Genomic DNA, 127,958 nt, shown 5'->3' on the forward strand with positions numbered 1-127,958 from the left:
TTTCATAAAAACCATGGTCAAATAGCCCAGAAATAGACCCCCATAAATACAGTCAACTGATCTTTGACAAAGGAGCAAAGGCAACACAATGGGACAAAGATAGTGTCTTCAACAGATGGAGCTGGAACAACTGGACATCCACACGTGAAGAAATGAACCTAGACTCAGACCTTACACCATCACAAAAGTTAACTCAAAATGGATCACAGACCTAAATGTAAAACACGAAACTATAAAACTCCTAAAGATAACAAAGGAGGAAACCTACCTGATGCTGGGTGTGGTGATGCCTTTTTAGATACAGCACCAAAGACAACCCATAAAAGAAATAATTAGCAAGCTGGACTTCACTAAAATTAAAGACTTCTGTGAAAGACAATATCAAGAGAATGAGAAGTCACAGACTGGGAGGAAATATTTGCAAAAGACACATCTGATAAAGGACTGTTACCCAAAATATACAAAGAACAGTTAAAACTCAACAGTAAAAAACAAAACAACTTGATTAAAAAATGGGCCAAAAATCTTAATAGACACCTCACCAAAGAAGATACACAGATGGTAAATAAGCATGTGAAAAGTTGCTCCACATCATGTCACCAGGGAAATGCAAATTAAAACAACAGTGAGATACCATTATACACCTATTAGAATGACCAAAATCCTGAACACTGACAACAAAGGCTGGTGAGGATGTGGAGCAACAGGAACTCTGGTAACGTTACTGGTGGGAGTGCAAAGTGGTACAGCCACTTTGGAAGACAGTTTGGTGGTTTCTTACAAAACTAAATATACTCTTACCACACGATCCAACAATCACGCTCCTTGGTATTTACCCAAAGGAACTGAAAATTTATGTCCACACAGAAACCTGCATGCGGATATTTATAGCAGCTTTATTCATAATTGCCAAAATTTGGAAGCAACCCAGATGTCCTTCAGTAGGTAAATGAATAAATAAACTGTGGTACATCCAGACAAGAGAATATTATTCAGCATTAAAAAGAAATGAGCTATCAAGCTCATGAAAAGACATGAAAGAAACTTGAATGCATATTACTAAATAAGCCAACCTGGAAAGCCTTTATACTATGATTCCAACCATGTGACATTCTGGAAAAGGCAAAACTATGGAGACAGTAAAAAAGATCAGTGGTTGTAAGGTCATAGCAGGGAGAGAGGTGAATAGGTAGAGCACAGAGGATTGTTAGGGCAGTGAAAATACTCTATGATATTATAATGATAGATACACATCATTATACTATTGTCCAAAGCTGTAGAATGTACAACACCAAGAGTGAACTCTAAGGTAAACTATGGACTTCGGGTGATTGTGATGTGTCAGTGTAGGTTCATTATTGGTAAAAACATTTTACTTTTTCGTGAGTGATGTTGATAATGGGGAAGGCTACGAATGTGTTTGGGCAGGAGCTCTATGGGAAATCTCCAAAGCTTCCTCTTAATTTTGTTGTAAACCAAAAACTGCTCTTAAAAAATAAAGTATTTTTTAAAGGGTCAAATGAGTGAAAACCAGCATCATGGACAGTGCAGGACATCAGCTTTCAGCACTCACCTGAGCAAGATGTCAAGGTGGCCAAGACTGCTGCAGGAAAGCATCAGCTCTGGCACCCATGTGTATGCAAGGAACAGTGCATACATACGTGTGCGTGTGTATGCACAGATATGCACAGATGGGCTCATGGGTGGCAGAGTAATTTCTTTACATACTTAAATTATTGCTGCAGGCTCCTCTTGTCTCTTTGATACATACCGAGCCCCTTTCAACTAGATCTTTTCTTGACAAAGTAACCACTACCAACAGGCTTTCTTCCACTTCATGACATGAAATATTAGTCTAAGCCCCATCCAAACATGAAAAACACTTAACTTATGGTTATTTAAGTAAGGGTTTCTCCCTTGGATATTATTATTTGCAAAAATGTTTAATGCCAATTTAAGTTTCTTCCCTTCAGTCATTACATTTTTGAAGGGCCTCCCTTTCCCACCACAGGTCAATGTTTGCCTCAAAAATGGTAACTCTTTAAATTTTTATTAACCCAAGAAAAACCACAGGGATAGCTTCCTTGCCCCTCAACCCTCTCATCAAAAGTCACAGTGCATTCCAAAGCCAAATAGATTTGACTTTTGAATTATCCCTTGTCTCAAATGTCTATCACTTTCCATTGCGAACAATGAATAATTGACCTTCAGGACATCTGAGATATGAACTATTAGCCTCAGCCTTCACCTCTTAAAGTCTCCAAATGACTTGACCTTAAACATTTTCCATTCTCCCACTTAAAAAATGAGGAAGCCAATCTCTTACCTACTCTGTCCTCAAGGCTGTTCTGTCAAAAAGAGTAGAAACTCTGAACTCTTTGGAGTCCTGTATTAATGTATATCATCTTTAGCATCAGTTCGGGGAGTCACAGACTTAATCCACCAATTTGAAACCCTTTCTCCATCCCGTTTCATTACATGCACTCACATGTCCCCCACAACAAAAGACTCAGAATAATCTAAACCTCTTCTTGCCAATAGTGGAATATTGTATATCATCACCATACAAATTTATTTAGGAACAGAGAGATTCCTTTGAATCTCATCATTTTCTTGGATATGCAGTCTCTAAAAAAAAAAGTTACCATTTCTGGAATGGCTTCATGTTACATGTTTACACACTGGCCCACAAAGAAGGAGACTCGAGAAAGAATGTTCCTGCAGAAATCAACAAGGATTCCCAGCCCACGTGGGAACTCTTGTGGAAGCTAGCACGGTATTTCACACTTTGGTATTTTTTTTCCTTTCCTTTTCTTTCTTTTTTGTTAAAGAAGATAAAATATTACAGAGATCTTCAAAATTCACACCTGAGTTAAACATTTTGCTGGAAAATTCCACATTAAGGAGAGAAGAACATAATGCAAAAAAAGGAAAGGGCTATATACAGGTATTTTGCCAGCATAATTGTTGCGTGTGTGCGTTTGTGTTCTTCCTTCTGCACCAGGAGAAGGGAGAGAGGACAAGATAAGGAGAAATACAGGAAAGGATAGAAAGAACAAGCGTTCCTGAACTCTGGGGCAGACGGAGCAGACAGAAGAACACCTGTGGGCAGAGCAATGTGCCCAGGGGGCTGAGCGTGGCTCAGTGTTCTGTAAAGAGGAGGGAATTCGGAGAACACAATCATGAATGGATGTGGTTCTGGAAAAGGGGCGGGGCTAAAGAGAAAATAGGGTGACATGAAGACTCAGTCAGAAAGCTTTGCTGAACAGAGAAGACATCAGAGCTTTGGTGGAGACATCAGATTCAAATCTTTTCATACATTCTAGAATCAGTTTGGAGATTGTGGCTAAGTTCAGAGTCAAAACCTTCTCTCCCCTCTGGTGGTTTGGCACCAGGCAAATGGCTGTGCCCAGAATGAGCTGGAGATGAGCTGGAGAATAATGGCAAGAGGTCCTTTTTGAAAGACCACGGTCGCAGTGAAGCCATCTGACATATTTGGAACGAGAGGAGAAGGGCACAGGCAAGGAAGGTAAAAATGGTCACCTCCTAGGAGGGCTGTGCGTTTCAAGAGCACTAGGAGGCAGCACAGGGTTCGGTCACAGTTTGGATCTCCAGAGGCCCTTGCTCCTGAAGAAGGCAAGAGTTTGGGTTCATTGATAGTGGAGATTCTCTTCTACTCTCCTGAAAGTAATCTGTCCATACAGAGAAGGCGTGACTCCCTTCCTTCCAGTGGGGAATACAGGGCCAGGTGGCATAGGAGAAACTTTTTGGTCTCAGTGGAGGTAGGTGGGATGATTCCATCGGTACCAAGATCTAGAAGGAAGGAAGAAACAAGTCAATCGGACAGCTTCTAATGAGGAGGGAAGATGGGAATGAGCAGTGAGTGTTAGCAGGTATGTATGGGGCGGGGGGGTGATGAAAATGTTCTGGAATCAGATTATGGTGACAATTGCACAACCCTGTGAATAAACTAAAAAGCACTGACTTGTACACTTTAAAATGGTAAATTTTATGGAAAGTGAATTATATCTCAAAACAATTCTTTAAAATGTACATTATATGTTTTTCTCTCTTTTTTTTTTTTTTTTGGTGGAGGTGTCTGAGGCGCTCCAACCTTTGGGGCTGCGCAACAATTGGCCCATAAGAGGCGGCTGCCTTGTTGAACAGTCTGGGTTTGGACAAGTGGGTTCATTTCTTCCGACAAGCTCAGGTCTTCAACCAATCGCCTAACTTGCAAATCTCTGTTTTGTTCTGAATCGGGGAAGGATCTCTCGAGGCATCCGCTGAGAACACTTCTTAGGGTAGATTCTTTGGTTCATTAATCAAAGCTTGAGAGGCTGCTTTTCCCGCTGCATCCCGGGTGGGAGCACGAGGTTACGGGGTAGCACCCACCCTCCTGCTCTCACGGTGTCAGCCATGCTGGAGGAAGCTCAGGCTCGGGGCAGAACACCCCAGAGCAGAGGAGCTGGCCTGGAGGGGAACTCCTCAGCCCAGGGAAGGACCTGGCCCTTTCTGACAGGAGGGTTTGGAAATTTCCACCCTCCCAGTGAGGAGGGACATGTTGGCTTTGTTGACATCAGCTCCTTGCCAGGACTGCTCACTGGCTGAGGCTTCTCTTTTAAATCCCACTCCCTAGGGAGAGAGGCCAGTCTGGCGCTCCACGCTGCCCCCTCCCTGCCCCCCCCATCCCCCTTGTCCAGCCCCGTGACAAGCTTTCCTTCCCAAGGTGTTGACCCAGACGCAGCTTCTCACATGTCCCTCGGCCCCGCTGAGGTATCTCTGGGCTCTCCCCTCCGCCTCACCCTGAAGAGTTAAAACTGGTGGAGGAGTTCACAGCCGCTTTGGAGTTATTCTGAGATGCAGTAGGGCTGCTGGCGTGGAGTCCTGGGCCAGGAGACGAAGGCCTGCTGTTGTTCCCGGAGGAGCAGGATGACGTTACTGAGAACAAGGAGAGGCAAAAACAAGGGGGAAACAATGAGGCTGGGTCTGGGGACCTCGTGACATTCAGACATGCATCCTCCAAGCGGGCTCACCCTGTCCCTAGCTGCCACCCATCTGCCCAACTCCTACCATGTTAGCATCGACACCCGGCCCCAAAGGGGCCCTCATCATACACGCTCTCCCCAGCCCGGGCCCTGGAGAGTGGCATGGCTGGTTCTACGAGTCCCAGACTAGCCAAACACAGGAGATACAGATGCCAAAATCATCCTACTCCAGGACACACCCTGGGCTGGGCATACGCAGCCCCAGACCACGGGGCAGGATGAGCAAAAGAACCAGAAGCCTTGGAAAGGAAGAGAGGAGGAAAGAAAGCAAAGTGCTCGGGGAGGAAAAGAGAAGCTGAGAGCACAGGTAAAGACGGCCAGCCTCTCTGATGTTGCCATCTCCAGATGGTTCGTGGTCTTCCAGAAAGAACACAACCAGGAGTGAGGAGGCCTGGGCCATTCGCTAAGCAGCTCTGTGGCCTGTGGCAACTTGTTTCACTTCCCTGCATCCCCTTTTCGACCTCTGTAATATGGCAGATTTGGATTAAACTGTATTTGAGTTTCCCAAACAGCATTCCGTGGAGAAGGTGACATATATTTCACCCTCCAAGCTAAGATGCTTTGAAGGGTCGAAGGCACTGGTATTGATAATTATGTCAGGACAAGAGACTGTCAGACACTGGGACTGTCATATGGTCATCCTCTCTAGTTCTTTGAAATGCTTTGGAATACTCTTTGAAAAATAGAGTTCTGTAGAAAATTGGTTTGGAAAACGTTGCCTTCCATACAGCTCATTTGTATGGAGAAAGTGTGGCAATTAAAACAAAAACAAACACTTGTTCAAACTTTGCCTAACCAGCATTTCCTAAACTTACTTGATCACAGAAGCCTTTTCTTCCTAGCACAGATTTTAACATCTTTTGAAATACGTTTTGGGAATGCTGACTTAGGTAGGTACCTCTCAGTTCTAGTATCCCATTATTTAAAAGAATTCTGGTACTATTCAGAAACCTCATTTTTAGAGCTCACCTGTTCCAGGCATGGTGCTGTGTACAGGAGGGACAGAGAGGGGCCCCAGAGACCCAGAGGGAGACACCTGAAAGGCAACAGAAGCTTATAAATGTCCACTTCTGCTTCCTTCTCCCACCTCTGGCACTTCTCCTAGGATGCTGGGCCCCAGACTCTGCAGAGACAGGGCTCAGCTTCCTGGATGATTTCCTAATCCCAAACCTGCACTCTGTGCCTTGTTTCATAGGAAGGTCTCTGGACCACGTACAGCACCCAGCTCTGGCTCTGCCCTGCTCCCGCGGCTCCCTGCTGCTGACACCAGGCCCTGCCCTCCCTGCTGTGTGTCCCCTGGCAAGGTCTCTTGGGCACTGCCAGGCTGAAGCTGCCCTGCTCAAGTGCTCCGGTGATGAGAGGACCATGCCTCCTGGACCCTGCTGTGGCTGACACTGCTGGATGGCTGTCTATTTTCCAGTCCCTTCTTCTTCCTTTTGTAAAAAATATTTATTTATTTTATTTATTATTTATCTATTTAGGCTGCGCCAGGTCTTAGTTGCGGCATGCGGACTTCTTAGTTGCGGCATGCGTGTGGGATCTAGTCCCCCAACCAGGGATCGAACCCTGGCCCCCTGCATCGGGAGTGTGGAGTCTTACCCACTGGATGACCAGGGAAGTCCCTCCTCTTCTTTCTTAAAAGACCCCTGCACTTGCTCAGGGCAGCAGAGCCCCCAGCCCTAACCACCCTGTTTCAGGCTTCCCATCTTGATGCATGAGTGGACCATCCACTCTCCCGAGGTAACTGGAGGAGATGAACTGCGGTCTCTGAAGCCTTTCATCTTGCCCTGGATACATCATCAACTCTGAGTTTGGAAGGGACCTAAGATGATTTAGCTTAACCTCCCACGCAGTTCAGGAATCCCCCCTCCCCTCAGTATTACTATCCTAGCACAACCTGCAACAAGACGTAATAAAAAGAATAGACATTGTGGCCCAACAGATCTGGGGGTGAGCCCTGGCTTCACCACTGTCTGTGTGATTTGGGCAAGTTACTTAACCCCACTGAGATTAGGTTTTCTCATCCATAAAATAGCAGTAATACCTCCCTCATATTTTCTTTTAATTAAGATTTAATGAGATAATGTCCGTAAAGCTTCCAACTCAATGCCTGGCCAACAGCGCAAGGCTGTTAGTTCCCTTCCTTCCAGCAGGAAGCTGTCAACTGTTGTGTGTTTCTAGCTAGAAACTGTTTATTTCTTCATTTGAGCTGAACCCTGCATACTTTTCCTCCCCCTTATTCTTCTCATGCTGACCTGGGACGCTCAGATCAACCTTTACAAAGGATCTTGCAAGGAAGTTCTGCTCAGGGAGCTGTGATTGGCGATCCTCCCCTCCCCAGTTTGGAACATCCCATCCCGACAGGATGCGGCATGTACTCATTTCCTAATTAATCAGCAATTGTTCTGCTGCTTTCATTTACCTGCCCTTTTACAAGGAGCCTCCTCAGTCGGCTGGGGCCCACCAAGGGTGGAGACAGGTGTGGAGCAGCGTGGTAAGAGGTAAGAGATGTTATCGGTAATCTCCCTCTTCTCCTCCGCCCCTCCCTGCTGCCACACACCCAGAAATTTGTTGTTGTTTTTAAACAAATAATTATTTAGTCACTGCGACCAGCTTCTTCTGCTTCCTTCTGGAGACAGACTATACATATGCAAGCAGACATAGATATGGTTCCTTTAACATTCTGTATATAAATGGAAGCATTCTGTGCACACTGGTCTGAATAATTTTGCCTTTGTTTTTTCCTTCCTTCTCTCTCTGTCTCATTCTTTTTTTTTTTTTCCCTTAACTGTGTATCTTAGAGATCATTTCACATCAGAAGCAGAAGAAACTATGTCCTAGTCCCACGGAGAGTGTCCCAATGAGACCTGAGGAGAAGACAGGATTAGAACATTTTCTCTAGTCTCTTCCTTCAGGATGCCACAAGTATTAATGTGATTATTTATTTAACATCTTTCTCCCCCACTAGGCTGGGGAACTCATGAGGGCAGAATGATGCCTGCGTGGTCCCCTGCTGTGTCCTCAGTGTCTACTGCAGTGCCTGGAACTTTGCAGGTGTTCAGTAAATATGTGTTGAATGCACGATGAGAACCCATGACACTCCTTTACGGCTCCTCCGTGCCTCCCACCACTTTCCTCCACGTTGGTGTCCCAGGCTGGGATTGAACCAAAGTGATAACTACCTCCCATCTGTTCTAAACAAAGCCCCATGTTTAAAGATTCTGACTCTCTTATGACATGGTTCAGTTCCCTTAACATGGTCTACAACGCCCTACATGATTTAGCCCCCGCCTACCACTCCAGCTTCCTCTTTCACACACTCTCTCTCACTCCTCGGGTTCCATTCCAACCTTCTTTGCTTCCTCTCCCCACCCACCCCAGCCTCAGGACCTTTGTACACACTGTTTCCTCTGCATAGAATGTTCTGCCTGACACTATCTCCGCCCTTCCGTCCTGTCTCCCACCGCAACTCAGACCTTTTCCCCATTCAAGTCCACTCTTTCTTCTGCTGTCAATTTGAGCATCATTCCTCAGAGAAGCCCCTGACATCTGGACTAGGTTAGGTCCCTCAAATACCCTCACATCTTCTCTGGAGGCTTCATCACAAATTGCATTTGTTTAATGTCTGTTTTCCTTGCTAGACTCTAAGCAGAGATCACCAGTAAGTATCCTGTGCACCACCATATCCCAGTGCCAAACAGATGGTGGGTGCTCAGTAAGTATTTAAGACAGCAATGGTGAATGAATATCACATTGTCTCCAACCTAAAACTGTCAACGGTTCTTCATATCTTTGAGAGTAATTTAGCATCCACGACCCACCATGATCTAGCTCTCATCAACCTCTCTGTCTTAGTCCTAAACCCTTAGCTCCAGCCAGACCAAAAGGCTTGTGATTCCCCAAATGCATCATGTTGTTTTATAATTCCATGCCTCTCACACACTGTTCCTTCTGCCAGCTATGTTGTTCTTTTTGCTAAGTCCTAGTCTGTTCTCCAAACAAATCAGGGGGTTAGCCCTCCCACACCCCATTCTGATTTGGGGGTCTTTCATCTGTGCTCCCAAAGCACTCTTGCAGGGCTCTTCACATCTGCTTCACCCCTCCATCTACTTCATTGCAATTTTTTGCATTTTCTGGTTCCTCCTTCTCAGTTTCTTTCCTTGGTGCTCCCCCTTTGCCCATCCCTCTAAAGCTAGTGTTCCCCAGGGTTGAGACCTCAACTTTCCTCTTTGCTTCCTCTGTACAGGCTCCACAGGTGAGCTCCTCCTTACCCAGGATTCCAACTACCACCTGTGTGCTTATGACTCCCAGTCCATTTCTCTGTCTTAGCCTTTCCTCCTGACCTCCAGACCCATTATTCCAAGTGCCCAGGGGCATTCCCACTTGGGTGTCCCACAGGCCTCTCTGTATATCATAATGATGTAAAGAATTGAAATCATCATTTTTTCCTACTCCTAAGCCAGCTCCTCCCCCTGTGTTTAATTGTTCCATCTACAGCACCAGCTTCTACCCAATCAGCCCAGCCTGAATGCTGACAGTCATCCCAGAGTATTCTCTTTCCTTTATCGCTCTCCCTGCCCCATCCAGTTTTCAATTTATTAACCAAGACCTAATAATTCTACCTTCTAATTATCTCCTGAATCTCTCCCATCCACTTCATTCTTACCAAATGGGTTTGCTTCAGCCCTTTTAATGTCTCTGCTGGATAACTGCAGTCACATCTAACTGGTCTCTTTGAAACTAAATGTGATGCCTCTCAAACCACCCTTTATAACTACAGTCAAAGTGATCGTTCTAAAAAGCAATCAGATCACACTAATACCCTACTTCAAATCCTTCAGCAACTCCCCAGGGCTTCAAGTTCCTTAGCCCTGCTCATAGCCCCTTCTGTCTGGCCCTTGCTGATCTATCCAGCCTCATCTTTCAACATTCCTCCACGTGGAACCACCTGCGATTCCGTGCATATGCCCTCTTCTCCCTCCTCCATACCGCTGTTCTCATACTATCCCCCTGGGGGAATTCCACCCCTCACTTATTTGCCTCTTCACTCTTTCTTGTCTTTTTAGACTCAGCTCAGGTATTAATTATCTCCTTGGGGAAGCCTTCCCTAACCACCACCTCCCAAGGCTTTGTTAGCTGCTACTCCTAAGTTCTCCAAGAGAAATCATCATGTTGTTTATCATTTGTTTATTTGTCTGTCTCTTCTGCTAGGCAGTGAGGTGCTCTGGGACAGGGAACAAATATTACTTATTTGTGCATCCCCAGCACTCAGCACAAAGACCAAAACATAGTAGATGGTCAATAAATGTATGGTGAAAGAATAAACAATAGTATAGTTTTATGAAATAGCTACGTCCCACCCAGAATGAGGCTGAATCTCACCCATCCTTGAGTACTAAAAGACAGAGGACAACACCATTATCCCCAATTCCCTTAACCTTCAACCATCACCATCCCTAGGGTTGAAGAAGAACCTTCCCCCTCCCCCCCAACCTCCAGGCACCATCTCTCTCCTAGATGGAGAAGACATTACATATCCTCCAAACTTCCCATTCTGCCTGAACTTCAAATTATTCCCAGCCCTGACTTCTCCCCCTTGAACTCCAGAATCACAGATATAACTGTCGGCATGACCCTTCCTCTTGGATGCCTAGGAGGTAAGTCTAACTTAATACGACCAGCTCTGAATACTTAGTCTTTTTTCCCCCTCAAACCTGTTCCTCCTGCAGTCTTCATCATCTCAAAAAATGGCAGCACCTTCCAAGCAGCTGCTCAGGTCACAACCCTTGAAGTAATCTTGGCCTTATTTCTCACACTCCATATCTGAGCTAACAGCACATCTTGTTGGCTCGTGGTTGAAATACATTCAGAATCCAGCCACGCCTCCTCACCACCATGATCTCCACCTTAGCCCAAGCCTCCACCACTCTCAGCCTGATTGTTGTAATTCTCAGGCTGGTATCCTGCCTCCACACAAATTAATCTTCACATAGCAACCCATGTCAGTTCTCCAGTGGCTTCTTATTTCACTCAAACTAAAAGCTAAGGTCCTTTCGATGGCCTCCGAGACCGTGGTGAATGGCTTCCTGTTACTTCCCCGTTACTTCTCTGACTTCATCTCCCACTTCTCACCTCCTTCCTCACCCTGCCCTGGCGACACTGGCTTCCTTGCTGTTCCTCAAACATGTCAGGTCTTCTCATTTTCTGATTTCTCTACATGGAACACTCTAACCCTCAGATATTTCGTTCCCTTTCAATACTTAGATCCCTTCTCAAATGTCACCCTATCAGAGAGGTCTTTTCTTACCCCTCTACTATAAAAGCATCGCCCCGTAATCGCTTTCTATCTCCTTATCCTTCTTTATATTATATGTATTTTGTATACAGCATCTCTTTGTTTATATATTTATTCCTTGCTCTCCAACCCCCATCTTCTTTAGGACGGGGAGGACTCTTTGCCCTCCAGGCTTCATCTCCCCCAATGCTTGGCAGGCAACTTGGCTCCTGGCCACTCACCAGCCGGGAACTGTACATGGGTGATTTGATGGGTGTGGCCACGGGGCAGTTGATTCGCTTCTCCTTTTGGCGTCGGTTGCAGAACCAGACCCTCACCACCTCCTTCTCCATGGATAACTGCTCTGCAATCATGGAGATCTCCTCTGAGCTGGGTTTGGGGTTCTACAGAAACCAAAGGGATAGAGTAGTCAGGAGGAGACGGGAATAGGATCAAGAACTGTGCGTGGGGAACAGATGTTCCAAAGAAGCAGGATAGAACAATAGATGGAGCAAAAGCTTTAGAATCGGACCTACGATGGAATAGTGGCTGGAGCACTTACTCTGTGGCCTTAGGAAACTTTCTGAACCTCTCTGAGCCTCAGTCTAATCATCTATGAAATGAGAGAAATAATGCCTACCGTATAGGATGATTATGAAGATTAAATGAGAAAATGTGTATAAACTGCCAAGCACAGGGCCTGACACAGGGTGGAGGCTCTTCTCTCACTCCTTCTTCAGAAGTTCTGAAAAGAGGAGCCCACTGATGAGTTAGGTAGGGCAGGCAGAATCCCCAGAACACACGCTCCCTTCTGTTCTTTCCTCAGAATCTGATACCCTTCTCTCGCGTCATTTCTTGCTGCCTACCTCAAAATAGGAAATGATAAAGTTAAAACATGTGGACCCATCAAGACTATAGAGGAGACATGTGTGTGTGTGTATATATATATATATATATATATATATATATATATATATATATACACACACACACACACACACACATTCCAATACATATCCATCACTCCTTTGTTCTGACCCCTCCCACCCCCACCCAATCTTTGTTCTTAACTCCCTTCTCTCCCTTCTGCACCCTCCCTTACTCTTGCTGCTCTGAGAAACTTAATCAGAAGGAAAAGCCAGGCCTTGTCATCCTGCCAGCAGGATGCAGCCATCAAGTCCTGAGTCATATGTGCTGGAGAGTCTGCTGGAGAGACAGGAGTCCTGGAGGCCTGGGGCCTGCGAGGTGGAACTAGGCCACAGGCGAGCCCTTTAGGGACTATGCCGTGTGGATGGAAGCTCTGGAGGCTGGTACCTAAGGGATCCTGATTAGAGGCTGTTTAGACCACACCTGTTTATCACTCTTCTCTTCCCCAGCTCCCCCGGGGCACATAACTGGTATTATTAGCGTCCACAGATTGGCTCAAGAATATACTTTTGCTGCAAGTTCAAAAAGGTGTCTGTATGTAATATGACTACAAATATTTAAATGTATGAAGAAGAAAGAAATAGAAGGACGTGCATTTAGATAGCATTTGGTGGTGGATTTTTTTCCTGCTTCCCTGCATTTTCCAAATTGTTTACAATGAGCATTTATTATATATATAATTTGAAAAATACAAAACAATGCAAAGAAAATGAATAATTTATCTACAATGCCCTGGCTTTGCTCCCTTTATCTCAACTGGATACAGGGATACACTCTCCTCTGGGATTCCATACCCCAGTCTTTAACTCTCCCAGCTCGAGGGACAATGGGCACCAAACAGAGGTCAGGGCGAGAAGGGTCAGTGGGGGAGGAAGTTTCTGGAACCCAGCCTCTCATTCAAACACCGGGGCACCTGGAGAGGGAACGTGTCTCTGTGTCCCGACCCTTTCCCAAGGCAGGTGTGTGGGGGCTCAGGGGTGGTGCCGAGGGGCTTGTGTGCGTCTGCTCAACCCCTGTGCAAGTCGGCCCACCCGTTCCCACCCAAAGGGTCCGCTCACATCTTGAAATCTCTTCTCCAGAGTCAGGCGGATGCTGGTCTCGATGCTGGTCCGCTTCTTCCTCTTCCTCCCGAACACTTCACTGAGGGTGGGGTAAGAGCTGGGGGTGCTCACGGAGGGGTCTGATGGAGAGGATTCTGTGGGGAGGAGAGAGAGCAGGGGACGCTCAGAGAAGGGAAGGCAGCTGGTTCAGGCTCTGGCTCGATGGACTTGGGGTCCAATGACCCTTCCCGGCAGGTTCTGCAGCCCCCTCCCCGACACAGGGGAGCCAGACAGACCAAGAATCCTGCTTCCCCTCGTTGCTCTGGGCAAAGGTCCTCCATGCCTCTCACTGCCGTGCCTCCAGCGTTTGCGGTCATGGTTCAGGGACACCCAGACATCAGCGGCATGTGTGGGTGTGAGTGGGTGCAGGCAGAGCTCCTACGAGTGACGCCCATGAGCCTGTGTTTTATAAGTAGGCCTGGATGTGAATCCCAAGGAAAATGAGGACTGGTGTTTTGAGCTAAAGGCAGTGGCATTTGGTGGCGGAATGTTGGTGTGGAAGCCACTTCCTTTTCAGTGTGAGTGTTGGGGCTGAGGCTGTATGAGGGGTCGGCGGGGATGTCCCTTAGGAAGGATTCAGGCGCAGCCAGGGAATCGCACTAGAAATGATCTGCAAGATCCCTTCCCGAAGATCCTAAGACCTTCTGATCACCTCTTTCACTTCGGCGCTCCTGTAAAACCTCCAAAGGATCAGCCTTCCCCAGGCGGGGGTGGGGCGGGGTGGGGTGGGGAGCTTCCTCACCCCCTCCCTTGTTTCCACGTGGAGCAACTTCTGAGAGGGTCACACCCTTGGCTGCCCATCCCCCGCTTTCCTCTCTCTCCAGAGTAACCACTGACCCACACTATCTACAGATGAGAGCCCAGCCCTGACACTGGCTCTGCTCCTAGACCAGTGGTTCTCAACCTGGGGCGAGATTCTGTACCACCCCCACCCCCCCAGGGGACGTTCGGCACATTTTTACACGTCTCAACAGGGGGCGGGTGATCCTGGCATCTAGTGGGTAGAGACCAGGGGTGCTGCTAATTCATAGCACCTACAATTCATAGCACCGCCTCTACCGCAGAGCAATCTCTGGCCCAAGCTGTTGCTAATGCCTTGGCTGAGAAACCCTGTCCCATGCTATGCCATGACACCAAGCTCTTCCATTCATTATTGCAAACGTTTTGCCCTTGGCTTACAACCCGGACCTCCTGGCCCCCCCACCCCCACGCCTGACTGAATCCTCCTGCAAACTCCACTCTTGCTGTAAGGCTTTCCCAACCAGTCTAGCTCAGAGTAACTCCCTGCCCTCTGAAAACCTACTCAAGAATTAGCCAGATGAAGATCTTGCGTTGTGCCTATTGCCTCCTCCTCCCGGCCATGTGACCCTAGAGAACCTACTTCCCTATGCCCCTGACCTAGACCTAGTCCAGACAGCAGTCTGGGTAAGTGTGTTTGCTCTGCAGACCCGAGCTTTGTCTCTGGCGAGCTGTCCTACGGTCTAGGCTGGGTGTGTCTGGGGTAGGGAATAAAATGGGGCAAGTCTTCGTGGCCACAGACCTAAAGCTATGTCTTCCATGCGCTTTATCAGTAGTGAAGCTGACATTTTCATCTCTACTTGGCTATCTCCTGTGTCTTATTTCTCAATTGGTTCCAGACTCAGGAGGAGAGGAAAGGGTGCTATGTATTGATTGCCAAAAGCCCCAACACAGAGGACTTCCCTGGTGGTCCAGTGGGTAAGACTCCATGCTCTCAGTGCACGGGGCCCGGGTTCCATCCCTGGTTGGGGAACTAGATCCCACACGCATGCCACAACTAAGAGTCCGCATGCTGCAACTAAGAAGCTCGCATGCCGCAACTAAGAGTCCACATGTTGCAACTAAAAAAAAATATCCCACATGCTGCAACTAAGACCCGGCGCAGCCAAAATAAATAAATAAATAAATAAATTTAAAATGTTGTTAAAAAAAAAAAAGAAAGAAACCGCAACACGGACCAGTCACCATCCCCTTCCCTGCAGACCTTCTAAGGCTCCATCCATCCTCGTGTCCCTGAGGCCTACCTGCATCATTCAGCCACTTCTCCAGCAGCGGCTTGAGCTTGCACATGTTCTTGAAGCTCAGATTTAGAGCCTCAAATCTGGAGATGGTAGTCTGGCTGAAGTCGTTGCCATACAGCTTTCCCATCGCCAGACCCACGTCTCCCTGCACGCGGGGACGGAGAGGGAAGAACTTTGAGAGGTAGGCCCCTTCTCTCCTTTGTCCACATCTCTCACCATCCTAGCACCTATCCACACCCAGCGAACCTTTGCTCACCCTGGCTCCCTTCCAGTTTCTTCCCTCTAAGATGGAGACTTGGTTATTTCTCTCGCTAGACTCTGAGTGCGCTGTGCCCTCATGCCTAGCTCCTTGCCTGGCTCTCATTCCTCTCCCCTCCACCAGCAGTGTTCCCATTTTCCCTACCAACGGCAACTGTGCCCCATTCTCAGGGGACGCAGGAACACGGTGGGTTTGCCCCAAACACAATAAGCTCTTAAAACCTCCACTCGGGAACTCCAGTCTCTACTCACTCAACCCAAGTTCTTCCACCTCCTTGCCCCAAACCGAACCTGTGTGAAGCCCAGCTTAATGCGCCTCTGCTTGAAGGTCTTGGCAAACTTTTCCAGCTCCTCCAGGTCACTGGGCTCATCAGCTCCTCCGGAGCTGGGGAGATGCTTGGGGACTGGGAGATGCTGGGATGCTTCCAGATGCGGTTCTAAAGAGGATCCTGGCACCCCAGGGCGCCCAACTGCCTAAGAGCAGACACACACCAAGCCAACCCACAAACAGTCAACAGATCGAATGCATTTCCTGGTATTTTGTACTAATAGGCCCACTTAGAGGATGACAGATTGGATTCCCATTATTTCGATGGTGTGGAAGTGGAAATTGGAGTCTCTATGAAGGGACTAGCAAATAGCTGGAGTAGCTGGGGTAGAAACAGTAGGAGTGTGGGACAGGGAGGTGGCCTTTCTGGGTTTTAGTCTATGACTCACTATTTGACTCTGAGCAGGTAACTTCCTCCTTTCAGTTTTCTACCATAAAAGGAGCTAGCAGACTTGTTTACAAAGATCCCCAAAACAGATCTCAGGACGGGACAAGGAAAAGGTTGTTTGCCTTGCCTGTTCTTTTCCACAAAGCAAACTAACTGAGGTGCTCAACAGGCATTAACTGAAAATAACAGACAGCATCTGAGATTCATTGCATTAATGGAATTTCCATAAAATACCAAACTCTTGTGACTGCCATTTTACTTTCTAAACAATCATTTTCTTTCATGAGAGTATTTTGTTTTTTGTTGTTTTTAATCAAAAGTATTCCAATGCTGTCTAAGTGCACCTTGATCTCATTTGTGGTTGTCAGGAGATGTCCTTTCTTTAGTTTATTTTCATAGGAGAACAGACCCTTATACCTAGAATCCATGTTGTGCCCATTTGGGGTCAGGAATAAATCCCACCCGTCCACGGAGAAGGAGCAGAAACCCATTAGGCTTGGGGTCCTAATGGGCTTGTGTCCAGGGCAGGGGCTGCTACCGATGTGGATGACGTGGCCTAAGTCCATCCTCTTCTCACTCCTTTCCAGTTTACTCTTTTCCGAGACTGGGGTTAACTTTACTCCTTTCTTCCAAGATATTCAGGCTTCCCATTCAGACAGGCAGCCTTGTGATGACCAGAGAGAAGTTAAGGACTCTTTTCCCCCCAAGGGAGGGTCTTTTAGAACAGAATGATTTGAAACCATTAGGCTTTGATCCTGTTCCGCGGGGGAGGAGGTGGCGTGGACCAGACTCTCAGGACAAAGCCTCGGTCCTCTCTCAGCCTTCCTTTTCATGAACTCATTTGTTCCTTCATCCGACAAACATGTCTTGAGCTCTCTGCTAGACCTTCCCCCTTCACATCCAATCAGTGGCCGAATTGCACTGAGTCAACTTCCCCAACATCCCCTGTCAGCCCCTCCTCTCTACCTTTATTGCCACCACCCAAAGCCAGCCCCTTTACTGCTGCCCCAGGATGATCTTCATAACCTTCCAAACAGTCTCTCTGCTTCTGGTCTCGCCCGGCTCTCGTGTTATAAGACACGAGAGGTGATCTTGAACCCTCTCTCAGATCTCTTCCAGATCTAAGTCTGTGATGATGCGATTCGGAGAGCAGTCAGGAGAAGGTCCAAGAGCTCAGACTCTGGTGTCCCCATTTCTATTAGCCACTAGGGGGCACCCACCCCCTTCCAGGGGCCTCCAGTGGACTCTAGCCCTGTAAAGCCAGGGCCCTGAGGGACCCACGGGGATCTTAGCCCCGAGAAGGGACATTAGGGTCTCTGCAGTCATTCCCAACTGTTCCACACGTCCGTCTCTGCAGAGGCGTCTCAGGCAGCGGTGCAGGCATTAACTGCCCCGGGTCACCCAGATAAGGGGAGGAGCGGCAGCTCCAGTGTAGCTCCTGCTGCCCTCGCCAAGCCACACTCCCTGGCGTGAGGCCGCGTCTGGCCAGAGGAAGAGGTGCCTTTTTTCTCCCTGGCAAACAGGTGCTGTGTGGCACCATGGCAGCTCTGCAAAGGGCCCTCTCGCAGGCCTCCATCCTCCTGACCCGTGCTTTGTCCCCTCCAGGAAGCAGTCTAGAAGAGCAGCTCTTAAGAGAGGCCCAGAGGTGAGAGGCCCTGGCTTGGTACCAGTTCTCAGGACATCAGGTCTCTGGGCTTCTGGTCTCCCCCTTGGCGCTTGAGAGCACCTGGGCAGGCCTGGCGGTCACCTTGGCATCCCTGGAAAGTTAGCCGATCCCTGGTTCTCAGAGGAGTGATGCCAGGGCCTGACTGGGGCGGGAGTGGAGTGTCTGCACACAGAGCAGGCTAGCCCGGGAGCTGGGATCTCTGGCTTCTGATTCTGGCTCCACCAGTGACACTGGGTCCCTCATTTCCTCTGGCTGTGGCTTGAATTTGCCCCCGTGCCGACTGGGATAATCCCTTGCGATTTCCTCTTCCCAGAGGGGTAAGTGTACCGTCAAGGGGGTGGGGGAAGCCTAGGAGCTCAACTCTGTCAGGAGCTGAAACAGGAAGAATGTGGGTGTTTACCTGGGACGCCAGGCCAGGCCCCGTCTGCGGGAGGAGGAGAGAGCTTTGCTGCTGTGGAAAGTGGAGAAGATTTGACTGCAGACCTGGGTGAAAGGGGAGGAACAAAGGAGCAAACGAATCAAATCCAGGCCGGCTGAAAAGACATGCTCTACACGTTTGGAACCGTGATAAATGTCCCCGCCTCGCCCCCCCACCCCCACCCTGCGCTACCTAATCATGTCCATCACCACCACCACCACCCCCCCCCGCCTCCAGCCTTGTGGAGAGGCCCCCATGGACACTGTCAGGATTGCCACACACAGGTGGAGGCGAATCAGACACGGGGATACACAGATGTAAACGGCAGTTCCCAAACCAGTCCTTCTGCTTGCCCGCCTGCCTGGAGTGGTGCAAAGGCTGAGGAGGGTCAAGGCAACCTGCTCTGGGATTTGATAACCAGGCCTGAAGAAACCCAAGAGGGAAGGAGATGTGGGAATGACGACTAAGAATTCAAGCTGGAGCTGAGGGTTTCCGTTTTGCCTGCAGAAGCACCTGGGATGTCTACAAAGGCCTAGCCAGATCTGCAAAGATGCCGGATCAAGGGAACGGTGCCATACAGCTCCAAAGGGCAGCAGCCAATTGCCAGAGGCTCTTGGCAGGACCCAGACATTGAACACTTGGGAGGAAAGGCTGAGAGAGAAGGGAAGAGCAGGAGGCAACTCTCCCTGGTGGTACGGACTCTACCTGCTCATTGCACGGCCTGAGGATCCCTTTCTCCAGGAAAACTGTCCATGAAGGGCTCTGCCTGGATGGTGGTCATGCCAGTGGCCTCCCTCTAAGAAGAGCCACAGCCAGGAACTCTCACTCTCACTGTGGGAATGGGGCCATCAGACTACAGAAGCACACAATGAGGCAGGTCACCCCAATCACTCAGCACACAGCAGAACTTTGGGTTCTCTGTTGCCCCTAAGCTGTTCTGGGTCACTGATGTGTAGATCTACTGATGCTGACCATTTTGCTCCTCAGTCTAAAACCACCAAGGCTTAATTTTTCTTTATTAAAATACATAGGCAAAAAAGCTCTTGTAAGGAGCCCTGTACTGGGAGTCGGAGGCTTGAGTACTAATAGTAATCTGACACTTACATTGCCTTTTGAAATGTACAAAGCCTTCTCACATGCATTATTTCAAATAACTCTCAATAACCTTGTGAGGCAGAGTTTTGCTATGATTCCAGTTTTACAGAGGAGAAAATGGAACCTCAGAGAGGTTAGGTAAGTTTCTCAAGGAGACACAGCTAGCAAGGGACTTTTTTTTAACCAATGAGTTATTCCGATTCCAAATACTAAACTGTTTCTTTCCCCCTGTGTCATACACTGACCTCATTGGTTATATGCCTGAGCCAGTTTCACAACACCATCTTTCAAAAAGAAACAGAATGAACTGTTACCTTCTCTTTCCTATTCCAGGAGTATGATATATACTGTTTAGCAAACATAAATACTCACAGGTTCACATATGTTCTCATTCATCATCATCATAACACTCTGAGATGACTTGGTAACTAAGGATAACTATAACTTGGGCAGGTGCTAAGGACAGAAGGCAGAGTTGCATTTTCTTTGGATTCTGGATTTCCAAAGCCTCTCCTTGGGATTTGTACAATGGAGGGAAGCTTATACTTCATCACTTTCAGCCCTAGTTGGTGGAGATGGGAGAGGGAGAGGCAGTACAATGCAATGCCAAGAACATGGGTTTCCGACAGACTGTTATGGAACTTTCTAATAGGTCACCGGTAACATAATATGACTACCTACCACACGAGGTTATTTTGAAAGATGTCAGGAAAATCACTCCTCAGAGCTCCTGGCATATCATGCTCAAGAAATGTTAGCTATTATTGTGAGTATTCTAATCTGTTTGTTCTTGGCCAAGGAGAAGTTCTCTGTGAGGAACTTCCCTGCCAAAGAAAATCTGAAAACACTCTCCATAGCCTGTGGGTGGCACTGCCGCTCTACCCAAATGGAATTCCAGCTTCCCGAGGGTGGAAGTCTGAGTCTACATCCACGTGCTGGGGAGATTTCCAAGGATCCGGGACTTCTCTGGACTGCGATTCCCAAGGAGCTCCTCCTTCCTTGTTCTGCCCCAGCTCCTGCCACCCTTGTGCCTTCGGTCTCAATTGGCCATGAAATTGAGGACGATGGGAGGGGGAAGCAGAAAAGGAGACTCAACCTGGAGGGCCACACCAGGTCACTTCCTCGGGCCCTGAGGTGGACAAGCCGGTCTTTATACTAGAGGGGGAGCCAGTCAGCCACGGCCCACGCTTGGGTCCCAGCAGGCAGAAGCAGCTCCTTAGCACACTCACCTATGTAGAAGCCCCCAGGGTTTCTCACCTTGCTGCCCAGGCTGGGTCTGAGATAGCAGGAACTGGGAGACAGACTGTAGGTGTCCGGGAACCAGCACAAGCTGCTGGAGCGGGTGGAGGGAAGCCACATCCTGTGCAGGGAGATACAGGCATCCCAGAATCTACAGGCATCCCAGAATCTACAAGCTGCAAGTGTGGGCTCCATCTGCCCGCCGCCCATCTGTCCTGTGGGTCTCCATAGGGACCTTGCCCTATGCATCTGTATCCCTGTGTCTGGCACACAGCAGCTACCCCATTAATGATGGTGTTGTTACACCTCCTGCACTCAGCCAAGCTGTGCCTTGCTTAAACCTTGCCTTGTTGTTTAACTTTTGTGCGTATCAGACTGGTCTCCCAGCTAGACTGGTAATGCCCTGAGGGCACAGACTGTGGGTATTACCCGTCTCTCAGAGGTTTACCCTAGAAATGACATGCAATCCCAGTTTTCTAATTTTTTAAAAAAAAATCTCACGCCACTTGATATGCTAAAAGCCGTTTTTGTCTTGGCCATTTCCTGGTCCTGAACCTTTCCTGGAGGAAGAGGCACATTATTCGTTCTTAATAAAACCACGTTGATTAAACAGAAAGTCCATTTCCCCTGGCTTCCTCCCACTAGCCTCCAAAAGGGAAATACTACTTCCCAATACTTGGGGGATCTGGGAGTCCTCTGTGACCTAGACCCCCAGGGTTCTGTGACCCCACAGGACTGAGCTCAGGTCTGTGCACAAAGAAAAGACTTGGTAAACCCTTGCTGAATAAAGAAGTGAAGGAATAAATGCACGTTCTAGTCTTAAATATTTCCAGGGAAGGGTCGGCTCTTTCCTCCCCTGGGAATCCAGATCAAGAAAGGGGCTTGCCGCGTGGACACCCGCCTTCTCAGACATTTGTCGTTACTATTTCAGATGCCTCTTTATTCCTTCTAGTATGACAAGAGCTTGGGGGAGGAGAATGGGCTTACCGGGGACAGAAATGCTCTGTAACCACAGCAGTAGCTGTCATCATGGGGCTCCCCTGAATATGGCTGGCAGACCCCAGCCCCATTGTTAGGGGCTAGCTCCATTGTTTTGGCAAGATTGACTCCTCTTTCTTCCCGAGAGGTGGAGACCTCCTTCTTCCCATAACTAGCCAGGCTTCATCTCTCAGAGGATTGTTCTGTAACCCAGTCCCCCTCCCAACGCAGGCCTCCAAGTTTCCCTGCAGGGGATTTTTTAGCTCAATCTGCATTCACTGAGAGCCAGATCTAGAGGTGAAGCATTTTGCAGGAGGCTTGACTAAAACTCACTGGCCTTCTGAGAATATCAGGGCTTCCCGACTCGGGCTGCCATTTACCCCAGACATTTGGTTTCCAGGCATCATGGCAGGTCCTTGACTCAGGTGGCATGGCCGATGAGAGAGGGTCTGCTGCAGAGAGTCACTGAGGTCCTCGGTTTTAATCTGTAAGTGGAGGCAGGGGGAGAGCATCAGTTCTGGGCCTCCCCAGGCAGACAGAAGCGGAAACTTAGAGAAGACAGAGGCAGAAGATGAGTGACAAGCCTGGAGAGTCAAAGAACTAGCTCAGCGCCTACTAGGCTGCAGCTTGATTTTCCTGCCTGCGTGAGCCCTTCGGGCCAGGGCAGCTGGTAAGGGACAGAGGTGAGAGTCTCTCTGGAGTAACCATCCTCGAGATGGGGAATCCACCTGGATTGATCGTTCCCGAACACCATTCTGCGGCATGTGCTGGTACATAGTGCAATATATGCTCTTCTTCACTGAAACTCCAAAAAACGAGGAATTTTTGTAGTGACTTTAAACATTTCTTTTAGATTCCAAGGTGATGTTCTTTTTTCTTGGGAGGTGGTATGTTAGAATTTCTTTTAGGAAATGATGGTGATCCTAAATGGTATTTTTAAAACTCCCCACTTTCACAAATTAAAAAAAAAAAAATTGGCAACCCTTTACCAATCTCCTTTATCTTATGGTTTTTTATTTTCCTGGTCCACGAAATCCCAAGTCTGGGAACCAGTTTCCCCTCCATCCCCCCTTGTTTTCCCCACCTGTCTGCCCTCTGAGTGCTGAGCTGCCTTTGCAGCTGGCCTCTTCACCCATGTGGCTTAGGTGACAGTCCTTGCCTGTCTCCCTACAGGTGGGGACATGTCTCCTTCACAATCACTGCTGTAGTTGCAGCCTGAGGGGACTGTGGTGGTTTGCAAACTCTCTCCAGCCTCTACCACCCTTCAACCACCCACCTGTGGGCTTTCCAGGTGTCCAAGGGCAGGGCAGGAAGCACTACTTGTGCCCACCCCTCCTCCCACCCTGAGAACAACTACAGTAAGTCCCCTACATACGAACCTTCAAGTTGCAAACTTTCAGAGATGAGAACGTGCATCTGGTTCCAGCAAGGAACCAGAACCTGTGCCATCAACGTCAGGCGTGAGTGAAATTGCAGCTTGCCCTCCGTCTCTTGTTGCTGACGATCCTTCAGCTCTACCATCTCCCACCTCCTCTCCTATCTCCCACCTCCTCTCCCTCCTCCAGTCAGCAACTCTTCTTGCCTGTTCACTCGATGCCAGACCCTGTGTGCCAGCTGTTGTACTGTACTACTGTACTTTTCAAGGTACTGTACTGTAAGATTAAAAATGTTTTCTTTATTTTTTGTGTTTGTTTGTTATGTATTACTTGTGTGAAAAGTATTATAAACCTATTACAGTACAGTACTATATAGCCGATTGTGTTAGTTGGGCACCTAGGCTCTCTTTGTTGGACCTGTGAACAAATTGGACTTACGAATGTGCTCTCAGAATGGAACTCATTCGTATGTAGGGGACTTACTGTACCCTCTTGCAGCGTTTCAGGAAGTCCATTGTGGGGATGGGGGGGTGGGTAGGGAGTATGCAAGTGACTTTGGATTCATATAATATGGCAGGGAGCTTGGGATCTAGACCATACCTTATAAAAGACATTGGGGGACCCTCTGACGGAACCTCTTGGCCATAGCGACCCTGGCTTAAACCATTTTCTTGGTCTCTACAGGGAATATCACTGACATCCTGGAATCATCCTGGAATCTTTTCTGTATTAGTTTAACCCAAGTTAAAGGTTCAGACTAACAGCTCTACTTGTGTTTAATTGCTGTGGAAGAATGGTGCTTTGGATTACTAAACCAAGAGTTCCCTTTGGTTGGAGAGTTAGGAAGATCTTGTTGAGTGACAGAGACTGAGGAGGGAGCTCATGCCCTAAATATGGTGCCTTGTACATAGTGGGAACCGAATGCATGCTAACTGAATAAAAGACATAATCAGAATCCACCTCTCCATCCTCCAGTGGGATACAGTGAGGAAGACATCGAACAGGGAGCTAGAACTTGTTTCTAGTCCTAACTCTGACTCTAACTGACGATATAACCTTGAGCCATCATTTCATCTCTATGAGACTTGGTTTCCCCATCTGTTGTATGATTCTACATCATTTTTCTTTCAGTCCTAAAATGGAATTATAAAATTCCAGTTCCGTGGTGTATTTGGCAGAATCTGGCTAGTCCATGTTGCTGTAGTATTCTTAGATAAAGCAGATCTAAACAGCACTAGGAAGTCCTAGTTGCAACAAAATTGGTAAGAGGATGCTTCTTTTAGGGACAGTCTTTACAAATTGTTCCTCTCGTCTCTCACCTAAGGAGGCTATTCTGGAGTCTTGGAAGCAAAGAAGAGAAAAGGAGAGTGTCAGGAAGTAGCACAATGGGGGCAGAGAGTTAGACATCAGGAAAACTCCAAAGGCATTGCCCCGAAGGAGTGATCTCTAGGACAGCCGCCATCCTACCCCCAGTGCCCTTCAGCTCTCCCCACCCACACTTGGCATCTCCATCTAAGACACTTGCTGTCCTAGTTCTTCCCCCAGAAATTAGAGTTTTCACATCCTAGATTCCTGGGAAACATTTGTTAGCAGGTTTTAAAAAGCTCAAAATAGATGATAAACTACTTATTTCAAACCACCACCAATCTTAAGCTTTGCTCAGAGGGGAGATTTTACTTAAGCAAAGCCTCCCTTCCCCACATCTCCCTTCTGCAGCCCCCTCCTGCTCCTGGACATCCCTCATCCCGAGTGGGGATAGGTGAGGCAGGATGGAGGGGGATGGAGGGAGAACATGGAAAATTGGAGCTCAAAGCACACTGGTGGAACCACCGCAGGCAGCTTGGCGCGGCTCCAGCTCAGAGGCAAGTGGCAGGGTTCCTTTATAGACTCATTATGCGCAACGGGGAGCTAAGGAGGGGTAGCTATGACACAGCTTGAAAACATGTGCTTTGCCTCCAACCTGGGTGCTATCTGTTAGAATCAGTGCCAGGTCTTCCTGCAACACTTAATTTCAGAAACCAGTGCCATCATAAAAGAAAACTCACTCTTTCATCTGCTTCCTGGATCAATTGCCCTCCAAACTCTTTTAGGGGCACTGCCGACCTCCCACTTCTGAAAATGAAGTGCCTGATAGCAAAAAAAAATCCCTCTGGGTGTTAGCCTGGGGCGTTTTGACAACTCTGTGTGTTCCTCTTCTCAGTTCTTGCTTTACTGACCTCTTACTCTTTCATTTTTCATAATTCATTACCCCTTGTGTGTGAGCTGCTGACGGTAAACCCCAAAGGAGACAATCCTAAACAAACCAATTTGAAAGACAGTAAAGCAGACTACTTCTCCTGTGACAAATTCTAAAATCTCCACTTTGGTCGGTGGGTCTCAGAAAGAGCAGAGCTGGACTCGGAGGAGGAGAAGATACAGCAGCAACTCTGCCTGCCGCCCACCCCCGACGCCGGCACACGTCTCCGACGATTCTCTGAGAGTTCAGGGGCTAACACAATAAGAAATCAAGAAATAAAGTCCCTTCCAAATCCAAAAATCCCTTTCACAGCTGTCGAATGGAAAAGATTGGAGTCTTTCCAGGCAACTGGGTGTTGGCTGTGGATCGGGAAAATGAGATAGAGAGACTTCTGTTGGATCCCATTGACTTCTAATGTGAGAACCGGAGGCAAATTGGATGAAGACCCAATTTCCCCCGTACTTGTGAAAACCCAACCAAACCCACAGCCTGTCTGGAACCGTGAAGATCATCTCCAGGGTCCCTTTGGAGCTTCTTCTCACGCAAGTGAAATATTTCTCCAGGCCCTGTTTGGGATGGACTAATCCCTGGGGACATGGGCCACCACAGAGGCCTTTGCCTGGTCACAGCCATCGGTCATCCCGTCCATCTGTTAGACATGGCTTGTTAGCTCAGGATCTTCTCCACCCACTGAGCTGTGCAAAGGTGTTACACTGAGTCTTGGGCAGTGACCAGGGAGGTAGAAAGGTATCATGGGTGATTATCTTTTCTAATCCCAGCAAACTCCCTGACATCACCTGCTTTAGAAAGAAATAGTCTCATTCTGGGAAGAGAGAGACCCTTCTGAGGAACTGGAAACCCTTCATACATTCCCTATTTGGCTTCACCGCCCAGCCAGGAAGTGTGGGGATGAGTGTTTATCTTCCCATCTCACAGAGACCAGGAGTGCTTCAGAGATGCATGTAAAGTTACACGACAAGACACTGGCTAAATGCTACAAGAGAATGGTCCTCTGACCCTCCCCAGGCACTCTATCTACAAAACAATACTACAAACATCCCAGGGATGGGAGAGAGAACAGACCATAGGTGATGTTCTGGCCCAGACCTACACTTGGACCTCCTTATTAACCATCTGTTTGGGGTCATGCAATGGGGCTGGAGTACTTAGCCTTAGCCCCCTCCCCGGGACATTTCACATGGCCCTCTCTTGGGGGGAAAACTACTCAACATTAATGAGTATATCACTGGAGATGAAAATGATCAAAGCTGTAGTGCCAGTTGCATAACTCGTTTGTGGAAAGTGTTTCATAAACATTTCACAAGAAGGAGAATTTCAAAGCGTGAACATCTCCCAACCTGCCTTCAATTACAGGCAAGATTTTTTTTTTCTTTCTTCCCCCCTTCTATACGTCTCCCTAGCAGTGAGGAAGAGTTTCTGTTTCGTAACTGATCTATAAAAGGGTTGACAAACGTTTTGCTCATGAAAAGATCCTAAAAATATATTCCAAGCCGTAGAGTAGGGTAGGCAGGTAACTTATCTCAGATGAACAAGGCTGAGAGTCCCCTAAGAGATGCTGGCTGCATTTTTGCTTGGGGGATTCTCCTTTCTCCATGGCTCTTGGCTGCTCCCTATGAGTCCAAGGCTCCTGCCTCTTTGGATGCTTCCCTGAAGTACCTGGGGAGATGGCCTCATCCAGTCCCTGGTCTCTAGTCAGACCTACGACAGACCAGCCTAGGCACACCTTTGCCCGTGCACATTGGGATCTTCTCCTGGAGGCATCGAACTTGTAGACAAAGGAGTGATGGAAGTGAGGAGACATGGGGCCCTTTAATAAACATACGGTTTCTTAGGAGGCTGGAGCCACTTAGAGTTGTTCCCTCCTGAAAAGAAGCTTTCCAAAGAGGCATCCTTGTTTTTCCTGCTTGTACCTCCTCTGCAAATGCAAAAAGCTTATCAGTCATGTTATTTAATGCTTTGGCTTCAGTTCTTAGGGCACAGCATTGCTAGTGCTGACACATGTCTGAAAAAACCCCATCATTTTAAGCCCATAAAAGTTTTCTTCTCCCTCTGGCATATCGGTCTGTGCATTCAAGTTTAAAAACTCTAGGAAGGGGCTGTGCTCTCTTTGAGGACATATCCTCACAGATATTTTTGGTGCCCAGGACTTGAACATCTTTAACCATTGTACCACTTCCCAACCCTCGGGAGATGCCAGCAGCGTCTGCTTCCACTGAGGAGCTGGATTGATGCAAGCTCTCTTTTTTGACCCTGATCTTTTTTTTTCAGCCACGCCGCGCAGCTTGCAGGATCTTACTTCCCTGACCAGGGACTGAACCCTGGGCCCCAGCTGTGAAAGCACCGAGTCCTAACCACTGGACAGCCAGGGAATTCCCAACCCTGATCTGTCTAGAATCAGAGTCTTCTGGTTTTCCTGGTTGCCTACCTGTTGGACAAGGGCACAGAGCTACCTTCTCTGGTTCTTTGGCTGGGAAGGAGCACCACACAGAACTGTTGATTCGCCCACATAGATGGCTCTTCTGCCCCCCAAGAAGTGGAATGGCAGGAGGTGGGGTGAGGTGGGGTGGGGTAAGAAATGCTGAGCACGGTCTCAGAATCAAACTCTGAGAACTGTTTGCCAGTGGCTCTTCTTGGGAATCATCTTGTGTGTGAATGCTGGCTGTCATCACACTGGGTTCTTTTGCATACATTGGGTTGCCTATCATGGAATGACTCTGTAATCCTTTTTAGAGCAGGGGACGGAAAAAAAAAAAAAAAAAAAAGACATCCAGGAAACAAGCACAAGGCTCAGAATCAACCAGGAGACCTGACTTCGGGCTCTATCCCTGCCTCTAAAAACCTGCATGATCTAATATTTATTTACTTCACTCATCCATCTAGGCCTAGATTATGCCTCCACAAAAGGAGGAAAATAGATGAGATGGAATCTACTTAAGAAATTTGGAATGTATAGAAGAGAGAGTGGGCATTGACTTGTGAGCCTACAAGTATGTTTATTGTGTCACTAGACCCATTTTGCAGATGAAAAGACTGAGGTTTGGAAAAGTTAAGAAACTGGCTGAAAGTTACACTGCTGGTAAATAATAGATCTGGGATTTCAATCCACGTCTATTTGATTCCATAGTTCTTCTACATAAACCTGACTACCATGTGTGATAGAATCATAGACTCTTCAAGGTAGCTTAGCGCGGATTGTGTCAGGTGCATGGAAGACATTCAACAAGTGTTGATTCCCTTCCTTCCCCATCAGAACTGGAAGGAAATGTAGCTATCACCTGGTTCAAATGGCTCATTTTACAGCTGTGACTCCTGATGTCCAGAGAGGAGAAATCACCTGCTCAGGGCAACACAGCTAGAGCTGCAGCCAAGCCAGGCCTGGAGACTCAGGCAGGGCCCCTAAGGACTGGTCTCCTAACTCTCCACCCAGTATTTGGTCCATTCCACTGCACTGCAGCATGGCTCTATCTTCTATTTCTATCACTCTGATGTTGTTGCCTATTCTGGCTCCTCAAGTAACTCAGTAGTAACCTTAATCCCATTGCTCTAATAAGATTTAATCTCAGTCCCGATTCAGAGTTCTCCATTACTACACAGGGTAAGGTTTAGACACAGATAAAGCACACATCTACTTGATGTGTAACCTAATACACTTGGTTTGAGAACCAGCATTCTGTATTCCCTTGACTCTCACATGGACGAATTAACTCCAGGGGGTTGATATTTGCTTTTTTCCTCCCTCATCATGAGGAAGAGAGGTAGAGAGGGGAAAGACAAGGCTCAGCCATGTCATGAAATCCTCACGCCAGTGTACATTTTACTCTGGGGCCCAAAGGAGACTAATGAAAGGAAGGACAGATGCCTTGCTCGTCCCGGACACACAGGCACACATGCACACACATGCATGCATACACACCAACTTGTGACTATGAAGCACTACACAGATTAGCTCCAAGAGCATCAGTTCGAGAAAGGGAAAAAGGAATATTTTTAAAGCATTTTAGAAATTAAAAAGCACTTTCAAAAGTATCATCATTTATTCTTCATGATGATTCAATGAGGGAAAAAATCTTATCCAACCATTTTTACAGATGTAGGAACCAAGACTAGGAGGAATTAATATGTCTATCACACAGCCAGGAAAAGCAGAGCCTGACTTGCTATTTGGGTCTTTGGCCTCCAGGCCCTCTTTTGCCTATACCACTCTGTAAGGCGGCCCCACTGGGTTCCCACCCAGAATTTCCCACATAAAAATGAGCTTGTTGACCTCTGCCTCCTCATGTGCCATGCTGTTTTCACGTGTGGTGCACAGTTGGTGTAAACATTTCCATCCACAAGTGTAGCCTGGGACTTTTACATGGATGTGAGGCTGACGTAGTTATTGAAAGCAAACTTTCAACAAGTCTGAATGAGATTCTCTTTGGCATCCCCTGGGGAACTGCCTGTGACCTGGAAGCCTGTCTCTGAAAGCCTGAGCGTTGGCTATAAATGCACGTAACAGGCTTTTCCCTGGTAACATTCATATTTGAGAACAGTCTTCTAAGTAAGGCTGAGGCCCTTATCTCTTGTATTCTTCTGGTACCCCAAATAAAACGAGGCACCTCTGTGGCCCTCTGACACCAGGTCTGCTCCAACAGCAGTTGGAGTAGACAGTCCTCCATGCGGCATGCTTTAAACAGAGGTTTTCCTGCCCCATAAAGGTCCCCTTCCCAGTTTAGCTCAATAAATATTTGGTATACACCCATTGTATACCAAGAGGACCTGGGACACAAAGGTGAATAGGACCTCCCAGATTAATTAGGAGACAGCAAGTAAAAAAGCAATTACCTAGAGTGCAGTACTTACAGCAATGGGAAGGTGGTACAGTGGTCACATGGAAAGGTTGTGATTTGCTTTGTCAGGGCAGAGGATAGCTAGAGAAAGGGGAATGGGGTAGGAAGTCTCCACGGAGAGAAGTGGAGCCTCTGGGGAGCCCTGAAGGACAAAGACGGCTTCACCAGGAGAAGGTAAATCAGGGCATGCCAGGAAGTGGGAGCAGCTTGTCCACAGTCACAGATGGTGAAACACGGCTTCATGTTCAGGAGAGACAAGCAATTCAGCGTTGCAGTAGCGTGGGGTGGGAGAGGCCTGGGCAAACAGCCAGGGCCTGACGACAGAGGTCCTGTGGCTCACGCAAAGGAGTTGAGGCTGGACTCGGGGGCAAAGTGTAACTCAAGTAAAGGGCAGGGACACGCGAGATTTTTGTTTAGTTCGATTATGTTAACAGCTGTGTGGAATATGGATTTGAAGAGAGGACAACTGTAAGTGGGGCAACTAGTTAAAAAGCTGTTTTTTGCAATAGTCTAGGTAAAGAACTGATGAGGACACGCCTAAGGCCAAAACACTAAGAACGGAGAGGAGGAGACAGAATGGCAAGTTTTTAGGATAGAAAATGTATTTCCACCCCTAAAGGTTTATCCTTTATAACAAAGGACTATTTCAGGAATTCTCTGTTGAATGCCTGCAGGACTAAAAGAACTAACACAGAAAAAATTCTGAAAGACCATAATCAATCCAACTGCTCATAATAGATGGAGTGGAGGGTATTTGGGGTTTCAGAAGGCATTCACTTTCTAAGTCAAATATTTCTGCAGTGTTCAAATTTTTAAAGGTAATTATTCATTTTAAATTAGAAAAAATTAAGATTAATCTTAATTTAAAATTAATATTAAAAATCGTAAGCACTCAAAATTTCATTAGTCTGTATGGAAGTTTTTAGTTTATGAGGTATTCAAGTTAGTTACATTTCCCTCCTTTACGTGGTGAAAGGGAAGTCTTGAGAGGCTTAGGGGCACATTTTCTAAATAAACACACATATATGCAGATACGTGTATTCTGTGTGTGCGTGTGTTGTGTGTGTGTGTGTGTGTGTGTGTGTGTATTTTTTTTAGCAATAACTGGGAATCCATCTCCTTCTTCTGCCGCATCTTGAGTCATTGTCTACCAGCAGGCAACACCTGTAGGTCTGTGGCCTACAGACCTCACTTATACCTTTCCATGATGTTCTACAGCTTACAAAGCACTTTCAAACATATCAGTTTGGTCTATTTTCAGAATATTCCCATGAGATTGAAAAGGCAAGTGATGCTATTCCTGTTTTACTATTGAGGAAAACAAGGTTCATGAAAGGTAAATGATTTATCCAAGGCACATGGCTCGCTAGCAGGAAAGCTCTGATTGGAACTCAAGTTATCTGATTTAAAATTCAACACTTCTTTCAAATTTCTAGGATTTTCTGAGGAAGCTTCCCAAATAAGTGGATTTTCAGTCACTGAAATATATTTCTTACAGCTCCAAACCCTTTATTTCAGTTTTGGATAGATATTTATTGGTTTCATTTTTGAATAGAGATCTTGTATTTTATACATCTCTACTTTCCCTTAAAGAGTACTTGACAAAGATACCACAAATAAAGAAAATTACAGGCCAGCATTACTGATGAACATAGATGCAAAAATCCTCAACAAAATATCAGCAAACCGAATCCAACAATGCATTAAAAATATCATGTACCGTGATCAAGTGGGATTTATTCCCGGGCTGCAAGGATGGTTCAGTATTCACCAATCTGTGTGATATACCACATTAACAAATTAAAGAATAAAAAATTATATGATCATCTCAATAGATGCAGAAAAAGCTTTTGACAAAAGTCAACAGCATCCTTTTACAAAGACTCTCCACAAAGTGAATATAGAGGGAACATACCTCAACATTATAAAGGCCACATATAACAAGTCTACAGCTAACATCATACTCAATGGTGAAAAACTGAAGGCATTTCCTCTAAGATTAGGAAAAAGACAAGGATGCCCACTTTTATGCAACATAGTATGGGAAGTCCTAGCCACAGCTACCAGACAAGAAAGAAATAAGAGCTATCCAAATCAGAAAAGAAGAAGGAAAACTGTCACTGTTTGCAGATGACATGATACTATACATGGAAAATCCTAAACACACTACCAAGAAACCACTAGAGCTCATCAATGAATTCAGTAAAGTTGCAGGATACAAAATTAATATACAGAAACCTGTTGCATTTCTATACACTAACAATGAACTATCAGAAAGAGAAATTAAAACAATCCCATTTAAAATCACATCAAAAAGAATAAAATACCTAGGAATAAATCTAAGGAGGTAAAAGACATGTACTCAGAACTGATGAAAGAAACTGAAGATGACACAAACAGATGGAAAGACACACCATGTTCATGGATTAGAAGAATTAATATTGTTAAAATGACCAAGGCAATCTCTAGATTCAATGCAATCACTATCAAAATACCAATGGCATTATTCACAGGACTAGAAGAAATAAAATTATTTGTTGTATGGAAATTTGTACGGAAACACAAAAGACCTGAATAGCCAAAACAATCTTGAGAGAAAGAACAGAGCTGAAGGTATCATGCTCCCTGACTTCAGACTATACTACAAAGATACAGTAATCAAAACAGTATGATAATGGTACAAAAACAGACACATAGATCAATGGAACTGAATATAGAACCCAGAAATAAATGCACACACTTATGGTCAATTAATTTACAAAAAAGAGGCAAGAATATACAATGGGGAAAAGGCAGTCTCTTCAATAAGTGGTACTGGAAAAGCTGGGCAGCTACATGTAAAAGAATGAAATTAGAACATTTTTTTCACACCATATACAAAAATAAATTCAAAATGGATTAAAGACCTAAATGTAAGCCCAGAAACCATAAAACTCGTAGAAGAAAACATAGGAAGAACACCCTTTAACATAAATTGTAGCAATATTTTTTGGATGGATCTTTCTCATAAGGCAAAATAAAATTTTAAAAAATTAAATTAAATAAAATAAACAAGACCTAATTAAACTTAAAAAGCTTTTGTGCATCAAACAAAACCATTGACAAAACAAAAAGACAGCCTACTGAGAATATTTTCTCCTATGGGAGAAGATATTTGCAAATGATATGACCGATAAGGGGTCAATATCCAAAATATATAAACAGCTCATACAACTCAATATAAAAAAAAATCAAGCAACTCAGTTAAAACCTGGGAAGAAGAACTGAATAGACATTTTTCCAAAGAAGACATACAGATGGCCAACAGGCACATGAAAAAGATGCTTGACATTGCTAATCATTAGAGAAATGCAAATCAAAACCACGATGAGATATCACCTCATGCCTGTCAGAATGTCTATCATCAAAAAGACCATAAATAACAAATTTTGGTGAGGATGTAGAGAAAAGGGAACCCTTGTATGCTGTTGGTGGGAATGTAAATTGGTGCAGCCACTGTGGAAAACAGTATGGAGATTCCTCAAAAAACTAAAAATAGAACTACCATATGATCCAGCAAGTCCACCACTAGGTATATATCCAAAGAAAATGAAAACACTAATTCAAAAATTCTCCAGTGTTCATTCAAATTCCCCAATGTTCACAGCAGCATTATTTACAATTGCCATGATATGGAAGCAACCTAAATGTCCATCAACAGATGAATGGATAAAGAAGAAGTGGTATATGTACACAATGGAATATTAGCCGTAAAAAAGAATGAAATTTTGCCATTTGCAACAACATGGATGGACCTGGAGGGTATTATGCTTAGTGAAATAAGTCAGACAGAGGAAGACGAATACTGCATGTTATCTTTTATATTTAGAATCTAAAAAATAAAACAAATGAATGAATATAACAAAACAGAAACAGACTCACAGACAAAGAGAACAAACTAGTGGTTACCAGTGGGGAGAAGGAAGGTGGGAGGGACAAGATAGGGGTAGAGGATTAAGAGGTACAAACTTACTATGTATAAAATAATCAAGCTACAAGGATATATTGTACAGCACAGGGAAATAGCCAATATTTTATAATAATAAATGAAGTATAATGTATAAAATTTTTGAATCACTATGTTGTATGCTGAAACTAATATAATATTATAAATCAACTGTGCCTCAATAAAAAAACATTCAACACATCTTTCAAATTCCTAGGATTTCCTGAGGAAGCCTCCCCAAATAAGTGGATTTTCAATCACTGAAATCGATCCCTTGTAGCTCCAAGTCTTTATTTCAGTTTTGGATAGATATTTATTGGTTTTGTTTTTGATATTTATTAATGTATTATATACATCTCTTCTTTCCCTTAAATAGCACCTGAAAGATAATTTAGTCAATGACTCAATCTTAATTGTGAACTCTTTTTAAAAGAAATCATGCCCTTGGGGACACTGAAGTCCTTGGCCTCTCTGTTGGCAGTAGCACTAAATGGCCTGAATCGCCTTTTTTTTTTTTTTTGCAGTTCTGCTTTTTCCAGGTTTTCTGCCTCTTTTCTCACAACCAGGTTTTTATCCTACTGTTGTTATCCTTGCTTTTTTTTTTTTTTTTACAATTAGTTTTTACTTTTATTTATTTATTTATTTATTTATGGCTGTGTTGGGTCTTCGTTTCTGTGCGAGGGCTTTCTCTAGTTGTGGCAAATGGGGGCCACTCTTCATCGCGGTGCGCGGGCCTCTCACTATTGCGGCCTCTCTTGTTGTGGAGCACAGGCTCCAGACGCGCAGGCTCAGTAATTGTGGCTCACGGGCCCAGCTGCTCCGTGGCATGTGGGATCTTCCCAGACCAGGGCTCGAACCCGTGTCCCCTGCACTGGCAGGCAGACTCTCAACCACTGCGCCACCAGGGAAGCCCCGTTATCCTTGCTTTAAGCAGCCTCTATTTCAGCTCAACTTCGCAACTTTTATTTGCTAAGGGCTAGAAAAAACAGATAGTTAAGTTTGTTATAACCGTTTCTAAAATAAAAGTTTGAGGCTCTGAGAAAGGGTTTGGCTCCAGGTCTCATCTTCTTCCTTCTTATTCTCAGCTGGATTCTAAATAGGTGAGGCAGCTGGCTCTCTGGATAAGTGAGGCACTGCAGAGGCTCTGTGTCGCTGTTTGACATGGGGCCAATTTTGACAAAATTGCCCTTTGGTTCAATTTTTACTGACTACATATCTATCCTGTTACCCTTATTAGCCTGCGACAGGGCTCCAGGCACAATGGTTGGCTGAACCCACACAGTTGACAGTGTAAGCTAAATTCTCTAAGGCTGAGGAGCAGTTACCAAATTTATTGCCAAAAGGCGGAGTCAACTTGAGCCAAGGGAGTCTCTGACAGTATATGTTTCCCTACTTATAAAAGGAAAATCGTCTCTGAGTCTTACCCAGGTCTCAAGGGTTAGGGCTAAATGTCTATAAAACCTATTCTAGGAAGAGCCTTCCCTGCTTTTGTCACCAAAACGATATGAAGTTAATGATTCTGCACATTTATTACCTGGGACACCTATCTTGTTTGTCTGTCACTTAGTAAGTGCTTAATTAAATAGATGCAGAATTGATGTATAAATACTTTCAATAATCCTTGAATTTAGGAAACTGGGTCTCAGAGAAGTCAAAGGATTTCCCAAAAGCCATACAGCTAGAAAGTGGCAGAGCTGGAATTTGAACCTACGTCTGACCAGATCCAGAATCAATCCTCTTTCCATTGTATCACACTGACTTAAAAAGGCATGCCAAACTAGGCTCATTTCCTTTTACAGAGGGTTCTTAGAAATGAGGATCAGGTGAATGCTGTAATTATTGTATGTATACATATATACATGTCCCTGGAGGTCAAGATGGGGTCATAAGGGCTGAGATAGTGTTAGTTAATGAATCAATGTCATCCAGGAGGGATGTCTCCAATGGCATGTCATCGGACTCTGCTCATTGCCCAGTCTTGTTAAGAATGTTGGGCTTCCCTGGTGGCGCAGTGGTTGAGAATCTGCCTGCCAATGCAGGGGACATGGGTTCGAGCCCTGGTCTGGGAAGATCCCACATGCCGCGGAGCAACTCGGCCCGTGAGCCACAATTACTGAGCCTGCGCGTCTGGAGCCTGTGCTCCGCGACAAGAGAGGCCGTGATAGTGAGAGGCCCGCGCACCGCGATGAAGAGTGGCGCCCGCTTGCCACAACTAGAGAAAGCCCTCGCACAGAAACGAAGACCCAACACAGCCATAAATAAAATAAATAAATAAAAATAAAAATATATATATTAAAAAAAAAAAAAAAGAATGTTATCAGTACCTTAGAGTATGATGACGTATGTGCCCTGCATACATCTCCGTATGAGGAGCAGGGTTAGCTAGTACTTTGCACAAAGACATCAAGGTTAAAAAAAAATCTTGAAATTGTGCAAGGAAGGGAAGAAAGTAATAAGATAAAACATAAGAGGAAATGTAAAAATCTTTTACTAAGAATATGAAAATTAACTGTACAAGTTGAGGCAACAGTGTAGATTTTTTAAAAAAGACTTGAGAGGTGTTAACTGACCCTAAGAGCATGTAAGTTGAAAGTGTGATACAATTACCTTTTTAAAAATCTGTAGGGTAGGCTGTACCATCCTAGTACAGTAGAGTATGGAGGGAGGTTCCCCTACTTAACCATGCAAGTTCAGGCGAACAGGCCTGCCAGTGTCTTATCTGGGCTTGGAAAGAAATCAGGGCACAATAAAGATATGGTACCTGCTCCACCAAGTTTTGCTGAATGAATAAATGGATGAATGAATGAACCAAGTGTCCCACTGTGCTCTGGCCTAGCCAGATGTCATCTGAGTATTGAATGTTGTACGCTTGTGGATACTACACTTAAAGAGGGTGATTGGCAGACCGAAACCTATACATATAAAGGCATCAAGGCACAAACAAGTTCAAAGAGTTTGTATAGCATTGTACAAAAATATCTGAAGCAACCTAATGCCCATTGATAGGGCAATGGAACAGTAAAATTACACTGAAACAGTAGAAGAGTATGTGGTCATTAACAATAATCATAATCAGTCCTATATGTACTGCCATGAAACAATCTATAAATCTTATTTTTAAATTTCAAAAGAAAGTCTCAAAAGAATACACACTGTATAATTTATACCTACCTACATATGTACATATATATGCATTTTTAAAACTCCACATATATTTATACATTTCCATTTGTATCCATATCCATGTACGTGCAGAGAGAAGATTCTTCTAAACACATACACACCACACCGATAAGAGGTGTTTCCTCTGGGAAGAGGGCTGAGGCTGAACAGGGAACAAAATTCTTCTTTATCTCTATTATTAAATATTTTTACAAGAAAGTATACATAGCATTCATGTACTATGTGTGTAATTGCTTTAAATAAGGCAATCAGAAACATGATACGTGAAATTATTGAAGGAATTCTGGATGTTTACATGGAAAGGGGAAGACTTAGGTGTGAGAACTCTTCTCAAATACTGAACGGCTGTCAAGTGAAGGGGATGGACTCGGGCCTTGGAGCTGAGGCAGGCAGAGTGGTGACCACGGGGTGACCATCACAGGGAGGTTGATAGGGTCTATCAGGAGAAAGAATGGCCAAGCATTGCAACCCACTGAACCCTGGAGGGGGCTGTATTCTGGGCGGTGAGTCCCAAATTCATGGGAGAGCTTTGGCAGAGGTGTGGAGCCAGCGGCCACCTGTCAGGGGTGTCAGTAGTAGAACGTGTGCCCCAGGAGGTAGGTTAGGCTGGAATCACACTGGTTCCTAAGCTTTTGAGGCTCCTGACAAGTAAATCTTTTTTTTTTTTCAGAGCTCAGAGAGTGTTCTTTTATTTTGCCAAATAATATTAAACTAACCAGTATCACCTACTCAGGTCATCATTTCATTACATACAATTAACATTTTAATACCAAAAAAATGCAAAATCTCAGACTGTTAAAATTGAATACATTGAGCTCTATAAAAATTTGCTATGTTTTCTTCTTTTAAGATGTCACTGTAGATGGTGAAAATTTAGCCATAAGATGTAATATTATGAATAAATAAGTGTATTGACAGACAGGATAGGAGAAAGGAAGAAGAAAGCCTTGGTGCCCGACAGCAGAGATCTGTGGAACCCTTCTGGGAACAGGGGGACAGGTGCTAAGGGACCCTTTAGCCCTAAGGGTTTATGTGCCTCTGACTCACTCCAGAGTTAGAAGCTCAACCCAAATTTGTCTCCACAGTTGATGAAAAATAACGTCACAGTGATATCAGATGTCACTGGATATCCCCAACCATACTTTCCATTGAAGTGGCCAGGAGACGGCAGTCCCAGGAGAACCTCAGTCCTGTCTTCCCTAAGGGGCATTTGTAAAGGGCCTATTCTGGCTTGAGATATATAGCTTGGTACTGAACTCTCAACCTCAAAGAGTTTAAAAAACTAGGTTAGCCAGAGTCCTATGTGCAGACCCTGGATCCCTAGAGGGTAGGCCTTGGCACCCAGCACCCACTGAGCAAACAGCTAAGAGGCCTCATCCAACAACTCCTGGGGCCCAGCCAGCAAGTGGCGAAGTTGGGAAATATTTACCAGAGCGGATTGGATGGAGCCCACCACACACGCTACGTGCGGACACCCAACAAGCTCACCTCCCTGGGAAAAGGGGTACATTTCTGCGGATCGCTGGCTGAAAGATGACAGGGAGCAGAGCAGCCTGAGGAGGAGAAGGTCCTGAAAAGCAGAGAGATGGGAGTTCCTGGCACCCAGGATGGAGGGATGGGCGGATAGGCTCATTCCAACTATCCATCAATCCATCTATTTAGGAAACACTTATTGAATGTCTGCTCTGCGCCAGGCACTGCTCTACCGTAATCAATACAATATAGACTGTTTCCTCAAATATTTCCCATCTTCTGGAGGGCTACCTGGAGAAGAAGACGTTTGAGCTGAGTTTGGAAAGATGAATGAGGGGCTGGCAGGGCGATGGGGGGATTGAGGGGGCGGGGCGGGGGTGTGTGCAGGTAGAGAGGCCAGTCCTAGGGCTCATTCAAAACAGAGTTGAGGTGCTGCCTCTTCCTTTATTCCGCTCTACCTTCAGGACACTTCCATCATTTCAAAGAGGCTCATTTCCCGGTGGTACTTGGAAGTCCTTAGGACGGGGGAAGAAGCGGGCCTGGAGGTCCCTTGTGAGGTTAGACTACCCCCATCCTTCTCCCGCCCACGCAGGATGGGGCAGCCCACACTAGGACTGCTGGGCCCTTGCTGAGTGGCCAGATTCTGGGCAAAGTCCCAGACCCCAGGTCCTGCCATTCCCCACCCAGCTTTATTCCGGAAGAGTGTCTGTCTCTTCCCGGCCTCGGGCAAGGCCAGGCTGGGGACTGCCCTGATAGCCAGGAGGTTGTCCTCGGCTCCGCCAGGTCCAGTGTAAGGGGAAGCACCAAATCCTCAGAAAGGAAGCTGGTTCTGGTTCACTGCAGAGAGGAAGGGACTCCTTGCCTTTGGGCAGCTGCACTGCTTTCTCCTCCAGAGTGGTGTTAACCCTTTCTGGCCTGGGGGCTCTTACCCTAGCAGCCTCACCTCTGAGAGTCCCAGCCCGGGACAGGGGGCACAGAAGCACTCCACCACTGGTCCCAGCACGAATCAACATCTATCCCCAGGGACTGGGTGTCCAAATCTTTCTGGGCCTCAGTTTACCAGCTACCCAACTGGCCTGCAAACCCACTTCCAAGCCCTCAAGTGAGCCTGTCCACAGTGAATGGGTAAAGTTTAAAATTTTCCTTGTTAAGATCACACACTTTCTTTGAGAAGATGTCATTGAGGGAAAGCCAAATTGATATGTAACTCACTTTAAGCAAACCCTATAAATGATGTTTGGCTCCAACTGACTGTAAAAGGGCATGTTTTATTCTCTGAAAAGATCCAGTATAACATTTCTTTAAATAGCAGGCTCTTGGTGGAAAAAAAAATAGAATTTAGTTGATAAAACTTTGACTTAGGTACAATATTTTGGGAACCACCCTTTTAGGTATGGTGAGGCATGCCTGTATTTACCCGGCACCAACTGAGTCTGGCAGATTTTTCTTATTATTCCTCTAGTAACAGGCTGAGTCAGGTACAAGGGCACAAGTAAGAGCACTCAGAGGGACGCCAGCAGTTGAGGAGAATATGAGCAGAACTGCCATCTGGAAAATGGTGAACCTCCGGCCTTCAGAGGCTCCCAAGGGCAGAGCTAAGAGGAAGAGCAAGCTGGAGCCAGGGTGATATGAAATGGGGCTGCTAGAACCAATACTGTTGCAACAGCAACAATAGTCCAGTTTATTGAGCACTTACTAAGCCCCGGACAGTTTACACTCAAGATTGTATGTAATCCTCCTCCTAACAATACTATTAGGTTGATGCTATGATTTCCCCCTTTTTTACAAAGGCAGAAACTGAGGCTTGGGGAGGGTGAGTGACCAGGTTCCTGTTGGTAGAGCTGAGATTCAAATCCAGGTCTGTGCGACGCCAGAGCTGGACCTCTGACCACTACACTGTCATCTGCAAGCCTAAAACCAGACACCCTGCAGCAGTCCATGCCAGCGAAGTCTGTGGAGAAAATGTTAGAAGATGCCAGCGCAGGCGAGGGGCTGCCAAGACAGGAAAACAAAACAGGGTGTGAACCAAGGATCCTTGGAGGTTGGGAGCCAAGGGTATTTTAGTGGCCTCGCAGGGGAGAGGGAAGGGACTCCTGACACTGGATCTGAACAAAAGCAGCAGAGGCCCAGGCGGCGATGGGGGCGATGGGGTCAGCCGATTAGTAGAATAAGCTGGATTTGGAGACAGCAGACCAGCACTGGACACAGCGCCTATTATCAAGTAGACACTGAATAAAGATACATTGAATAAGTCCTGGCTCTGCCACTTAATTGAAGTCACTTTACCATTCTGAGTCTCAGCTCCCTTGTCAAATGAGAATGATAACACTTGTTTAATAGCTGTTGTGAGTTAAAACTTATTGGCTTAACGGGGTCCTCTGTAAGTTGTCAAGCAGAGGGGGCCGTGAGATGGGATGTGGTCTGGTAGGGAACTGAGCAGGTACAAGGAAACGGCTCCTGAGCCCTAAGCGCAGCCTCCAAAGCCATTCTCGGGCTAGACTAGGAGAGGGAAGTTTGAGGTGGAAAAGTTTATTTTCTGCCGCAGCTGTGATTCTGGGAGAAGGAGAATCTCCCAGGTACTAGAGCTGCCTCGACAGCCCTCTGACAGGGGGGCAAAAAGAAGGGCAGGTCCCACCCCCTGCCCTGCAGGCACACACACAAGAAAACGCTCCTCTCCTCCCTGCACCCTTCTCACGCACAGGCCCAGGGACGTGCTCCTCCACTTGGGGTAGGGGAACCCTCTGGGTAGGAACCCTTCTTCGCCCCACCCTTCCCCTGGCAGCCTTCCCTGAGCCTGCAGATAGCATCTCTGCCATGCGAGCTGGCAAGCCCCGGCCGTGAGAGGTCTGCGGTGTGAGCATGTGGGCTTGGGACCTGTGGAAAAGTACTGTGCAGACATCAGATGAGGGGCTCCGGGCAACATTAGGGCTCGTCGAGTTGCAGGATCTCTCTGTCTCTCTGTCTCTCGCAAAAGCAGCCTGACACAGTGTAGAGTCAGACAGGCCTGTTGGATATCTGAGCTCCACCTTGGGTAAAAATTACTTAACCTCTCTGAGCTATAGTTACCCCAGCTATATAATGGGAATAATCATGCTTACCTCACCGGGCTGTCGTAAGGATGAGGTAATATCAAGTAAGATATAACTTTAGGTAAAGTGCCTCACACATCCCATCATCCTTGGTTTGAATCCTGGTTCCAAGCAAGTCTCTTGACCCTTCTGAGACTCAGTTTCCTCATCTGTAAAATGGGAGTTCTAAAAGCTACTGCTCTAGGTTGCTGTAAGGTTTCAAGGAGATACTGCTTATGAAGGGCACGGCCCAGTGCCTTTAAACTCAGGGTGGTATTAACTTCTTCTGCCACTGGGGCCAAATCCAGCTTCCTTTTCAAGACCCCTGCTCCAAAAAGACTCTTACGTGAGAGGGGGAGGAACTGGCCCTGCTTTACCGGAATCTACACCCACCAAAGGCAACTCATTCAAATCTCCAAAGAAAACTCCCTTTTGGATCCCTGCAGAATCAGGGAGAGGGTTCCGACACTTCCCTCCTCCTCCTGTGTCCTCACCACTCTCCACCCCACACCTGAGCAGAGAGGAACATTCGGTCTCCACTCCCCATCGAGATGCACCGTGGGCTTGTGCCAGCGCTGCAGCCTGAATGAGCTGGCCCGACACCCAGTACCCTAGAGAGGCTTTGTGGTGGTGTTGTGGGTAGCTGGGTCAACCAGGGTGTTCTAGGGACAGGTCCCCCGAGAACCCCGGCTGCTCCCATTCCTACCTGTTCCTCACCGTCCTGCTCTCAGCAAGGCTCAGTCCATCTAATATCAAGGCTGCTGCCCAGGCCACAAACAGGAGACAGTTGACATCTGAGCCTCAGGCCAAAGAGCAGAGCATGATTGGCAAAGGAGGACAAATTTCCACCTCTCCAAATGCAAAGACACTCATCATTTGCTTCCCACCCAAACTTGGGGTAGGTGGGGGAAGCTTAGATGGAGAGATCGTGGGTCTCAGAAAAAAATTTCCTTTCTGATAACATCGAAACACGAGTTTAGATGCAGCCCATCTAAACTGGTGCAAGCCCAGTGCAGCAGCCATCCAGGGAGAGAAGGGGAAGAGAAAATTATGGGTTCTCATTCATCAGAAATAATAGCAGCTAATGTTTATTGGTTGATTACTGTATGTCAGAGCCTATTCTAAGTTATGTATCTTAACTATAATTAAGGCTTACAGCATGACTGTTCTCACTTTTGGATGAGGGCTGTGAGACACGGAGAGGTTGGCCAACACAGACAATCGGCTCAGCTACTACGTGGGACCACCTCCTCCAAGACGAGCAGGGCCATGGAGCGGGAGAACCACTGAGTCTGGAGTCTGGCCAGCCTGGCTTTAAACTCCCCACTTATGGATGGAGTGATTGTGGGAAAATTCCTTAACCTCTCAGAGTCTCAGTTTTCTCATCTATAGAGTTGGAATGATCCCAATGACCTCACAGTGTTGCTCTAAGTAATAAATGGAACAGTAAATATGAAGCGTTTGGCGCTCAGCGCCTGCACGCAGGCAGGATCCAGTAACTATTTCTATTGTTATATTATCTTGACTACAATGGGGAAATCACTTTGGAGAAAGGAATCATTTCTTCTCACCAATGATCTCCTGCCTGAAAATTCTGTTCTGCATCTACCTTGTTACTCAATAAGCCCAGCTTATTCCCTGTTGAAGCTGCACTGGTTTACATATCCCTTGTTCTGACATTTTAAGGAACTTTTCAGACCTGTCTCCTTCATTGGATAGCAAGTAAGTTCTCTGAGGGCAGGTCTGTGTGTATTATTTGGGGGTGCCTCTTCCCAGTGCTGGGGAGCCTCCATTTTCCACTGCCTTGTCTTTCTGTGTGGAAGGATCACAGCTAGAGGAACATCTCGCCCTCTGCCTCCTGGTAGAAGTGACCTATGTCCCTGGTGAGTCTAGGTCAGCTGTCCTCACTGGGGATGACAGCAAACCTGAAGGTCGTTCTCTGAAATCTATGCGGTGGTTTTTCTGTCTTAATAATTAAGAGGCTCTATTTGCATTTACCAGGCAGAGGACAGTCACTCTAGACATCCTGCAACGCAGAAGACGGTACCAGACAAGAAACTCTTGTTCGTGTCCTGTACAACTCGCATCCGACTTTCAAACGCCCCACTGGACACTCGTGTCAGTAAAAAGCCTGCCTGTATCACATGAGCCTAGAGCCCAATTCCAGTTTTTATGCAGGCACAACATATCTTTTGCACACTTCTGATACGCACTGACTTTTTCCGGGATGCCATTTTCTGATTAAATTGAGGAAAGATTATATTTTATTTTGTTTGGAAGTTTACCAAGAGTTGTTTAACATTTTGGAAAATCATGGCTTTTCAGCTGCCAGTAGAGCATACCAATATCAGTCTGTACTTGTGTCTGTCACATTCATATAGGTGCAAGCATCCTACTATCTCATCAAACCTTCCAGAGGAATGTGCCCAAGCATTTACTTGCTGAAATACATATTATATCATTTTAATTTTTTTCATTCTCCTTTGAATCCTTATTCAAATTAGAGTATCTTACCGATTTTTATGTATGTTTTCTATAAATTTCATTCTAGGATATTAAAGGGGCTTTATAGCATCCTTGTTACAAGGAACATTGGGTCTGATAAGGCTGAGAACACAGGTTTAGAAGGAAGTGGGTGTGTGCGACTTGGCACCTTCTGAGACCTGCCTGTTGTCTAGGAGGGTACTTTAAGGTCTGTTCTCCACCAGCTCTATCTGTGCCAGGTGGATGTATTTAATTCTGGAGCAAGGCCTTTGAAAGTCCGTTGTGGCTACACATCAAAGCCACGTCCCCCAACAAATTAAGTGAATATAAGTTCTGGCCTGTCGTTCAAGTGCAGCCTTTTCGAATAAATTGTACATTTTTTAAAGGGTATCTCCTAAAAGCAATATTTTATTGTTCTCCTCTTCTCTTGTTTGACAAAGATATAAGAGCTATGTTTTGATATGTCCACTATCCATTTTTTGTCCATCTAGGCTTTCTGGTAGAATTATCCACTATCTTTGTCATTACTTTGTCTTTATAATTTTATTGTTAAATGATTTTTATAGCAATGTTTCCTAGGGTAGCCGTGTCACTTTCTTTTTGGTGATAAAAACACTCTAAAAACAAACAAACAAAAAAACCAACCCTGTCCCCCCTGCAGCTCTATCTGTCAGGCTCCTGTATCTATTTTTTTTCAGCTGCTTTGGTACCTTGGAGGGGGAAAGAAGAAGGATGATATACATCAATACTCTAAAACCCAACCCTACTACTCAGGGTTGAGCAAAATGTGGCTTGCTGGCTCCTCTTCTCTTAGTCTGCCCATCCACCCTCAATAATCCTGCCTCAACCTGGAAGTACAGGACCAGAAGCTGGATCTTGCAGCAGAGGGAAACAAGCCTCAGCAGTCAAGAGTTTCACCATCCTTAATTCTCATCCTCCAAGGTCTTTCACAGCGAGGTCTCAGAGTCTCCCTCCAGCTTATTGGGCCAACTACCCCTGGCTCTACACACCTGCCTGGCTTTCTTAGACTCACTGAACCAGCCCCATCAGCATTATTACAGCGCAGGGGCCCTCCATCCCCTCCGCAGCCTCTGCTACATTTTCTTCCCACCAGCTGGGAGCTCCCGTGGGCAGGGACCACGTTCTACTCCCCTCTGACCCCTCACAGCTAGACACAGGTTTGTGGAACTAAATGGTCCAATGTGGTCAATTAATTCCCTCCCTTGTCCTCTGGTGCTCAGCTGCTGTGGTGCCGGCCCTCCTGGGGCTGCTCCCTGGGTGCCTGGGGGAGGGGCTCACTATGTCTTCACTGCAGACCTTCACTTGAGAGTCTGGTCCTGCCTCCCCTGTGTCTCCATCATGGGCCTCCCCGGAGAAGCCTCTCCATCATTCAGAATCCTCAGAGACCTTTCCTTAGGCGAATTTTGTTGATTTTAGAGAAGATGTCCCATTGAGCTGATTAAACACTACAATCGACGCATGCCGGGAGCAGCCAGAATCCATGGGATTGACATATATACACTAATATGTATAAAATAGATAACTAATAAGAACTTGCGTATAAAAAATAAATAAAATAAAATTCAAAAATTCAAAAAAAAAAAAAGAATCCGTGGTAGCTCACAGTCAAGAAAATGGCGAAGGAAAATCCCATTTGATTCAAAACCAAACGCACTATGGGGGCGCAGTGGGGCCACTGCTCTGGACTAGCGGGGCGGGTTCCCGAGAGAGGCACTGGAGGGCTGAATGCTGCGGCCGCAGGTGAGCTGAGAACGCTGCCAGGCCTGGGGCTGAGATAGCATCCCAGGCCACTGGCTCTCAGCTTTGTGGGTAGGAAGCTCAGGGACAAAGACACCTACCAGCTTGCTTCAGACTCTCTTCTGGCCTCAGAGAACTTTTGTGAAGTCTTCTAGCAAGACTTAGCTTTCAACAGCATAGATGGAGACGTCGCTCTGATGGGTCTGGTGGACACCCACAGCCCTGGATGACGAGGGACCCAGAAGTCACCAGCACAGAGCAGGGCAAGGCTCCCGAGGTGTGCATCTGTCATTGTGGACTCTCCAAACCCCTTTAAGCCAATGATACTTCCTAATGCTCTTCTGAAGTTAGCTGTTGGTTGAAAGAATAGGAAATGGGGACTTCCCTGGTGGTGCAGTCATTAAGAGTCTGCCTGCCGACGCAGGGGACATGGGTTTGAGTCCTGGTCTGGGAAGATCCCACATGCCACGGAGCAACTAAGCCTGTGCGCCACAACTACTGAGCCTGCGCTCTAGAGCCTGTGAGCCACAACTACTGAGCCCGCATGCCACAACTACTGAAGCCCGTGTGCCTACAGCCCGTGCTCCACGGCAAGAGAAGCCACCGCAATGAGAAGCCCGCACACCGCAATGAAGAGTAGCTCCTGCTCGCCTCAACTAGAGAAAGCCCGTGCGCAGCAACGAAGACCCAACTCAGCCAAAAAAAAAAAGAGCAGGAAATGGAAGTGGAGAAACTCTGTGACCAGGAGGCTGTCCTCAGGCTCCTGACTTCACCCACAGGGCATTCAGCCTTCCCTCCCTCCCAGAAGAGCCCTTCTCTTCTTCCAGGCTAAACCCTCCACCCATGTTCTCCCTTTTCTGTCTCCTCTACGGCATCTCCTATCTCTCCCCAGGCCCACAACCCACCAAAGTCTCCCTCATCCCCAAAACCTTCCCTTCACACTGTCTCCATTTTCAGCCAACATCTGCATCCCTTTATCATCCCACTCCTTGAAAGAGAATTCTGCAGTCCTCGTCTCCATCATTTCCTAACTTCTCCTTACCCCTCGACGACAGCAATCTGGCTTCTGCTCTCACCACGGACGCTAGAGACGCTACGATGAGGCCACCAGTGTTCACCTCGCTGCCAAACCGTGGCCCCTTCCAGGCTTGGGCTCTACAATATCTCTGCGTGCTGTGATGCTGTCTGCTATCCCCACCTTCATACGAAAGTCTCTCCTTTGTGGGTGTGGTTCTCCTCCCATCCCTTTAACCATTCCTTCTTGGTCTCATCTATGGGTGCCCGTTCCTCAGCCTGCCCCTTACATGTTCCTTCTCTCCAGCTCTGCCCTGGGTTCTCATCCCAGTCTGTGCACCCTCCCTAGGTGACCTCACTCCCCCCCATCACTTTGGTTAACACGATTCGATGGTGACTCCTCAGTATGCATCCTGACCTGTCTGCTGGGCTCCAGGTCCAAATTTCTCATCACGTATTGAGCACCTATTGTCCGTTATCTGCCCTTCTTCCTCTTCCCATCATCTGGACTAATCGGCTGGACCTCCCGTTCTCTTGATCTCCGGTTCTAGTCCCACTAATGCTCAGTATCTCAAGCTAGAAACCTAAGAATCCTGCCGGGCCCTTCCCCTTCCTTAGCTGTCCATATCCAAACTGTTGCCAAAATCCTCCTGATTTTATACCCAAAATCTCTCTCAAATCTGAGTCTCTCCATGCTTTACTGACACAGGAATAATAAGAGCAAATACCTATACAGTTTATATGTTCTAGACATTGTCTAAGAGGTACACACACACACACACACACACACACACACACACACAAACAGCCCTGTGAGATAGGTACCATTATTCTCCCCACCTGTAAGATGAGGAGACTGAGGAACACAGAAGTTGAAGAACTTGCCCAAGGTCACACCGCCAGGTAGTGCCAAGCCCAGGAGTCAAACCCAGGTTGTCTGGCTCTAAGTCTGTGTGCTTAATCCCTCTCCTTGGCATTGCCCACTCCTCCTACCACAATGGCATCCCATCAGGCCTCTCTTGCATCAGTGCGTCATTCATCCTTCCTTCCCTCCTCACCCACACCCCCTTCTAAGGCTCTTCCATTAAATGAAACTAGTTATGCTTGAAAATGCCCACAGGATAAAATCTAAGCTTCTTGGGAATTCCCCGGCGGTCCAGTGGTTAGGGCTCTGCGCTTTCCCTGCTGAGGGCCCGGGTTCAATCCCTGATCGGGGAACTGAGATGCCACAAGCCATGCAGCGCAGCCAAAATACACAAATAAATAAATAAACTTCTTTGCTGGGTATTCAAAGGTCTACATAATCTGGCCCAGCCTCATCTTCCACCATCACATCCCATGCTGACCTTCTCACAGTTCCCTTTTACATAGTGAGGCTTCACCCTTACTGTCTCCTATGCCTGGAATATTCTTGCCGCCCCTCTCTGCCAGTCAATCAAACCCCTTTCTCTTCCCTTGTCACCCGCTTCAACACCATCTCTTTGGTGACATCCTTGGGCAGTATCTCAGAGCTCAGTACTCTTATGTCTCTTACAGAATTCACTGCAGAGTTCATTGCCATTTATCTTCTTACAAATGACACCCTCTATCCAGCTCTTAGGAATGACTAAATATTCAAAGAATGAACGTTTGGCCCCTGATCCAGCCTGCTGGGTCCTCCTGTCTCTGTCCCTTGAATTTCAAAAGATTCTTTTTGCTGGATCACACAAGATCATAAAGGCTGGAAAGATTCCATGTGACATATTTCTCCTCACTCTCTACAGCTCAGGGTGAAGAAATGGACACTCTCTTCCCCATTTCTCTTCAAAGAAAAACATGAAAGGAAAGTGGAAGCAAAACCAAACAGAATATGGCATGAGAAAATTGATGGGACCATAACATGCAGACTGCAGGGGCCTTAGCAATCATCTCAAGCAAATGTCTTCCTTTTATTCATTAGGACACTAAGGCCCAGAAAGGAGAAGAGGATTGTGTAGGGTGGAAACAGCACTGGCACCCAGGACCTCTGATTCCCTGTCCAGGGATCTGGCCTTGTTCTGTGGCCTCCCAACTCTGTCTTAATCTTTCCTGGGGACTGAGGGGTGGCCCTGTTTCTGGGTCTCTGGATCAGCTCACAATTATCTCCCAAACAGGCTCAGGCTGCTTTCCTGGGACCAGGAAGTTAAGAGGCTCAGCAGGAAACTTCATGATGAGGCAGCGTCCTTCACTCATGCAATCTTAGGACGGCACTGCGCCCAGACCCTGGCTGCAATTCCCAACTGCACCAACTGGCTTGGGGCCTTCCAATGTGAGCTTCACCAAGGGCAGCGACTCATCCTTTGCTCTCCTGCGTCTGCCACCCCGTCTCTGTATCAGACACTGCTGGGGCCAGAGGGGCTGCCCCTAGCCTTGTCCTAAGCACAAGGGTTTCCCAAGCTCTAGAAAGATCACACAGGCAGCCAAACCCACCGGGCCTGTGGAGCGGGCCACCTGTGGGCTGGGTTGGTGCCACCACGTCTTGGTGTGGGATGGGCTCCTCCACGTGCATTTCATCCAAGGGACCATGAGAGGTGGACCCTGGGCTGGGACCCTCGGAAAGCACAGGCAACAGGCCACATCCCAACCTGCCGAGGGCTCCTTCAGGATCACTGAATCCTCGGGAATGTCCTCCATCCTCCTGCCCTGGAAACAAACCTGGCCAAACTATCCCTCAGATGAGAATCTGTCTCATCTTTAAAGACCTTGAGAGAGAAGCTGATTCTACAGCCTCCCTCCCTTGGTAGCTCTTCCAGTGTTTGGTAAGCCACATTGGCTGCAAGTCCTTCCTTTTAGCTCACCTAGATGTGTCTTTAACTGAAGCCTACCTCTGTCTTAGGTCTTGAGGGCAGAGTGAGAGTAGCTGGCCTCCATGTGTTAGCAAACTTCCCCAATGAACACAATTGCAGAAGTTGCCTAAGAGGTTTTGGGTTAGGACTCCAGATTGTTCCTCTCCAACTGTGAAGGATGTACCCAGAGTTAAAAGCCTTTCAGGAAATGTTAGTAAGGACTTCAAATCACTCTACAGATAAAGGAGGAGAAGAACATATGTCTGAGTTTGACCTCCACCCCTGACTTCCTTCTAAACTTGGACTCTGGATATGAGTGGGAAGGACCCCTAGTGAGTATCAAATGTATCCCCAAATTGGGGTTGTCTTTCCTTCCCCCTGGCTGTCTCCTTCTCTAGCCCACTCTTCTCTGCTTAACAAACTCTACTGACTCTTCAGAGCTAGAATCAAATATCACCTCCTCCATGAAGCCTGCCCTGAGCTACCGGGAAGAATGAAGTATTCTCATTTCTGTTTGACACCATGCTTTTTACACGCCTCCAATAAAGCATGAATGAGATTGTATTATAATTATCCACTCAAGAGTTTCTCTCTCCCCTCCCCTCTCCCTCTCCCTCTATCTCTATCTCCCCCACTTCTCAATCTAGACTGTGAGCTCCTCCAGGGAAGAGACCATGTCTTAATTTTCTTTGTATTCCCACATCTGGCACAGTACATGTTCCCTCCCCCACCCCAAATTTATGAAATAAATTAATTCTTCAGCTGAGAAAACTCATACTAAAAATATTAAGTGACTTGACCAAACTTATACAGCTAGCTGGTGGCCAAAACAGGACCCAAACCCAGGCTTTCTGACTTTGTTTCTAATTCTCACGTCTCTGCCTCACTCTAGGGCCCAGTGTTGCTTCCTGCTTGTCTCCAATTTAGACTTTGTTCCCCCAATGAACCCTCCCACCATCTGCCTCTGACATCACACCTCGTCTTCGCCCTCAGCCCCCAACCTTCCCATCAGCCTCTAACTTCAATGGGAAGTCCTCTCTTCATTCACCCTCCTCTTTACACATCCAGATCTATCCATCCTTCAATCCATCCAACACCACCTTCTCCTGCCTGAAACCCTCCCTGACCAACTTGAACTCCACCCAGCTTGTTCCTTTAAAGGCGCCCAACTTGTATCTCCATTGTCCCACTGAGCTGGGTTACACCCTCCTTCCTGAACTCTTTTTGTCCTGGCTCCCCTGTTTTGTCCTCTATCTTCTTCTTTTAAATCAGGAGTTCCTTTGGCTATTTACAATAGCCAGGACTTGGAAGCAACCTAAGTGTCCATCGACAGATGAATGGATAAAGAAGATGTGGCACATATATACAATGGAATACTACTCAGCCATAAAAAGAAACGAAATCGAGTTATTTGTAGTGAGGTGGATGGACCTAGAGTCTGTCATACAGAGTGAAGCAAGTCAGAAAGAGAAAAACAAATACCGTATGCTAACACATATATATGGAATCTAAAAAAAAAAAAAAAATGGTCATGAAGAACCTAGGGGCAAGACGGGAATAAAGACGCAGACCTACTAGAAAATGGACTTGAGGACACAGGGAGGGGGAAGGGTAAGCTGGGACAAAGTGAGAGAGTGGCATGGACATATATACACTACCAAATGTAAAATAGATAGCTAGTGGGAAGCAGTCGCATAGCACAAGGAGATCAGCTCAGTGCTTTGTGACCAGCTAGAAGGGTGGGATAGGGAGGGTGGGAGAGAGGGAGACGCAAGAGGGAAGAGATATGGGGACATGTGTATATGTATAACTGATTCGCTTTGTTGTAAAGCAGAAACTGACACACCATTGTAAAGCAATTAAACTCCAATAAAAATGTTAGAAATAAATAAATAAATAAATAAATCAGGAGTTCCCTGAGGAGCCCAACCCTCCATCTTTCGTACTTCCACAAATTCCTCTACACATAGTCAGGCCATGCAAACAGACTTGCCCAAGAGGCAACTCAAGCTGAGCTTTGATAGGAAAAGAGTTGTGGTCTTAGATTCCAGACCACATCCAGCCTGCAGATAATCCTAAATAGGGCTGCGCTGTCAGTACTCTTTTGAGGACATAATGAAGAGGTGACCCCAACGTTGGATTGTGGATTGGGGGAGGGGTTGGATGCAAAAGCCCTTGAAAGACCCCTTTCAATTCTGAGAGCTATGAGTCTATGCATAAACACCCTCAAACTTCCCTTAATCTTCTTTGTGTCCCCACACCTGACATAGTATGAATGACCCCCAAAATTTATAGAATAAAGGTTTTCTTCTGAATGTCCTTACCTGCCTGTTGAAATCTAAGCCGTTTCGATCATTTCCTGGAAGAGATTTAAAAAAAAAAAGAAAACATTAATAGCTAGCAGGATTGGAAGAGACTGAAAGTTAGTGGAAAATAGGATGTTGGGATGGGCTTATCTTTATTTTGAAAAAGAACAAAATGCCTGCCCTGTGACCAGAATCTTCTTGCTTATCCTGTTTCCTGGAAAAGTCTTTGGAAAATCTCCTTCAGGAAGGTAGGTAACCAGGGAAAGGGGAGACTGACTTGTCCAAGGTCACATAGTCTAACTGAGATTAGAACTTGCCACACCAGATTGCTTCTGCCAAATGCCCTCAGACAGAAGCTGTGATATATGCTGTAATAGAAAAGCAAGGAATGACCAGCCACAAATCCTCAAGGAATTGCCCGAAGGCAAGAAGGCCTCCCACTATCCCAGCCCTCCAGCATTGATGACACCTAAATCATGTCAGGTAGATGAGGGTCACGCCTGTTTCCACCCCCCCAAATTTTCTTCTTGGTTTTATTCATCTTTTTCCCTTTATAATAAATGTTGGGTTGATAAAGTAAATGTGTGCTTAATAGAGAAAACTTTTTGGTACAGAAAAAGTATAAAGTAGCAGAAAAATCAATCTGCAGAGAGGCAGCTGCAATTAATATTTTTGTATATTTTATGGTCTTTTTTATGCTTGTTTTTCCTCATTGATATATATCACTCTGTATAGATTTTTTACCCTGCTTTTTCCAGTGAGCGTCATAATCTTTCTCCTACACTATTAAGGAATGTCATAAATCTTTCTCCTATGTTTGCAAAGATCATTTTTAATGGCTACATAATATTCCATTTATGGAGATACCAAAATCTGCTTAAACATATACCTGTTATTAGGGAAATTGCTTCCATTCTTTGCTATAATTAAATTTCCTATTCATATAGCTCTTCAGGGCAGGAGCTGCCAAACAATCTTCCTTTGTGCCCCATGGGTTATTGGCTCTATAATGGCAAGAAGATGATATTAAATACCACCCAGAGCCTAGCACTAGGCTTAGTACATAATAGGAACTCAAATTATATTGGTTGAATGAATGAATAAATGAACATGTGAATGAATTCAGAACTTTCAATCAGAAAATTCTTCTGCTTTCCATCGGTTCTTCAATAGCTTTGGAATGAAGTCCAAATTTCTTAGTATAACATATAATTCCCTGTATGACCTGGTTTCTGCCTACCTTCCCTGCTTTGTCTGCTGCCTCTCATGATCTCACCTCCCTCCCTCCCAGGTACCCTGTGCTCCAGACTCATGGAAAGCTTGCTCATGTCCAAACGCGCCACACCTCTCCCATTTCCACGCCTCCATGCACTGTTCCCTTCCACAAAGTTGGTCCCCCTTCTCTCTGGTCCTTCAGGCTTCTCTACCAGCCGTATGGCACATGTCATGTAACTCTTTATTTGTCTGCATGCTTCTCTCTCCCTCTAGTCTATGAATTCCTTGAAAACTAGGAGGATGACATTCATTTTTCTCCTCAATGGCCACCACAGTTCCTAACATGGGTCAGAGGCTCAAGAAACACCGGATAGATGAATGAATGGGGTCCAGGAGAATCCTCTGGAGCTTTAACCTAAGCCCCCTTCCCTCTGCTCTGTTCTAAACAACGGGTAAGTGAAGCCCTTGCCTGTATGATTGGTTGTGAAGCATCTCCGAGAGCAGCTGGGCCAGCAAGATGACAGCAGAGGTTGAGGGCTACAGGATTCTGAGAAAGAGGAAATTAGTGAGACGGGAAGTCACCTTTGAATAGCAGCCTGATTTTGAGACTAACGAAGACTAAATAGATAATCTGTGAGGGGAGTTAAGATGGGAAGGGCCCACAGACTGAAAATAGTGTGTGTGTGTGTGTGTGTGTGTGTAGAGGGTAGACTTAAAGATAAAATTGCTTTTATATTAAAAATTATTTCATGACATTGTACAGGTGGCCTAGTAAGGAGTGATTTTAAAATTTGACCATAGAGCAAATTCATTCATTCCACAAGTATTTGCTAAATACACTCTCTATACCAGACACTGTTCTAGGCACTGGAAATATAATACTGGAAAAGATAGACAGAAGTCCTTGACCACACGGAGCTTCTTTTCTAGTTGAGGAGACATAAAAGGAATAAGAAAACAAATATATAATTTCATTTAGAGAGAGTTACTATGGAGAGCAATAATACATGGTCAGGGGAAGAGTGTGTCAGAGGCTGTCCATAAGCAGGGTGGTCTGGGGAAGATCATTCCAGACGGAGGGATCGGGACCTGAGTGAGGCAAGAACAGGCTTGCCTGCTGAGGAACAGTGATGAGGCCAGCCAGGCTGGAGAGATGTGGATGGGTGTGACCAGGGGAAAGATGACATGGATCTGGCAGACGGGTCGTGCTGAAGACTTCAGCTTTCATGCCAAGGACGTTGGGAAGTGATCAGAGGGTTTTGAGCAGAGGAGTGACATGCTTTGACTTAAGTGTTTACACCTGCGGTGATCAGCTGTAGGGATGAGCAAGGAGGAAGGGAGAACAGCCAGGAGGCTATCGCAGTGGGTCAGGTGAGAGGGGGCAGTGTGCAGGATAGAAGGGCAGCCGTGCAGGTAGTGAGAAGGACCTGGATTTTGAATTGATAGCTGACAGGGCCAGCTGATGGCTGGAAGGAGTGGTGCAAGGGAAGGAGAGGAAGGATGATTCCTAGGGTTGGGCTTTCTCCATGGAGTGAGTGGTGGAGTCATTCCCCAAGATGGGGGTGACTCGGGGAGCAGCTGGCTGGTAGCATAAAGTCAAAAGCTATGTTCTGGGACATGTTAACTTTGAGATGCCAATTAAAGATCCCAGGAGAGACAGGGAAAGGAGTTTGGACTCAGGATACGTGTCAGGTCAGAAGTACAGGGTGGGTAGTTTTCAGCTTATAGGTGGTATTTAAAGCCATAGGACTTGATGAGTTTACAAAGGAACTGAGTCCAGATGAAGGAGAATAAAAGGGTCAAGGTTGGGAATGATGAGGAGGGGCCAGCAAAGGAGACTGAGAAAGAGTGGGCACTCTAGTAGGAGGAAGACCAGGCAGGTATGGTGTCTGGAAGGCAAGAGAAGGTGTAACACCATTACCTCCAGAAGAGGTAATAACATACATGTGAATGAGACCTAGAAAGGGAGAGAAACCTTGAGGGCCAAAACAGTCTGTCTTGGACAGGTCATCAGGATTGTGAACAATTAAGAAAAGTCTTTACTTTCGATATCTGCGGATGCCGTTAGAGTGTTGTTTGTGAGATCCACAAAATGCAAAAGATGAGCAAACAGCACTCAGAGATTAATTTTAAAACCCACCAGCCAACAAGAGAACAATTTCTCTTGTCCAGGAGTTTCTCCGGGGTCTTTCTCCAGAGGCCTCTCCCCTGAGGACGCACCTGCTGCGCTTGGAGCCTGAAGATGGAGCCTCCCCTTCTCATCACACTCATCCTGGCCTGCGTCGGTATCATTGTCTAATCCTCCTTGAGTCCCAGGCTGACTGAATGGCTGGACTGGAGGGGCCCAGGCCAGCCAGGACCTCCCAGGAGATGGACCCCTTTACTCTGGGACAGCAGAGAGTGGCACTAGCTCAGCACTGGGAGCTGAATAAAGGTTCAGTCCCCCAAAGTGACTTCACCTCCGATTCTGATTCCACTGCTAAGCAGGTCAGAGTATCCTCAGGAGACATGGCTTCCCCCAGCTGGGGAGAAGGAGCTCAGAGCACCTGGGGGCCTAGGTGGAGACACCATGACATAGTCTAATGCAGGCGTTAGTTCATTTCTGATGACACTGTTGATTCTCTCTCCAGATCTGGCTGAGGGGAAACGGCCTCAGCCCTCATGTTACTGCTGCTTCTTCCTGCTTCTCTCCCATGTTCCATGGACCTAGTTCCACCTGGCACCTCTCCCCACCCAGCTTACAGGAAAGGCCTGGGAGGTGGTGCCTGGGAACTCTGGGACAAGATCAAGCTCACTGGGGTTCTGCTGCTGCCCTAATGCTCTAGGTTGAGAGGTGACCGACAAGTCATTCCCAGGACCCAATTTATTCATTTTTGAAACAGCGAGGAGGGTACCCCTCTTTCCTAGAGAAAGAAAGGGATGCAATCACCATATTGTGGGAAATACTGGTCCACAATCACCAGAAACTTGTTTTCTACCCCTTTAAGCTGTGGTGTGTAGGAGCAGCAGGGCATACATGAAACAGTCCTGGACTTGAAGTCAGAGAATTAGGGTTCAAGTCCTGGCTCCATCGCTCCCGAGCTGTGTGACCTTGGTCAAGGCAGGAAGCTCCAGAGCCTCAGGCATCTTGATGGCAAAATAAGGTCATAGTTTCAATTCCACCCACTTCCCAGGAATACAGTAAAGCTCAACTATATGCTGGGAAGCACTCTCCAGTTGTGTGCTGGGCTGCACACGTCCCGGGCCACTCCTCCATCAGGCTGGGCCTGCTCCTTGGTCAGGGATTTTGCACATGCTGTTCCCTCTGACTAGAATGCCCTCTCTCCCTAGGAAATACACACTCGTCCTCCAAGACCCAACTCAGATGTCACATCCTCCATGAAACTTATCCAAAGCAAAATGAGGGATTTCCTCCTCTGTGTTTCCACCTCTCTTACTTATACCTCTTCCAGTACCTACCACATTTTTTAAAACTCAGTGTTTTGTGTGTCTGTTTCCCTCATGAAATTGGGAGCTCCTAGAGGCTAGGGTTATTACATCTTATTCATTTTTGTACCCCAAGAGCCTAAAACAGTGTTTAACACATAGTAGGAACTGAATGACTATGTGTTTAATTGATCCAAATCACTAAGGAACTGCTACAGAAATGAATCTTCTATTCAGATCTAAGAAATCACAGGTGTCACCACCTGCAGAAACCTGATCATATTCTATTATCCAAGTTCTGGCTTTGAAAGATGGCAGCCACTTGCAGAAAAAAAACAAAGCAGGACAGACACACAGAGGGACCGGAGCATTATTTTTAGCATTGGAAAGATTCTGAAGTCCAACCTCAGAGGGGAGCACGTTGCAGTGGTCACACAGCCTCAGAGACCTTGATTCCGGACTAAAGCTTGGATTTTGCAACTCCCATACTCATACAATTTTCCCAATAAACCCACTGCATCCAAAGTCCAACACAGAGAAAACCAAGTATTAGACTGTAATCAACAGTTTAGGCAAATAAGCAGTATTGATGCCGATCAAATCTGGAAGTGATTTAAAGCAGAGCGTGAGATTAATTCAGACAACTGGATGATGAAATCAGGATTAGAAAATATTTTGGTTGATTCTAATAAGAGGCCAATACCAACAACATAAAATGTAACAGGAATAAATCTAAGCCCTACGTTTAGGTTAAAAAAGGTCAATTGTATACATAAAAGATAGAGGAGGCTGAAATTAGAAATGATTAAGGTGGTAAATTTTATGTTTAAATTTTATGTTTTATGTTTAAATTTAATATTGTATGTTTTTTACCACCATAAAAAGGAGAAAAAAGTAAAGAGTTTTTTAAAATTAGGGAATTATGTTTTGACAACTACTGTAACCCAGAAAGCTAATTTTCTACCTCATACTGGGTAGGCAACTAAAGCAGTCAAATTGCTCAAAAGTATGCCCTACCTTTAAGCCCATCTGCTACATATGATCTGGCAATCCTACTCTGGGTGTATATCCACAGGAAATGAAAACAGGATATCAAAGAGATAGCTTCACTCCTCTGTTCACTGCAGCATTATTCACTATAGCCAACCTAAGTGTTCATCAATGGATAAATGGATAAAGAAAATGTTATATATATATAACATGTTACACGGTGGAATATTATTCAGCCACGAGAAAGAAGGAAATCCTGCCATTTGCGACAACATGGATTGACCTTGGGGGCATTATGCTAAGTGAAATAAACCAGACTGAGAAAGACAAATACTGCAAGGTATCACTTATATGTGGAATCCAAAAAAAAAAAAAAAAAGAGTCAAACTCATAGAAACAGAGAGTGGAAAAGTGGTTGCCAGATGCTGGAAGGGTTCCGAAATAGGGAGAAGTTGGTAAAAGGGTACAAACTTTCAGCTGTAAGATGAATCAGGTCTGAAGATCTAATGTATAACATGGTGACTATAGTTGACAACACTGTACTGTATAATTAAAATTTGCTAAAAGAGTGGAACTTAAATGTTCTCTCTCACACATATAAAGACAAATATAGAGGTGATGGATGTGTTAACTAACTAGGTGGTGGGAATCCTTTCACAATGTATACACGTATCAAATCACATGATGTACATTGTAAAAATCTTACAATTTTATTTACCAGTTACACCTCAATAAAGCTTAAACAAAAGACTCTGTGCTACAATGTGAAACCTGATACAGAGTTTTTTCAACAATACCAATAACCAACCTCAAACTAGAGCAATGGAATAACACAGCAGATACATACAGTGATTAAAAATTCAAGTGTGCATAATTTAAGATACTTGACCATCAAAATATCTATACTCTGTATTTTATATTTTCAAAGAGGTTAAATCTCCTAAAGAAATATAATATACCTCTCCTTCCCAAACAAAAACAAAAAAGTGATTCCCATTTCTGTTTATTGGCAGACAGTATCTGGAAATAAGCAAACTGCAGTTCCTTGTGGGGAGGGGAAGAGAGAGGAGGCTGGCGCTAGTGTCTCATGTGAAAAAGAAACCAAAAAAGGGAGAACTTCAGTTGACTGAAGCCAATATTGGCCTGAGTGTGCTGCACAGGTGTGGTGTAGCTGCTTAAAAAGCTAATGCTATCCTGTGCATTAGCAGGCATGCAGACCGTTGCAGATCTCTGCTGAGAGTATCACGTCCAGTTCAGGGCAACATTTTGTAAAGGGACCCTGACGAACTGGGCTGTGCAACATGAGGACCAAGACGGTAAGGGGCTTAGATGTCACACCAAATGAGGAAAGGATATTTAGCCTAGAGAGGAGAACACTTACCCTTAGATGTCTTTTACGTTTTAGAGACACATACTGCCATATTTAGGATTGAAATGTTATAATGTCTATAATTTACAAGAAAATATTCCAGTGACAGGAATGGCAGAGATGCGATGGTTGTTGAGAGTAGGCAATGAGTATATGGGGCTCATCGTTTTAGTGTCTACCTTTGCATGCATTTGAAATACAAAGTTAAAAATAAAATATTTCCCCCAGAAAGGATGAAACAAATACGGCAAGATGTTAACAACTGTTAAATCCAGGTGATGGGTATATGGCTGTTCATTAAGCTGTTTCTTCTCTTTTCTATGTATCTGAAGTTTTTCAAAATAAAAAATTTTAAAGTAATTCAGTGAGGGAACATTTGAAAGATCTACTTGGCATAGTGCCTGGTGCATAGTAAGTGCTTCAGCAAATGTCAGTGCACTCTTCCTTCCTCCCCAAATATTGGCATGGTATGTGAAGCAGGCTTAGTCTGCAGTTCCAAAGACCCAGCTCCACAAAGGTCAGTGCTGGAGGCTCCTGCAAAGCAGGCTTCACCTCAGTATAAGGAAGAATTTTGTAAAACGTGGAATTGTCCAGCAGTGAAACCCACAGTTTCATATCAACAGGGCTCCCCATTGCTAGGAATATTCAGGCAGAGGTTGCTTATTTCAGGGATGTTATAGAAGTGGTATTTGAATTGAGGGGCAATTTGATAATATCAAGAGGGGGAATCTCGGGTGATCTCAGGGGACTGAAAATTCCTTCTATCTCTAAAGTCCTAGGATTCAATGCAGCTGATTGAAAAGTACCAGGGCTTTTTCTTCCCCTCCCAGAAGCTGGTCACTGTAGCATTTGCAGAGGGAGGCAATGAAGGACCAAAGAACTCTCCCCACCGTTTCCCTCTGTCCTGTTTGTTCTGCCCACAACTAAAAGATATGAACACAGAGGGCAGAGATGGGGCAGAAAGGGCTCACAAAGGAAGCTTCAGAATCCTCTCTTTGGATGTCTTGGGGGCAAATGGGTAAGAACTGTGCCAAGCTGGAAGGGACACCAGCTAAGGTCTCTCCAAGCCTCTTTTGGTTCTCATGGTCTCCTGGCCATCTCTGGACCATGAAGCTTCTAGCAAGAAAGCCAGAGCGCAAACATCTTGGAACTATGGCTCACGGGGCTGGGAGGGACCTGAAGAGATCACCAAGGCGAGTGCTCTGCCTTTGGGAAAATGAAGCATTATTATTCACCCCCATTTTACAGTGAGAAAACTGAGTCTCAACAAGGTTAAGTGATAATATGTACGAAGTAACAGAGCTTTTAAAGTATGGGCACGTGTTGGGAATGATCCTCAGGGGAAGACAAAAACCCATGTCTCCAACCCCAATGTGGTACATCCTTCCCACGCTAGCGTAACGCCACTGCTAGCGTCTCTAAAACTCAGACAGTGTCTGAGAACTCCATCCAAGTTCCAGCTAAATGCCCCAACTCCTGAATCTCCCTGGTCCCACACGGTACCCAGAACTGTTCATCTATACCAAAGAGCTCCAGACAAAGGAAGAGGCCAAGAATACAGTTCGAGGGATTTGGGTTAATTATGAAGACAACATCTCAGTTCATAGAAAATGGGATTTAGTGACCAAAAGAGGGTAAAAGGCACCTTGAATTGGCAGGGAGACCCGGGATTCTGGATAGAATTTCCTGAGGCCAGGATGGCCGTAAAACCCAATGGAGTCCCCATGAGAAAGGCCAAGGATCAGTCTGTAGGAGGTGCACAGGGGTCAAAGGCAACTTCCGCCTCTGCCTCTCCTTCCCTGGCATCTGGTGGGCACCAGGTCAGCAGTCCGAGCCACCTGGCAAGGAGCCCCGTCCGACAGTAGACAGGAGGAGCCGGCGCCAGCCCTCTGCTTTCCCACCTCTGAGCCACAGCCTCGCAGGCCCGCTGATTTGCATGCTTTGGCAGCGCTGGGATGTGAGTTTGCCTGGGGAGCAATTCTCTGGGTGAGGGAGGTGGAAGCACAAGAATCCTGTTCCAGCAGGATTTTCACTCCTGCCTGGTAACACGCAGAGAGCATTCTGCAATGCGGCTGAACCTCTCCCATTTCTGGGCTGCTTCTCTTCTCACCAGCTCCGCTCCCAGGTTAACCCAGCAAGACTTCCACTGTCATTTTATGAACACTTGGCAAATGTGCTGGCACTTCCTGGGATAGCAATGATTAAAGCAACCAGGACCTTGGAAGCACTGCTGGGCAGGCAGCCGCCAGAGCAAACCACGAGACTTCCCAGTGAGGTCGTTCAAACCAGTCAAAACACTTTTCCCCAAGACCCCACAGACACCATGCCTACCTTTTTTGTTACTTGAGACCCCTCCAAGGAACTGGGCACTGTTGCCTAATGGTCAGAGTTCTGTACAGAGAACACACCGTAAACTGAGCTTGAGGGTTACTTCAAAGGCTGTTTTATGCTGGACCTTGGGCAAGTTGCTTGATCTCCATAGCCTTCAATTTTCCTTACATGTTAAAACAAAAAATTCTGCCTATATTCCTGCCACCTTCTTCGTAGGAGCAAAGAAATGTCCAGGAGGAAACTGAGGCTGGCCCCTGAAGCCACCTGAAGAACAGGACACAGGATGTCCTTGATGGGCTGTGGGAAGAACACTGGCATAGGGGATGGGAGATCTGAGCTTCAGTTCTCCACCAGCTGAGTGTCCCCGGCTGTGGATAGCAGGTGCAAAGATGCAGCGTGTGAGCCATGCCCAGGGCAGACATCACTAATGGACGGCCTCACTTGCCTCCTTTTCCTAAACTCAGTGCATAGTGACCACCACTGATGATCAGAAGCAGCTCTCCTGAAGAAACCCACCTGCTACCCCAGGACAGGATGATCTTACAGGGTCCCTCCACCTCTGACCGTCTGTGGCTTTGGGGATTTTCATGATTTAAAGCTTCTTCCTCTCTAGAATGGCAGAGTAAACATGACTGACCTCAGGGCTTCCTTGCAACATGGCCTGTGTGAGCGTTCCAATGAGTTTCTCCACCTGCACAGTCATGAGACTGAACCCCGAAGCCTTGCTCTCCAGGTCCTTACCACAGATGTCAGGAGCGTGGGGCTGAGGAAGGCACCCACTGCCCACCTTTGCTAAAAGGGAAGCCCAGCCTCCTCCGACTTCCCTTTATCATCTGTCGTCATTCTCTGATAAATGAAAGGCTCCTCACCGAGGTCTTCGAATTCTTTAGGAAATAAAATCCCTGTTTCTTCTCAGTCTGAGCTATAGATGGGACTCTCTGGGGCCCCCTGCATTGCCCCTGCACCTCCTGCTGGCCTCACACTGAGGCCCAAAGTGGGCAGCATGATCAGAGGCTATGCTGAAGAGGCCAGGGACTCAGGTCCCTGCCTGGAATGGGGCCAAAGGGCCAGGTTCCCCAGCAAAGTCTCCACTCATAATCCGCTGACCCTAGAAAACAATAAAAATCCAACTTCAAAGGAAAGATTCTGTTAAAGAAACCCAAGGTTCCCATCACTCCTAAACAAGCACAGGTCAGAGAAGCACCTTGGCTGCTATTTTTCTATCAGAACTTTCTTGTGCTCGAGGGGACCACACAGAGACTCCCAGTGCAGCACCCACCACTTACAGGTAGGGAAACTAAGTCCCAGAGAGGATGAGTGATGAACTAAAGGTCACACAGGTAATACATGGCAAAGCAGGAACAAAGCCCGAGTTCCGATGCCTGGACTTGACTCTCCACCCTAGCCCAGGGGTTCCCTAAAGGTCACCTCCAGACCAGCCCCTTCTCTACTCCTTGCCCAGCCCTGAGAGGGGAAGAGATTCAAAGAACTTTAAGGCTGGTAAGAAACACTTCGCCGCCCCCTTCCCGGAACTGAGTGAAGTGGGGGTGAGAAGGGTGGGTGGGAAGAGCAGGAATAGCTACAGAGAGGGTCGTGCAGCCGGGCGCTGGTCCTCATGTGGGCACACAGACGTCCTTTGTGCAGCTCAGAGGACCACGTGTGTGGTAAGAAAGCTTAGATGGGAGATGCTATCTCACATTTGTAGAACAACTCTCACTTCTGAGAGCTGCCACAGATACACTCTTGTTTCATTCATGCCTCACAACTTGTTTTACAGATAAGGAAACTGAGGCTGGGTCATGGCGCCTGAGCTGGAGGAGAGGAAGTTGGATCTCAGGGCTCTGGCTGCAGGGCTGGTACCCTGGCCAACACGCATGGGTCTTGGGGTGTGCACTGGGTTTGTTCCTTTCTGTGCAGTGCACTATCATATCCAGTCCTTATTAGAGTCTCGCCTGCCTGTGAGGTCTACGGGGCCAGGATTCCAGAACTCCTGTTTCACCAGTGCGTACACTGAGGCTCAGAGAGGACAGTGCTGGTTAATGTCACACAGAGCCGTCTTCTGCATCCAGACACCATGCCCTTTCCCTCACCCGGGGTAATGTCGCTTCCTCTCCTTCTGGGGCCTGTGTTCCTAGGGCTGGAGGGGCCAATTCTGAGGGAAGGGTGATGGGGAGGGGGGAGACTTTGTCCAACAAAACAACAAAACAAAAGCAAAAAACAGAGGACTGCCTCTAGGGTAGGGAAAGGGCTTTTAAAGAAACAGGGATCTCAACCCATTGCTGTGACCTTGAGAAAGTCATTCCTCTTTTCTGACCCCACTCTCTTTCCCCATAAAATAGGAGAATGGGACTAGATCAGAGAATTTTCAAACATTTTGGCAGGAGAACACTATTTTCAAATAATAGGGATTAATTAATAGTTGACATTCATTGAGCATTTACTATGCACCAAGCTTTGTATTAAACATTTTATACACAGGACAGCATTTAATCCTCACAACCACCCTATGAGTAGGTGCTCTTATTATCCCCATTTTACAGATGAGGAAACTTGAGGCTCAGAGAGGTTAATCAACTTGCCCAAGGTTACTGATTAGTAAATTGCCGAGTAGAAACTCAAGCCCACGTCTGCCCACCAGCCAAGGCTGACCACACCACAGTATATATTGACATACTATCTCCAAATGAAAACACATATGGAGTCGCCACAGAAACTTAAGGGGGAAAAAATGAGACCTTCAGATTTTTCCAGAACTATAAAGATCATCTAGTCTCCCTGAATCTGTACCATCCCTAAACACTGGGTCCTGGGAGGAGGGGTCTTTCCACCAACTCCCTCCCCTTCTTCTGGCCATTTCCTGATTGCCTGGAGTCGGTTTGTTTGAGGGTCCTTCACCAAAGCACGCTTCCCACTCCCAAGCGCAGGTGGATAGGACAGTGTGTTGGCCATGAGTGAACGAATTCACAGGTAGGTCTACTCAGGAGACAGCCCATATTCCTAATAGAGGGTCCCTAGATTGGCCATTGGGTCACGCGTGGACACTCTGTCCTTCTGATACTAATACTGGCAAATAGCATTACTGTATGGCAGGCTCTGCTCTAAGTGCCTTACACATGTTGGCTTATTCAATCCTGACAGCAGGGGCTTCCCTGGTGGCGCAGCGGTTAAGAATCCGCCTGCCAATGCAGGGGACACGGGTTCGAGCCCTGGTCCGGGAAGATCCCACATGCCGCGTAGCAACTACGTCCGTGAGCCACAACTACTGAGCCCGCGTGCCACAACTACTGAAGCCCGTGTGCCTAGAGCCCGTGCTCCACAACAAGAGAAGCCACCGCAATGAGAGGCCCGCACACTGCAACAAAGAGTGGCTCCCGCTCGCCGCAACTAGAGAAAACCCACGCGCAGCAACGAAGACCCAACACAGCCCTAAATAAATAAATACATTTATTAAAGAAAAATACAAAAACAAACAAACAAAAAAAAATAGTTCCTCACTCTCCACAATATTAAAAAAGAAAAACAAAAACAAAATCCTCACGGCAACTCTAGGAGCCTATCCCTATTATTACCTCCATTTTACAGTCTAGGAAACCAAGCGGAGACATTAAGTGACCAGCCCAAGGTCATATAACTAGTAAGTAGAAAAGTTGGGATTCAAATACAGACTCTGGCTCCAAAGTCTATGCCTTTAATGCCTCCGCCTTGGTAAGCTGGGGGCAGCAGTGCCCTTCCTAACACATTACAGGAACTGAGAGGTACAGCAACCCCCATCTTTCAAACAATAACCAGTGAGCACAAAGGGTCAGCGTGTGCTCACGGATCTCAGCAGCTTAGAGCCGGAAGTGATCTTAGAGACTCTCAAGTTCAGACCCTTCGTCCAATGCACGAACTCAGGCCTGAAGACGGGAGAGGTGACTTGCTGACACAGGTTCATGGTAGAGATGAGTCCAGATTCCATCTCTCCTCACATCTCCTCAGCCAAACGAGAAGGTGCAGACTGTTTATCCAGTTTCACTGGTAGAAAACCTGAGATGTCTAGTCTGTTGTCAGCAGAGGGAGACAGGCCTGAGGCCAGAACCAGAACTCACTCAATGGTCCTTAAGAGCCCAATCATCCTTATGACACTGGGGGTAAACTGAGTTGGGGCTAGGCGGGGATGGGGACCCAGTTGGTTCTCCCGAGAGGCAGAGGTCACTAATACCCCGCTCAGCCAACCACTCTCAGGCCTCCAGGGGCCTGAGGGGAGGGGACAGGGACAGGATGGGAGCAGCCAGCCCAGTGCTACCTCCCTTTGATACCTTGGAGTCCAGAGCAGACATTTCCCAGCCGGCTTAACCCTTTTTGTGCGCACTTCCCTTCTCAAGAAAACCTTAATCATCCTCATTTGAATTTCAAATGACCTCTCCCCTCTCCCCCTTCCCTGCCGCAACAGGCTTTGAGGCAGGGATATGGAAATTCACCCTGCAGTATGGAAATCATTGCCCTATGCAAATTGGGCGCCAGGACCCCATTGTCATAGCAACCACTGGGTTTCCTCTCCTTTTGGCCCCTCTCTGGGCTCTCTGGCTTAGATTTTTTGTTCCTCTTCCCAGCAGGCAGGTGGGGCACCCCTCACCGAGGTGCCCAACGGGGCCCAGACCTGCCAGGCTTCCTGCCTGCTTCTCTAGTGCAAATCTGGACCCAGATTTGGTCTCACCCAAGCGAGACCAACCGCTGTTTTTTTCTCAGGCTAGCCTGATCCGAGGATGGGCTAGATGGTGGTGAGGAAGTTCTGGAGTCTGGAGGACACAGCGATGCTCCTAGAGGGGGTGACAGGAGAGGAGAGACCTAGAGGGCTTCGGGGGTGCCAGTCATAGGAGATGGAAAGCAGGGCACGGAACCTGTATGTAAAATGCCATGCAAATTAACACCTATTATTTTTTGAGTCAACAGCACTAGTGCTTTTTGGGGAGATGCCCACAGCTCTGTTTCCCATGCTCCTAGCTTGGCACAAAGGCCTGCCCTCCCTGAGTCTCCCGGGGCCCTGCTGTTACCCAGGAGCTCCCCACAGTCAGCTCTGAGCCCACGGAGGATCCAGGAGGGGACTTTGAACTGTCCGTGGCTGAAGTCCCTAGAAATGAAATTCAGCCTCCTTGGAGGACTCTGGTCATTCTCTCAGCCTGCCCAGCCCTGTCCTACCAGACCCTCAGGCTCCAATGAGAGAGACGCAGCCCCAGTTGGGATGACCTCATGCGGATTCCCTTTTAAGGACGTGTCTGCCCCTCTTCCCCTTGGCTGTGGGGAGTGGGGAGTGAGAGGATGCAAGGGGAGCTGCACCTGCTTCTCCCCGCAGCAGCTCTTCCTCAGGATGGGTCATCCTGGCAGAGCCCTTCCCTTCCTGAGGGGGACCCACTAGCAAATGCTGGCAGAGACTCCAACTTCCGTCTCCCCTGCCCCTCCTGTAGTTTCACAACACCCCCGACCACCCCAGCCTGCCTTTGATAGAGCCTTGACCAGAAAGGAAGACTGCCAGTGGGTGTACCCCACCGCCAGCCTGCCCACCCTGCCCACCCTGCCCTGAGGGCTTTGAGGTGGGGATCTTGTGAGTCGTGTGTGTCTGCGCGGGAGTGTGAGTTGGGTGTGTGTGTGTCTGTGTGTTTGGGAGTGGGGCGGACCAAGTGTAACTGCATTTCAGTTGTCCGGATTGGGGCTGCTCTTCAAGCCCTAAGACGTAACCCTAATTTGGCTGCTCATTTCTTTTCAAATTCTTTTTCCACTTGTTCAGCATTTTTCCACACCAGGTGTTCATTGCTGTAACTGTTTCTTAAGGAGGAGGGTGGGCCCAAGAGACCAAAAGCATTCACTCACAGCTTATGAGGGAGGGGGGCTGCAACTTGGGTGCCTTAGTGAAGGGCTAAGGCCCAGAAGCTACAGCGTTGAGTCTCTGGACGCTGCTCAGGGCCACGTGTGTGTGTGTGTGTGTGTGTGTGTGTGTGTGTGTGTGTGTGTTGGTAGCGGGTTGGGGGTGGGTGTCATTTCACCCCTGGCAGCAAAGGAGAGCCTGGGACCGACCTCTCCTGCTGGATCTCCCCATCATTGCCCCCACGGCACCGACAGTGGGAGTAGGAGGGATGCTAAGGTCATAAGATGTATCCATTGCCCGTGGGACGCCAAAGGAAAGGGGCATTCTTATGCACACTCTTATCCTTTAATGCAGGGCACCTCCAAGTGCGGTCCAACAGCCAGGCTGGTCTGAACTGTTCGTTAAGGTCGCAGACCAGATGCGTCCAAACACAGAGAGTAAGAATTTAGAAATGTTCACAGCACCCCAAGTACGTCATTAGTGAGCGCTCCCTGTGGACGCAGGGTAGACAAGTCTGGGCCCTGTTGAATGTGTGTACGAGGTGGGTACGAGCTGCATACCAGTCCTGCACGGTGGGACTGTGGACCGCTCTGTGACAGACCGGAAGTAAAACGACTGGTCCTGCAGCCCACGTTGTTTGAAGCAGTGCCCTAAGGAATGACCGCTGATGAAACCAAGCGGAGCTCCAGATGGTAAAAGACAGCACACAGATGCCCCCCACCCGGCCCCCTAGCTTTGTTCCCTCTTAGGCTGGAGAGAAAAGGAGGTCCATGTTCTTCTGGGGGCTGCAGAGATGGCGGCTGGGGTGGGGAAGGTGGCCCTTCCTTAAAGAGAGCTCCGAAAGGAAGAGGGACGGTGCCAGGCAGGATTTGGCTCATTCACCTGCACTGGTGCTAATGTTCAACATAATTTTATATTTACAAACATACCTGCTACCCAGAGGCAAGTATTAATTTAGTCCATAGGGACTATTATACGTCTTGAGATTGCAACATACACGCCCCTAAACACACTCATATATAGTGTGTTTAGACTTTAAAGTATCTTAACTCATTTCTGGACATGAATGTGTTATAAACCTCCTGATTTCTAGCAACATATAAAAAAACACTGCTATTAAAAACACTTCACAACACTTTCATCTGAGCAGCATGGTCCTGCCCTGTGGGGTTGGGTTTGGGACTAGATGGGTGAGAAAGTGTGGCACAGGTGGGAGCAGCTCTTTTATTTGCAGAGGTTCTCTGTGTGCTACAGGCAGGTACCTCCTGACCCCACAGGCTGCTCTCCCGAGACCTCTGGCACACACGGCCACAGTATGAAGCCTGGATGGTGAATTAGTACCTCCTCATCTCCCTGCACAGAAACTGGTAACGTGGTGAGATGGAAGCCACTCTGGTTTGAGAAGGCCAGAACCAGGGGCAAGGGGATTATGCTGCAGCATGAGGGTTATAGACAAGAGATAAGAAAGGACTTCCCGACACTGAGAATTGTATCCTACAAGAATAGGTGGCCAAGAGAAATTGTGGGGTTAGCTTTTCTTAAGGATGGAGGATAAATGAGGGGAAAATAGCTCTAAGAACAAGATCCTTTATTTTCCAGGGATGGTTTTGAAATGTCTTCAAAGCAAGAGAGAGGTATGGACAAGATATCCTCTCAGAATCCAGGGATTCATATCAGTTCCCCCTGGACATCTGGAGGGGCTGTGGCTTCCTTTTTCTCCTCCAGAGAGGTAAGGGCGAGAGTGGGTACAGACCGAGGCACAGGACCAGAGTCACCAGGCTTGAATCCTAGAGCCCACCCAGCTCATTCTCTTCACTTTACTCCCCCAAGCCCTCTCCTCCCCATATTATGACAAGGAAACTCGAGTCTAAGGCACAAGCAGACTTGTCCCACACTGCTCAGTGACAGAGCTTTGTCTTGTCTCCTGAACATTTCCGATAATTATCAACCTAATGACGGACTGTATTTGTATGGTGACATACACTTTGCAAAGTGCTTTCACACCCACTCTGTCATTTAATCATAGAAGGGTGTGTGTGTGTGTGTGTGTGTGTGTGTGTGTGTGCGTGTGCCCATGTGTCTCATTTAGAAAGAGTTGTCAATAGGAGACTGTTCTGCACCTTCCCCCAAGTCTCACCTCGCTCCAGGTACTTCCTAGACTTCTCTCGTCCTCTCTGTCATTGAAAGAATAGTTCTATTCCATAAATATTTGGGTTAAAACCCACACACGTCTCTAGAGCCTTCTGCCTGTTTCTGCCTGGAACTGCATCTCTTCGTCGCAGTGAGACATAGTTTCTTTATCTTTGGCTCTTTTCTTGGGGACTCAGTAGGGTGGAGATGGCGAGGTCCCAGGAATGAACTGACCAAGAGGGGGTTTCTCTGCTTGGGTCAGTTACTCATTATTTCTTTGGGCCTTAAGGAGAATGACTAACCTCTCTGGTCTCCCCTACATAATCGTGTCCATTCCTTCTTAAAGCCATGCAGAAAGTTGCCAGGTTTAAGTGAGGAGACTTTCTGCAAAGGGTCCCCACACAGCTAACTCCCCTGGATGGTTCTTCCGGACGGTGGGACACTGTGAGCCATTTCACCTCTCAGATGGGCAACTGAAGCAGAGAAGAAGGGCAGCAGGAAGGGATGACTGACAGAGTCCAGTCCCCACCCGCTTCCTGCTTGCTCCCCTTTTCCTCCCCTGGGCTCCCCTCGTGGAGCCCTTCCTTCCCAGATCTCTGAGCAGGACAAGGGTCCTAAGTCGTCTGCTCCACTGTCATCTGGGTCTGCAACTCCCCACTCCACCAATGACAACTGAGCCTGCAGAATGCGAGGAGCCGGGGCTGGTGTGTTGGTGAGGTTGGCTCAAGATGAGAGAAGAGATGGAGACAGTTCTCTCCAAGGCCAGATTCTCACCCTCCACAGTTCACCAAAGGGAGTGAGTGGACCCCAGCTCTTTCCCTCTCTTCCCCAGCAAGCACATTTTGGCACCAGACAAGGCTTCTGCCTCTTGGATGAGACCAACCCCCCAGCAGGGGCTTGGCTCTCCTCCGGCCAAGGAGGAGAGCCAAGCCCCTTGGCTGGAGCCGCCTGCCATAATTTCGACATCTCCCTGATGCTGCCACTCTCTTGTGTCCTCTGTCCCTGGTTCCCTGTGCTGGTCCCCAGTCTTCCCACCACCATCTCTGGGTAAATAGTCACTAGAAAGACCCAAGTTTAATTCTTTCATTTGCTAGATACAGAATCTTGGGGAAATCAGCTAACCAGCCTCAATTGCCCCGTCTGCAAAGTGGGATGGTGCCATCTACCCTCACAGAATTGTTGTAAAGTCCAAATGCACTGTTTGAACGTGCTCTTCCAAACACAAGTTGGCCCTGTGATCCACTCCACCATGAAGCCCTGGAGGAAAGCTCCTGGAAGACAGGGACTGTTTCGTCATCTTTCTGAGCCCAGGGTCTGACACAAGCGAGGACTGCCAGCGAGGTCGGAGAAGAGGACGGAGCCTGAACAGAGCGAGGTAGCTGGAGGTGTCAGAGGAGAGCGGGCTGAGAGGGATGGTGGAAGGAGGGGATATAGGGGCTGAGGGAGGTGACGGGGTAGACGGGCAGAGCTCAGGGCTGAGGAAGTCCCCACACAAATGCACGGTGTGGGAACTGATGGCAGAGAATTTGGAAAAGCAGAACTGCATACACATCTTTAAAAATTCAGCCCTTAGAGACTATCCAGCCCCAAACCCTCCTTAACGGGGAGGAAAATAAACGTCTGGGGCGGGCGGGAAACATTTGCCCAATAATCTGCAGGGAGTTAATAGCCTGGAGTCAGGCTGGAGTTTGATTATTGGTTAGAAGCTGTGTGATCCTGGGCTAGTTAGTTTCTCATTCTGAGCCACAATTTCCTCATTGATAAAAACGGCAATTGTAAGAATTAAATGAGGTAATGCATGTACAGCTGGCTCCACGTGCCTGGGTATGGGAAGGAGGCTCCGCGGATGTGACTGGCCTTTCCCTTCTTCCTCCCAAGCCCACCGTATTTGTCCTCCCCTGTGTAGGAGGCTACACTGTGACCAGAGTGGTCAAAAGTCATAGGGTTATCTCCTTGGGTGCTTGGGGATGGTCAGTTATGGAGCTGGGAGCTTTTGAAATGTGGGTAAGGCTATGTTCTTATGAACCACTCAGTCGAGAACTGGAAAAAAAAAAATCGGTGTCAGCCTCAAGAAGGAAGGAAAAGTAAAAACGGGGAGTAAAAGGAAGGATAGAAAAGCTGATAGTTCAGAAATCTAGAAACAGCTTGGCTTCAGTCTTCTGCAGGGTGTGGAAACAACACTGGCCAGGGCATCGGAAGCCTTCTCTGGTCCCGAGTGCTGTCACAAAGACACTGAATTTCTCCTCTGTCCACCCATGCCTCGGCTTCCTCATAGACCGAGGGAAAGGAAAGAATGAGCTAGCTGCCCTGCCAGGTCTCTACCAGCCGGGAGGTCTGTGTCTGGACTAGAGAAGGCTCTCCTTTGCAGTCCTGGCCAGTGCAGAGGGGAAATTCACTTCCCTTTCCCAGCTCCCACCTCGAGCCCCTTGGGGATTTCACACAACACAGAGGGTACTCTCAGGGAGCTGGGGCTTTCTAGGTCACCTTTGTTTATAGTTTCTTTAAAACCCAGAGACAAACCACCCCTTAGTTCAGGCACTGTTGGGCAGGGGAATCTGCCTTTTAAAAATCCAAAGGAAGCCATTAAACCAAGTTGGTAATCACTGTGACTCATGATAAGCTTTCCTCTGTAAAAAATGAGTCAGAATGACTTTCCAGGAAGTTTGGTTACTTTAATTAGCTGCCTCTTTTTTTCTTGCCCTTAAAAACATGCAGTAATTTGACAGTCACCTAAGTAAGGATGCTACCAGCCACCAAGCTGAGCCGCTAGAAGTGAAGGATCTGGGAATGGAGGCGTTCTGACAGTATGAACTAAAGGGTCTCCTTGGAGTTGAGGAGGACCCACACAGAATCTTTCCCTGAGTGGTGGAAGGAACAAAATCAACCTGTAGGGTTGACCCACTTGGCCTGAGTGAAGGGGAGAAGGGCACCCCAGCTACCTGCAGCCCCAGGACACTTAGCAGCAAGTCTCGTTGTGTATATTACAGAATCACAGAATCTTAATGATGCCATTAGAGGAAATGATGACCGCAGCTGTCATGTGCCAAGCACTGTGCTAAGGGCTTTAAATATCTCAGCTAACTCTCAACCCACTCTCTAAGATGGACATTAATTGTCCTCTTTAGAAGAGATGAGGCTGAATTAACTCATCAGATCATATAACCAGTAAGCAGCAGAGCTGTGATTTTTACCCCAGGTCTGTTTGATTCTAAATCCATACTCTCCAAAGGTCATCTGTTCCCGCCTCCTAGGGAAGCAAAGTGGCTGGTCCAAGGTCACATTTTGAACTGGCAGACACTGAGATGACACGCGTATTCTGAAAGTCCCAGTTTATGTTCAGACTCTTTCTCCTTCAACCTAGTCTGTGCAAGCTCCCACAGTCCCAGACAGGAGGCCAGAACTTGCTGAGATCGCCTGTAATGCCTTAACCTTCCTAACCCCCACCTAGGTTCTGCACTCCCTCCGCCTCCTGGATCGCTTTTCAGGGTTTCATGTAGGTCCTTCTCATTCCTGACACAGTTGCCTTGACTTGGTACCATAACAAATAACAGAGCACCAGAGCTATCCTGCTAAGTGTGGTCTTCCACCCACATGGACACTCTCTTAGCTGTGTCACCACATACCTGGGGCAATATACCTGGCCCAGGTGAACAGAGTTGGCTCTAGCCAGCCTGCTACTGGGAAAGGGTGACTCAACTTCTGAATCAAGGCTTCTGGACTCTGGTTTTTCTCTAGGGAAGAGTTCAGAGCAGAGATGTACCTATTAACTACTCATCAGGTGAACTGATATGAAAGCCTTGCTGGAGTTCTGGAGATTAAAGGGAATTTTCTTCACTATTGGGGAGAACAGATACCCCACTCCACAGACCTTTAGTAAAACATACTCAGCTAATAAATCAATTCATAAATGGTTGCAACTGGCCCACCCTCTCCAAGCTTAACTGTTCCCAGACACAAAGCAAAATATAAAACCTGTACCACTACCCGTGCAAACAGACAGTTTCAATACTAAATTGAGGGCGGAGGGGCAGAAAAGTTTATGGTAAATGTATCCTGCAGATGCCTCCACAAGACCCCCAATTACCGTGCCCCTGATCCTCAGTCTTTTAGCTTCAAGAATGGAACTAGAACGCACCTGAAGACTAGGGAAAAGATTTTAGCTCTGGGGGACATCGATTCTCTTCCACTTCTAATTTCTATGCCTCTAATGATCCAGATGAAAGACGAATTGAGGTCTTGTTGGGATGCTCTTAAAGTTATTTGGTGATGTTACAATTTATGCTCATCTTTCTTTAAGTTCTTTTTAATTATATAGAGCTTTCAAAGCAAGGTTTGGACTATGGAGTTAAAAGCAGAGAGCTATGAAACTTTCTTCTCAATTCTTTCCTGTCCTCTTTCTTTTATTCACAAAGCAAAGTCATCTACAGGCACCAAGCCCTCCTTTCTGGGTCTATTTACCACCCACATGCATGTAATTTGGAAGAGGAACACTTGTACATGGGCCTCTTTGATTAGTTCCTTGAGTAGGATTATTGAGAAATCTGGGGTTAAAAGGCCTTAGCTCCCATCTACTAAAGACACATTCTGCCTTCTGTCAGTCAGTAGCAGCTGGGAACACAGCCTGCTGCTTCTAGGGGTCTTGAAAAAAAATGGTACTGATGAACCTAGTTGCAGGGCAGGAATAAAGAGGTAGACATAGAGAATGGACTTGATGACATGGGGTGGGAGGGAAAAGCTGGGGCGAAGTGAGAGTAGCATCGACATATATACACTATCGAATGTAAAAATAGTTGGCTGGTGGGAAGCAGCAGCATAGCACAGGGAGATCTGCTTGGTGCTTTGCGATGACCTAGAGGGGTGGGATAGGGAGGATGGGAGGGAGGCTCAAGAGGGAGGGGATATGGGGACACGTGTATGCATATGGCTGATTCGCTTTGTTGTGCAACAGAAACTAACAGGGTATTGTGAAGCAATTATACTGCAATAAAGATCTATTAAAAAAATAGTAGAAAAAACAAAAAGCAAAAAAACAAATGTTACTTAAAAGTGAAAAATAAAAAAAAAGTGAATCTCCTCCCTAACTTCTTGTTTGTTTCTAAGGATCTGGCCCTTTCCTAGCCTAGTTTCAGAGGCTTTGTTCCGCTGTAGACCAATGTCTACTGTTCAAAGGCTCCAGGGTCATACCCCCTGTCTCTAGGGTCATACCCCCTGTCTCTAGGGAATCCCTTCATTTCCTAAGACCCAGCCTTTGGGTCTGATTGGCTGAAAGACCAAGCCAGAAGAGATACCACATTATTCCATTATTTGATGAATTCCAGTAACTCTGTCCTGCCCTTGCTTTTCTGTTTCATTCCCCAGAAGAGAAGACCCTTACCTGTCTCCACCTGGCCGAGAGCACTTCGAGCAACTGTGGAATCTGCTACATCTCCACTCATCTTGATATCTGCAGGGAAAACACAACTGATTTTAGTAACAGGTCACAATTTTTCTCGCTATGACATATGTGGCTTTAACTAAACAGCGAAGATGAATGTGTAATTACAACAAGCATCAGACTTTCAAATTCCTGATTCCTAAACATACAACTATTAGAATATTCATAAGCTTAGGGCACATATCCCCTCCTCCCAGACTTGCCTCCTTTCCCCCTTTCTCCAGTGCTACTGCAGGGTCTGTCCCCTTTGCATCATTCATTGCCCCTTCCTTCTATCACCAGGCTCAGTTGGTAAAAATTTAACAAGGGGAAGGGTACAGCGGAGGGTGGGGAATGGGGGAGAATGCTTCTCATTCTCCATCCTCATTTCCTTTGGGATTTGGGGAATGTCTGTTATTTTTTAAAGTAGCATAAGAAATAGCCATCTCCCGTCCTCCCCCTCATAATAACTCTACCCTGGGAGGTAAGAGTACCCTTGAACCAAGGCTTGCCCTTCTCATCTTTTTAGCCAATCCTGCCTCTATTCTCTGCTTGATTCTCAGAGGTCAGCCCACTGTCTGGTGATCAAACCCTAGTTCCTGTGTGGCCCTCCTTGGAAACCCTTACCTTCTCTCCTACTCCTTCAACGTTCTCGGTAAGAAAGGGATGGCAGGCAGGTCAGTGCCCCGAGGAGAGAGAAGACCTACACAAGGCCCCCTGTCTCAGCCCCCAAGTGCTGTGGGTCTGGCCTCTCTGCCCTGCTTCATTTCAATAAATTAAACATTTACCCACAACAGACAGCTGCCACTGCCTAAGAGGCCCCTAAGTCTCCTCAAGGGTCAGCAAAGAGAAGGAAAGAGACAACTTCGAGCTAACTCACTCTCAGCTCCTCTCCTTATGAAACCACCCAAATACTGAAGCCGTTAAAGGCAGAAGAATATTTTATTCAAATCATGTTGACCACCCCCCCCCCCTTCTCTGGGGCAGCACTTTAACTCTTTCAAACCAGATACAGTCTTGGTGAGCCAATTTGCATACTGGGCTCCCCAGCCAATACTGGGTAAGCAGGCCGTCTTAATTTGCGCCACGTGATCGGGCAGTTGACAGTCTGGATGCCTGAGGTCTGGAGATGATCAGGATGAGGGAGAAGGGTGGACCTCCGCCCCAGGAAAAGCAGGAAGAAACCGACTTTTATTTCTTCTTCTTCTTCTTTTTTTTTTTTAGGGCAATGATGTGTGTGGCTCTGGCAGAGATTTAAAGTGTGGTCCCAGGGGGTGTAAGTGACTGCAACGCTGGAGGGGTGACTGCCACGCCAAGCAAGACAGAGATGGGGAGTCCCAAGGTTCTCCAGCCCTTGGAGCACCCCAGGAGCATGGGAGGGAGTAAGCCACCTTGGAAGCCACTGTAGTTTGAGGAGTAGTTTTGAGACCGGTCAACGTGATGACTCCCAGGTAAATACCTGGAGGTCCGTACAGCCCTCGCCAGACATCCACACTGTCCTGCGTGGTTACAGACCTCTAGGGGAAACCCTGCAACCACACTTGCCACCCCTCTCAGTGCACTACACTTAAGAAGGCATTTCTCCAGCCTAACCAAAGTCCTTCCTGCTGCAGTTGGAAACTTTTTGTATGGTCTGTCATGCATGAATATGCAGAGTAACTAGTGTGGGCCACCTGGACACGTCTGCAAAGGGCTTCTGCTACTCCACGCTTTCTGCTCCAGTGGGGAAATGGGCTTAGCTTTGTCCCACCCATGAAGTCCCACACCGGAGCTGGGCATTGCCTATTACAGATCGGCTCAGTCACACTTCCCCATAGGGATCCTTCAACAGTGCTGAGAAAACGTCAGAGACTGCTGGGAAGGGGCGGGAGGGGGTGAGTGCTTACCCTCAGTGGGCTTTTAAACCTGCTTCAGTAGCGCCGAGGATTCAGAGCATGGGTTTTGACAGCAGACAGACCTGGATTTAATCCCAGTGCCATCCTAACTAGCACAGGGGGACCCCGGCCACACATTTGAACCTCAGTTTTCTCAGCTAAAAAAAAAAATGAGAAAAATGATACTTCCCAGAGTTATAGTGAGGAGCAAATAAGATACTGAATGAAAACTGCCTGGCACAGTTTCTGGCACAAAGGAAGCACGTGATAAACGAATTAACTAAACAGATACTTAGGCTTCTTCGATGGGAGTCCCCTTCTCCCATTACAGTAAACAGCTTTGGTTTTTCTGTCTAAGCAATATCGTAATTTGTCCTTTACCTGGGAAGCCATCTGCATTCTCCAAATTCTGACTTCATGGGAAAAATGCTCACGGGGACAGGGAGAGTTGAAGAGGTAGTGAGGGTGGGATGATGACCAGGTATTCTGAATCAACTTACTTCAAACATCTGACGTTTAAGAAGGGTAACTTTTTAGCTAAACCATAATTCTATGCCTGTAACCCAAACACTCCCCCAACACCCATTCCCTGCACCACCTTTAACTCTACCCAAAAGCCATCTCTCTGATCTTTTAAATTAGCATAAAAGGTGGTCCTGGGCTTCCCTGGTGGCGCAGTGGTTGAGAATCTGCCTGCCCATGCAGGGGACACGGGTTCGAGCCCTGGTCTGGGAAGATCCCACATGCTGCGGAGCAGCTAGGCCCGTGAGCCACAACTACTGAGCCTGCGCATCTGGAGCCTGTGCTCCGCAACAAGAGAGGCCGTGATAGTGAGAGGCCCGCGTACCATGATGAAGAGTGGCCCCTGCTTGCCGCAACTGGAGAGAGCCCTCGCACAGAAACTAAGACCCAACACAGCCAAAAATAAATAAATAAATAAATAAATAATTAAAAAAAAAAAAAAAAAAGGTTGTCCTAATCATGTCTAAAAATAACTTTTGAAGGAGTCAAAGGCTCCACACTCTGCCAGGACATGTACTCATTGGATGTACCCATTATGGGAGCAACATCGTGATACTTTGGGATTGCACAGGGGTTTGATTCTGAATGGAGGGTCAGGCTGAGATGATCTGTAAAACCTCTTAACTCCCAGCAGCAGCCCCTCCTTACACATCTGTGAACCAGGATGTGTGTGTGAACCTGCGGGAGCAAAGTCCACGGGGCAGCACTTCCCCAGGCTGCAGGCTGAGTGTCCACAGTGTCCTGGACCTCCTGGGCCCAGGCTATGCCAGGAAAGCAAAAGGCCCACTACTCTCTCTCCTACTGTCCATCTTCATCTCTTCGGAAGGGACTGGAATTCCCTCCTTGCTTCTCCCTCCCGCACCCACTGCTGCAGGCACTTCTACCAGAGGGAATTCAAGGGGCCCACCGGTCCTACTTCTGAGCTAGCCAGGGCTCCAACTCTCCTCTGGAGGAGATGTCTCTCGTCTCTTCTTCAAGAGAAATGCACTTCCTCTCAAGAGACCTTCCAACCCAATGGTCCTGAGCTGGAACTGGTATCAGTCTGTGAGACTTGATCCTTCTTTCCCAACCCTGACAGGGAACAGCTCACAGTGAGGAAAAGGGCAAAAAAGAGATGCTCTGGGACTAACCAGGTGTCCCCCTCCGGCTGGTTTCCCACTGTTTCCTCCATCTCTTCTCTCCCTCTTGAGTTTTCTGTCTGACTCTTGTCTACCTGCCTTGGGCCTGGGAGGGAGGAGCCCCTCCTTAGCCGGGGTGCCCCTGTGTCTGGTGACCTCATGCCCGCTCAGGTGTTTGTGCTCCCACGTGAGAGGTGTTCTACAAAATACAAAGTGCTGAGGTCTCAGGCCAACCTGAATCACGGCTGGTACCCAGGTTATCAGAGCAAAAAGATGGGCTGACTCAGGGGCCGCAGTGCTTGCGGAGCTGCTGAGTGGGGGTCCTTATGCACTACTTTATGTGCCCCTGCTCCCCCTCCATCCCCCCCAAACTGTTGCAGTAGATCAATGGAGGGGGAATCCCCAAGGGCCTAGGACTGGGGATTTACAGGGCAAGTGCTGTTTATGAAGCATCTGCAGGACACAGGATAGCTGGGAGGGGAAAAATAGGGCTCAGAAGAGACCAGATTTCCACAGAGAGGATCCTGGACTGAGAGACCCTAGAGAGGGGCCCACAGGGAGACACTCCATAGACGGATCCTCCCTCAGAGACCCCACAGCAGGGCCCTCGATGACAGACCTTACAAAGATGACCCCGGACTAAAAAGCCCACTGAGAAGACCCAGCAAAGGGAGCCCTCAAACGGAGACCTAGTCAGAGAGGCCCCACAGAAAGTCCCAAACTGAGCGATCCCTTTGAGGTCTCCAAAGGGGAACCAAACACCACAGAGGGGCCGGGAAACCTCACAGGGAGGCCAGACAGCCCTGAGGGGAGACAGACTACAGAAGCGGGCTGGGGAGCAGTGGCAAGCAAATGTAGAGAGACGACTCAGGTCACCCACCCGAGGTAGACAGGTAGACGGAGACCCCACCTGAGGAGTCAGTGCACCCTGGCTTTAGCTCAGTCACCCCCTTTGTGTCTGCCTGCAGGGGACAGGGCTGGGGGAGGTGCCCGGGCTTCTGAAAAGCATCAGCCTGGAGCTTCCTCCCAGGCCAGGCATGGAGGGATGGCCTCCTCACCTCAACCTCACCCTCTCTTTCCTGCTCTCGGCTAGATCCTCTTAGCCCCCAGGCGGCCTCCCTGCTGGGTCCCAGCTGCCCCCCCTCCTCCCACTTCCCCCAGAACAGGAGCCTCCAGTAGACAATGAGGTGGAAAACCCCCTGGAAGTCTCTGATCTTGGTCCTAAAGAACTTCCCACTGGGGGCGTGCCTTCAAGTCGTTCCCATGCACACCTAGGCCTTCTTGGCGGAAAGTGGAGGAAGGAGAACCCGGGATCTGCCCCCAGCTATGTCCAGCTCCATGGTACTACAAGGTCTGAAAATGGACTTTCCCCAACCATTGGATGATACCCAGTTGGATGATTCTTTCCGCCACACCGAGCCCTCCCTGGCATGTCCTGGCACCTGGGGATCCGCTCAGAGCTAACACCTCACCGCCTGCTGGTTTTCACTCAGCCCCACCAGGACTGCGTCTGGAAAACTGGGTCTCCCCCGTGCACCCACTGCTGCTTGATTTCAAGGATTGGCGGCTCCAGGATGGGCCAAAGCCTCCAGCCTGCCCTGCACCTTGGGGTAGGTCACGAGAATTGACTCCCTCACTCTTCCTCCAGAAAAGAGAGGTAACAAAGTTCCTGTCAACAGCCCTGAAGTCCTTAATGAAGGTCATTCATTGGGTGTTGCCCCCTTTAAGAGGCAAGTTGCTGGTTTGAAATGGCCAAATCAGGCTCAGCTTTCTGCACGTCAAGTGCATCTCTGCTCAGGCCCTCAGACCTACAGAAGGCCCACCCCGACACCAAGTCCAACCTCCAGGATTAGTAGCTCCGGTCCTTGCCCGGCTGTGGAAGGACGGATCAGCAAGGTGAATGGAGGGGTCTCGGTTCACTCCATGCCCACAGACCTTTCACGCAGGAGAAACTGACTCCCGGAAAGGCATTTCCATGGCCTACGTTCCCACCCCTGAGGAGAGGAGGGCTTGGTATCTAAATCCATGGGACATGGAACACAGAGGATGCATCTCTCACTGCGCCCCCCCCCCCCCACAGACACAGAGATGGAAGCGCTTTCCCACAGGCCCCTGTGCAGGCTGCTCCTCCTGTGGGGTCCCACAGAGCTCCCGCTCAGCCCCTGCACATGGACCCCCCAGCCCCGCCACGCACCGGCTTACAGCACTGCCTAGACTCACGGAGCAGGGGAGCAGGTACGCCTTCACGGGTGGGGTCTGCTCCACCTCCCCTCCCAACACACCTGGGGACAGGTAGACTCACCTCTGATACACACGGACACATGCTTCCCTAGGCCCTAATCAATACATGTGCACCATGGCACCTGCCCCAGGTGTGCCTCTGTAAATGCCCAGCTCCACTCACTTTTCCTAGGCACCCCCTAGACCTTACAAATATCCACTCTCCCTATACTTCACGTAAATGCCTGGGACACCAAACACGCAACATGTGGATACACGTATTTCCCTCACTTCTGCACTCCAAGGTCCACACCCCTGGCTGAGCCAGTGAGCCACCCTTCTGCAACCAGTGAACAGGGCAACTTCCCCGAGACTACCACAGCTCAGCACGCCCAGGTCCCACACGGCTGCGGCTCTCCAGATGCCAGGGCTCTCCAGATGCCAGGGCTCTCCAGATGCCAGGGCTCTCCAGATGCGAGGCTTCAGAAGCCCTCCCACCCTCCACCCCGTAGCCCCTACCTTCATTCTTCCCCAAAGTCCCCCAGACGTACCCTGCGCCCGCCCGCTCCGGCGGACCCGCTATCCACACTGCCCTCTCCTGGCCGCTGGGGAACAAGACCCCCCCGAGAGCGGCGCCCCTGTCCTTCGCCCCTGCCCGAGCGCAGTGACACCTGTCAGAGCTCGCGCCCTCCGCCCCTCACCTGGGTGCATGGGTTCCAGATTCACCATCCTGCCCCAGGCGGGGCCAAAGCCAGCTTCCCCCCAGGCCCCTCGCGTCTGCCCCAGCCGGGCCCCCGGGGAAGCCAGGGTCTCCTTCCTCCCGCCCCCGGCCGCCGCCGCCGCCGCCGCCGCCGCCGCCGCCGCGGGAGCCGCCGCCGGAGCCGTCGCCGCAGCCGTCGTGCGCTCCGCTGCTCCCTCCCGCCCACCCGGGCAGCACTCGGCGCGGCGGGATTGCCACACTCCCCAGGTGAGCGCGCGGCGCGGCGGGGCGGGGGCCGCGGGCCACGCCCCCTGGCAGGGCCCCCGCGCCTGGCCCCCGGCCCAAGCAAAGCAGCGATTTGCATTCGGGGAGCCGGGGGCCGGGGGAGGGGGCAGGCGGTGCTGCCGGGGCGGGTCCTGACCCTGCGGAACACCTGTCCGTCCCGGACCCGCCAACGGCCTCTCCCCACCGCGCCCGGCCCGCCAGCTTGCCCTACTGAGGACCCCCTGGCGGATTAAACAGCGTGGGGGTCGGGGGGCGGGCTGAGCTTCCGTCTGGACAGACTCCCCAGCCCTGCGAGGAGCTCTGGAAGTGTTTGGAGAAGCCGCGGGAGTGCGCTGGGAAGCATCTGGTGTTGGAATCCTACCTCTCAGCCGCTTACCGGCTGTGTGACATGAGACAAGGCTCATCATCTCCCTGAACTCAGTTTACTCAGCCGTAAAATGGGGCAGGTGCTAATCTTAACTGGCATCTATCTATCTGAAGTTAGCAGGTGGTCAAGCTCACCTAGGCCCCCCCCCCCCGTGCATCCTCACCACATCCTGGGACCTAGATGGGGCCCAGCTAATTATCACATTTTCTGGGTGAAGACAGTGTCTCTTGCCTGGCCTACCAGGTCCCAGGTTGCTGCGAGGCTCTGTGAGAGTATGATGTGGAAGGTATTTACTAGTGTCAGGGGCTGTGGGACATCCACCTCCTCATTTACAGAGCTGGGAAGTGACTTGTCCAAAGGCACACAATTCCCTAGTGATGGAAGGAACCTGGCTGGGATCAGGTCTCTGGACTCCCACTCCAGTGCTCTCTGCAGCACCCATCATAGACTCGTCACCTGAGCTCCCGCCACCCTTCTCCTCCACTCTTCAGGTCCCAGGAAGAGGTGCCAAGGCGAAGAGACCACCTGCGTATAAGCCTTGAAAGCCGTGTGCCCACAGCAGGACAGACCTCGCCTTTCTTTCCAGACAGGTCTCCCTATCAACCTTCCTACAGAACAAGTCCTGGGCTTTTCTGCCTCTGTGCCTTGTTTGCACTGTCCTTTCCAGTTGGTATGTCCACCCGCCATCCACCCCAATAATCCCCATTATAATATCCAGCATTTATTGAGCTCTCAGTGCGTCAGGCACTGTGCTAACCAACACTTGAAAGGCACCTGATCTTGTTTAGTCCTCATAACAACTCGTAAACTGGACTGTTATTATTTCCATTTTACAGATGGGAAAAATGAGGCTTAGAGAGTTTAGTGTGCCCAAAGTTACCCTACCAGTAAGTATCAGGGCTCCTATTCTAAAGCTCTGCACTCTACTCCCTTCGTGCACAATTCAAATGCCACTTCCTTTCTGAAGCTGGAAGTGATCTGATCTATTATTAAATTACCATAATATTTCAATGTTCTTAATAGCCCCGTGGCTCGCTCTGCGGGACTTTTCTTATCTTACTGGCTGTTAACTGATTGGCTGCCCCCACAGCACCAAACACAGTGCAGGGTACACAACGGGTGTCAGAAAGGGCCCAGTGGGTGCCACAGTGGCCCTGGAGGGAAAGTGTTTAACAAGTGCTTCTTCGGGTCCACACAAACCACTCTCCCCCAATCGCACCATCCTTTCTTCCCCCGACTCTTGGCAAGAAGGGAGGAGACTTTCTTCCTGTTTCTTCTGGCTGAGGAAAGAGATCAGTAGCTTTTTGGAGGCCTAGTGAACCCAGAGACACGCCCCCAGCACCTTGGCACACTGCCAGACTGTCCCTTCCTTCCCTCCTCTTTCCTCTACTTTCCCTCCCTTCCTCCACTTCAGGTTTGGCCCCAAGCCTGAGGCCATTTCTTATCTACAACTGCACTTCACCTACCATCATCCTACAAAAATGCCTGCACGTAGTTTATATACTCCTGTGCGCTTGTGATTTCCATATCTCTATTTGCATAGCATTTGTATAACCATGTTCCCCAAGGGTCTGATTCTCTGACCACCAGTATCTGGAAACTGTTTCTCTTTTCCATGTGCAAAGTTACCTTTCTTTTCTGGGCTTTAGTTTTCCAGAAGCCAGAGGAGCATGTACCTAATGATTTCTAAGGGTCTTCCAGCTCTAGGAGCCTAGGATACTGGGGTCCTGGGGCTACGGCTGGGGGTGGAACCCTTGGGGATAGGGCCCATTGGGGAAGAGATGGGGCGTTATAGCTTCATAGTTGGAAGGACAGTTTTGGGTTCCGGACCAGGGGAGAGGGTGATTGGGGGAAGGATGGGAGGGTGAGAGGGGTGGGGGAGAGATAGCAGACAGGACCTCACCTTCATTCATTTACTCATTCATTCAATCCATATTGATTGAATGCTTCCTATAGGCCAAGAAAGTGCTACATGCTGGGCGTGTACCTTTTAATTTAGTCAGCACACCTTTAGGAGGAACATAGAATTTTTAGGTTCCTTTTATAGATGAGGAAGCTGAGGTTCAGGTAGGTTAATGCAGCTAGTAGATGGCAGAGTTGAAATTTAGACCAGGCCTGCCTGACTCCAAAGCTGGTACTTTTAATCCTGCCCTCCGGTGTCTGAGCCTGAGTCTCCTCTTCTCTTCTCTTCCCTTCTATGAGCATATAACTCCAGGTGGAAGGAAACCTAGATAATCGTATGAGGGACCAGAGGTCCACAGGGGGTGGGACTTGCCCAAGGTCACACGACACGGCAAGTAAAGGCAGAGCAGAGACCCTCTATTCTCTCTGCTCCTCCTTCATATGTTCTTCCTGGGCCTTCGAAGGTTGGGTGGGGCAAGGGGCAGGGTTGGATGATTTTTATTCCTTCCCTCTCTGACTTGCTTGATGACCATTTCAACTAGATGAACTGGAACAGGAGTGCAGAAGACCCTTGTCCCTCCCTCCTTCATGGAGACTATAAGTGCTTCTGTGGAACACTCATAGTCTCCATGAAATCAGCTCTTTGAGTTCTGGGCAGATGGGAGGTGGGGAAGGTGCCACCTCCGTGGCCTAATACTCCATTTCTCTGTTTAGCCAGGAAGAGAAAAAGCTGTGGGGAAGAGGAGAGAGATAGGGAGTTGCCTGGAGGTTAGAAAGGAACAGAGGAAAGAAATGGGAAAAGAAGCAAGGACAGGAAATTTCAGCGCCTTTGGACATCGAAAGAGCAACATGCAAATTACATACAAATGATATGCAAATGACCCATCACTTCCTCCTTTACCCCCTACCCTCTCAACAGCTGGAGGGCTTTTTGAGAGAGCAGCCAAAGCCTAACTCCAGGATCCTGTTGTCCCCAAACTGTGATCAACGTGGATCCCTCCTGGGGTCCTTCTGGTCCTCCTGGGATTACGTCTGCTTCCCCTCGGCTGCACCTCTAGGAAGTTACTAGCCCCCCCAGGCCCCATTTCTGTGTGAGCACGCTAGCAGCTTCTTTTGCTTCAAGGACGGGAGGCTCTAGGAGTTAAGCCTCCCCGTCCAGACACATTGCTGGAAACAGGCTGTACCCCTGGAGGAGGTGCTCGGGGAGCGAGGTGGGCCCGCAGCCCTGTTCCCTACCTCAGCAAAGTGGACTTCTTGGTTGCAGGCCTTTCTGCTCACTCTCGTTTCCTGTCATGTCAGCTGGTGTGAGTTGTCAGGACTGGGAGAAGGGTGGAGAGCCAGGCGTCCTGGAAGGCCACCAAGTAACAAGTCCTTTCTAGCTCTTTCTGTCTGCCAGATGGGCTGTAGGGCCCAGAGCGTGGGGATGTGGGGCGGGGGTCAGCTCCTTGCCTTGGGGTGACCACAGGGACTGAATCCGTGCTCAGGCTTCCTAAATGAGCGGATGGAAGGAAGATAGAGGCCAGGGAGAAATTCCAGGCCTCTTTTAAAATCACACCTCAGAGTCAATCTGATGGCACCACTGCCAGGAGGAGTATTGCAGAATAGGGGTGGAGGGGGTTCGTGTCAGGGTGACAGAGTGAGAGGTGCGCCGGGAACCAGAATAAAGCAACTTTCCAGGGAAGTGGATGGGAGAGGACACAGCTGTTTCCTGCCCCTGATATCCCTAATGCTGAGCCTCAACTACAGACATCCCACCCCACCCGTCTAGGGGGAGTACATACAAACTAATTGCCCATTTTGCTCTTGAAAGTTTTGAATAATAGATAATAATATATGTATTTAATTTTAAAACAGCATAACAATTCTGTCCTCCAATGAACTCTTTTGACCTCAGGGCCAGCATTGGGCCGGGGTCCGGCCACTCTAATCACACCTTGGGGCAGAGTCCTGCCTCAGTCAGCCCTTCCCTGGCTCTCTCCGCCTACCTCAGGCCAGGTGATCCTCCTGGTCCCCTTGGGCGCTCAGGGCAAGTCTAAGCCCAGGGCGCCCTCTTGTGGTGATAGGCGTGTATGATCCTGACTTGAGTCCCCCACCTCCCACCTCCACCCCGCCCCCCACCTCTCCTTCCAAGCAAGCGGTCTCGCCGCCACTGTCTCCTGTGGTGCGTGCCCGTCCACGTCTGGGGGAACCACAGGCAAGGGCCCCAGTTCCAGGCCAGCTGGAGATAATTGAGTGTTAGTTTCAGGCTGCTGTTGGGTCTTCTAAGTCCATGCTCCCCATCCAAGGCCAGACTTGACCATGGAAGCCCAGTTTTGGAGTCAGCCAGTCACCGCCTTGACGGGCTGTCAGTCCTGCTGCTGGACAGCTCCGCTGGTTAAAACGTCCCACATCCCACACTGCCCTCCGGAGCTGCTGAGCTCCACGCCAGTCCTACACCCGCACACACAGGAGGACAGCGCCATCGGTCCCTTCATCCATCTGGGGCTGGGAATTGAGTACCCATTGGAGCTGTGCACTGGGCTAGGGGCAGGGAATGGGACAGAGGCCAGGCAGTGTCCCTGCCCTCAGGAAGCTCACAGGCTGGCGATGCTTGCGGACCAGCGAACAGTAAGTCCCTCATCCTGGGGCCTGTGCTCCACCAGGGAAATAGGGGGGACTATGGGGGCCCACAGTAGGGCACGTCTTACCTGAGTCTGGGGGTGGGCATCAGGAAAGGCTTCTTAGAGGCAGGGACATCTAAGCAGAAATCCCCAGCAAAGAGGAAGGAGGAGGAAGGGAGCCTAAGCAGGACAAGCAAGGGGAAGAGCATATGCCAGGAGGGTGCGTGGCACGGTGGTGGTGGGGGGCCCGCACAGTACAAGGCGGCTAGATCACAGAGTGCAAGAGGTGGAAAACCACAAGTGCGTGAAGGTGATGGTATTTGCACAGGGAGGACCTTGAATCTGGCCTAACTTAGGTGGAAATAATTCACCAGTTTCAGGAGCAGGTGACTTTTACTGATTGCATCACAGCATAGGCTTGAGTGCCACGGCCTGGGGCGGGGGGAGGGGGAGGGAGGAGGAGGAGTCTGGCAAGAAGTTTGACAGTGAGGACACGAGGAGAAATAGGGCAGAGGTGGAGTGGGACTTGGGTTTGAGGGGCTTTTGATTGCACTTTTTAAAGGGCAAAGATTTAAACACTCTCAGCACAGAGGGGCAGGAGGCAGAAAAGAGCGAGATGCCAGGGGAAGAGCAGGGAACACTTCTCCAGAGAGGAAGGGGAAGGGCTGGGATTCAAAACCCTGGAGTCGGGGAGAAGGGACACTTCCCCACCATCAGGATGGGCGGGAATCCTGAAAGGCAGGTATGGATGCAGGGGGTAGAGAGGTTTCTGCTCCTGGGATGCAGGAAAGGAGGGCACTGTGGGTGCAGTGTCCCTTCATCCCACCCCCCACCCCTCTAGGAGTCAGGACATTCTCCCAGCAGGAGACCCACAGCGGGAGCCAGGACCACCAACTCGCCACCCCTGAAAGGCTCTGCAGGCCTGGGTCCTGAGGTAGCTTGTGACCCGCCTTCTCTCTCCCTTGTTTGACCGGAAGCCCCCTGAGGTCTGGACCTTCTCCCAGGGAGAAGCATGTGGGCCTGTGCCGTCCACCTCACTTTGGCCCTCTTCCCGTCCACCGTCCATCCTTCTGGGTCCCCATCTGGGACGGCTGTCGTCATCAGGATCTCTACAGGAAAACAATCAGCTGAACTCAGAGGGCCTTTAATGAAGTATTGCTTATTTACAGAGGTGCCAGCAGGGTTAAGGGACATTGAGAAGCTAGGGCTGAAGAGGAACGAGGAGGAGTAGTTGTCCAGGAGTGCAAGGAGGTCTGGAGCCTTGGAGGAAGGAAGCCAGGGCCAGACCTGTGGTGCTGAGGAAGTAAGGGGCGGGGAATCCAAGCCCCAGAGTCTCTTTCATCCTGCCCTCTGACGTCTGGTGCTTTTCCTGGCTGAGCCAGAGGTGAGAGAGCCCAGGGGAGACTGATCCAGAGGTCGGAGTCCTGGGGCACAGAGCAGGGCAGAGGGAGGTGGAGAATGCAGGGGACGAGGGGCAAATGGGGAACCAGCACGGCCAGTCACCTCTCTATAGTCACTTGTTCATATCGGAGGATAAACCCTAGAATGCTTTGATGCTTCTCACAGTCAAAATGACCAACACTTGGCGATAATATAAAGTGATGGCAGGTGTGGTAGTTAATTTTCTCTGTCAGCTTGGCTAGGCTATGATGCTAGTTTTTGGCCTAACACTAGACTAGGTGTTGCTGTGAACATATTTTGTAGAAATGATTAACATCTACAATCAGTTGCCTTTAAGTAAAGGAGATGACCCTTGATAATGTGAGTGGGCCTCATCCAATCAGTTGAAGGCCTTAAGAGCAAAAACAGCTTTCCTGAAGAAGGAATTCTGCCTCAAGACTTAACATAGAAATTGAATCTGAGTTCCCAGCTGCTGACCTGCCCTACAGATTTCAGACTCAAGGCTGCCACATCAACTTCGGCCTAACCTGCCAGCTGCCAGGACTTGGCTGGCCAGATCCCCAGTCTCGTGAGCTAAAATCAATCAGTGTGTGTGTGTGTGTGTGTGTGTGTGTGTGTGTGTGTATGTGTGTGTGTGTGGTTGACCCTTGAACAACATGGGTTTGAACTGCCTGGGTGCCTGGGTTCACTTATCCGGGGATTTTTTTTCAGTGGTAAATACTACCGTACTACACGATCCACAGTTGGATCTGTGGATGCAGAACTGCGGATGCTAAGGAACCGCAGATATGAGGACCAACTATAAATCATACTCAGATTTTTGATTCTGTGGAGGGTGGCTCCCCTAATCCTTGCCTTGTTCAAGGGTCAACTGTATATATATGTATACAGTTGTATATATATATATGTATGTGTGTATATATATATATATATATTCTGTTTCTCTGGAGAACCCTGACTGATACAGCAGGAATGTGTGGAAACAGGGCCTCTCACACACTGCTAGTGAGAATGTAAATTTGGACAGCACCATTTGGAGGTGATTTGACAGCATCTACCAAATACTGGCCATAGGAGCCAGTCAACTGCCCATCAGTAGCCAAATGGCTAATAATCCACAGTAGGATACCAGGCAGCAGTTACACGGCGAATGCCAGTGTCGGGGAAGACAGTCTAGAGAGGCCCTCTCTCTTAGTGGATGATGGAATTGGGGGCTTGGAAGGGGAGGTGACCCACCCAAGGTCACCCAGAGGTGGGACTAGGCCGGTACCCACATTCCTCACGTGAATTTTTAGCCTCAAGCTTTGCTTCTGGGGAGCGGCTTTTGCCAGATTCCTTGACAGCTCCACGCACGCTATCCAGGTCCCGTGAAGGCCCTGGGCGGAGATGCTCCAGCTGTGGGGCTCCACAGTTTCCCCACCTAAGACATCCAGCGGTTAACAAGACTGCAGGGAGAGGAGCCTGAAGAAAACCCACAGAAAGTACAGGCCCGGCCACGCTCGGGTGATCTTGCCGGGGAGGCCTGGCACCACTTTTAGCTCCTCTGGCTTGAAGAGGCACTGGTGAGATCTGGTCTCCTAGGCTCCCACCCGAGGGCCTTGCTTACCTTGGCCAAGGGAACCAATCAGAAGCCTGTTCCTGCCAACATCAGTCCCAGGGGAGCTTTGGGAATCACCCACCCACCCAGTACTCAGTGATTGCAACTGCAGGGCTGGCCCTGTTCACCCTCCCACTGGTGCGCCGTGCTGAGGTTCCAGTGGGCCCATCCGATAAACCCATTTGGGTTGTAAGTGTGCATGGCATAAGAAGGCTGGGGTTGGATTCCAGCTCTGCTCTCACGACTCTCTGACCTTGGGCAAGTCACATCGTTTCATAGGTGAGCCGCATTCATAGAATGTCACAGAATCACTGAAAGAAGCCAGTGAGCTCATTTATATGAAGGCACTTTGTAAACCCTGAAGAAATGAGTACTATTGTAGGTATATTACCTCTCGCAGGTGTTTTCTCACATCCACAAAGGACTTCTGAGGAAAGTAAAGCCTTAGCTCTCAAATAGCTGACCATCTACATCTATTTAACAAGCTCTGAGTGAGTCTGATGCACGCAAGTATAAGACTTCCAATTGGAGGCACCGTGGCAGAGCCAGAGCTTGGCTGGGGAGGTTGGGAGGGTTCTTTGGAATGATGGGAGGCGTGGACTTCGTCTGAGCATAGGGTCAGGCCAAAGTCACAGGGAATCTTAATCCTCATCTCCATGCCCTAAGACCCAGAAGGGGCCCCAGGCAGGGTGGTCTGTAGTGACAGTGTCCAGCAGGCCCCTCCCTGCAGGAGACAGGCAGGCTTGGAGGTGCTAATCCCCCCCCTCCCCAAGGAAGATCTGAAAAACACTCCAAGTCTTGAAAACATTACTTTTTTAAAAAGTATTATTCTTGGCTATTTGGAAGTGAGTAGGGAAGGCATATGGTTTGGGGACCACCACCCCCAGCAATGAAGACACACCCACAGAGTTAAGAGGGGTGGGAGATGCCTTCTCCAAGTAATCCCCTCCCTCACCCGGAGCAGGGGCTGGGCAGGAGGTGAAGGAGAAAAAGGCTTGGGGAGGAAGGCCTCCCCAACTTGCCCCCCAGCACGGCTGAAGCTGGTCCTTGAAAACAGGTTCAGAAAGAGGCACGCCCACTTGAAAAGGATGAATCCCCACTCCCCTACCACCAACTTGACCATCAAGCAAGCCCAGCTCCCAACACACCCCTCTGGCCAGCACAGTTCAAGGGGCAGCAGCAGCCTGTTCTGGGGGTGTTGGGGAGCAGAGTAAGGGGGACAGCCCTGCCAGCCCCTTTCCTTCTCCAAGGCCTGTGAGGAAGGCTCTGACTCCCAGCCTCCTCCCTCCTAAGGAGTTGAGACCCCTGGGACTTGCCCAACACCTGAAAGACTCCAGTCTCTGCCCTGTGCTCACACGGTCCCCTTCACCTTGCCAAATCCCCACTAGCCTGCAGCCTCAACCCACGTCCCATCTCGTCCAGGAAACCTTCCCCAACCAACTCAGCCTGCACATCCCTCCTCCTTGGAAGTCCTCAGTGCCCAGCCCGGCACTTCATATTACAGCCTCTTTATACTAGAAGATACTCTTGAAGTGACGAGGCCTTCAGGATGTCTGGCTCCATTGTCTCGGGTTTATAAATGAGGAAACGTCTGCTCTCTTCACTAACGGTAACAATATTAATAGCAGCTAACACGGTGAGCACTCACTATGTGCTGGGCACTTGACACGTATAAATTCACTTCAGTCTCACAATTAAGCCCATTTTATAGCTGAGAGAGCTGAGGCACAGAGAGGTAAAGTAACTCAAGGTTGCACAGCAAATAAGAATCATGGCCAGCAAGAGGCCCATGAAAAGATGCTCAACCTCACTAATAGAGAAATGCAAATCAAAACTACAATGAGGTATCACCTTGCTCTGGTCAGAATGGCCATCATTAAAAAGTCTACAGATAACAAATGCTGGAGAGGGTGTGGAGTAAAGGGAACCCTCCTACACTGTTGGTGGGAATGTAAATTGGTGCCGCCACTATGGAGAACAGTATGGAGGTTCCTCCAAAAACTAGAGTTGCCATATGATCCAGCAACCCCACTCCTGGGCATATATCTGGACAAAACTCTAATTTGAAAAGATAGTTACATGCACCCTTACGTTCATAGCAGCACTATTTACAATAGCCAAGACATGGAAACAACCTAAATGTCCACCGACAGGTGAATGGATAAAAAAAGATGTGGTACATATACACAATGGAATACTACTCAGCCGTAAAAATGAATGAAACAATGCCATTTGCAGCAACATGGACGGACCTAGAGATTATCGTACTAAGTGAAGTAAGTCAGGAAGAGAAAGACAAATACCATATGACATCACTTACATGTGGAATCTAAAATATGACGCAAATGAACTTATCTACAAAACAGAAACAGCCTCACATAGAGAACAGACTTGTGGTTGCCAAGGGGGAGGGGAGAAGGGGGTGGGGGAAGGACGGACTGGGACGTTGGGACTAACAAATGCAAACTATTATATGTGTGTGTAACTGAATCACTTTGCTGTACACCAGAAACTAACACAACCTTGTAAATCAACTATACTTCAATAAAATAAAAATTAAAAAAAAAATCATGCCCAGGATTTGACCCTGGAAGTCTGGTTCGAGAGTTTTTACCATATCTCACGTCTCAGTCTATGTCACGGGGTCTTTTACTGCCTGGCTTGCCCGTCTATGTATGTCTCATCTTCTTAAGCACAGAAATTTTGTCATATCTTTTCCTAATAATACCCACCCCCATCTACATCCTCTCCCCCCAACACAAGGCTGAGCACACAGTAGGTGCTTTAGGAGTTGTCCTAAGATGGGTCACCAGGAGCACAGGGACACTTCTCCTGACACCAGGTGGCAGCATTGGCCAAAAGTTCTCTCAGAACTCTGAGTCTAGAGCTATCAGCCAAGTAAAAATTTAAACTTTTATTTCTGGTACAAATGATAAATACTTTGCATTAAAAATCTGGGATTCAAGTTTTCCTCATACTTCATGCTCCCTCCCTGCCCCAAAACCTTACAAAAATATTTCTGCTTAGAGGGTGCAAGCCAGCTCCTGCTCCCTCAGCAAAGTCCAGGTCTGCGGAGAGGCACTTGTGGTCTGTCTCAGGGTGGGGGGCCCCCAGCTGGCCCCCGGGCAGCCTCAGAGGCCAGTAGTGAGAGGAACGTGTTGAGATCCGCTGTCGGCGCTGCCCCCTCTCTGGGGCAAGGATCCCCTCCCTGTTGGGCAGTGGGAAGGTGCACAGGGGCCAGCTCCTTCTGGAGGGTGGGGCAGGGGGCTGGGCGTGGGGAGGTGGGTGTCACAGGCATCGACACCTTCCAGGGTCTAAACCTGCAAAGAGTTAAATAGGAGAGTCACGCTGTCGTATTTTGGTTGCTTGAAAGCGAACATTTCAGGGGAGATGGGGGGGGCAAGCTTGGAGAACCCCCTTCTCCCTCCGTCCCCAAGGAAGGCACAGGCTGAGAGTGGGGGGCTGCCTTCATGAGTTAACCCCTGCCATGCCACACCCCCTTTCACAGTGACAAGTCGGGGGGCAGAGGCTTCGGGATTAGGACGAGGGAAGGAAGAGCAATAAGGCCTCGGTTGGGGGTGGCCACCCCCTCTGGCGGCTGGGGGAGGAGCAGTGAGCCCCAAGCAGCTGCCTCAGGGACCACCCCTCATCCCAAGCCAGCTAGGGGTCCTCATCCCAGAGGCACAGCTGCCTCTGAGGCACGTAGAAGTCGAAGCTGTAGCTCTTCTGGCAGCTGCGGATGCCACATTTGTAGGGTGTCGGGCGGTCACGGCCGTGGCAGTACTTGAGCATGCAGGGGTACCAGGCCAGGCTCAGGCCGTAGCGGCAGACGCAGGGCTTCCCGCGGTCCCCCACCTGCCCACAGCGAGGCAGCAACATCTGCTCTGAGGCCTTGGGCAGGGCCTCGAACACGAAGCTGTCCACACCTGGGGGAGAAGGCGGAGGTCAGGGACGGGGGAGGGGAGGGGGCCTCCTGGCACGGCCCCTTCAGGCATCCCGGCACCCCTATGGGCTAAGTGGTATCACCCCTGTCTTACAGATGGGAAAACCGGCCCAGAGAGGTTTAACCATCTGGCTGAGGTCACACAGTAGGTAGGCGAGTCAGGACTGAATCCCAGGTCTGTCTGACTTCAGGACAGTCCTGGGAAAGGTGACCCACAGATGGGCCAGCAATGAGGTCCCATAGGCCGGGAAGGCAGGGACCGTGCAAAGATGGGAGGTGTTCTCAAGGATCCTGGGAAGGTGTGAAGGGAAAGAGAGGAGCTGATCTCTGAGAGGTGGCAGAAGAGGTAGCAGGTGGGAATGGGCATCTTTGGGCCCCATCCAGACTGGTTCCTGTGCCCATGTCCCACGACAGAAGGTTCCATCTGTGTTCTCACTAAGGGCAGGGATGAGGGGAGGCTTTGCCTGGGCATTCCCCCCGCCCCGGGGCCTAGCAGAGTCACGGTTCTCCGCGTCCCTACCTGGAACTGGTCCCTTTCATCTGCTGACTCCTCTCAGTAAAGAGCCACACAGGCATCACTTCCTCCAGGAAGCCTTCCCTGACCAGTCCCAGCTGGGTTTAGACCTCGCATATCTCATCATTGCTCCCCATCATATCTGAGACGATACGGCAGCGGGCAGCACGCAGCTGACCTTGCTCCAGCCAGAACCGGACGTCCTCTTGGCGGGTGTAGATGGCATCCGCGGCCTCGGCACACACGTTGCGGAGATGGGGGCTCAGTAGGCCCCCCTGGCTGAAGTTCACGGTGATGTCCATGTGCATCTGCTCCAGGCCCCGCACCTCCTCAGCCTGCCGCACTGCCCGTGGATTTTTCTGCGTGGAGGAGAAGAGTCGTTCCCACCCGGCCTCAGAAGGCCCCCTGCCCACTCTTTCCCTGGTCGCTGAGAGTCAGACAAGCCCACGCCGGCTGTCTTCGGATCCTTGGGGCCACCGGCAGGGTGGCAGTCAAGGGGCACCCAGCTCCCCCTCCAACTGGCGGAGAAACTGATACCCAGGGCGCAGTCAAGCCTTGTCAGCCAGCGACTGCCCGGGCTGACCTCTGGGGCCTGAGGGAGAATTCTGACACGTTGCTGGGGGGTGGCGTTGGAGGTGGGCAGGCAAGGCGAACTATCCCAGGGTCAGTGACCTCTGGGGCTCCGTACTCTCCAACATCCAGGCAACTGGGAAAAGCAGGTAAAAGGGAGGGGCCTCAGACAGCTCCTGCTGGATAGTTCAGGGAACTTAAATGAGGCTGGGGAGAGGCCCGGGGTCCAGGAAGGCACTGGGAGCAGGGCAAAAGGCTGAGGGTTTTTAAGGCTGCACTGAACACTTAACAGGCACTATCCCACTTAATTCTCACCGTAACCCATCTCTCAGTAAGAAAATAGGTTTTTTTTTTTTTTTTTAAGAAATTCACGTTCTTTTATTTATTTATTTATTTATTTATTTATTTATGACTGTGTTGAGTCTTCGTTGAAAATAGGGGTTTTGAAGGTGAGGTGACTTGTCCAGCGTCACCGGCATGATGAGTGGTGGCCCTGGGCCTGAAGGCAGATCCGAACTGCCTCCATCATAAACGGGGAAGAGCTGAGATTAGGGAACTGGAAGAATCTGGGAGATGGGGGTTCAGGGCAGATTAGGGATCTGGGGTTATGGGGTCAGGTTTGGCATATTTAAGGGGTTCAGGACTAGAGGATAAGAGTGGGGTGCCAGCGATCAGGTGGGTCAGGGGCTGGGTGGGAGACTGAGGCTGGGGTAGGGTCCAGGCCAGGAGTCAGCTGCAGGGGTGAGGGCTCTGGGGCAGGTGTGGGGTGGGCACTCACCTGTCGGAGCTTGGCCATGGCCTCGCTGGGAATGATCTCATTGTGGTGCAGCCGGGTGACAAAGCAGAGGGCCTGGAATTGACTCTGCCCCTTCTCCAGCTCCCCTAGGATCAGGGCCCGGAAGATCTTCACATCCTGATGGGGAAGAGCAGAAGAATGGGAACCGGCCAGAGGGGGTGGGGCCTCCTCACCAGCCCACCCAGGGCTCAGCTCAGACCCTGCAGAGGACACAGGCCTGGACGCGGCCCTGCAATAGACGCCTCCCTCTTGCTGGCCTGGAAATTTTTCTCTTTCCCATTTAAACCCGTGACTTAAAAGAAAGAACATACCCCAGATGTTCCAAAGCCTCCTGGAAAATTCACATAGTGAACTGCTAGAAAGCTTTCCAAAACAAAATTGTTTAAAAGTCCAGAACGTCACCTTAAAGGAAACAGCACCCCTTTTGGCTCCTGGTTCATTCACAGCTGATGCTTCCCCTTGGTGGTACCCCCATATCACCCTGATCTGGGTGAGTCAGGGCCCCTACAACCACCTGACTACGGCATCATGGGGGAGGGCTGCATTTTTACAAGTACAGGTTCTAGAGTTTCTCTCGCGGACTCAGTAGGTGTGGGGAGAATGCCCCTGGTGCTTCTGGTCAGGCAGGCTCCTAGCCACCTGCGTCTCAGATCGAGGTAGTGGGGTCAGGGTGGGCTTAAGGGCAGACACAGCAGCAGCTGTTGTGGCCTCTGGCCTGCGGGAGCTGGGATGGCTCACCTTTCCCCTTCCCTCTCCACTTCCCCTTTCCCCTCCGGGTTACTAATGGCATTACCAGCAGGCCAAGGGCTCCTTCCTGTGACTGATTCACTGCATGAATCAGAGAGGCTGGGGGAGGGGGGGGGCAGAAGGAGAAGGGAGAAGGGCGGTGGGATCGAGTCCCCTTCCCAATCTGGCTGCTGGAACCCTGGGCACCTGAGGTGTCCCTTGCTCTCACCCATCTCTGTGCCTTGGCTAACAGCTCGCGGTGAGAAGTCAGCAGGTCCCAGTAAGAAGTGGTCTGAATCTGTCAAGAGCCCCCCCCCCCCCCCCCGCTGCCTGGGAGGGACCCAAGCCACAATGATGGCTCTCCTCCAGGAACCCCAATGGCCCTGCACCAGCACGGAGGGTATATAGCCCTGTGTAGCTATGCATCCTTCAATGTCCGTGCCCTGGCCTCGCCCACTGAGAGCCCCCATTCACTGAGTGCTTACTGTTCATGTGCCAGAGTGCAATGCTCTGAGAACAGGGTCTGAGGGTCCCCCTTGGATTCCAGTACAGGCAGTGAGGGGCCCAGGGTTCCACTCCAAGTCTACACTGTATTAGCCGGCATACAGGTCTATCTCCCACCTTCTCTAAGCCTCATTTGTGAAATGGGGATGATGCCACTTTTACCTGGAGGCTTATGGTGAAGACTAAATGAGTTAGTGTGGAGGGAAACACAGCAGAATGTCCGCCCGGAGTACGTGCTCAGCGGTGCTAGCCGGGGCCACTGTCATCACTGCAGGTGACCAGCAAATGTCCCAGGTGACCTGAAACTAGTCAGTGCTGTCCTTGCACAAACCCCCATGCCCTTTGGAAGTCCTCTGACTCTACAAGGACATTTTCCTACTTCCTTTCACTGTAAATGATCTCTGGAACATTGAGGGGTAGGAGTGTCCAGGGAGATTTTCCACCAAGATTGCAGAAAGGGAAACAGAGACCCAGCTGGTGAGAAAGGTTCCATAAGGTTCCTCATGGTCCCAGACTTGCAGGCAAGGTGAATCAGAGCTCGGATAACCTCAGCTTCCTCTCCACAGGAAATCCACTCTCGGGCCACGAGGCTGGGATCTGCTTGCCCCGCCAGCCTGGGCCATCCAATCTTCCACTCCGTCAGGTCGTTTGAGGCGAGACTGGAGGCTGGTACACTTGTGCATTTTCTGTTCTGGGCTCAGTTCCTGCCAGGTGAGACTTGATACCAGACTTCCCCTCCCGGGGCTGAGTCAGGCGGATGTCCCTGGCAGGACCCCCAGGCAGGATCCAAATTCCACCTCCGGGGTAATTTCAGCAATGACCCTTTAAAAGAACCCATCTGGTATATTCACAGCATCTTCTCCAATACCACAGGCACGTGTCACTGCCTGTGGTCTGAGGGATGCCCCAAGTGGCCTCACTGCTTGGATATGACCCGTCTACCATTAGCAGGAGAAAGTATTTGAACTTTTAGACCAGACCAGGGGGCGAACGAAATCTGTTAGAGTATTTTCCCTGCTTCTGTATTAAACAACGTCAACAACAACAACAAAAAGCTACCAAAATGGGAACTTGACTGGGGGTGAAGCGAGGGGATGAGAACTTTTTCGTTGAGATAGATTTCCTCTATATCTCCTATTTATTTGTGTAGGACAAAGATTTATTGAAGTTTATAACTGGAAGGGACAAGTCATTGTTACCATGAGTCAAAAAGGATGTATCGTCCTGTTTAAAATCTTTATAACAAGAGATAGGAACTATGATTATTACCGAGTTTGGAATGGATAATTGCTCAAGGTCATGGGACCAAGAGGAAATGTAGCCAGAATTTTAACCCAGGCAGTCTGACTCCAAAATCCAAGCTCTCACAACCACAATGCACAGCTGCGTCCTAGATCAACGAGTCCAATTTCTTTGATGCCCAGTTAAAGAAACTAAAGCTCAGGCCCAGAGAGAAAGTGTGGTCTGCCCTAAGCCACACAGCTGGCGAGTGGCAGAGCCAGGATGAGAAGGCAGTGCCCTCTTCCAGCTGTGCCCATCGGCGGTGGTCTGTACGTCCTCTGCAGACCTGCCCTGGGAACGTGGCGGCTCCTATTCAAGGTTCTGTGTGACTAACAGACAACAGCATCTGACACAAACATCAGGGTAAGATGACGCAGGATCACCCTTCTAAGCCCTCTGCCTGCCCTGCCCACAGCCTCATTAAACCCTGAATTCTCCAGCCTTCTTAATCCTATGTCTCCGGGAAACCATACTCCATGTGCTGAGCCCCGGGAGGGAGACAGCAGCCCAAGCATCTGGATCTCTTTGGCTCCGTCATCATGACCAGTGTTCCTCCGACCTTCTACTCCCCACACCTCAGACTCACTACTAAGGTTCCAGGGCCCCCTTTCCCTCCAGCACAGAGGGCAGGGCAGGGGGCGAGGTCTCCCTGCTTCAAGGAACATCTGGCCAGATGCTAAGCCCAGGCCAGATGGATGCCTGGCTCCCAGGTTTCCTCCTCGCCCGAGAGTCCCCTGGGGTGATCCACCCAGATGTGCCCTAACCCCCAAGGCAGGACCACACAGCTGGGGAAGAGCCCATGGCAGGCTCCTCAGGTCCAGGACTCGGGCTAGGGTTCCCAAGATGGGCAGTTTCTATAAGGCTCCTTCTCCCACGAGCTCCCAGGAAACTCCAGCCCACCAGGAGCCAGGCCACCAGGAAGAAGTGGAGTGGACAGTACTAGGGCTGAAACTGGGCCACACAGAGGGTATGGCCACGGAGATAGCATCTGCTGAGGTCCTTTGGGGGTGGCTTTAAGGTTCCCAAAGAGCACGGTAGTTAAGAGCAAAGGCTCTGGAGCCAGTGCTGGCCGCGTCCAAATCCTGGCTTTGCTGACATGAGCCCTGTAACCCTGAGGGATTTACTTAACCTCTCTGTATCTTAGTTTCCACATGGGTCAAATGAGTACAACTAACAATACCTACACCTCAAGGGATTACTGTGAGGAAAAATGAGTGAAAGGTCTCAGAACAGAGTGGGCTGGACTCCTTAAGTTTCTCTATTATTGCTGCAATCCCTGGCCTTGCTCCAGCTGTGATCTACTCCAGACCTGCAGAGGCAGGACAAAAAATTTTTCTCCCAGAGATGTACCTGAGGCCCAGAGAAGTCAGGTGACTGCTGGAGCTTGCAGGTAATCGGCAAATCTGTGGGAGAGCACTGATAAGCATCACCTGGGGCAGAGCCTTCACAGGCGCCAGGGCAGGGCAGGGGAGTGGGCAAGACCAAGGCCAAGGCTCCTGTCTTTAAGGGGCTCATAGGAGAGGCTGACCTACAACTGAAGTCATGATAAGACCTAGGGTGAGGTTTATGCAAAATGCTATAGGGCAAAGGATGGAGGAGGGAGCGTTTCTGTCCCCTTAGGGATGGGGCTGGGAGGGGTGGAGGGAGGGAAGGCTTCCTAGAGCGAAGCACATTTCAGTGGTTCTGGACAAAGGATGGGTGGCTTTCTAGCAAAGAGAGAGGCATTTACAGAAGACGGGAAGGTACAAAGGCCTCTGAATGCCCCCACCCCATCCATCCCTCCACGCTACTGTCATACAATCTGCCCAGTGCCCTTCCAAGGCTCCTTCTGTCCTCACCATAAAGTGTACCCCCAGAGGCTGGCATCCAGATCTTGGCTGACAGCTGAGCATCGAACCAAAGAGACGGCGGTTCCCAGAATGAGCGACGCCATGTGCCTTTCCATGAGCTGATGCCTCTGCCAGGGATGCGCTGTCCCCTTCTGCCCATCATCCTTCAGGACTCAGTTCAAACGCAACCATCACCCCTGCCCTCACCAACCCTCCAGCAGAGCTGGCCAGGCCCAACCCCTAGTCTCCAGAGCACGAATCCCACTGCGTCTGCAATGATCTCTTTCCTTGTCTTTCCTTCCAGACTCAACTCCTTGAGGCTGGGATAGTATCTTATTTGCAGTGTATCCCCGCCCCCCTGAATACAGCAGGCGCTCAGGACCTATCTGGAAATGAATAAGTGAAGCACTGAGTGGGCAAACAAGAGCAGGCCAGGGTCCTGAGGAAAGTGAGGGGAGTACCGGGGAGGGGAGGGCTGAGTGTGGAAGGAAGAGGCTGGCAGGCAGGAGGGCAGGGCACAGTGTCTGAGAGCCCAGCCAAGAAGTCTGAGCTTCATCTAGCAGATCACTGGGCGTCATCGCTGGGTTTTGAGCCAGGGTAGGACATGAATGGATCTCTGGCTTAGAGCCGAATCAGAAACTTGAGCTGTGCTGGGCCAGTGTGCATCTGACCTAAACGCCTCGGCAGAAGGCCCCGTCCTCATGTGGTGTCTTCTGCGCGGGCAACAAGTCCCCCAGGCCCTTCCTGTTGTGCCCCAGCCCCAGAGAGCTGCTCCACTTATTTATGCAGTATCCTCAGGGTCTGGCACAGAGCTGAGCGAATGGACCAGTGCTCTGGGGCCTCCATCGACCCCCTAGCCTCCAAAAAGAAGACGGCTCTTTCTTCTTGGGCTTCCTTGTAACTGGGCTTCTGCAGGCTGGTCATCCTACAGCTGTGATTTGGGCTTCTAGAAGATTTAGGGGATCATTATTTCATGCTCCAGTGAGGTTCCAGCAGGGGACGTGACCTTCAAGGTCTCTCAGCTGCAGAGCCAAGCCCAGGAGCCCGGATCTCCTGACTCAATCCAGTGGTCTTTCTGCTCTTCCGAGCTCCCCCCGGAGCCCCTTCCCAAATATTCTATTCTCCTCTGCGTCTACTCCCTGCCACGCTGCCTGAGATCCACTGTATCTCACAGAGAAGGCTGTTCTGGGAAAAGCAGGGGGCAGCTCTCTGCACTTCCAAGAGCTGACAGCCCGTGCCAGGCCTCTGCTGCTGCCTTCCTGGGGAGAAGCTCAGCGTTGGGGACGGGTGGCAACCCCACAGACGGAGCCCACTGGAGCGCTGGTGACTGTGACGCTGTCATATCAGCCCAACTGCCGGCTTCCAGCCTTAGATAAGACTGAAAGAGGGAAACAAACTTCTCTCTTGCTTCGGCTGCTGTGGGGTTTTATGTTACTCGCAGCCAAGTTGAATCGTAACTGTACGCACAGACACTTGCTTTCCCCCATTCATGGGTCCCATGGCCATAATCTTTCACCCAGACGTGCTGATTCTCCAACCATCTCCCACCCCTCACCCAGCGGCACCCAGGCCCCTCCCGCCAGGGCCCACGCTGCGGCTCGGCTGTGCGGTCCCTTCTCCCTCACATCGTTGCTCCTATGAGCACGTTTCCTCCCTCACAGCCTCTCCCGGGAGGCTCCCCATCTCCCCCTTTCTCGCAGTCACACGTGGCAGCCCTCACAGATTGTCTCACACGCCCACCTTCTCCCGACAGTCTCTCCCACACCCTCCCTCCCTCCTTGAATTCCCCCAAAGTCTCACACGCCACGTCTCGCACCCCATCTCACACACAAGCCTCTGCACACATGCTGTCACTCTCCCCTCAAGGCATGCACACCCCCTCGCAGGCATGCTCTCTCCTGACCAGCATCCGTTCCTCCGTTTGCTGCCCCAGCCCCAGCCTGGCCGACCTCCCCTCCTCCTCTGCCCTCCTGCTGCCTTCCCATCACCAGCTCCCAGCTCCCCACCCTCCCAGGGGCCTTCCTCAGCGCCCCCGTGGGGAGCGGTGGGGGGTCTGTCCTGTCTCAGACCTTGCTGCCAGCCCAGCCTTGCACCACAGGGGACCCGGAAACTAAGAGGGCCGGATGGAGGAGCTGCCCTTCCCTCAAAGCCCCTCTCCCAGCCCATCTCCGTGCCACGGTGGGTGCACAGCCCAGGCTGAAGGCCATCTCTCCAGGGTCTCCAAAAGCACCAACTCCCCTCTCCTCTTTGCCCTTGGACGGCTGGCGCTGTCTCCTGGGAGTTTCCTCTACCATCTTGGTCTCCTTCCCGTCACGCCGGAGTGTGTGATTCTGAGGTCCGGGCTGAGCCAACCCAAGTATCTATTGCTCTGCTCCTGGCTGGGGCTGCTTTATGGCTAGAGAGGAGCCAACTTCACTGCACTGGGGAGGTGAGGGGTCGCCCTGGAGGGGCAGCCAGGAGCCAATGCCCTCTTTTCCCCATGCTGGCTGCCCCGGGGCACACTCAGGGGCACCTTGGCCCCTCTGCCCTGTCTCTCCAAGCAGGTACAGAGGCGGATGGACTCAACCCAAGGCCAGGCCAAGCACATTCCCTGGCCGGTGCCCGGGACGTAGGCTGCCCCCATTATGAGATGCCTGCAGACCCTCAGGGCTAGGCCCGGACAGAGGCTTCTTGTTACAGGACATTAGTGCCACCACCAGCTGGGGGCAGTGCCGCCTGCCCCCTCCCAGTGCCCCCAGTGTTCTGTCAGCCAAATCCCAAAGGTCACTACTGTCCCGACTGCCCCGGGAACAATGTGCGGCTTTATGTGGATCAATTGCGCCCCAATGTCCTGCTGATTCAGGGCTCCTGAGGTGGGGCGCCACGCTTCCCTCTCACCTGCATTCCCAGCCCCAGCGCCTCCCCCGCCCACAGCCCTTCCTGGGAACCTTGGTGGCAGCCACTTCAACACTTGCCAGTTGAAAGGATGGGAATCCTAATAATGCTTTGGTCCCCAGAGCAGGAACCATCTGCTTAACGGCAGCGGCAGCGTGAGCAAGGAGGGCTGGGGCCCTGGCTAGAACTGCTATTTCTCTTCTCACGTGCCTTCGCCAGCCTCTGCTTGGCTGAGGCCTCTTACTCACTTCCCACAACACGCCTGCAAGCGTCACACTGGGTTTGTGCCATGTCTGAACCTGGGGCTCAGAGAGGTTAAGTGATTTGTCAAGTCACACAGCTGGTAAAGGGCAGAAAAATGTACAGTGAGGGCTCAGTAGTATCTGTGAGATGTTTTAAAAATGGTCCCCTCACCGCCACCCCCCATCTCTCCAGAGGCCATGGCGGGAGGGGAACGGGGAGTGTCTCAGGCACAGTGAAGGGGTCAAAACTTAAAATTCGTGGGAGGGGTGGGGTGGAGGAATTGTGATGAGCCTGGGGGAGGGGCGCAGACCAAATCTGTACAGAGGAGGTTTTCTCTGTAGATTTGTTCCTCTGCACCAAGGCTTTTTTCAGTCTCCTTCTTCCCTCTCCCCTCCCCTATTCAGGTTTCTTCAGCCTTCTAGAAGGAGCCCATTTCTATGCCATAGTAGCACAGGCAGTCAGAATATAGTGGAAGGCTCCCTGGGTCCCAATCTTGGATCGTTAGCTATTGATCTTGTCCAAGTCACTTTAGAGCTCTGAGCCTCAGTTGGCACATCTGCAAAATGGAAGCAATACCTGCTGCATGATGTAGTGGTGAGGATCGAATGAGGCCAGGTGTGTGAAAGCAACTGTCAGTGTGTGATCTGACAGCTCAGGTATATGTGATTCTTACCTCAAAGCTGGCCTCCGTTTTTCTACCATCACCACCTCTGTGTACCTTGGGAAGCCTCGTAGGAAGAACCTCACTTCTGCCTCTCCCCATCATCCCAACAGGCCACTTACTTGTCCCAGGTGGCAGTCCTCACTGCCCGACCCGGGATCTTTTGCCAGGACTCCATCTGGACATAGGCATTCGGGGGGTGGGAGATGCTTGCCAGACTCCAGGAGCTGGGCTGAACCTCGGGGCAGGGCTGCTGACCCCTGATGCAGGGAGGAATTCCTCAGACACGGCAGAGGGACTGCTGGTAGACCGGAGGGTCCCATGGACACAAGCCGGATCATTCTTTCTGGTGACGTCTCATGAACTGCCAGGGTGGGGAAATACCCTGGACACCAAAAAACTCTGGGCCTCTCCTGCAAGCACCTCTACTGCCCTCTGTCCCCCCAAAAGACATCCTCTCCAACAAATACCCCTACTACAAATCACCAAACTGCAGGGACCGAACACAGGCAGGGTAGGGGGAGACTGGACTCTAAAAGCTTGTCCTGTCTGACAATCCCGTGATGTGATATCCTGTTAGAATAAACAGCCTCAGGCAGCAACGTGGCCATTTGCACATTCCACATCTTTGCTGACTACCTCTCACAGGCTGAAGCTGCTCCCCCCACCAAGACGGGGAGCCCCAGGGCAGGGATGCTGGTGCTCTCTGGACCATTCCTTCCTCTGGTTTCCACTCACCCATCGGCTCCCACTCACCCATCGGGGCCCAGGGCAGGGCGCAAGTTTCCGATCTCCCTGGGTCCCTCAGAGCGACCTCGAGCTCACCCACCCTGTTATATGGCTCCCCTTATCTTGGCGCCAGCCCGAGGCCCCTCTTGACCCCCTCCCTGTACACATTTGGATGTGGCTCCTTCCTCCCGTTGCAGCCATGACGCCCCCCCAACCCCCATGCAGCTGCTCATGACTTTCTCTTATCTTTCAGCCCCACCCTCCCGGTCCGGTCAGCACCAAACCGCTTGAACATGACTCATCCCCTCCCTCAGCTTTTAGACACTCACACTGGGAGACAGAGGGGAAAGAGACACTTGAACGGGAACAGCAGCCTGGGGGACGGGGACCAAGAGGGCTGTCAGACCAAAAGCCGGGATGGTGACATGCCCGCTAGTAATATGCCCAGTAAGTCTGTACAATCGGGTATAATTACATACATAGGCTTTGGATTCTCAGGAAGAGCACTGCTTGTTGAGAGTGTATGATGAATTATAGTTCCTGCACTGAGGGCACGGAGAATTAAGCCTCAAGTCTATATGCTGTTTAAACACATTAGGGATTATTGTGGGTAGAATGACAGGTTTCAACGAAGTGACTGAGTTTGGGATCTACCTTCGTTTAACAGTCTAACCTGGAACCTCCTCCAAGTCCCTCCTTCCCCGGAGCAGCTAGGCCAGCCAGTGCTTCCCAAACTTTGCTGCTCATTGCAATCACCAGGGGCTCTTTAAAAATCTGGCTGCCTGGTTCCTACCCTCAGACAGTCGGACTTAATTAGTCTGGACTGCAGCCTGGGCTTCGGGGTTTTCTAAAGCTCCCCAGGCGATTCAAATGTGCAGCAAAGTTTGGGAGTCGCTGAGCTACGTCACTTCTTTGAGAGCTGCGGCCTGATCTGCTTGACGGGCAGCAGCCTGTGGGCAGGGCTTACAGTCACTCATGATGGTGATTTGGTCGCTCCAAGCTGCTTGTGGAGTTTGTCATCCTTGCCCAGGCTCCAGGCTACGTGTCCTACAGCAGGTTGATCACTGTTACAGCTTTACTGGCTTCAGGTCCAGTGTGGCAGTGTGGGGAGGGCCAGGCCATGTTAGAGACCCATCCCGGCAGAGGCAAACAGAGAGGGTGGAAGGGGCAGGGAGAGGGGGGTGGGTGGTGTGTGTGTGTGGGGGGGGGGGGGGGTGTGGTGAGATCATCCAGACAGAGGGCTGCATTTCATCCAGCATAAGGGCCTCGCTGCTGCCCTGAGTAGACTGACAGGACAGGGACGGCTGCTCCCTGCTGAGGGGCTGGCCAGCAATTTTGGTGTGTGATGGTTAACTTTACGTTTCCATTTCACTGGGCTAAGAGATGCCTACATAGGTGGCAAAACATTATTTCTGGGTGTGTCTGTCTCGGAAAGATATTAGCATTTGAAGTAGTAGGCTGAGTAGAAGGTGGCCCTCACCAGGGTGGGTGGGCATCATTCAACTTGTTGAGGGTGTGAATAGAACAAAAAAGGTGGAGGAAGGGCAAACTTGCTCTCTCTGTGTGAGCTGGACATCCATCTTCTCCTTCCCTCAGACATCAGTGAGCTTGGTTCTCAGGCCTGTGGACTCAGGCTGGAACTACATGGGCTTTCCTGGGCCTCCAGCTTGCAGACAGCAGACCGTGGGACTCAGCATCCATAACCGTAGGAGCCAACCCCTCATGATAAAATCTCTTTCTGGAGATCTGTATTTCTACCCTATTATTTGTTTTGCGGGAGAACTCTAATATATGGAGCTTCAAAGAGAAGGTTATGATGAAGGATTAAGGCTCTTCCAGGCTCAGTGCTGACCTTCCGTGTGACTTTGGGTCGGTCATTCAACCCCTTTGCACCCAGGCTTAGCGGGGAAGGTCCATGTTGAGATGCGACATGAGCCATGATTATGAAAGTTACTGGCTTCTATTTCTGGAGCTCTGAGTACAGCAGCTGACACACAGTGAGTATTTCATATGCATTGCCCTGTTTAGTCCTCACAATGGCCATGGGATCGGTACCATTATTATCCCCATTTTACAGATGAAGAAATGAAGGCTTGGACAGATCGGGTAGCTTGCCCAGGGTTAAACCAGGTCTGTCTCATTTCAGTCTGGACTGTCTCCCAAAGGTGCAAAATGGCCAACGTCACTATTCCCAAGTGGACTAGGGACTGTTCCCAAACCACCCCAAATGGATTTGGTACATGAAACAAAAGAAACACCACGTCCAGGACTTTTTCCTACAGGAAAAGTCATTACTTCTAGATAGAAGCTTCTCGTGGAAAGCTGCCAAAGATCTTGAGGACTGGGCAGGCAACAAGAGAGGTGACCCACCCCAGAAGGATCCCGTATAAAAGCTGCTCTGGCCAATGCAGACAGTGGACTGGGGTGTGGATAAAGGCTGTTCCACCCCACGCCCAGCCTTCCCCAACTCCACCCTGCCCCAGACCATCTGAGAAACCCAGAGTTGGAGGGGACCTTGGAAAGCTGGTTCCCTTTCGGTACTTTGCACTCCCAATTCCCTCCCTTGCTGATGAAATTGGAGATGCCAGGGGTGGGTGTGAAATGTCAGCTTCTGGGTCAGAGGTTAACCTGAAAAGCAGACTCTGGAAACCTGGGTGGTGGTGTGAACCGCTGCGGGGATTAAAATGTGGCTCTTGATGCCATTTGCGGCAACATGGATGGACCTACAGATTGTCAGACTGAGTGAAGTAAGTCAGAGAAAGAGAAATAATGCTTGTATGCGGAATCTTAAAAAAAAAAAATGCTGTAAGTGAACTTATTTACAAAACAGAAACAGACTCATAGACTTAGAGAAGGAACTTACGGTTACCAGAGGGTAAGGTTTGGGGGGAGGGATAGTTAGGGAGTTTGGGATTGACATGTACACACTGCTATATTTAAAATAACTAACAAGGAAAAAATAAAATAAAATAAAATAATAAAAAAATAATAAAAATGAGGCTCTTACAATCAGCTCCGAATCGATTCTCTAACTGGGCCATCAGCTCCCTACTCTACCCTCAGCCCCAATCCCCAGGCCTTCACCCCACTGCCACCCCGCCTCTCCCCTCCCCTCGCCCTCAGGGTAGAGCAATAAAATCTTTCATGCTGCAGTTAGAGGCTGTAAAAGCTGAGCTCTACCCGTTGACTCTTTCACCGGTGTCCTAGCCACAGCCTTGGCTGCCAGAGAGGTGCCAGGGTCGGGGAAGTCTCTCTAGGGTTTCAGCACAGCCACAGAACAATGCGCAGTGGGCAGGAAGGTGGGAGACTCAGGCTGGCCTGAGGCTCACTCACAGGGACAAAGGGCTTCAGTGGAAGGTCAGAGGGGAAGATTAGATCCCTGTCTCCTGGGGAGGGTCCAGCCACTATTTGGGTTTTCTAGGAAAAGAAGGGACTTGACAAAATTCCCCTGGAGTTTAAGTGGGGACTCTGGGGGTGTTCTGGCCCTGTCAGCTTCCCTCTCTCCACACACAAACTCACCTGCCCCTACCTGAATTGAGAACCTAGCTTGGGCCTGCTCAGTGAGGAAGGGTCGCAAAGTCCTCCGCATTGCGACACTCAACCGCCCCTCCCCCCTCCAACCTCCCACCCGCCACTGGTCTCCCCTACATCCCTTGTCAGTGACAACTCAGTAGTCCAGGGACAGATAGGCCGTCAAGCCCCACCTCCACCGTCCACAGAATCACCACCCACCCACCTGGTACTATCTTCAGCGATTCTGCTCGGTCCCTAGCTGACACTCCAAACTCTACCCCCTCCCCCCCCCCAGATCCCAGTCTCTAAGAGGAAGGAGAGAGAGGTGGCTCAGGCAACAGTCCCACCGCCCTGGGCTTCCCCAGCTGCTGGCTGTGTCATCGGCCTCACCTCTCCACTCCCCCAGAGACAGAGCCTCACAGGGCCTCTGTATCAGGAGAGGGACTTGGGGAGGGGGACTTTAGGTGATCAGGAGACTCCCTTTGTGTACCTACACCTCACCCACCTTCCTCCCCTCCAGGATTCCTGCTGCTGGGTCACCGTTAGTCAGTCACTCACCGCCCTTCCAGGCCCACTTCCGGATAAGCCCAGCACCTCCACTCTCTACCCCAGCCCCAATCCTGGGGGGCCAGGCCCACCTACTGGTTCCCTCCACCACACACACACACACACACACACACACACACACACACACACACACTGAGGAGAGGCTGTCTCTACCCTCTTCCCCACAATCTAGGCCAAAACTGGGGGTTGGCCAGCCCTCCTGCCAAGCAGGGTGAGAGGTGGCACCTCTCCCATAGCCTGGGGACCTCATCTGGGGCCTCTCCCTGGGTCTTCCGCTACAAGTTTACCAGACTTTCAGACCAAAGAGGAGAAGCGGCTTCTCCTCGGCTTGGGAGGGACATGGGACAAGCAGCTCTTCCCAGGAACCCCCTTCCCCAGCCCAGGAAAGTGAAACAAGGAGAGGTGGTACATAGCCTCCAAGATGTCAGGGCTGGGAGGCCTGGCGCCACCCCCTTGCTCTGTACAGAGGTGAGAAAGGAGGCCCGGAGAAGGAAAGGAACTTGCCCTAGGTCACACAGGGAGAACCCAGGACCTCTGATGCCTGGCCCAGGATTTTTCCGTGATAGAGCCTGAGAAAATGACTCCCAAAAGGGAGACGGGGTTATTAACACTGACTCCCTTGAAGTAGGGTCTGCACCTAGAGGGCTCTCGGAGAGCTGAAAGACGAAGTGGGGAGCTGGTCTGGTGGCCTGGGCACCCAGAGAGAAGAAGTGAAAGGCTGGAGGGGAGAATCGGAAAGGCAGCAGAGCAGTTCGTGGGGGAGAATGAAGGGCCGGGTCTAGGCGCTGGGGAGCAGGGCAAAGAGGTGTGGATAAGAGCCCGGCGTGACCCTGTCTAAGTCGCGTCCTTCTCCTGGCCCAGTCTTCCGTCTGCTGGCCTCGGTGCGACTGAGACCCCGGAGAGCTCAGGCACGCAGGTCCCCCGGGGTGAGCGAGGGTGCCTCACCTTCTTGAAGTCCGCGGTGAAGGAGATGAGGGTGCCGTCGGGCTTGCGCAGCTCCAGGCTGATGCTGTCGGCGTCGCTGTCCGCCTGCAGGCTCTCCTCGGTCACCTGGCCGTCGGGCAGCCGCACGCGGACCCGCAGCTCAGACGGCGCGCCAGCCCCGGTCCCCGCGCCCACGCCGCGCGGCGCCCCCAGCAGCTGCATAAGCCCCGGCAGCAGCAGCAACAGCAGCAGCGCAGGGGACGCCGGGGGGACCCCGCCGCGGCCGGGTGGGCGCATCCCCGAGGACCGCCTCCGCCCTCGCGGTCCCGGCGCGCCGCGGGCGGGCGGGGAGCGGCTCGGCCAAACTTCGCCCTAACTTGGAGGCTAGTTCGCGGCGCCGGGGCGCGGCTTCCCGGGGGGCTCAGCCGCGGGGCGCCCGCGACGCGGCGCCGACGCACGTGGGCTGCGCTCCGTCGCGCGTCCCCCGGCGGCTCCGAGGCGGACACCGCGCTCCCAGGGCCCGTCCGCCCCCCCGGCCCAGTGCCTTGGCTCCCACGGCCCCTGACTCCGGCGCTCCGAGACTCTGTTTTGCACTTTTCATTCAATCCCACCCCCCGTCACTTCCTTCAGAAAACAGAAACCACCAGGACCTGCCTTAAAGAGACCGCGCACCTCTCGGCCCTTAAAGGGCCCGCGGAGGCTCCCCGCGCTCAGCGGCGGCCGCGGACGGGGGCGGCGCGGGCCGAGGTGACCGGTGCAAGGCGGCCTTGTGGGGACAGGGCTTTCTCAATCGCCCTCCCTCCCCGCCGCGCCCGGCAGCGACCGGGCTGGCCCAGGGGTTGACTCTCCCAGCAAATCCCTTCCTCCCAGCAGGGGCGGGACGGGTGACTCTTCCCCCGCCTCCCTTTTTTTGGCTTGTTCTTGTGCCACGTGGATGAAAGAATCGGGCTTGGTGTTTTAGGGGTTTTGTTTGGTCTTTTAGTTTCTCTGACGAAGCGAATTTCTACAAAGCTCCTGCAAAATCAGACCTCGCCTCGCAGCCTTTTGACTGCCCTGGGTCGGGAGAGAGGGGCTGGGGTTCTGCTGGCGTTGACATCCGTCAGGTGTGAAATCTTGATCAGTCAGGGCACGTCTCTGACATGGTGGCCCTCAAAGGGCCGCATTCTGTGAACCCCTGTGCAGTTTCTTTTCTGTCTCGTTGCCCTCACTTTCGCCATTCACGACCTTTCCCCAGTCCTGCCCACCTCCCCAGACCCCCATTCTCTCTCCCAGTAATAGGCCAAGCAGATTCAGGGAAATGTTACATTCTAGGCCATTCTGGAGAGTGTCTGGGGATTCAAAATGCTCTTGACCATCAGAGGCTCTCCCACAAGCCCCAAGAAAGTATGACTGCCCTGCCATGCGCCCCATCAACGAACTGGGCGAAGGCAGGAGGGGTCTGGATTCCTGCTTTCTCTGATTAACTCTGTGCTTTCGGCACATTTAAAAAATTCTTTGGGCCTAGATGTCCCCCTGGGTATATATAGTGGGAGTTGCTGAGACATACAAAGTCCTGCCAATCCCGGAAGAGACAACCCCAGGGGGATGCTCTGAACCTGTTGTTCCTTGATGTCCCTTTCACTTCTGTTTATTCTAGGTCCCCCTATTCGTTCCAAGATCTTGATCACAGATGGTGAATACCCTCCTCTGCTCTGCAGCCTCCTTCCCTTCTAGGTTTTCCCCAGCACAGGGTTCTTATTAGTACCAAAGATGACAACAGGTACCCCGGCACCCAGGGACCTTGAAGACACCAGCAGACCAGATGCCCTTGAAAGGCAGGGTGGGGCCCAGAACCCACCTCCTTACTGCGAACCCAGAGCTCTTCTTACTACGCTTTGCTGCCTAAATTTAAGACTGAAAGTGATTCAAGAGATTATCTAACTTGATGTTTTTCAAATTTGCCTTATCAAAAGAATCACCTAGGTGCTTGTTAAAAACACAGATACCTGGATTCCTAAATCTAGTCAATCAGACTCCTTAGGAAAAAGAACTGAAAGTTTGCATTTTAAACAAACGCCCAGTGATGCTTGATATCAGGGATGGATAGCTGGTACTTGACAGAGGGTTAAGCTTAGAGGGTCTAAAACAAACAGCATCTTTCCTGGGGAAACATCCTGGTCCCAAAGGAGTTTATCTCCCCATTATGGAGATAAGGCAGGCAGTCAGAGAACAGTGGATTAGCACAAAGACTGCTCCCCTAGGGCTTCCCACTCTGAGCTGGCAGGGCTGGAGAGGTGCCCAGGGTCTCAAAACTGGCCTCCTGCCTGACAGGACACTCATCCCAATCCAGCCTTAGAGATAGGTCTTCCCACGTGAGTCATTAGGGCCTCACCCACATTTCCTAACTTCCTCTGTTTCAGATCCTGTCCCCCATCCATCATCAGCTCTGCCCCCAGCCATATTCCTAGGCCCCTTCATCTTCTCCCCAATGAGATCCCGGAAGAAGTAAACAAAGAAGCCTTGTTTGGTTGGCCTGTGTTTGGTTTCTTTTCTAGGTGTAGGCTGTCTTTGTCTCTATTCAAATTCTGGGTTTGGAAACAAGGGTAGAAGACCTCATCTCTTCCTACCGCCTCTTCCCCATAATCAATGTCCTTCTTGAGTTCAACCACAGATCAAACTAGATTTTTCTTTTAGGATAGAGAATTTGTAGTTTCACTCCACTATGTAAGCCTTCCCTCTGTCCCTCTCCTTCCTTTTGATTTTGCCTGACCAACTCTTCAAGATCCAGGACAAAACTTGAGTTTCCCAGGAAGACTTTCTCAGCTACTGACCTACAGCTCTGCACTATTCTCTCCCGGCTCTGAACTCCAACAATAACAATTATTATAGCAGCTACCATTCACTGTGTTCTTACTATGTCCAAGTTCTGTGCCAAGCACTTTACATGTATCATCTTATTTAATTTTCGTGGCAACCCTCCAAAGTATGTTCTATTCTTAGCCGCCTTTTACTGACTAGGAAACCGAGGCTTCCAGAGGTTAAGTAGCATGCCCAAGGTCACACAAGTAGGGGAGCCAGCAGGGATTCAAACACGAGGCCGCCTGACCACAAAGCCCTTGCTTTTAATCACAGTAGCATCTGCCTGCCTATGGCCCTTGCTTTCTTCCACCGCATTCGGACACGCATCCTGTGCTATCTTCTTCTGTAATCTAATGGTTCCAAGTGTGGCAATCTTGTACCCAAGTGAGGCTGTCAGTTAGTTCAAACAGGACAGCCCCATGCTGGGAACAGAGACTGCTTCCCTTAAACCAGCCAGGCATAGAAGCATCCATTCATCTTAAACGTAAAGACCCTCAGAGGAAGAGCTCTAACAAGCCCAATTACTCTGACTACAACCGAACAGCCCTCGTTGTCAGAACGTTCTTAATGTCTAATCTCAAGCCCTCTGCCACACCGTAAACCAATTTCCTTCCTTTCTGATCCCTAGTCCTAGGAAAGCAGTTGTGAGTCGTGGTTCAAAGCAAGGGCATCAGCATCTCAATCCTGGAGCTTGGCCACTCAGGAGCTGTGTGATTCAGGGAGCCTGTTTCTTCATCTGTAAAATGGGTGCATAAATGCTTTCCTCACTGGGTTGTTTTGAAAATTAAATGAAACATTATGTACAAAACACTTCACAACGTGTTTGGCATATAGTAGAGGCCCAAGAAATGGTGGCTATTATTATTTTAAACTGTTTATTCACTCCTCTTATATCAACTATTAAGTCCCTGTTTGACCTACACAGGCTCCCCCCTCCCCGGCCCACACTCCACACACACGCACAACTCCTTCCGGAACACTTTTTCTATTTATTCTCTTTAGGTCTTCCAGTTTATGCTACCGAGACCACTGAAACTGGGAAGTGGGCAGCAACACCTGGGCAAGCACCTCCCCTTTGCTTTTCGATCTTAGGGTGCCTCAATTTGGCAGGAAGAGAAATGCCATACCATCTCCCAATCCCTGTCCAAGAAAACAGGTGCTGAAAGGGAAACTGAACCAGTGACCTCTATCTGGAGATGGGGAGAATGCGATAGGGAGCTTGACTTTGCAACAGTGATAGGATTTTTCTTTTAATTTCTTTCTGTGACTGGCGTTTGGGTTGGGTTATGGTACAGTTGCTCGGTGCTGGGCCCTTGCCGATGGGACTGGCCACTCGTGCTTTGAGTCTGAGAGGGACCTGGGGATGGGGTGAGGTGCTCGCCTCTACCTCTCAAGGCCACTGCAAAGCTCCAGTCACTGCTCTGCCCAAGCAGAAGTGCAAATTAGTTTTACAGCATCACACAGCTACTTGGTTACATAAATCCAAGGGCGTGGTGGGAAAGTGAACTGGAGAGGCAGCGGCCAGGATAGAGAGCGGGAAGGGCAGAGAGGCCGGGACTGCTGGGTGAGCAGCATTCTCCCCAGGCAGAAAATCGGGCTGAGGGGAAGTTTAGATGAAGTTGGGCTGAGTCAGTGACTTTTAGGAAGGAAAAGGAAGCCTGAATGATCAGAAATGCCAGAGAAGGTACATCTCGGCTCATCGATTCTAGACCAGGGACTCTTGAAGTTCTCAAACATAACCATCTTCTTCTCCATGCTGGTTCTTTCCGGGGGCCTTTCTTACTCTCCTACCTGGATACTCATCCACCCATCCATCCATCCATCGCTCCATCCATCCATCCATCCGTCAGCCAGTCAGTCATCTAGTCACATACTCTGCTAGACGCTGTGGCCACAGCAGTGGAACAAAGCAGATGCAGCATTTCCTTATCCTGCGATGGAACCTACAGCTGCAAGGCAACTAGACATTAAAAAAAGAAGTGCAGAAACAAATATTTAAATTATAATTGTAACTGGTACTGTGGAGAACTAGAGGAGACTCTAGCTTAGACCCACAATGTCTAGGTTGACTTAAAAGATGAATCAGGATTGATACGCAAAGATGATATTCCAGGCAAAGGGAATGGCTTAGGTATGGGCCTGACCCTGGTGGGCTTCCCAGAAACTTCGCCAAGTGCCTGAGGTGAGATGAGGGGAGGAGAGCTGCTGGAAATAATGCGGGACCTTGCAGGCAATGTTAGGATGTGAGTATTGTTTTGTTTTCCTAAGAACAGGGGGTAGTCACTGAAAGGTATTATATAAGGGAGTGACATGAGCAGACTTGTATTTTGAAAAGGTCACTGTGCAAGTGGATTGCAGCAATCCAGAGGAGAGGTCATTGTGGCTTGGACCACAGTGGCGGCAGCAGGTGAGAGAGGTGTTGGACTTCAGCTGCATTTTGGAACTAGAATTTGGAAATAGGATTTGATGTTTCTTTGGACTTGGGGTGAGGGAGAGGGAGGGTCAAGGACATTTGGCTTGGGCCATTGGGCAGCACCATGGATTGAGATTGGGAAGCCTGGGGAAGAAGCCCTTACATTACTTTTTGGGCAGTTTTTCAGGTACTTTTCACCCTTTGCCTTTTGTGTTAATGATTCCACAGCATTTGTTCTTGAACCAGAAGGTATAAAAAGAACTGAGGGGGAATTCCCTGGTGGTCCAGTGGTTAGGGCTCCGAGCTTCCACTTCAGGCCACGGGTTCGATCCCTGGTCGGGGAACTAAGATCCTGCATGCTGTGCAGTGTGCCCCACCCCGCAACAAAATAAATAAATAAATAAATAAATAAATAAATAAATAAATAAATAAATAAATAAAAGAACTGAGGCCCGCTATTAGTGGCTCTGCTCAGATTAGAAGCCAGCTTTAGCCTCCTCTGTGATGCCACACAGGGTTTCCCTTTCATGGCTGGGGCAGGGTGTACTGGCTCATCTTTGTATTCCCCTTGAGCCCAGCATAGCACCTTGTGCACAGAGGGTTTCGATAATGAGGTTTTCTACAGCCCTGTGTACCTGGCACTGAGCCGTGCAGGTGAGGACCTGAGACATAGTCCTTGCTCTCAAGAATCTCACTGGTCATGTGGTCCACAGAGAACAGGGCCCCCCCGGGTAGCAGGCTGGGCCACGTCATCAAAACGGAAGCCCTCAGGCCATCTGCAGAGGCCAGCACTGCTCCCTACTGCTGGAAAGCACAGATGGAGGGAGATACAGATGTGTGTCCCTGAGGGCATCGGGTCCCCTCACGCACCAGTAACTCCATCACCGTGGGGCACCCTTGGAGACCTTGGAGAAGAGGGGCCTTCCTCCTGCTCTGCGGAGCCACGCCCTCAGCTCCAGCAGAGACCTTAGGCAATAAACCTGCAGCAAAATGAGGGGACCTGGCAGGGTGTATGCCTTGCGTTTATTACATTTTTCATGGGTACATATCCTTTTCTTTATGCAAAGCCCTGAGGAAATTTATTACTAAAAAAAAGAGGGACTTCACTGGTGGCGTGGTGTTTAAGAATCCGCCTGCCAATGCAGGGGACACGGGTTCGAGCCCTGGTCTGGGAAGACCCCACATGCCGCGGAGCAACTAAGCCCATGCACCACAACTACTGAGCCTGCGCTCTAGAGCCGCGAGCCACAACTACTGACCCCGCGTGCCACAACTACTGAAGCCCACGCGCCTAGAGCCCATGCTTGGCAACAAGAGAAGCCACCGCAATGAGAAGCCTGAGCACCACAACGAAGAGTAACCCCCGCTCGCTGCAGCTAGAGAAAGCCCGCGCACAGGGACGAAGACCCAACGCAGCCAAAAATAAATAAATAAATTTATTTTTTAAAAATTAGAAAAGTCAGATGTTTAGCCAGGTTTTTACTGCTCTTACAAAATGAATGTACCTGTTATGGCTTTGGGTGAGATCCTGCTTCTCGTCAGGGAGCTGAGTACGAGTGAGTTGGGCCAGGACAGGGGCCATATCTGACCGGAGTCATCAGCTTTCCCACCACAGGTGCTGCTCAGGGTCTTTAGCATGTTTCTCTGCCTCCGATTAGATCGTAAATAGGGAAGGTCAGGTCCTAGCTGGGGCCAGAAGGGTGGGGGAGATCACATCTCTTCCTTACATAATGGAAAAAGGAACACCCTCCTTCCCCAAACTGGGGATCTCAGAACCACCATCAGTGTCATGACTTTTTTTTTTTTTTTTAAATGTTTATTATTTATTTATTGGTTGAGTTGGGTCTCTGTTGCTGCGCGCAGGCTTTCTCTAGCTGCGGCGAGCGGGGGCTACTCTTCATTGTGGTGCGCGGGCTTCTCATTGCGGTGGCTTCTCTTGCTGTGGAGCACGGGCTCTAGGTGCGCGGGCTTCAGTAGTTGTGGCACGTGGGCTTCAGTAGTTGTGGCTTACGGGCTCTAGAGTGCAGGCTCAGTAGTTGTGGCGCATGGGCTTAGTTGCTCCGTGGCATGTGGGATCTTCCCGGACCAGGGCTCGAACCCGTGTCCCCTGCATTGGCAGGCAGATCCTTAACCGCTGTGCCACCAGGGAAGCCCAGTGTCATGACTTTTTAAAAGAGGTTTATTTTATTTTTCTGAACAAATGGAAAAATTCACCATGGGAAAACAATATGATAATACATACATTTAGTGCACTTTCAATTATCTCAATAGGACTTTAAAGCATCTTTCCAGTAGACTATTTTTCCAGCGATTTTAGGTTCACAGCAAAACCGAGTAGAAAGTATGGAGTTCCTGTATTCTCCCTGCCCCATACACACAGCCTCCTTTACTGTCAGCATTCTGTTCCAGGGTGGTACCTTTTTTACAATCCATGAACCTCCATTGACACATCTTTATCACCCAAAGTTTGTAGTTTACATTAGGGTTCATTCTTGGTGTTGTACATCCTATGGGCTTGCACAAATATGTAATGACATATATCCACCGTTATGTACCATAATGGTGATATCATAATGTATCATACAGAGTATTTCACTGTCCTAAAAATCCTCTGTGCTCCACACTCATCACATAGGTGAATATATGTATATATATATATTCACCTATATATATATATATTTATATATATATATATATATATATTTGTCTATATATTTTTAAATGCATACAATGGTTTTAGACTACTTGAGAGAAAATAAAACCTGATCAATATTTATTTCAAAGTACCTTCTGAGCTTTAGGGCTCTTATGAAGCTATCAGGGCAAGCTTTGTGTTTCCTGTTCTGCTTTTCTCAACATCATTTCATACCTGTATTTCCATATATTGCCACAGTTCACGTGTCATTCTTAATAGTTATGGAGCACGCCGTGTCTAAACAGTTGATAGCTCACTCTAATCATTTGTTATCATTTTTCTCCTATATGATCTTGCAGAAAAGATTTAAAAGGAGATATGAATATGATTCTAAAATGCATCACTAGAATATGAATAATAACAGTGCTCTTTGCAAAGATTGACCCCCTGGACGTAAGCATTGATTCGTGCCTCCAGCCAGGGCCATATACAGCAGCCTCTGAAACGGAATGTTCCATCTCTTTTAATGTCTGTGAAGGGAAAGGATCCCATCATGTCCTGAGGGGACTCATTTATTACTGTGTAAATACAGGATCTTAGCCAGCTTTCAACTAGAATGTTCTTTCTAATGTACAACACAAATCTCTTTGACGTGAATTTAAGCTTTCTACTTTTCCTCAGTGTGGACAGTTTCTCTGACCTGCGTATAGCATCCCTGTGCAAATCAGAAGAGCCTGATCAGTTATAGGAATCACTTATATGCGCTAATATTCTGCTGGAGGATGTCAGAGGCTTTTCATGCGTTTTCATCAAATCCTGAACAACGCTTTGAGGTAGGTACTATAATGATTTCCATTTTACAGATGAGAAAAGAAGGTGATTCAATCAACTCCTAGCTTTTAAAAATTATTTCTCATTTTACATGTCTCCTATTTGGAATTTCAATTTACTTTCCCCAAATACCCCACTTGTTAAAAACGAAGTGGTGGGACTTCCCTCGTGGCCCAGGGGTTAAGAATCCACCTGCCAATGCAGGGGACACGGGTTAGAGCCCTAGTCCGGGAAGATCCCACATGCCGTGGAGCAACTAAGCCCATGTGCCACAACTACTGAGCCTGTGTTCTAGAGCCCACGAGCCACAACTACTGAGCCTGCGTGCCACAACTACTGAAGCCCACACGCCTAGAGCCCGTGCTCCTCAACAAGAGAAGCCACCGCAATGAAAAGCCCGTGAACCACAACGAAGACCCAACACAGCCAAAAATAAATAAATAAAATAAATTAAACAAAAACAAAAACAAAAAACGAAGTGGTGAGAGGCCCTATGACTATTCATCGATTGCTTACTGTGAGCCTGGGAACTTTGGATTCATTTTCTTACTTAATTCTTATGATATCTCTGGGAGGCAGGTATTATTACTCATTTAATAGGTGAGGAAATTGAAGCTCAGAGAAGTGAATGCCAAGGTCACACCAGAAAGGAATGGGACTCGACCTGGAACCAGAGTCCAGCTCCAAGGTCTTGGGCTTTGGGCTCTGCCTGCTGTCCTCCTAAATGTCCCGGCATCTCTCTCATCTACAAAGAGTCTAGTTCTTCATTTTATTTGTAACTTTTTGCGTCTTCCTGGAAATAGGGGATCTGAAAGTCCCTCTGTGTGTATGTGGTTGCCCTGATGCCCTTGAACAAGTCAGAGGAGACCAAGCAAGCTTTCAAACCCAAGACCTTGCGTGGGTCGGGGTGGGGGACCTGGTCAGGGCCCTCAGGGTGATGGCAGAGGGGAAGGAATCTCCTTCTCACTGTCTATTTGGAACCTCCTTCTCATTTCCTGCAAATAACCGAAGGGAAGCTCAGAAAGGGCTGTCAGTGGCACCAGAGGAGGACAGAGCAAAAACTGTCCCTTGAGTTTGCAGTTTGAGACTGTCCCAGTCCCATAGTTTAAGGAGGATTGCGGCTTTGGTGTTTGTTAGGCCTGGTTTTGAAATCTTGGCTCTGCCTTTTCCTGGCTGTGTGAAGCTGAGCCAGTGATACCCCTCCCCCGCCCAGTGAGCCTCCGCGCCCTCTGTCACACGTGAAAAGGGGATAGGAATTCCTGCTAGTGGTTATATGGAGGACTAAATGTGATGAGATGCACAATTAGCCTGGTGCCTGCACCAACTGGAGTTTAGAAAAACTTCTTTTCCTCTCCTTCCTTTACTGCCTTCCCTGTGACACTCTTGGGTCACCTCAGCTGCTTCCTGCCCCATGTCTGTCAGACCCCCAGCCCTGCCCCTGCTGCCCTAGCTGCCCCTCAGCTCTCCTGGAGAGATGGAGAAGGAAGCAAAGAAACCCAGGCCAAACCTTGGCTTCCTGCCCAACTCTCTCCCCGGGTGGGGGCAGAGCCCTGAATGCCTCTCCGTCTGTCCAGACACTCCTCCGGGGTCCTCCGCTCCCCTTTGCCCACCTCCCTGCAGTTAACAATGACTCACAGATCAAAGGATGCCCCAGCAGGGATCCTTAACCACGGATAGCTTCAGGGTCCAGAACTCTGGATATTATAGGCAAATCTTTGTATGTATTTGCATTTTTCTGGAAATAGAATCTTCAGGGATCCCTGACCTCTCTGGTTAGATTTGAGGTGGGGAAAAGGACTCTGTGGGTTTCTTCTGCGTGAACTAGAACTTTCCTTAGAACTTAGGCAGCCACTTGCAACTTCAGCAGCAGAAGTCTGGTCCCACCCACAAAAGGGAGTGAGCCAGAGAGGAGGGGCCCACTTTTCCCCGAGGGAGGGAATTCCTAGAGGAAGGCAGATCTTCGGTTAAAGACCGTACAGACATTCATAGTCTCCTTCTATTCTGCCCACTCACTCACTCATTTTTTTTTCTTCAATCAGCATTTATTATTGTTGCCTATTGTGTGCCTGGCTTTGCACTAAGTAATATCGGACATACAAACATCAGACCGGCGTTCTCTAAAGTGTGGTGCTGCAGACCAGCCTCATCAGAATCCCCTGGGTGCTTGTTAAAAATACAGGTCCCTGGACCTCAACCACTGAGGGCATTGCTTGGGACTCTGCATTTCAAACAGGCTCCCCGGGCTCATTAAATTAGTTGAGAGCCATTGCCAGAGACTGGCATCTCTCACAGCCCTTGGCATTGATAGCATGAAGCGTGTCGGCTGGCCTGAGAACATGGCCCCGACCCTTTCATAGGAGGTGTAGCCCCATCCCTGCCTCTCCCCCGGCTCGTCCCTGCCCTTCTCCATGCTGGGCCCTGTGAAGAGGAGGGAGGGGAGAAGCTGCCCGCCCATCCACCCACCACAGCCACTCTGGGGGTGTAGTCTTGGGCAGATGGTGAATCTCAAGGGCAGAGAGGCTGTCGCAGCCTGCACCGCTCCATCCTGACTAGGCAAAGATCTGATAGCATCAGTTAATGCCAGCAAGGCTCCCTCACTGCCTGGGCCTGTCCCGAGGCTTTGCTAATTAATACCTCTACGGTCCCTTGGGTCTCTGGGATGAAAGGTTCGGGGAGACCTGGGGAAACTGAATGGTTTCATCTCAAAGGATCTTTCTACCTATAATAAGTGTAAGGAAACTGAAACCGGAATCAGCAGTGGCATGGGAAATGGAATCTAGAAACGTACCAGGTAACATTTCTGGAGCTCACTACAAAAGCTTTAAATACAGCATCCCATCAATACCCACTTGCACTCCAGGTGGTAGAAACTACGATGCCCGCCACTTTGTAGGGGGGCACAGTGAGACACGGTGTTCTGTCCAAGGTCACGCAGTTAGTGCAGCAGAACTAGGGCCACACCCAGGCCGTCTGACTCCGAAGTCTGTGCTCCCACTTATAGTCTCCTGGGGCTTCTGTGCTGCACAGCCCTGGGTCCCACCCAAGCCGCAGCCTCTTGCCTAGGGCCAGATGTTCCCTGTGGGCTCGGCCCCAGGTGGGGAGGGCAGGGGTGATGTCCCCGCTGCTGCAGCCCTTGGCTCCCACTCCCAGCTGAGCCTTCAGACCTGATCATGGACTTCCTGTTCCTGGAGAGGATGAGGCAACAGGGAGTTGGGGAGGGCGGGGACAGGCCTTTCCCCTCTCCAGGGTCAAGGGCCTCTAGGGGAATCTACACCCTGGGCCTTCCCGGACGGTGCAGCTTCCCTCTCTAAGGCCACCGGAGAGCAGACTCCGCCTCCCAGGCGGGCACGGGGGAGGGCAAAGCGGGCTGGAGCATTATAAACACATGGCCAAGGTCTTGCCCCAGGGAGCCTGTCTTCAGCATGACTCTGGGGCAACTTTGAGCCAACTTGAGCCAACTTCAGATTTCTAAGAAACGTTGGGTCTTGGGCAAATGCCGTGGCTCCAAAGTGGGTGGTAGAGCATGGGCAGTGGAGTCAGACAGCCCCAAGTCTGAACTGTGGTTCTGCCACTTTCCAGCTGTATGGCCTTGGATGTGTAGCTAAACCTCTGAGACAGAGAGCCTCAAAAGTAATAATTCCTATCTCATCGGGTTGTTGTGATCATTTTTAAAAATATTTATTTATTTATTTGGCTGCGCCGGGTCTTAGTTGCAGCATGAGGGATTTTCGTTGCCGCGTGTGGGATCTTTTAGTTGCGGCACGCAGGATCTTTAGTTGTGGCACGTGGGATCTAGTTCCCTGACCAGGGACCGAACCCAGACCCCCTGCATTGGGAGCGCAGAGTCTTAACCACTGGACTACCAGGGAAGTCCCGGGTTGTTGTGATAATGTAATGAAGTACTGTATTCTATGTCCAGGCATTCACCTCTGCATTTGGACCTGTAGCAGAGGTGTTGGGCAGAGGGCAAGTCCACACAGCTGGAGGTCTGGGCTGCCGAGCAAGAGGTACCTGATAGTCCTCTACACACGGCAGCAGGTTTTCCATAGGCGCTTAGCCATTGGCAATGTCGCCTCCTATCTATTAACTGGAGACAATGGAGGCCAATTGGGGGTGACACTTTTAGACCCCAATCAGAAGGCACTGAGATCCAGAAATAATTCCAGGGCATCTCGGGCACTCCTGCCAGGCGTTCCGCTTTCCCAGTTCCCCTCCGCCTTTTCCCTCCTCCCTCCCCCCCTCCCACCATCCACATCTGGATTCAACTAGAGAACAATAGGCTTTCTGTGAATGCCTCTACCTTCCTCTGCCCTGGGTCCTCCAGTTCAGAACTATGGTTCTCACAGGCGTGGAAGGGGGAGAAGTGGCCAGAAAATCTGAGAGATCTTGTTTCCCAAACCTATAGTGCACGCCCTCCCCCGGCCCCATTCTTAATGTTCCCTGTTGTCCCAGTTCGAGCCTGGAGCCCTAGTTCGGAGCTCGGAGCTCGGAGCTCGGAGCTCGGGCCAGTTGTCCCCAGGCACGAGGAGGAGATTGCAGTCCTCCACTCTCCACCCCCATCCCAGGCCACCCCTCCCGCCAGGGAGAAGTCCTGCTGCACTCCTGGAGGCCAGGCCATAAATTGGAATGCAGCAGTCACAGTTGAAGGCAGCTGTAACTCTCATTAAAGTGCCATCAACCCCACCGCAGGAGGATGCTGTAAATCCAGGGAAAGGGGGCATTCATCCAGGGAGAACCGCAGGAGCAAAGAAAAAAACCCATAAATAGAGGAGACATGGTGTCTGGAATTAATGGTGGAGCCCTGCCCAAGGCCATGCTGAACTGGGGGTGGGGAGGGACTCCCGGGCCCGAGGAGGGGGTGAGGGTCCTGAGGCGGGGGCTGAGTCTCGGTGAAGCGTAAGGGCGCAGCCAAAGCTCCCCCCTGCAGTGATTCTCCTCTGCCCTTTCTGTCCATTCTCGGGCTGCCGCTGGGAACAGAGCTGGCTTGTGTCCCTGCGAGAACTGCTGGGGACGTATCACTGTTCATGGGCTTTCTCGGGGACAAGAGGGGTTGTTGGCATTGGCCATTAGGATTTTTTTCATGGGAGAGATCAGTCGTGGGTCAAGCTCTGGGCTTGTAGCTGGCCGTCTGGGTTCTAATTTGACTCTGCTGCTTGCTTCCAAGCTGTGGACCTTGGGAGAGTAACTTCGCCCTTGGAAGCCTCGATTTCCCTCCATCAGAAAAATGGAAACGGTCACCTCTACCACACAGGCTTGGGTGTAGATGAGCTTGTACTGAGTCAGGCAGGCTGTAGGTGCTGTTTGTTGAATGACTGAATGAACTAACAAATCCCTGTAGCCTCAGAAGCTGGAATTTGCATTCAGGTCAATTTCCTTCTGCCTGAGTTTGGGTTCAGCCACTAATTTTCTGAAAGACTTTGAGTAAGTGACCTAACTTTCCAAGGCTTTGGGTTTTTCCTGGGAAATGAAGGGGTTTTAAGATGCTGACTCTGGAGGGGTAGGGGATGGTGCTGCCTTGGGGATCTGTGGAATGGCCCAGGTCTCCAGGTCCCTAAGAATGTTGGGCTGCATTCCAGAACCTTCCCCTCGACTCCCTCCTCACCACTACACCAGGAACCTCAGACACTCTGCTGGGAGGCCACACCCACCTTTGCTCTCCAGTCCCGGTGGCAGTGGCGCTAATGGCTGGCCTGTTCTGAGGTAGGGTCAAGGCCAACCATGCTCTCCTGAGGTTGATGAAGGGGGCTTCCTGCCTGGCCTTCTTCGGTGGGCATCAGAGTCACCTGGAGGGCCTGTTCAATGACAGGTGGCGGGGTCCCCCTACCCAAGATCTGTTTCAGCAGGTTTCAGATGGGGCCCAGGAATCTTGACAAGTTCTCAGGTGATGCCGCTGTGGCTGACTGGAGTGGTCTTGCCAGAATTCAGGCTTCCTTTCCTCTCTTATTGCAGACCTGCAGCTGAAGCAAATGGGCAGCTGAGGCAGACTTCAGAGGCCAGTGTGCAGACTTCCGAGTCACCTGGGTCCCTCCGAGGCCAGTCTTCACAGACGCGCAAAGAGCTGGTGTTGGAGGCCTTAGCAGAACACCGATCCTGAACCTTTAACAAGCTCCTCGGCCACAGAGGGCACTGGCATTGGAAATTCAGTGTCCTCTGAGGGTCCCCCTCCCTTCTCCCCACCACAAAGACTTAGAGAAAAAGGGGGTGAGGAGAGAAAAGAAGCAGGAACTAAATTGGGTAAAATGGCTTAGATGGAGGAGTCCAGCAAGAGCACAGTCAGTGGAAAAGAAAAGCGTTATAACCAGGCTTCTGAAACACCTGGAAACGATGCCCAAAGCTGGGCTTGGGGGAGAAAATGTGACTCACCTCTGTCGAGGGCCAGACAGACACGGTGTGGGTAGAAGCAGCCTGCGGATTTAAAGGATGCTTCTGGGTGCATCTCGCTCCCAGGGAGGGCAGCTGGTGATGGATGCAGGTGGCGGCTGAGACTTCCCAGTGGTCAGGAGCTGACCAGGAGGGCCACCTGCTCCACCATCAGGACCAAGAAACGAGGCACTCCGAGAAAGTGCACAGCATCTGCTGCCTCTTGTCCAGGCACCGCAACACTGTCCTTCAGCCTCTTGGAAAAGCCAGGCCTGAGCCCAACCCCCCAGCAAAGGACAGTGTCCAGGGGCTCAGGGCCCTGCTGTCCGCACACCCAAACCAATTCGGGTCCTGCAAGCAGCACCTTTCTCATTCTGCTGCCCTCTGGGTGGGCCGTGGCTGGGGTGATCCATGCTCCACGCCTCAGAGAAGGGCACACAGCCCGACAGGAAGTCATGAGCTTACGGGGGCACAAGTAAGCGAAACTGGAATTAGGAGTGACTCTGAATTTATGGTCTGTGTGGGCACCATGTTGTAAAAATCCCACCGGCTTCAGAGCATTTCACAATTTGCATGATGGCCTTTTAAGCTCCTCACAACCCCCTAGGAAAGGCAGAGAAGTGATTAGAGCCTATTTAAAGATGAGCAAACTGAGGGTAAAGGAAATGAAAGAACTTGTCCAAAGCCCCACATTTAAGAGTTTGGGCCCAAAGAGGAATGGCGGCCTTCTCATTCCCAGCCCGTGTTTCTACTAGAGTGAATTTAACTCACTTCTTGGAAACTGGTATTAGGTTTGGGGCAGGAGGAGAGAGCTGAGAGGCTGTAGGGCGAGGTGTTGGGGTGCGCAGCGCAGCGCCCCCTTTAGGACGGAGGCGCTCATTGCTGCCCAGAGTCACGTCCCTGCAGAATTGCCCTCAGCCCGAGGGGGCTGCACTGCCCAAGGTCATGCCCCTTCCTAGGTTGGGGGATAGCTTGCATACAGTGACCAGTTGCCGTCGGGTACAAGGCTTAGCCCTCTTGCCTCAAGGTGGGTCATCTCTGCAGGGGCACCCCAGCTCCAAAGCTCCCAGTGGGGTCGGCCGAGGCCTTGGATGCCACTGCACCACAGACCAACTTCTCCCTCTACCCAGTCCTGCTTCCTTCACTCCCCCACCAGCGTCATCCCAAGAGCACCTCAGTAAGCGTGTACCAATCTCTTAGAGTCTGTTTCCTAGGACCTTAAGGCAGAAGAAGAAGGGGGCAACAACATCTGGGTGCTGGGTTTTTTTTTTTAGACTGTCTTATTTAATATAATCAATCTGTAAAATAATATTTTTGCTATTTTATTGTTGTCATGACCAAATAGTTCATATCTGGCAAAGCTGGGACTCTAAGCCAGATCCACTTTGACACTGAAAGTGCCCAGGGACCCTGACCTGTGGGGTCTATAGTGGAAAGAGCTGGCCAACCAAAGACCTGCCTAACATGCTCAAGCAGGGATGTAAACACCCATGAGAGGGGCGTTCACACTTTGGGTACGAACTGCGGGGAAGCAAGGAAGGAAGATCAGTGGCCGCATGTGGCAGTCTCTGATGGCTAAGGGGGCAGCAGGCAGCTCTGGTGGAGGAAGACCTCAGGCTGGCCGTGGGTCCCGGAGCTGAGCCACAATCAACGCTAAGCTGCTGCCAATGGCAAACCCCAAACCTGCTCCCCACAGGCCAGGCATGGTGGGGACTGCTGGCTCTGCATCTGCTCTGGGGTTACAAAGAGGGGTCACCCATGCCCAAGCTGGATGGCAAGACCCAGGCCCGATCCTGTCCCAGTGGAGGGCGGGGGCTCTCTGGGCTTCTCTGCGGGTATGATGCTCTCTCCCTCGTCTCCACACAGCCGAGAGCTCACCCTTGCCTGGACTCTGGGGCTGATCTTCTGGTAGTCAGGGGCGGAAGAGGGAGTTCCAGGTCGGCTTGCTGCTGCAGCAACAAGCCTGTCTTATAAATTTTCCCTTGGGCTCCAGCCCCCAAGCATCTGGAGACAGTGGGAAGAGGATCCTTCCTAAACTTTTGTCTCTTGAGGCCTGGACCAGATTCTAGAGGGAGGCCTAAAACTAGAGCAATCCCCCTGAGTGGCGATGGCCCTGGAATCGCACCTGGGGAAGAGAGCAGGCACGTTGGTTCTGGCTCATTTTCTTGGCACTAATTGGCAGCCCCTGTCAGCTTTGGCATCAAACTGGAGAGAGGCTCATTGGGCCCGTACTATCGCCTGGAGATTCTGAACATTTTTTTTACAGTTCATACAAGTAGAAACAAAAATAGCTTGTCTCCTCCTATTAACCAGGTCCTTCTGCTGTGACCATGAGCTGCAGACAATGCAACCCTTCCCATGAAAGTGGAACCTCAGGCATCCAGATGTGACACCGGCTGAGTACTCCCTCGGGAATTAGAAATCTCTCATTTCCTTAGGATGCTTGACCAGCGTGGGCAGAAACTCCCCTCGCCTCGGTGACGGATGAGCGCCTTGAAATGAGAAGGCAGCCTGGGTCAGGAGCTGCAGTGTGGGCTTTCGGTGCTGGTCAGCTTTCACCCAGGAAAGAGCTGCAGCCAGGCCCTGCCCTGCCCAGCGCCGGGCCTTGGTTTTCTCACCTGGCGGGGAATGTTCTTTCAGCCACTGGAGGAGGTACGTCTGTGACTGCTTTTTCTTTTCTTCTTTTTTTTTAATTTTTGTGAGAAAAACCCTGTGGTTCCACTTGTTTTCTTGGAGCCGTTTTGTTAGTTGAGGTGTTTCCATGCTGAGCAACACACACTAATATTTTCCTCCTCTGCAAAACATTAATTATCCCACCCGGTAATCATTCTCTCTGGCATTTTTTTTTTTTTTTTTTTTTTACCACCCCCTAAGCTGTTGGGCACCAAGCAATTTCTGTATTTTCCCATCACTGCAGCAAGCCGACTGCATGTCTGGGAGAGAGCTGTCCCATGTGGCTGGGGGCAGGCCCACCCTATGCCCCAGGCACCCGACTGCCCTCCCAGCCCTCCTCACACCAGCCGGGAACCATCTGTTTACATCTCGTGTGGTCCCCTCACGAGGCTGTGAGCGGACTCACTTCTGTGTTCTCCACACCCAGGATGGTGCCTGGTATGTTGTATAAATGTTTGCCGCAGAAGCAGGTGAATGAATGAACATGAAAGATGGAGAAAAGAAAGGATGCTCAGCACGAGGTGCCAGGGTAACAAATGGGGCTCCCCTTGGGCACCCCCCAGCCCCCCATCTTTCGCCTATCTGCACGAGGAGCGCTGGAAGGCTCACTTCTGGTCCTTTGCTGTCCCATCCCCTGTGCTATCTGCGGCCATTCTCAGCTGCCAGCCAGCCGGCACCTTCACTGGAAGCCCAGGTTCCTCTTCCGCAGGCTCCCCTGGGCTGAGAGCAAGATAGGACAGAAGGGAGAAGTCTGGAGTCTCGGATGGAGGGACCAGGGGACAAAGGCAGGGCTTAGCAGTCATCTGGCACCAGCTACTCCTCTCCCAGGTCAAAGAAAAGGCCCAGAGCGCTGAGCTATCTGGTTCAAGGTTACCTAGCTGGTGGGTGGTGGTGCTGGGACTCAGACTCCAGGCACGCATTGAGAAACAAGGCGTCCTAA

General features: G+C 49.6%; 2 protein-coding genes across 7 annotated transcripts; both read right to left on the reverse strand.

The window, feature by feature from the left end:
- Positions 1 to 1,072: 1,072 nt before the first annotated feature.
- On the reverse strand, positions 1,073 to 81,524 carry POU2F3 (POU class 2 homeobox 3). Of its 6 annotated transcripts, XM_059930192.1 has the most exons (15): positions 81,444 to 81,472; positions 76,895 to 77,040; positions 74,970 to 75,038; positions 53,977 to 54,054; positions 52,311 to 52,345; positions 22,136 to 22,240; positions 20,796 to 20,898; positions 18,426 to 18,508; positions 15,935 to 16,117; positions 15,389 to 15,530; positions 13,305 to 13,441; positions 11,562 to 11,723; positions 6,015 to 6,081; positions 4,803 to 4,938; positions 1,073 to 3,813 (listed from the first exon to the last, which is right to left on the reverse strand). In XM_059930192.1, the coding sequence occupies exons 3-15, from the start codon at positions 75,028 to 75,030 to the stop codon at positions 3,774 to 3,776; spliced, it is 1,332 nt and encodes a 443-aa protein (XP_059786175.1). In that variant the 5' UTR covers positions 75,031 to 75,038; positions 76,895 to 77,040; positions 81,444 to 81,472; the 3' UTR covers positions 1,073 to 3,773. The 6 variants fall into 6 exon arrangements, with proteins under 6 accessions (XP_059786175.1, XP_059786173.1, XP_059786177.1 ...); XM_059930190.1 differs by lacking the exon at positions 76,895 to 77,040 and having other exon boundaries at positions 81,444 to 81,524; XM_059930194.1 differs by lacking the exon at positions 53,977 to 54,054.
- A 10,969-nt stretch (positions 81,525 to 92,493) lies between these two features.
- OAF (out at first homolog) lies at positions 92,494 to 110,107 on the reverse strand. The gene is made up of 4 exons (XM_059930197.1): positions 109,290 to 110,107; positions 95,400 to 95,534; positions 94,230 to 94,410; positions 92,494 to 93,520 (listed from the first exon to the last, which is right to left on the reverse strand). Exons 1-4 carry the CDS (start codon positions 109,563 to 109,565, stop codon positions 93,255 to 93,257), a joined length of 858 nt encoding a protein of 285 aa, XP_059786180.1. The 5' UTR covers positions 109,566 to 110,107; the 3' UTR covers positions 92,494 to 93,254.
- Between the last annotated feature and the right edge of the window lie 17,851 nt (positions 110,108 to 127,958).

The sequence above is a fragment of the Balaenoptera ricei genome, chromosome 8, assembly GCF_028023285.1.
Source record: "Balaenoptera ricei isolate mBalRic1 chromosome 8, mBalRic1.hap2, whole genome shotgun sequence".
NCBI classification, from domain to species: domain Eukaryota; kingdom Metazoa; phylum Chordata; class Mammalia; order Artiodactyla; family Balaenopteridae; genus Balaenoptera; species Balaenoptera ricei.

What these genes read in the sequence shown, in the direction of transcription:
- POU2F3 (XM_059930190.1), bottom strand. Translation starts at nt 81,471, where the DNA reads ATGGTGAATCTGGAACCCATGCACCCAG. An exon ending in TCTGGAACCCATGCACCCAG is followed by an intron (nt 75,039 to 81,443) that starts GTGAGGGGCGGA and finishes TTTTCCCTGCAG; the next exon opens with ATATCAAGATGAGTGGAGAT. An exon ending in CTGGAAACCAAATGTCTGGG is followed by an intron (nt 20,899 to 22,135) that starts GTAAATGGCAGC and finishes CTCCCTGCACAG; the next exon opens with GATGTGGCTTCCCTCCACCC.
- OAF (XM_059930197.1), bottom strand. Translation starts at nt 109,565, where the DNA reads ATGCGCCCACCCGGCCGCGGCGGGGTCCCCCCGGCGTCCCCTGCGCTG. An exon ending in TCACCGCGGACTTCAAGAAG is followed by an intron (nt 95,535 to 109,289) that starts GTGAGGCACCCT and finishes CTTCCCCATCAG; the next exon opens with GATGTGAAGATCTTCCGGGC. An exon ending in CCATGGCCAAGCTCCGACAG is followed by an intron (nt 94,411 to 95,399) that starts GTGAGTGCCCAC and finishes TCCTCCACGCAG; the next exon opens with AAAAATCCACGGGCAGTGCG.